Source organism: Antechinus flavipes, chromosome 2 (assembly GCF_016432865.1).
Source record: "Antechinus flavipes isolate AdamAnt ecotype Samford, QLD, Australia chromosome 2, AdamAnt_v2, whole genome shotgun sequence".
Taxonomy (NCBI): domain Eukaryota; kingdom Metazoa; phylum Chordata; class Mammalia; order Dasyuromorphia; family Dasyuridae; genus Antechinus; species Antechinus flavipes.
The window spans coordinates 666,917,872-667,062,050 of record NC_067399.1 but is presented as its reverse complement, the minus strand read 5'-3'; the positions used below and the strand labels follow the sequence as shown (position 1 = coordinate 667,062,050).

The window sequence follows — 144,179 nt, the reverse complement described above, 5'->3', positions numbered from 1 at the left end:
GATCCGAATATTGATTAACATTTGGCTCTCTTCAAGTCCTACAGGCAGCTTCTCTCTTCACCTATGCCTAAAGCCAGCTCTGTCCTTAAGATGACTATCAGATTAGTGATCACCCATTATGAGGATGCTTTTAGCCCATGATCATCATATCCAAATTGGCAATGATGCAGAAAATTTTAATTTCTAGCTTCCAAGCAAAATTACCAATCCCTCTCTAATGCAGTAATAGAAAGTTTCTTTGCCTGCTCTCTTCTAGGGGATTACTAAGCAGTCAGTCAACCCACAAACATTTATTAAAACCTTTCTATATACCAGAAGTATATAGAAGTACCACAAGATACCATTATGCAGTGACTTCTCTTGCAAGTTCACAGGATGTAGAAATGGAAGGAATCTGAGAAATCATCTTTTCTGACCCTCCTCATTTGACAAAGGAGGAAACTTAGGCTCCAAGAGAGGAAAAGACTTGTTCAAAGTCAGACAGATAATATTCAAAAAGTTATCAAACTGCACAAACCCTTTGATCTAGCAGTATTTCTACTAGGCTTATATCCCAAAGAGATCTTAAAGCAAGGAAAGGGATCCACGTGTGCAAAAATATTTGTGGCAGCCCTTTTTGTAGGGGCTAGAAACTGGAAACTGAGTGGATGCCCATCAGTTGGGGAATGGCTGAATAAGTTAAGGTGTATGAATGTTATGGAATATTATTGTTCTGTAAGAAACGATCAGTTACATGAACTGATGCTAAGTGAAATGAGCAAAACCAGGAAATCATTGTGCACAGCAACATCAATATTATACAATGATCCGTTCTGATGAACATGACTCTTTGCAACAATGAGATGACTGAGGCCAGTTCCAATGATCTTGTGATGAAGAGAGCCATCTGCACCCGCAGAAAGAACTGTGGGAACTGAGCGTGGATCACATCATAGCATTCTCACTCTTCTTGTTATTGTTTGCTTACATTTTGTTTTCTTACTCATTTACTTTCCTTTTTGATTTGATTTTTCTTGTGCAGCAAGAGAATTGTATAAATATGTTTACACATAATGGATTTAATATATATTTTAACATGTTTAACATATATTGGATTGTTTGCCATCTAGGGGACAGGGTGGAGGGAAGGAGGAGAAAATCAAAAACACAAAACTATGCAAGGGTCAATGTTGACAAATTATTCGTGCATAAGTTTTGAAAATAAAAAAGCTTTAAAAATTAAAAAAAACACAAATATTTGGAGAAGAGTAGGGGTGGAAATAAAACAAATAAACTGCATTCATTACCTTCAAAAAAAAGTCACACAAATAGTAAGCAGAAGAGCTTAGATTCAACCCCAGATCTCCCAACTTCAAATCCAAGATACTTTTTCTTTATCTTGGCTTACCAAGGAAACATTTGGAAAGGGATCAAACTGAAACCAAATCAAAAGTAAACAGAAACACCTGGACTTGTAGCTACTTTTCTCCCCAACATTCTTTGGACTCTCAGAAAGAAACTCTCTGATGTTATGTCTGATCCCCAGTGACACAACCAGGCCAGATCCTGAACAAGAAGAATGTTCTGCTGCAGAAAATTAAGTTACACTGAAAAGGCCATTGCAATCAGTTAATTCAATACTTGAGTGAAGAATGTGTTCAGCCATCAATCCCAACTTTCACTGAGTTCTTGGTACGGCAGCTTCAATTTAAGACCCTAGAGTTGTAGAATTATAGCTCTACAGATCGTTGAGAGACCATTCAGTCCTCTCATTTTATGGATAAAGAAACTGAGATCCTGAGATGTTTAATGGTTTGTCCAAGGCCCCATACCTGACTATGGATTCCACACTAGCTTTGCCTTTTGTCCCTACCTGAGACCTAAAGGCCATCCTGTTTTCCGTACTCAACTCCAACAGAAGTAGAAGGTTAGCAAGTACTGGGGAGTGGGAAGGAGAATAGAAAATGAGCTGAGGGTCCATGATATATCCAGTGATCAAGACCTTCTGCCTAGTTACATGTGCCCTATACCTGCCAGTGCATCATCTGTATGGAGTCAGAAGTGGGGAAGTTAAGGGCAATGAAACAAAAGCAAACTTCTACTATGGAACAGTGCCTACAATCTCTAGATTAGCCTTTAGAACGGTTTATACCTTCTAGGGGTTTCTTTCCTGAATATTGGCAAGAGTCTCCTGGTTGTTCTTCTGAATTCTAATAATAATAATAACTAATGTTTCTATAGTAAGCACTATATGCCTGGTTCTGTCTTCACCATATTATAATTATTATTTCATTTAATCCTCACAAAAAAACATGGAGGATAGGTGCTATTATTATCCCCATTTTTACAGCTGAAAAAACTGAGGCTTTTGAGTGGATGGAATACTTTCCCAGTTGGAGCTTCTTGAGTCCTTCTCCTGCTGCCTTGGATAATTACATTAGATACTTGACGTTCCTCATATGCACAATTCAATTCTGTACCTTTGTGTTGACTGCTCTCCCTCCCCATCCCCAACCCAGAATGCTCTTTCACCACTTCATTGCCTTCTATGCTTTTCAGACTCGGCTCAAACCTCACCTTCTGCAGGAAGGGCTTTTTAAATCTTTCCAGTGGTTTGTGCTTTGAGATTTAACCCCTGAGATTATGCTTTATTTGGACTCAGCTTAGGTTAAAACAAAGACGAGTTCAAGAATTTCTAGAAAATTGACCCTGAGGAAGCTGATACAATCAAGAGCATTATTATTATGAGACACAACAAGTAAGCAAGCAAAAGCATAAACACATATCTACTATGTTGTGATACAAGTGGGGGTCCATCTCCACACACAAGAAGTTCACCGAGCATGAGGATGTAGAAGTGTCAGGAAGGAAACACATAAAGTTGGACTAGAGTGACAAAATTACATTCCCTCTGTATGGGAACAAGGAGCTCGCAGCCTTATCTGCAGATGCCTTGTTAATAGTGGGAAAGAACTGCCTTCATTTATCACTTTCATGGTTATTAGGACCACTTAGTCTAGGTGACTCCATAATGGAGTCCTGTCATTATAACTATCACATCAAAAAATATAAAATTTACCATTATCACAGACTACCTTCCATCTACTTTGTCTAAGTCTAGAATGTACATACTTGTTTGCTCATTGCTTTGCCTCCTAGACTGTAAGCTCCTTGATGTAGTTCTTTTCTAAAATATAATCGTTCTCTGGGAGCAGGTTTCTCAGGGGGCTTCTGGAGGCAGCTTTAGCTTCAGTTCAATGTAATAATCACCTCAAATGCAGCCAGCTGTTAAAAGTTCCATCCTTTATTGTCTCTTCCAAAATAGCCCGGTTAGCTTTCTTAGAGGCCTATCTCTCTCCTTAGTTCTGAGAGCTCTTGTTGCTAGTCCTTTGCCTCTTCCAGCTTCGGCCTCTCTTCTTCTGAATCCCCAGTTCTGCCCAACTGCATCCTGGCTTCTTCGTCTCTCAAACTGACTCCTTGCTGAGGCTCCAAGAGCTTCTTTATATATGATCTCTTAAAGGTGTGAACTCAAAGGTTGACTCCTCCTCCGAGAGTGGGATTGTGGGAGCTGTGACTTGTGAATCTCCTTCACTGAACTTGTGAATCTCATACTAAATCCTGAATCTCCCAAAAGTATGAACTCCAATGAGTACTTAAATACATTAGTGAGCTAGAGAACTTGCTAAGTACCAAGCTAAATTAGATAAGTGACTTAACACTTTATAAGGATTCTAATACCTTGAGGGCAGGGTCTGGTTTTGCCTTGCTTTGTATCCATAACACTGACACATAATAAGTGCTTAATTAATGCTTGATCACTTACTGGCTCACTAGCTGGCTACCATCCATACAGTGGCCAAATTGAGATTTATAAACCACAGCTCTTACCATTTCATCCCCTTATTCAAGAAGTTTCAATGGTTCCCTATTAAAACTCAGACTGAATGTGACTCGTTTGTTTGCGGTCAATAGACATCATCTTGGCTCCAACAAAATTTCACACAACTCCCTTACACATCATTTATATTCCACCCAAATGGGTCTCTTCCTGTCTTTGATCTCTGTCCTCCATGCCTAGAATGCACTAATTCCTCATTGTCATCTCTTGAAACCCATCTTTTTCAAAAGCCAACTCAATATTAGAAACTCACACTTTCCCACTTTGCCTCCAAAATTATTTTATACTTATTTTGTGTCTATTTGATTGTGCATGTGTTTATCTGTGTGTTGTTTCCCTCAATAAAATATAAACTTTTGGAATAGGGGTTGGATTTAGTTTTGGTTTTGTAAACCCGGCACCCAGATCAGTACCTGACATATATTAGATATATAACTCTTTCTTAAATATAAGGCAATCAAAAAGAGACTCAGGATATCAAGTCCCTTCGCTTGACAGAAGAGGAAACTGAAGCTTAAGGAAAATACTGCGGAGTCTAGTCCAAGATCACACAAGTAGCAAGTGCAGAGTTAACATTTGAACTCATCTTCTGATTCCAAATTCAGTCTTTCTCCTACACCACGGGTGGGGAGCCTTTTTTCTGCCAAGAGCCATTTGGATATTTATAACATCATTCATGGGCCATACAAAATTATCAACTTAGAGAACTTAAGCAGTGGGATGTTGTTGTACCTACCTTTCAGCTCATCATCACCTGTGGTTGCCTTAGCAAATGATCTCACAGGCTTTATACAGCCCACAAGTTGGACGTTGCCCACCCGTGACTTTTAAGTCAAGATACTCCAGCTTCACCCATGAGGCTTTCTTCTGAAATAGGAACTGTGTGAAGGACAATAAAACTGACTAGGTTTTAAGATTGTGTTAACCTTCTAAAAAGAAGCACAGAGAACTGCAGAGCAAAGAACTCTGGTCTGGGATCAAATCCCTTCTCTCTGCTTCCCCATGACTCCCAGCCCCTTCCCGTTTGAATCAACCTTTCTCATTTTTCAGGTGTGGACACTGATGCTTAGAGTGGCAAAGTGACCTGTCCCAGGTCACACAGACAGTGACCAATGAAATAGCCAAATTTTAGATTGTTTGATGTGACAGTTACGATAACAAGACTCCACTATGGAGTCACTTAGACTAAGTGGTCCTAATGTCCATGAAAGCAATAAATGGGACTTGAATCCAATTGAACTGAATGTTCTCTTTAGAGAACCAGACTGAACCCAGAAAGGAGCATCCCTTTAATCTATGTCTGCACCAATGTTGACCTTACAAGCTCCTTTACTATTCCCCCTTCCCAGGGCAATCATCAAGCACTGGGGGTATCAGGGATAGAAGTCCTCATTATGTTAAAGCACATCCCTTCTAGAAATTGGGGTGGGGAGCAGTTAATAAAAAGGAGGCAGATATCAATTTGTTTCATGGAGCTAACTGATCTGCCATGTTTAAGCAAAAGGTGCCTGGTTGTTGGTTTTATGTTATTTGGGGGCAGGGAGAAGTATATTTGTGTGTGTGTGTGTGTGTGTGTGTGTGTGTGTGTGTGTGTGTGTATCTTAGCTACTAAACCACAACCTAAAAAGTCAAGATGACTGTCCTGCTGATTTCTGCTAAAGAAATGAAGGGGGCAGGAGCAGGGAGAATTTAACTAACCGATTTTCGACAACACCTGTCACTCAAGTACTTTGCTTATCTCCATTTGATGTACAGAGCTGGGAAATTATCATAGAGATGGAATTGTTTGGTGAAGAATAGGCATGTTTCCCCCTGAAAATACTCTTTGAAAGCTTTTCACAAAGAGTTCCACGCAAGCAAACAATTATTCTAAGCGTGAGCTTGAATGTTACCACTTGGAATATAAAAGAGCTCTTGGTTTATCTGTTTTTTGTTTGCCAGCAACAAAAGATTGTTTTAAAGTGTGACCATAAGCAGTTTTATTGGGAGACCTACGAAAATGATTTCTGCTTCCTCAAGGCTACTAGCGCTCTTCTAGGAAATTAAAAAATGCGATGAGTAGAGATTTAAGAAGAAATCGTGAAAAGCTCCGACTTTCCCCAATTTCACTTCTAATTTTTTGCCATAATTCAAAAGTTGCGTGTTTGTCCATCATAACATAGCCTTCACTGGGTTTTAGGGAATGGCATTTTCAGGAAAGATAAAGCAGCCTGATGTGAGAGAATTGAGACTAATTGTGGAGGTCAAAGACCAAGGTGATTTGATTCTCATCATCTGTGTGAAATGGGGCAGGTCACTCCCCTTCTCCGGGCATCAGTTTCCACATCTGAAAAATGGGAAAGGTTGGACCACATCACATGAGGATCATCAATTTCTAACTGGAGCAGTCATGACCCCATCCTCTTCATTTTACAGATGTGGATACTAAAGCCCCTAAATTCAAGAAACTCAGCCCACCTTAAAATTCCCTTCTAATAACAAATCTATGATCCTATGAATAATTACATTAAGAACTCCTGCAAACCCGAAGTCTAAATTGACAACCCCCCACAGTGGAGGAGAATTCTATTCCTGGCTGCTCTTCTGCATGCACTGAACATTCCCACAAAGCTCTGTGATACACTAAATGAGACTGCTGATTTCATCCCAAGACTCAGACTTAGAGGAGCTGTTTATACAGATTAACTCACTAATGAATGATATCTCCATTTCTAAACATCTCTTTGAGACTTCCAGTGTTCATCTGCCCTCCTAACCTTTTGACTCTCTCAGCAGCCCCTTGAGTCTTTTTTAGCCACTTTCTACCCAAATTATTATTTATTGCAAGTGCAGTAATGGATTCTTCTGGGAAAGGACCGGTTTGCTACCACAGTTAATTCATGCTATGTTTTTAGTCATTACACACCTACAATCAGACATTATGTTAAGATCTGAAAGATACAGAAAAAGGGAAAAGATAGTGTCTGCCCTCAAAGACATTATGATACAATGAGCGGTATAACATTAAAACAAATATATACAAAGCAATTTATGTATAGGATGAATAGTGAATTTTTTATTAAATTTCTGAAAAGGGGGAATTTTATTGGGATTTAAAGGAATTCAAGAGATCCATACTCAGCATGGAGGAGGGAGACTATTCCAACCATGGGTAATAGTCTGAAAAAAAAAAGTACCTGGAGTAAAGAAATCCCAAGTTTCTTTTAGTGCGTTAGCTAGGAAGGTAATGTCATTGGATCCAAGAGGATATGTTAAAGATTAAGGAATAAGAAGACTGAAAAGGTAGAAGGGCTTTGAATGTCAAACAGAGAATTTCATATTTGATCCTTGAGGTAATAGGAAGCCAGTAGAGTTTAGGCAAAGGTAACATGAGCAGACTTGTATTTTAGGAAAATCAATTAGTGGCTAAAGAAATAATGAATTGAGATTTGAGTCAAGAAGATCCCCCAGCGAGCTATGGCTATATTTTGGCTATAGAACCCTGAGCAGAACCACCAATATTAGAAAGCTTGATGACAGCAATTGGTGAAAGAAAATGCATCTCAACTGACCAAGTCTGTCGCTCAGAATTGATTCTTGTAGCAAGAAACTAGATTCAAATGGAACACAGAGATTTTCTAAACTGTGTGCATTCAACGGAGCCATGAGGATGCTCTAACAAATGTCCAGAATGTTGAGTAGATAATTTCACTGTCATTCACTTTATCCCATTGTTGCCAGGCAGCCAATTACTTTAGATAATTGGGGTGAAGCAGAGAGAGAAAGAGTTCAGTGACGTGGAATCCAATAAACATTCCAATGTCCAGTCTCCCTAAAATCAGGAATGAATGAACAGAATTGGGGAGGGGGAGGGTTGTCCAATTTTAACATCTCCTCCAAATAACAGGTGATGTGAGATTGGGAAAACAGCCTGGAGAATAAAGTATGAAATCACTTTCACGGGTACATGAACATTATGACCCCTGCTAGACTGTCACAATATTCTTTAAGGGATTCTGAATCCTGCTTTTTTAGAGTTCAGCTCCTGCCTGATAACAGCTTGAGAAACATCAGGATGAATTATGCATTTAGGGGTAGACTAACCCTAAATATGATGGAGAGAAGTAGATAATGTTTGGCTTCATCAAAGTTCAATTAAGACAAAAGGTTATTATAAAATCCTCCTTAAAGAGAAGGTGCTTCATGGAGGAGTAAACCAGATTGACTTCAGATGCAATTATCTTAATTTAATGGGAAAAAGGAAAACGAAATTGGGGTGGAATGCAAGTGAATTGGATTGAAGTGAGGGAGGGCTGGGCAAGGTCACCTGCCTCACTTTCTCCTCCAGAGTCATCTGGGTCCAGTGGCCAGATATAGAAAAGAACAACTGGAGGTGATCCTCAGTAAGTGCTTAATGAATGTTTACTCATTGTCTGGACTGCTTAATGTCTGAAAAACCATGGAAAATAAGAGATTTGTTGTAGGACCAGAGAAGAAAAGATAGTATTTTATTATTCAGCCATTTCAATCATGTCTGATTCCTCTTTTGGACTTTTCTTAGAAAAAAATACTGGAGTGGTTTGCCCTTTCCTTCTCCAGCTCATTTTACAGATGAGAAAACTGAGGCTAATAGGGTAAAGTGACTTGCCGAGGGTCACAAAGCTACTAAGTGACTGAGGCCTATTTGAACTCTGGTCTAGGCCTTGTGCCACCTAACTTCCCTGCAGATGGTTCATCAAGTTTCAAAAAGGAAAAAAAAAACCTGTAAGTCAGTAAATTTTATTTCATTGCCGGCACAAAAAAAAATGGTTCATATTAAGAAAGGAACTTTATCATCAATAATGATCCTGCTGACTTTCGAACTCTGTGTTAGACATCATCCATGACCAGAGATGGTCTCATGCTGAGCTTTCAGGCCTGATTGTCTACCGTTCTCACAAAAGTAATTAACAGGAAACATATAAAGGAAATTTTGCTATCCTCGGAGGAAGGGGTACTTATCCCTCTCTAATATGAACCCGAGAAAGAAAAATTGAAATGCTCAAACTCACACAACACAAAGAACATGGTGTAGAAAAAGATAGAACTCAATAGGAAAGCAAGATATTAAATAAAAATGAGATGAGATATTATTTGTAAAGCTCTCTGCAAATCTTAAAGCCCCTTAAAGTTCTAATTATTATTATTACTACCATTATTACAATAATCCCAGGGAAGGAGGAGTCACAAACAAGGGAGGAACAGAAAATGAAAGAGCTAGACTCTAAGTAGATGCATCGTAGGCAAGCGGGAAATGGTTGGAGAAAATGGCACCTTGATGTGGTGAAGTATTACTGTGCTATAAGAAATGAGGAAAGAGATGAGTTCAGAAAATCCAGGAGAATACGGAGTGAGCAGAATCAGAAGAACCACAGTCTCAGAGAGAAAAACAACTGTGAAAGATTGAAGAACTCTGATCAAAGCAATAACCAACTGTGTTTTAGAAGATCTGTGAAGAGTCATGTTACCTACCTCTTGACAGAAGATGGATAGACACAAGCTGCATAAGTAGGTGTTTTGGGATATGGTCACTGTGTGGATTCATTGTGCTTGACTATGGTTTTTTTTTATTTCAAGGATTCTTTTCTTTCTCTTAGTCAGTTAGGGAAAGAGAGGAGGCTATAAGAAAATAATGATGCCCAAAAGGGTCATTGCAACATTTTGTAAATTTAATTTAATTTAGTTTTTTCTTTCTTTTTAACACACATTGCTTTATGAATCATGTTGGAAGAGAAAAATCAGTGCAAAAGGGAAAAGCCATGGGAGAGGGAAAAAAACAGAAAAAAAAGAAGTGAACATAGCGTGTGCTGATTTATATTCAATCTCCATAATTCCTTTTCTGGATGCAGATGGCATTTTCTGCCCAAAGCCTATTGGGAGTGCCCTGGATCACTGAACCACTGAAAAGAGCCATGTCTTTCATAGTTGATCATTGCACATTCTTGCTATTATTGTTCCTGGTTCTGCTTATTTCACTCAGCATCAGTTCATATTAATCTTTTTAGGCTTCTTTATAATCAGTTTGTTCATCATTGTTTATAAAACAGTAATATTCCATTACCTTCATGTACCACACAATTTATTTAGCCATTCCCCAATTCATGGGCATCTACTCATTTTCCAGGATTTTTTTTGTTCCTACAAAAAGAGCTGCTACAAACATTTTTTGCATATATGGGTCCTTTTCCCTCCTTTATAATTTCCTTGGCATACAGACCCAGCAATGAATTGGAATATTTTTTAAATACACAGAATCATAGATAAGTAGAACAGTTTTGAAAGTAATGTGTAGCATTTATTATATACTTAAAGAAAGTTGTATGAGATGGAGATTTATGGTGATTCCATATAGAAATTTTCCTGTGTCTATTTTTTTGTTTAAATTCATAATAAAAATCAAATGTTAAATATAAAAAGGAAAGAGGGTGTGGCCTCAAGTTAGGAGAATATGTTGTAGGATAAAGCTTCTTAAACTGTGGGTCCCTAGCCCATGTGGGGCTCATGTAACTAAATGTGGGTGTCATTATGGTTTTATTATTAGTAAATGTTTGATTAATCTATATATTTTATATACCTATATATCCAGGGTGTCATACAAATTTCTCAGGGGGAAAAGTTACATCAGTGGTAAAGATTAGACATTTCCAAAGCCCTAAAAAGTACCAGAGAATCCTGGAGAAGTGAAAAGTAGCAGGCAGTGGAAGACCTGGTGGTCATTGTTTTATATAAAATTAGGAAACAATCTCCAATATCCTTTTCTTAGTGCAAGGCACTGGAGATACAAATGCCAAGTAGAAATTTAAAAAACGACCATCTCTACTCTCAAAAAGCTAACATTTTACCCTAAAGTCTCATCATCAAGTAGAATTTCAGCCCTAAGTCTGCTAGTACCTGACCAAGTCATGTGTTCTGTTTGACAGATTTTCTCCTTTTATAAAGTGATGGTGATTCTTCCCATTTCTAAATCTCCTGAAGCAAATAATTGTCATGATTAGTGTCCTCGATCTATCTTCCCAGACAAGGGATGCTTCATGGTTATCTTAAAGGCACAATTGGCCATGTCACCTTAGCTCCCTCAGAATGAAGAAACAAACCAATAATTTCAATTACTCATGAGGCAAATTCTAAAAACTTATTTTAATGTGTGGCAACTGAAGGACTAATGATTTTTTGATAGTTTTGTTATCTTTCACTTCACCAAAATAATTATTAAAACTTTTTCTTTTCAAAACATATGCATAGTTTTCAACATTCACCCCTGCAAAACTTTGTGTTCCAAATTTTTCCCTCCTTGCCCCCCACTCCCTCCCCTAGATGGCAAATAATCCAATATTCATTAAATATATGCAATTCTTCTATACATATTTTCACAATTATCATGCTGCACAAGAAAAATCAGATCAAAAAGGATAAAGATGAAAAGGAAAACAAAAAGGAAGCAAATAACAACAAATAAAATGAAAATATTATGCTGTGATCCACACTCAGTTCCCACAGTCCTCTCTCCAGACATATATGGCTCTCTTCATCACAAGACCATTGGAACTGGCCTGAATCATCTTATTGTTGGAAAGAACCACATCCATCAGAATTGATCATCACATAATTTTGCTTTTCCCATGTACAATGATTTCCTGGTTCTGCTTATTTCACTTAGCATTGTAAAAGTAACTCTCTCCAGGCCTTACTAAAATAATCATGCTATTGTTTCTTATAGAACAGTAATATTCTATACCATTCATATAAAATAATTTATTCAGCCATTCTCCAATTGATTGGCATCCACTCAGTTTCCAGTTACTTGCCACAATAAAAAGAGCTACAACAAACATTTTTGCACAAAAGTTGAATCTCTTTTTCCTTGCATTATGGTCTCTTTGGCATACATACTTAGTAGGGAGACTGCTGGACCAAAGAGTATGCACAATTTGATCGCCTTTTGAGTATAATCGCGAATTGCTCTCTAGAATGACTGGATCAGTTCACAACTCCACCAACAATGTATATATGTTCCAGTTTTCCCACATCCCCTCCAATATTTGTCATTATCTTTTCTTGTCATCTTAGCCAATCTGAGAGATATGTATTAGTTCCTCAGACTTGTCTTAATTTGCATTTCTCTGATTAATAGTAACAGAGCATTTTTCATATGACTATAGTTTTAATTTCCTCATCAAAAAATTGTCTGTTTATAGCCTTTGATTATTTATCAATTGGAGAATGGCTTGAATTCTTATAAATTTTGAGTCGATTCTCTATATATTTTAGAAATGAGAACTTGAGCAAAATCCTTGGATATAAAAATTTTTTCCCAGTCTATTGCTTCCCTTCTAATCTTGCCTGCATAGATCCCAAAGGAAATTCTTAAATGCCACAATTGTTGAGTCAGTTCAGGGGACGGTTTTTCCCATCATCTCTTTAGCCCTTTCGGAACACTGGAGCTGGCTGGGTAGTCGCTCCATCTTCAACAGAAAGGAAGTGAAAGCAGAGATGTGAGGTAGCTCTGTGCTGGCAACTTGAAGAGAGGAAAATATTCTGTGCATAATGTCAAAACTATTTACATGTTGCCAACAACTCCATCTCAGCGCAAAAACCCGAGCACCATAAATATTTGACTAACTTCCAATGGAATATTTATGACAGTTTTCCCCCGAGGAATAATTGCAATCTTCATAAATGACTGCTGCAAAAGAAAAAAAATAAGGAGAGAGTTGGAGATCTGTGGTAGTCACACACTGCCTACTTCTTTTCAGCAAAGGATGAAATACTTAAAGACTTGGGCTGCTTTGAAAATCTGGTTGTTGTTTTTTTTCAATCTTGGCTCCAGGCCCCTTATACAGACTTGTAGCACTCCATCATCACACGGGCCAAAATATTTATCCAAAATTGGATCTGAAATATAGTAAATATGGAAAGCAAAAATGAAATTTTCCTATCTCAGGCTATACCTACTCTTTGCTTCTCTAAAACTCATTTTCCATTTGGCTTTACAGCCAGAGCTTTAAGTTTTATGTGTGTGTATGTGTGTGTGTGTGTGTGTGTGTGTGTATACATATAGATAGATATATAGATACAGATACACACATGTGGGTAAATAAGCATATGCTTATGTGTATATATATGTGCACATGCATATATACACATCTCTTTATGTGTCTGTGTATACATGTATACATACATATCTATATACCTTTAAACATAGATATATTTTTGGCAAGGTCCATAGAGTTCCAAACTTCCAAACCAGACCCTCAGATGGACTCTTTTTTTAGCTTTTTATTTACATGACATATATATGTATGGGTAATTTTTCAGCACTGACCCTTTCAAAACCTTCTGTTCCAACTTTTCCCCTCCTTCCCCCTACCCCCTCCCCCAGATGGCAGGTAGTCCTATACATGTTAAATATGTTAAAGTATATGTTAAATACAATATATGTATATATATCAAATGGGCTTTTCAGAATGAATTCAATCCATTAAAATGGAAAAAAAAGAAAAGACCCAAAGATACAGAGAGGTCAGTTGGCTGGCATGGAGGAGCTCACCTGGGGATATAGGAGCCAGGATGTACCATCTGGTAGCTTCCTGTTTTAATTAATTATCTTGCCAAGGAAATGCTAAGCTCAGGTGTTTTGTTTTGTTTTTTTTCAGTTCTGCTGAAGGAATGCAAATGTGGTAAGCACCCTTGAAACTTCAGCGCCCTGGGGAAATGTCCTGATCCCCTTGTCCTCGTTCTGGCTCTGTTTATATCCTGTTGAACATTTATGTATGTGTTACATCCTCTATTATCTTTGTATTTGAGAAGTACTAAAGGTCAGAGAGAATTGGGTTCAAATGCTGCTTCTAGTACTTGCTAATTGTGTGACTCTGGGCAAATTGCTTAACCCCTTAACCCCTCTGAGTCTCAGACAATGATGATTATGTCCTAAATTATCATTTCATTGTACAGTAGCTTATTAGCATATTAATATATACATAACACTATGATCCCAGAGAATATTGAAGATGACCTAAATGTCAATGGAAAGATAGGCTCTGAGTACATAATAACTGATAGCTAACATTTCCATCAGGCTTTACAAATTTTATGTCATCCGATCCCCACAATGACCTTGGGGAGGTAGGTGCCATTATTTTTATTATCTACACTTTACAAATGAGGAAACTGAGGCAAACAGATTAAATGACTTAAGTGACTACTTAATAAGCGTCTGAAGCTAGATCAAAGCTTCTTAAACTATAAGGGGTCATGAAGAGAAAAAGGTTAAGAACCTGGGGTAGCTAAACTGCATAGTGAATAGAGCACTGGCCCTGAAGTCAGGAGGACCTGAGTTCAAATCTGACCTCAGACATTTAATATTTCCTAGCTGTGACTTTGGGCAAGTCACTTAATCCCAATTGCCTCAGCACAAAAAAAAAAAAAAATAGTGTGACATAATGACGTTTTTCTTGTGCAATAAGAGAATTGTGTAAATATGTTTACACATATTGGATGTAACATATATTTAACATGTATAACATATATTGGATTGTTTGCCATCTAGGGGAGGGGATGGGAGGAAGGAGGGGAAATCTGAAACACAAGGATATGCTAGGGTAAATGTTGAAAAAATTATCTGTGCATATGTTTTGAAAATAAAGAGCTTTAGAAATTATGAAAAAATATTTAAGAATCCCTGGGCTACCTCATTGCCAAAAATTGAGGAAGAATATGATCTCAATTCAAGTCAACAAGCAGGGAAAAAAATAATCAGCAGATGCCGGAAACTCAACCTTCCAACGAGAGCTGGGGGTTGGAAGAGCAGCTACAGATTATATGCTACAGTAGAATTCTAGATTTAAAGCTGGGAGGCTTCCCAGACTTCATCTATCTCTGCTTGTTTTTTTTAATAGATAAGCTAGTGTAGTCCAGAAAGGAGAGAAGAGACTCCTCTAATAGAATGGTCCTCGAAGGAATCATTTCACTTTATTCCTTGTATCCTTAGCTGAGCAGAATGTCAGACATACTGTAGGTGCTTACTAAATGCGTGTTGATTGATAGCCTGACTTTACACAGGGGAAATGGGCAATTTAAACCCAGAACCTCTACCAACAGATTTCATTTTCTTTCCATTGTACCACTCTGGCTCCCCAGGACCATTTTCTGAAGTTTGACCTTGAGGAACCAGAGCACAACCAGAGAATGTGAGATGTCTCTAGAATGAGGATTTATTCTATTACTTAATTTCAGTGTTTGCTTGCTCAGAGAACAATCAAGGACACACTACCAAGGACTCTGATGGAAAAGGCCTCTCATTAAACTTAATAAAACCAAAATAGTTGGTACTGAACTGAGAGTTGATAGAATTTTCCCCTTCAAAATATAAAGTTCTGCTTTTCCCGCAGTATTTTCCAAGAACTGAGATTGTTTATGTCTATAAAATACCCATGAATCCATTCAAAAGGTGAACGATTCGCTCAACTTAGTATTGGGGGTTTGCAGAATTGTTGTTGAACACATGGGTGTCAAATAAAAACTGGAGTGGGGCAGTAACTGGATCCACTAATTGTTTAATGAGAACCAAAGTAATGAGTCAGCCCAGTGCTTTCATGAGCCCTGAGTTGTCTGCCAAGGCTCTGCCCTGGACTCCACTCTCTCAACACTAAGTGATCTCATTAGCTCCAGGAATTCAATTATATCCTTGTATTTTGCAGATGCTGCCCATCTAGATCAAAGATCAAGAGTGAGACAGAACCTCAGAGGCCATATCGACCCACTTCTTCATTTTACAGATAAGGAAACTGAGGCCTAGAGAGATTGTCCAAAGTCACTCAGGTTGTAAGTAAACATCAGAGTCAGGATGTGAACCTTGCTCTTTTGGCTTCAGAGACACTGTTCTTTCCACTCTCCTATATTGCGTCTCTATCCTAATCTCACTCTTAAACTTCACTCAAATGCCACAAATTGCCTGCATTCTAGCTGGATCAATCCCCCCCAAGTTACTTCAAATCAATAAGCATTTATTAAGCACCTACTATGTGCCAGGCACTGAGCATTAGGTACTAGGGAAATCAAGATAATTCCTATCCTCAAGGGGCTTACATTTTACTGAACCATCACTTCAAATCAATAAGCATTTATTATAGGCACTGAGTATTAGGTACTAGTGAAATCAAGATAATTCCTATCTTCAAAGGGCTTACATTTTATTGGACCATCACTTCAAATCAATAAGCATTTGTTAAGCACCTACTATGTGCCAAGCACTGAGCATTAGGTACTAGGGAAATCAAGATAATTCCTATCCTCAAAGGGCTTATAGGTTATTGGACCATCCTTAAACTTTCCCTTCCCTTCCCCTTCTGTACTCAGTAAGGTACTGTCTTCTTCTTTCTGTCCAACACAAGCATTTCTACCTTCATCCCTCCAACCCTCGTTCACTAAGCTCACCCATCAGCTTGTCCAAGTCCCCAATCTCCCTCCTTCTAAACCCATGTTATAACTCAGAGCATTGAGAACCTAGTTGCTACTAGGGACCCACTGCAACAAATAAAACTGGGAAAATTACTTCTTTTACCTCCAGCAAACTCATCCTATTCCCCCGGATCATCTCCAAAGCTTGGTTCCATGTTCAAGAGCGAGAATCAATGAAGCGGAGCCCCACCGCCATTTCTCATTATATTATGTTTCCCCCAAAACCTTTCCCTCTTCCAGACTTCCCTATTTCTGGCCTAGGTTCACAACTTCAGTGCCATCTTTAATCCCTCCTCTTTTCTTCCCCTACATACCCAATCAGTTGCTAAATCCTATCATTTCTACCTTCACTCCTCTAGATGTCCTCTTTGTCTACTCAGACAGAAAAAAATTGTTGTCATCCACCCATTGTAGCAGAGAAAGTCTTCACATGCTTCAAGTGGACATCCCCCTAACTCACTGATGGGTTTGAAGTTTCATTGGTTACCCTCAGCTTGGTTTGGCCTATCTGCTAAAATGATTTATGGGCTGTAGCTGCTGCGTATGTTATCCCTTCTCGGAGTCACAGGTGAGAGAGTCAGGTGACAGGTAGATGAGCAGCCTTGAAAAGGATTTGGCAAGATTATACGATGATCAATTCTGATGGCCATGGCTCTCTTCTACAATGAGATGATTCAAACCAGTTCCAGTTGTTCAGTGATGAAAAGAGCCATGTACACCCAGAGAGAGGACTGTGGGAAGAAGTGTGGTTCACAACAGAGCATTCTCACTCTTTTTGTTGTTGTTCGCTTATCTTTTATTTTCTTTCTTGTTTTCCTGTCTGATTTAATTTTTCTTGTACAGTAAGATAACTATATAAATATGTATGCATATATTGGATAAAAAAAAAAAAAGAAAAGATTTGGCAAGCCTTCACACCAGAGGTGCTCATCCTCCCTGAACACCCTAGATATCCCTTGTGAGTCTTAAAGTGCTACTGAGAGGCTAGCTGTTATTATGATTTATTAAGCACCTACTCTGGGCCTGGGACTGAGCATACGGAAATGAAAAGTGTACCTTTTTGTAAGGAGTTTACACTTCATAGAAGGACACGGGCAAGAACTGAATAGCCTGAAAAAGAATGAATGGGAAGTGGAGGGAGGATCCTCAAGTATGACAAGCCACTTGAGGGAATGACATTTGGAGGGTTTTTTTTTTTCTTCCATCTCCATTTGTACTGACTTAAAGTAGCTGTCCCCAAAGCAAGTTCCTTACCCACAAGGATGCATCCTACACAACTTTTCAGTTTCCTTTTTTGTATTGTCTTCCTTCCCCTAGAAGGCAAGTTCTCGGGCTAGGACTATCTCTGCTTCTATTTGTGTTCTTGGGGCTTAACACAGAGCCTGCTACAAGTCAGGTTGATAAATGTTTATGCCTTTTGTTGCTATTTGTGAGCCTTTGTTGTTACTGTTCACAGCTGAGAATAGAACAATACTTTTTAGCCTCTCTGGATTTTAGCTTTCTTACTCCTCATCTGGGTAGATTCTATTTAACACCAGTTGGCTAGAAAGGCCCCAAAGGCAGTTCTGGGTAAAACTGTGACACAACAAAATTCTGGCTTTGCTTCTCCTCTCGTTCCCCTTCTCCCATTGGTTGAGTTCCTAACATGTGGGGGGTGGTCCCAAGTCAGTCAGGCTTTATTCCTCTCCTTCCTCCTTTCCTGAGTCCAGGACTTTGTCACAAGGCCCCCAGGACCATCCCTTACCCACATGGATGCATCCTACACAACTTTTCAGTTTCCTTTTCTGTGTCTCCTTCCTCCCCTTAGAAGGCAAGCTCTAGGTCTTTGCTTCTATTTGTGTTCTTGGGGCTTAACACAGTGCCTGCTACAAAGTCAGGTTGATAAATGTGCCTTTTGTTGCTATTTGTGAGCCCTCCTCCACGAGGCATGAGCCTCTCACTACTGCAATTACCCAAGGATTAAGATCATTATGTTGTCAGCTAACACACAGCCATCCCCAGCCTATCAGGAACGCTGTGATTGGGAAGCATCTCCCTGCAGGGAGATCTATTCAGCTTCTTACCTCTTCTTTTAGAAACTAGCCATTGTTGAATGTGCCACTGAATAAAGCTCTCCCTCCAAAGATCTGTGACTCTTTTAGCCTGCTCCTTCAGGCTTTGACTGTGTCTCAGCTATAATCCTCAGCTAAAACGCTATCTTCAGAGTCATCTGCCATTCTCTCCTCTTATCTGCTGTGATGTGTAAGTCAGCCCCCTGCAGGAGAGCTCACCTGAGCCAGTAGGTCTGAGCTCTCCCCCTCAGCCAAGCTGCACAAAAAACTTAACAAGAGAAAGGAAACAAGTGAAATTGTTGTAAGCAGTCTGAATCCCCCAGCCCACTCCAATGCCCCCTTCAGATCCAACCTTCCCAGCAGCACCTTGAATCAAACAATTAGGGATCAGGAAATTTCAAACAGAAAAAGGCCTTGGAGTTCAATTATTCCAGTTCCTTTGTTATACAAACGAGAACCACTGAGATCCAGAGCTCTCAGAAGGAGCTAAGCCAAAGTCATGGCCTTAAAGCCTCCTTCAAAACATGCTTGTCCTCTGTTCCATCAACTTAGTCCCTGGCTCTCTGCCAGTGTTAATCAGACATTCCACTAAGTATAAGAAGAAACTAGAGCATGTGCAGCAGACACATTACGATAAACTATCTTGGCAAATGGGCTAAACCAGGATGAGGATTACTGACAAACCAATCTGTGAGTTGGGGTGGGAGTAGTCTACCCCAAGCTTGTGAAGACCCAAAGTAATGGAAAAATGATTGATCCCAGCAACCATGAGAATGGCTGAAGCAAGTGCTATGGAGTGCTTGGAGCCTCAAAGATGGCAAGGTCATCCGCTGCATCCCAGGCCGTTGCCAATCTTCCTGACTTTTGTCCTGCCACTAGGCTTTGGAAGGCTGATGACTTTGTATAACTCCACCTCACTTAGATCCACAGAGATGTGAAGATGTACAAGTCACTTAAATTCATATCCAAGTAGAGACATCACTTGTGATGTCACTGGCCCTCTTAAAATGAAGGACAAACAAGAAGAAGAAGAATAGCTTGTAAGACCTGATGCATACTATCTGCGTCTTTACAAGGTTCCCAATGCCTTAGCCCAAAGGAGCAAGCAAGGATAAGGATCTCAAATATCATGGCAACCTAAAAGTTTGGACCTTGGGCTTCTTTCCTCAAATTATCCAGCAGATGGTCTTTATTCTGTCTATGAATTAAGTTAGATCTGGAACTATACTATATATGAGTTCAAATCTGGCCTCAGATGCTTAACACTTCCATGGGCAAGTCACTTAACCCCAATTGCCTGAGCAAAAATAAAACAAAAACAAAACAGAAAATAAAAAATAAAATAAAACAATAATAGCAAGCATTTATATAGTTCCTGTTTACACATTGATGCTCACAGCAACCTTGGGATGGAGATTGGTCTCATTTTACAGATGAAGAAACTGAGGCAGATGAAGGTTGAGTGACTTGATTGGGGTCACACAATAGTTAAGTATATGAGCCTGGATTTGAACTCAGATCTTCCCAACTCCAGGCCATGCTCTGTCCAAGCAGTCTATGGTTCCATCAATGCGGGAATTCCCTCCACTGACACCAATTAGCAAGTCCTTGGTACCTTCCAGTCTCAGAGTAGCCTGGGACACAAAGTAATTGCCCAGGATCTAAGACTAGTATATATGAAAGACAGTATTTGAATCTATTCTTCCTGCCTCCAGGATGAGCCTTTAGACCTTAATTCCATGCTACCTTTCACTTTTAAGCCTTGGGTTTGGAAGGAGCTTTAAAGTACAAGGATTCAGGAATCACAAAATCACATTCTGACCTTAAGGAGCTGGAAAGGGCTTTTGACATAAACAGAGAGTGTGCTAGAAGAAAAAGAAATATGAGTATAAACCTTGCCTCTAACATTACTAGTTATGTGATGACGGACAAATGATTTTTCTGTATCTTGGTTTTTTCCTTGAACACATGGGGCTAATGCTTATAGTATCCATTTCCTAGGATTGTTAGTTGATTAAATGATATAATGAATGTAAAATGATAGTATAAATGTCGATGTTTGTTATAATTGGAGAAATGAGATCCAACAAGGTTTCATAAGCTACCCAAGATCATAAGATCATAGGATTTTAAGACCTAGAAGGACTTTAGAGATCATCTAACCTAATCTCCCCATTTTACAGATAAGGAAACTGAACCTCTGAGAGAAATATCTTGCCAGATTCAGATTTAGAGGCTAACAGAGTCATCCTTTCATTCAACAACTATGTATTATTGAAAGCTTGGGTTGGTTAACATGGTTCTTTAGCAGATCATCCAAGCATTCATCTGCCCTGATTTTTTAAAGGCTCTTTATTTTCAAAATATATGCATAGATAGCTTCAACATTCACCCTTGCAAAATCTTGAGTTCCAATTTTTTTTTCCTGCTTCCTTGGCTCAACCCTCTCCCTTGGACAGCAAGTAATCCAATACAAGTTAAACACGTGCAATTCTTCTGTGTATATTTACACAATTATCACGTTGCACAAGAAAAATCAGATCAAAAAGGGGAAAATGGGAAAGAAAACAAAATGCAAGTAAACAACAAAAAAAGGTAAAACACTCAGTCCCCACAGTCCTCTCTATGGGTACCATCTGCCCTGATCTTGAGAGGAAAACAGTCACCCCACAACATTGCCTGATCTGGACTCAACCCTCATGGCTCATATGATGGATCCACTTCCCAATATCAAGTGTGATTATGCTATCCAAGGCCTCAGTCCTAGATTACGTTTTGTTTTTGTTTTTTTTAACCAGAGTTCTCAGTGGATGATGAGAAGCTCTAGCCAACGGGTGCCTCTATTCCTTCAATGAATGGAGGGACCCCAAAAGGAACTCAGGAAACACACAAACCATCAAAAATACAAAAACAAACTCTCCATGGAGCGCAGAGAAGTCTTACCCGACGAGAGCCCAGCAGGTGGCATTTCTATTTCTTGGTGATTCCTTAATTAAAAGGGCCCATCCCAGCATTGCTAAGCTTCTCAGGGCACTAAATTTTCCATGCAGTTCCACAGCATCCTCAGCTTCTTACCAAGTGCGCTCCTGCCATCTAGCGCCCACAGCCTGACATGCACCTTTCTCCTTCCCAGGTGCTCCGTTCAGGAAGTCTTTTCCATTTGCTCTAATTAAGTTTTCTATTTTCCTAAGCTGGGGGCAAAAGAATACAGCTGGCTAGGCAAAGGCTTTCAAGAGGGGGAGACACAATATCCTTAAGGAACAGATCAAGAAAGCTTCTAGTGGAAGATCTCTCCAAACAGACTTCTGGTTCCCCCTGATTAAATACATTCCATCAAACTTGCTACATGAACATGAGCTGTCTGCCTAGTTCCCCCCTGAATAAAGCACTGGGGTATGACTTCCAATTGAAATGGTATAAACCTAGGGAAACAGGATAAATATTCCCTTGAGGTTAGAGTTGAATGGGCCCAGTAGCAGTTAGTTGATTTAATTTTCAATGAGGAAAACAGCTGGACTGACTTCATTTTTGAGCTGAAATTCATTTCTGCCAAAATGTGATTCTATTTTGAAATTCTTCCTGTTCTCCAAGGCATGAGGCTCAGTACAGCTCAGTGAGCCAAGAAGAACCCCATCTCCCTTCTGTGAGACAGGGTTTCATCTTTCACCTCAGTTTCCTCAGCTGTAAAAATAATCACCCTCAGCTTCCTGCCAAGAAAGTGGGCAAAATACTCTATTAGAATGAGTACAGAAAATATAGTGACTGAAATGTCCGTAGTCTTTGAACCAAAGATGCCATAACTGGCCTTATTTTTCAAGGAAGCCATTGATAAGAAAAAAGACTCCCCATCTGCCAAAAAATCTTTATAGCAGCACTTTTTGTGATAGCGATGAATTAGAAACAAAGTGAATGCCCATCCGCTGAGGTTCAAATTGCAGCACATGAATGCAATGGGGTATTATTGGGCTGTAAGAAGTGATGTGTGATGAATATAGTAAATCCCAGCAAGACTTATGGGAACTGCTGCATTGTGAAGTTAACAGAGCCAAACAAAGAATACATAATGGAATGGAAAGAAGGATACACACACACCAAAAAAAAAAAAAAATCAGATGTGACTGTGACAAAATTATAAAGATTAAGCAGGGCTTAAATGTAGAGATATGACAGAGCATCATGATTCACCCCTTCCTGTTGTCCATGTTCCAAGGGAAGGAGGTGAGGAAGGATTGTATTTGAGGCATGGAAGAAACCAGAACAAAGGCACAGAGATACTGTTATTTTATCTAATTTACTTTTCTCCTTCTCTTCCTATTTGACTTTTTTAATATTTGCCACTCTTAGCATGGTGTCTGGCACCTAGCAAATAATTATTTGTTGACTGATTGACTGATTCATGCTCCAGCTGAAAAAGTCTCCATGACTTATTCAAAGTGTCAATTAGTTGTGCTCATTTTTTTTTCCTCTTTAAAAAAATCTAGGATGTGGGATGGCACTCTGGGAGAGGGAAGAGAAGGGATGTTGGGGGGAAGTAAAGTGATGTAAAAATCAAGATAGCAGCAAAAAAATTTATTTTTTTAAAAAGTGAAGGCAGAAAAGCTTCGAATTGAATTTTTTGTGTAGCACCTAGGACACCTCCTTACTTGGGTTTCTGCTTATCTCCTTAAGATTCTAGGTACTATTTTTTTTTTTTTTTGCTAAGGCAATTGGGGTTGAGTGACTTGCACAGGGTCACACAGCCAGAAAGTATTAAGTGTCTAAAGGCAGATTTGAACTCAGGTCTTCCTGACTTCAGGGCTGGTGCTCTATTCACTGCACCACTAGCTGCCCTAGATTCTGTATACTTTTTAAGTCAGATTTTTCTTCTAACCATAGCTCCAAACTTCTCATCATACTTTTCCTAGTAAATCAGATGATACTTTTAATTCATAATGAAGACATTCAATAGCAATGTAAGTACAGTAATAGCAAAACAGTTTTTTCCTATAGAGCGTGAGTTGTTGTTCAATTGTTTTCAGTCACGTCTGATTCCTCATGATGCTATTTGGGGTTTTCTTGGTAAAGATACTGAAGTTGTTTGCCATTTCATTCTCCAGATCATTTTTCAGATGAAGAAACTGAGGCAAACAGGTTTTGGTCACTTGACCAGCTTCACATAGGTAGTAGGAAAAAGTTTTTCTGACGTCAGACCCAGCACTAGTTATACTACCTAGCTGCCCCCAACAGAACTTGAACTTATTCTCCTACAAATTTCCACACAAGTAGACCTGCATGGAGATTATGTATTAAGCAAGTCCATGTAGGGATCCTGTGTCATAAAGGGCACTAATGTGAAGGGATGTACACCCAAGTATGCACCCACGAAATTTATGTGACCTGTCATACATGTGCAAAGACAACTCACATCTCTAATGATATAAAGCTTCCCATGTCTTGAGTTTATCTCAGTATACTTCTGTCTTGTGATTCTGCTCACCACCCAGCATTGCTCTGCTGAGTCCCACCAGCCACAAGGTCTCACTTACTCCCTGAAGAGTGAGCCTCCATTGTTTCCTACTGGATGTCCCCATATTCAGCTAATACCATCTTAGGGATACAATACTTAGCAAATTCCACTGCATAAAAGTGCTAAAGGTCTTTCAGGATTCTTTTCAACCTCCTACTAAATCTGAATTACAGTACTCCATTAAGATGCTTTCTTTACTATCCATGTCATTCTGTCCTTCTAGGGATTCTCTGAGTAGTAAATCTTTCCCCTGAAGAAAGCATTATAGCTCTCCTAAGACATTATTGTAAGCCAATGGCTAGGAAGCTCTTCCCCTCAAACAGTTTCACAAGAATACTCATTAGAGGAGGGGTTGAATAACATTGTTCTAAAGAAACTGTTTTAACTTCATTCTGCCCCCCTGTCAAAATGGCAGCAGCTCTGTTAATTAGAGAATAGTTGGAAGGTTCCTGACCTTTCTCCCATTTTCCCTAAATAACCTGATTTCTCCCAGACTTTCCACATTAAAGTGGGAAGTAATATGAATATCCTTTCCCCAGAGATCAGAATCAAGATTATATGAGGAGCAACAAAAATCCTAAATAAAGTGGGAGTAATATGAATATCCTTTCCCCAGAGATCAGAATCAAGATAATATGATAAGCAGCCAAAATCCTAAGGGAGTTAGGGAAGGAAAGAAAAGGCCTAGATTGATTGGATTGATAGAAAATCATAAACTAGGACTTTCAGAGTTAGAAGAGATCCCAGAGGCCTCTTAATTCCATTTGGCCCCGAGTAGGAATACTGTCTACCACGTTACGGAGATGTCACAGTCTTTGTTTCAAAGCTTCCAACAATGAGAAATAAAGCATTCCATTCTATTTGGGATTAACTTTAAGTGTGAGGAAAGCTATTCCTTACATCATATTCGCTATCTCCACCCCTGTAACTTCTTTTATTCTTTTCACATGAAGTAATTAAACTCAAAGGACGAAGACTCAGAAGAGAGCTGGATTTGGGATGCTAAACTCTGGCATCTTGGGAATTACCATATCCTTTGTGTTGCTGGTTTGCTTCTTGCCTCTAAGACGGAATAATGAACTGTGGGTTTTGATTCACAGACACCTGGGTTTGAATCCCATGATACTAGATTATGGTCTCAGACAAGTCAATTTACTTCCACGAGCCTCATTTTCCATATCTGTAAAATGCAGGAAATAATTCAATACAATATCGTTGTGAGAAGAGCATTTTTGACTATCATTTAAATATGAGTCTTGGAATCTTCTCCCTCTAGTTCTTTCTCTAGACTACCAGTGAACCAATTTGATCCTGGTCACTCCCTTGCTTAAAAATCTCACTAGCTCCCCATTACCTGCAGCTTAAAAGTCCAAATTCCTTAGCTTAGGAAGAGTCTTAAATCTCCAGGTGTGCATAATCAGCCCAACCTGCCATTCCCTCCTCCCCTCTCGCTAGGGCAAGGTGAGGTAACATAGATCGGAGAATATTGATCCTGGAGTCAGGAATATCTAAATTCAGACAGCCTCAGACACTTAGTAGCTATGTGACATGGAACCAGTCATTCAGTCTCCCTCAGCCTTATTTTCTCTTTTTGAAAACTGAGGGTGATAACAGTGTCCCCCTTCCCAGGTTATTGTGAGGATCAAATAAATAACACATAAAGTGCTTGCAAATCTTAAAGTGCTATGTAAATGCTAGCAATCATCATCATCATTATTATTCCTTTATATAAAACCTCCTCTCTAGCCAGGTTCATCTACTTATTATGCCTGAAGCATGTTTTTGCTCATTTTTGCTCAAGCATTCATTAAGGGCCTACTATGTGCCAGGCAGCCTAATAGGGACTGGGGTTTATGAAGAGAAAAGCCAAACACTGGCCTCCAGAAGCTCACATTCTAGCATGGACACCTAGAAAATTTGTATAAAATTGGTACAGGGCAACCTTGGGGTTGAAAGCATTGGCTTTGGAGGAGTAAGAAAGGTCTCATGCAAAAGTTATTGTTTAAACTGAATAAGGAGATCTAAAGTTCCAAGGGAAGGAGGTGAGGAAGGATTGTATTTGAGGCATGGAAGAAACCAGAACAAAGGCACAGAGATACTGTTATTTTATCTAATTTACTTTTCTCCTTCTCTTCCTATTTGACTTTTTAATATTTACCACTCTTAGCATGATGTCTGGCACCTAGCAAATAATTATTTGTTGACTGATTGACTGATTCATGCTCCAGCTGAAACCCACCCTCTCCTAAGATCCCAGAACTAAATTCCTACTCTACACCAACTATTTGGCAATTAATCAAACAAGACTGATTATAGTTCAGCATTGTTTATTTCTGGCATACTTCTCAAATGAACAGAAGACAGAAAGCTGGGAGAACAGGAATAGGAGCAAGGAGTAGGAGCTTTAAAAAAAAGATAAATTTAGCCTTGAAATAACAAAAAAAAACTTCCTAACAAATACTGTTATCCAAAAGTAGAGATGGTATGTCCTCCCTCACTGAAGTTCTCCAAGCAAAGATGGATCACCACCTGTCAGGTAGGCTGTCAAGGGGATTATTGTTCATGTCTGAGGACTCATCGAGCCCTGAAATTCACTGTTGTATAATCTTGTCTTCCCCATCATGTTGCAAGTTCCCCAAGGATAAAAACAGTAGTTTCCACTTCTTTGTGTCCCCTGGGGCTCCTAGCATCACTTCAGAAACATGTGTGGGACTCAGGAATTACTGGTTGAATGAATTAATCTACCCTAGATTTTCCTTGGGAAAAGATGTTCACTGATTCATACCAAAATGCCCCATGTCACTGAAGGAAAAATCCACCATGTATTCTCACTGATTGTGCTCATTCCTAGAATGGTCTGCTCCCCCCACCTCTACCTCAATTCCTCTGGTTCTTTCATCTCAAATCTTTCAATCTCAAATCAACAAGAGGATCTTCATGCTCCTTCTCCTGCTCATACTTTTCCTCTGAGATGACTTCCTTTTCTTGCTGTATATATCTAACATGTTTATAATTGTTTGTATGTTGAATCTCTCATTGCAATGAGCTCTTTAAGAGAAGGGGGCATGATTTTGGCTCTCCTTATACACAGCACCTAAAACAGTATATGGCACAGTAAATGTTTGATAAATGCTTGGTACTGACTGACTGAACAAGCCCAGGAGCAGCTAGAACCACTCACGGCCCATCATCACAGCTCCACAGCAGGGAAACTGCCCCTCCTGTCCAGAAGTAGTTGTCAAGTAACAACAATAAAACCTTGAAAGAGATGATCACCTATGCAGGTGATAAAAACCTGGTCACGCTTGCTGGAACAATTGTGGAAACAACATACCTGTAAACTCTAGGGGACTCCTTTTGAATCTACTCCACTCTGGAACTCATATTTCCAATCCTTTCAGGAACAAGTATCTGGTCCCTATTCACCGAGATTGTGAATACGAGTGCCTTCTCCTGGGCCAGTAACCAGAGTATCATCATAAGGACTTAAAGATGAGGTGAGGAAACAGCTCTGGGAGTTTATCTAGGGTCACATAAGGAGTATCAGAGTCTAGATTTGAACTCAGGTCCCATAACTCCAAGTAATTTGCCCTGTCCACCTCACTAGGATACCTCTTAAAAGCTAGTCTTTCACTTCCCTGAATGAGCATTTTTCTGTACAAGTCTAATAATCCATATTCAACTGCATGGAACTAGAGATTTTCTACAATAGGCTCCAAACTGGTTAACTTACCAGGGATTTGGAGCCATTGCTGATAATTGACTTCAGATGACTCTGTTAGTATGTTATCCGAGACTATTTTCCTAAAATCTGCCTGTTTGGACATAAAAGAGATAAATGGAGTCCCTCACTCCCAAAAATACGGGTCCCTAACAAAACCTCAGGTGAACCACATGCTACCATAACATCAATTCACCAAACATAGATATCATGACACAATTACATTTTAAACTAACTTCTGAACTGGACATATTTCTCTCTAATTCTCTCTCTGCAACTCTCCTCAGGTTTAAAATTGCACAAAATGAGGAGAAATGGAAAACCCTTTTCATTGTTCCAAATCATTGCACTGGAAAAATACCAACATTCTAAAAAGGTTACCTTCTAGGACAAGAGGAAATGAGGGAAAGTAGACCGCTTAGGAGTCTTTCAAAATGTATTTAACTTTTTTAACGTGTGCTTAAAACTGATTTCTAAAAATAAACAGAGGAAATAGAATGTGAGAAAATAATAGCTGACATTTACATGGACTTGAAGGTTAGCAAAACACTTTACAGACATTATCTACTCTGAGCTTCACAACAACCGTGTAAAGTAGGTGTTTTTGAAATAGGGTCCCCAGGTCTTTCTTTGGCTGTGGTGTTTTATGAGTCTAATGATTTTTAAATTATCTTTTCCAAACCTGTGTTTTTTATAGTAGATAATGGTATTGAAAGGCCACAGATTTCGATATAGAGGGGAATTTGGGGGCCGTTTAATCCACTACCCCCCCAATTTTTCAGAGAAGGTGAATTTGTGATGACGATGGAGCTGTGAAATGGTCCAGATATTCTGGAAAGCAATTTGAAACTATGCCACAAAAGTCACTAAACTGTGCTTATTCTCTGACCTAGCAACCAAAAGGAAAAAAAAAGAAAAAGAAATTACCAAAAGAAATAAAAAATGGAGGGAAAGGTGACCTGTGTATAAAAATATTTATAGCAGCACTTTTTGCTATAACCAAAAAACTAATAACAAAATGAGTACTCATAAATTAGGGAATGGTTTAATAATTTACGGTCAATGAGTGTAATAGAATGTTATTTTACTGTAAGACATAGCAAAAGAAATTGATTCAGAGAAACATGGGAAGACTTAGAATAACTGATGCAGAGTGAAATGAGTGGAAGCAGGAGCATAAGTATACCTTGACTACAACTTTGAAAAAACTGAGGACACAGATCAATACAATGACCAACTATAACCCCACAAGATTCATGGTAAAGAGGACTTCTATCTTTTTTGGTGAAGAGATGATGAACTGTAGCTATAAAATAAAACATGCATTTTTAGATATCACATTTTTAGATGAAATTTGTTTTAGTTGACCATATTTGTATGTTACAAGGGAGGACTTTTTATTGGAGGAAAGGTCAATGTTAGGAGGTACAATAGTGAGAATGATCCAACCAAAAAGAAGAAAATTACATCATTGAAATACATTTTTAAAAATACATGGAAGAGAACTGAAGGAAGTTCAGACAAGTTCAGAGATGAGAAGAGCAGTATTCTTGTTACCATGTTAAAGTTGATGTCAACTTAAATTTTAAAAAAAGAAACAAACAAACAAGCAGTCTATGGCAGATTCATGTTTTCTTATACAATTTGCTTTCTTTTCTTAGTTTACAGGGTTGTTCTTTTTGTTACTAATCAGCAAATTCCTTTAAAAGAAGAAGAATGGAGAGAGAAGGGGAAGAATGGCCTTTGCATTTTTTTATATTTCTTGAATTCAAGGTACCACCATGACCTAGCAGTACCAGATCTAAAATTCTATTATAAAGCAGCAATCATCAAAACTATATGGTACTGGCTAAGAAATAGAGTGATGGATCAGTGGAATAAGTTAGATACACATGACACAATAATCAATGACTATAATAATCTAGTGTTTGACAAACCTCAAAACTCCAGTTTCTGGATAAGAATTCACTATTCCACAAAAATTGCTGAGAAAACCAGAAAATAACATCAGAAACTCAGCATACACCTACATAAGCAGACACAGGTCAAAATGGGTACATAATTTAGGTGTAAAGGGTGATACTATAAGCAAATTAGAAGAGTAAGAAATAGTTTACCTATGAGATCTTTGCAGAAGGGAGGAATTTATGGCCCAAGAAGAACTACCAAATATTACGAAATGCAAAATGGACACCTTTGGTTATATTAAATTAAAAAGGGTTTGCGCAAACAAAACCAACACAAGCAAGATTAGAGAGGAAGTAAAAAGATGGGGGACAGATTTTTGTAGCCAGTGATTCTGATAAAGGCTTCATTTCTAAAAAATGTAAAGAATGAGAAAGAATTTATAAGAATACAGTCATTTTCCAATTGACAAATTCTTAAAGGATATGAACAGACAATTTTCAGATGAAGAAATCAAAACCATTTCTAACCATATGAAAAAGTACTCTAAATCACTATTGATTAGAGAAATTCAAATTAAAACAACCCTGAGGTCCCACTCCACACCTCTCAGATTGGCTAAAATGACAGGAAAAGATAAAGATAAAAGTTAGAGGGGATATGGGAAAACTGGGACATGAATACATTGTTGGTGGAGTTGTGAAATGATCTAACCATTCTGGAAAGCAATTTGGAACTATGTCCAAAGGGCTATCAAACTGTGCATATTCTTTGATCCAGCAGTGCTACCTACTGGGTCTGTATCCCAAAGAAATCATAAGGGAGGGGAAAAGGACCCACATTTGCAGAAATGTTCATGGCAGTCATTTTTGTAGTGGCAAAGAATTGGAAAATGAGTAAATTTCCATCAACTGGGGAATGGGTGAATAATTTATGTGTATGAAACTAATGGAATATTATTGCTCTATTTAAAAAAATGAACATGCTAATTTTAGAAAGGCCTGAAAAAATTTACATGAACTGATGCTGAGTGAAACAAGCAGAATCAGGAAAACATTGTACACAATAAGACCAGGACTGCAAAATGATCAACTATGACAGACCTGGTTCTTTTCAGCAGTTCAGTGATCCAAGGCAATTTCAACAAACGTTGGATAGAAAACTCCTTCCACATCCAGAGAGAGAATTATGGAGACTGAATGTAAACCCACACCTGCTAAGTTCATTTTTTTTTCTTTTTCTTCTGTTTCTTTTTTCTCTCATAGTTTCAACTTTTTGTTCTGATTTTTCTTTCCCACAATGATTCATAAGGAAATATGATTTTTAAAATGTAGATGTATAACCAAAAAAAATGTTTTTACATGTAAATGGGGGAAATAATTTTTTAAAAAGAAAGAAAAAATCAAATAAAAAAGCCTTTAAAAAATCAAGCCACCAGTAGTGAGGATCATTACCAAAAAAGATCATTTTAAAAAGGAAAAGTTTGTCATTATAAGAGTTGGGGAAAGATGAACACGGTTACTCATTCTGAAAAACAATTTAGAATTATTCAAGAAAGGTTAATAAATTATTCATATGCTTCAATTGAAAGATATAACTCCTGGGATTCTATCCCCAAGAAGATGTGTGACAATAAAAAAGATTCATGTGCAAAAATTATTCAGAGCAGCATCATTTGTGAAGACAAAAAGCAAAATATGTGCCATGGGACTGGGGAAAGGCTGAAGGATCTGTGGTGTATGAAGATGATGGAATATTAGTGTACTGAAAGGAATGACAAACATGAAGAATTGAAAAGAAAAAAAGACTTATATGATGTGCTGCAGAATGAAGAAAACAAAATCTAAAGGGTAAGACTCACCAAGGACACGGATGTCAATAAGACAAACACTAAGCAAAACTTTAGTCAAATACAATGGACAAGACTGGGGCCATATTATCAAAGTGAAAGCACACATCCTTTATCCTTTTTTAAGTTCTTATCAGTTTTACTTGGTAGCCATCAAAGAATGAAATTCTTTGTGCCTGGCCACTCTATTATTTAGATTCCTTTCTTTTATTCACAAGTAAACCATGGGAGTGAAATGTGACCTGCCCCATCATTTGTAAATGCTCTCCCTATCCAGTAGTTTGGTGATATTGTGCACTTCATTTAGTATTTATTGGACAGCATCTTTTGTGTACAAACAAAATGCATCAATACATTTTTATAAAAAGTTATGTGAAAGAGAGAGAAAGATAGAGAAAGAGAGACAGAGAGAGAGAAAGAGAGAATGCAAAGATGCCTTATTGCCTCAAGGAGCAAATAGAAATGTCTCTATTTGCCTCTGAAAGCTCTTCACAAATTGGCCCTTTTCTACATTTCCAATCTTCTTTCACTTTATTCCCTTCTTCATATGCTGCCATCTGATCACATTGACCTACTCAGTGATCTGAATATGGAATACCTCCAGGTTTTTGCATTGACTCTCTTCCTTACTCATCTCTGTCGTTTTGAATTTCTATTTTCCTTTAAAACTCAGAGTACAGTCAGTCTTTTTTGGTCTCTCCACTAAGCTGCCAGTGCCTCCCATCATGAAATTAGCTTTTATTCCTTTTGTGTATATTTGGCATAAATTCACAGGTGTCTATGTTGTCTCTCTCTTGAGAATATAAGCTCCTCGATCATTATATACCTCAACAACGATACTGTTTGAGGATGTATTCTGATGGAAGTGGATCTCTTCGATAAAGAGAGCCTTAATTGATCAAAGATGGACAGAAGCAGCTACACCCAGAGAAAGAACACTGGGAAATGAATATAAACTGCTTGCATTTTTGTTTTTCTTCCCGGGTTATTTTTACCTTCTGAATTCAATTCTCCCTGTGCAACAAGAAAACTGTTCGGTTCTGCACACATATATTGTATCCAGGATATACTGCAACCCATTCAACGTGTAAAGGACTGCTTGCCATCTGGGGGAAGGGGTGGAGGGAGGGAGGGGAAAAATCGGAACAGAAGTGAATGCAAGGGATAATGCTGTAAAAAATTACCCTGGCATGCGTTCTATCAATAAAAAGTTATTTAAAAAAATAAACTCTTTGAAGACAGAAAAAAAAAAAGAGAGAATATAAGTTCCTCGAGGACAGGGACTGTTTCCTTTTTCCTTTTTTTATGCTCAGGGCTTCATTCATATATGTATTTATCTCATAGTAAAAGAAACATTAGCTGCCTGTGATTCTTTAACTGCTATGTTATTTCGTGAACTTCTCTGTGTACCATAAACACATTAAGTGTATTAACTGTAGAAACTACAGTGAGTCAATTTTGACTTTAAAATGACAAAAAGTAATCATTAAAACCAAGCTTATTTTAGAAACATCATGTAGATGAGTCCTTTTGCCAAGATAAACATATTTAAAATGTTGTATAAAATATAACTCTTAATTTGAAAGGAAAATCACTTTTTCTCAAATACATTTATTGAGGTTTAAGCTGGTATCCCTGGATTGGTCAGTTTTCCAAATTCATTTTAACCCATGTTATTAGCCTGCTGGTATTACTGAATTCCTTTCCACCAACCTCTTGTTTCTTCCAATGAACTTTTCTTACCTAAGAGATTTTTATTGTTCAGTCAATTTTTAAGTCATTTGGACTCTTTGTGTCCCCATTTAGATTTTCTTGGCAAAGATACTGGAGTAGTTTGCCATTTCCTTCTCCTGCTCATTTTACAGATGAGGAAACTGAGGCAGAGTTAAGTGACTTGGCCAGAGTCACATAGCTAGTAAGTGCCTGAGGATGGATTTGAGTTCACAAAGATGAGTCTTCCTGACTCCAGGCCTGGTGATCTTTCCACTGCACCACATACACCAAAGAGAAGATCAAAAACACTTTTGCTGGTTCTATGAATTTGACTTGTTAGAAATGTGTATGATTTCCAAGTAGAAATTTGCAATATTCAACTAACCAAATTTCTCAAATTCATTTTCAATTCCCTTCACCCCCTTTCAATTTCTTTCCATGAAAGAAGCTCTCCCACTGTGGCCCAAGTCCCATTGTTCAAATTTTAATTCTATGAATATTTATTTAGATTTGTAATAATAATAGATATCATTTCTATAGTGCTTCACAGCTTATGAAATAAAGAGACACAAGGATAAAAACAAAACATTCTCTTCTGTCTGGTGTTTATATTCCCTTGGAGGGTGTCACCAATCCCTGGATCCCAAGGGTCTCCATTGGAGACCTCTACTTAACTCCATTTTGCCTTCAGAATCCCTTCACACTCTTGGCCCTCCAATGCACTCAGCTCCACTTTGCTCCTTCACAGACCTTCATCATCATCACAATCTACCTGTCCCTGAGGACCTGACAAATCAACTAAAAATATAATGAAACAATTTAGGCTACTGGATCATGGGAGACTCGGGAGCATGTGTAACTTACTCAAGATGCCATCTATATTTGAACAAAACATTGGCTACTAATGACAGAAATGTCATTGGAAATGACTCTGGTGGTAACATTTTGTGGCCGATGTTACTTTGATCACATTAGGCAGGTAGCTGGTCCACTTCACCTATATATAAAGCCAGCCCTGCTGCTATTTTATGAAAACAGAAAATATTCATATTTACCCACAGAAAGACTGTTGTCTGCCATATTCCTTTTTGATGTTAACTCAGTATCTAAGGAACCAATATAATTTCCCCTCCTAGTTACCATTATTGGATTCTGAGTTATATTGTCACCAGGTGACAGTTTATGGTGGTATATCCCATTCTAATTTGAATCAAGCTTCCCCTAAGAAAGCTTGGAAAGCTTCCAGTATGGCAGCTTTCTCCTCTAGATTATACCACATGGATTTAGAATTCTATTTTTAAGCTAAATATTATATATGATTGTGCCCTATGAGATTCATTTAAAGAAACTGTGGATTTTGAGACTAAAGAAGTGGGTTCACAAAGGATATGATAGTTGTCACATAAAAGAAGAACAGAACTTACTCTGGTTGGTCCCAGAGGTAGAACTCGGGAAAAATAGGTGCAAAATGAAGAAAAGACAATTTAGGCTTGATGTCAGGAAGAAGCTTCCTATCCCAAAATGGATCCCTCTGTTCCCAGAAGTAGAAGTGTTCCCTCCACTATCCCTCTTCAAGCACAAGTTGGGAGGTTACTTGGCTGCTACATCTCAGAGAAAATTCTTATTGTTATGGATCTGACTGGATGGCTTTGGAGGACCTGTCTCATTCAGATTGCCATACTTACCTACACAATCCAATCCACTGGGAGCATTTTAATTATGTACTCTAAAAAGTACCCGACAAACAAAAAAGGTACATTTCAATTTTAAACACTATAAAGGGCATTGCTTTTTGGTATATAGTGACAAAAATGAATATAAAGTTCCATTAACAATCTCAAAGCTTCTCACCCACTTTTAAAAAGCTAAGCTCTTTGAGATCAGGGATTGCTTCCCTTTTATATTATCACCAGTGTCTTGCAATCAATCAGTCAATAAAGATTTATTTAGCACCTACTATGTGTCAGGCACTGAACATTCAAAGAAAGTTAGTCAGCACTTGATAAATGCTTTGAAAGAAAAGGATCATCTTTACTGATTGCCTTTTCTCTGTGATTAAATGAAATAGTTATAATAATTATAAGTAAATAAACAGTTATAATGAAATAGCTGTTGTTCATTTTTTTTTTTGTTTTCAAAAAGAACTAATGATATCATGAGAATCTGAGGTCTTGACTCAGGCATGAATTAGACTTTAGTGAAGTATAGTTGCACAAATCATCAGTTTTACTCTTCCAGATTCATCAAAATTCAAAGACAAGGCAAAAGTCAAGACTACGGACAATGGTCCTGTACAAAAGGGAAGACACTGATGTCTTTAATAGACATCTGACCAGGCTTTAAGTACTCCACAGAACCTGCTTCAACCACCTTCATAGTCAGTGGACCAAATGGGTTTTATCATCCATTCAGACAGGGGTGTCTTCACATGGCCCCAAAATTCACAAATGGATTTGAGTTTCCTCATTTAGCCTGCCAGCTGAAACTGTTTGCTGAGGTGCGGCTGCTGTGCACACTGCAGATTCTTAGAGCTACAGTGAAAAAGTACTAAATGGCAAAGGAGAAATCCTGCAGGGTAATTCATTTAAGGCCTGGATCAGACAGAAAAGCTGCTTCTAATCAAAGCTGAATTCAATAATAATGCCAAATAAACAAAAACAGACAAAATATAAACACAAGTCACTTTTAGCTATACTCTCCAAGAAGATTCCAAGATATAGAACTGGATGGAGATCCATCTGTAGCACGAAAAAGACTACTCTAGTTAATGATGCTTTAATGACATGTTGAAGGGATTAACACATGTATTTCATGTGTTTTATTTTGTGCATTTAAAACTATTCTTGTTTATGATATATGAAGATAACAGAATATTATTGTTCTATAAGAAACAATTAGCAGGATGATTTCAGAAAAACCCGGAAAAACTTACATGAACTGATGCTAAGTGAAGGGCAGAACCAAGAGAACATTGTACACAGAAACAACAAGATTATAGATAATCAGTTCTAATAGATATGGCTCTTTTCAACAATGAGATGACTCAGAGCCATTCCGATAGATTTATGATGGAGAGAGCAATCTGCATTCAGAGAGAGCATTATGGGACTGAATGTGAATCACAACTTGGTGTTTTTACCTTTATCGTTGTTGTTGTTTGCTTGCTTGGTTTTTTTTTTCTCATTTTTCCCTTTTGATCTGATTTTTCTTGTGCAGTATGATAAATATGGAAATATGTTTAGAAGAATTGTACATGTTTAACTTATACTGGATTACTCACTGTATTTATTAACCTTTCTTGAATAATTTTAAATTGTTTTTTTCAGAATGAGTGACCATGTTCATCTTTCCCCAATCCTTAAAATGTTGAACTTTTCCATTTTAAAATGATCTTTTTTTGGAATGATCCTCACTAGTATTGGCTTGATTTTTTAAAGGCTTTTTTATTTTATTTTTTCTTTCTTTTAAAAAAAATTATTTCCATCACTTACATGTACAAACATTTTTTGATTATACATTTACATTCTTTTTTTTTACATATTTCCTTAGGAATCATAGTGAGAGAAAAAATCAAAACAAAAAGGAGAAACCAGGAGAGAGAAAAGAAACAGAAGAAAAAGTGGGCGAAACGTGAACATAGCATGTGTTAATTTACATCAAGGGGGAGGAAGGGAAAAAATTGGAAACAAGGTTTTGCAAGGGTGAATGTTGAAAATTATCTTTGCATGTATTTTGAAAAATAAAAATCTATTAGTATTAAAATTTTATTCTTGTGAAACATCCATAGACTTCACCAGAATAAGCAAAGGATCCTTGACCCCAAAGCAGATTCTGAGTCGCTGTCTCAGTAGCTCTGGCAGAGTGTAGGACATCATTATTATTGAGAGGCAGAGCTTCCTAAAATAAGGACATGAGACCTCTCCTAAGGTCAAGCCTTACTTAGATTCAAGAGACTATAGTTATTTTGTCTGGGAAAATAGTAGCCCCAGAGGGGACATGATAGACATTTTTATCAAAAGACTGTCATGTGGAAAAAAAAGTTCTATTCATCCCCAAAGAAGGGAACCATAGGTAGAACTGGCAGAGAAGCAAAATGAGGCTTGATACTGGGGAAACTTGCTAATCATTGGAGCTGCCCCAAAGTAGGCTAGGCTAGGAGCAGCTGGGTGGTGCAATGGATAGAGTACCAGCCCTGGAGTTGGGAGACTCTGAGTTCAAATCCAGCCTCACATATTTGACACTTATTAGCTTTGTGACTCTGGGCAAGTCACAACTCCAAACAACTTGGGAAAAAAATAAGATGGGCTACCTCTGGAGATGGGGCTATCTGAGAGATTTACCGTTGTAGGAGGTCTTAATGTAAAGACTGGATAGCCATATATTGGGGATTCTTAAGGGGGAAAAAATGTTTTCAGAGAAAGGTCACGCTTTTTTTGGCTACTAAAGCCTCTTTTCACTCAGAGTCTGTGATTATGGGGAAAATAACAAAAAAACTGTCAGAGTCCCCTTAATAACTGTAATTCCTGTCCTCGTTATCATTTTGAGAACATCAGCACTTGTTATGATTTTAATGTACCCTAATTATAGTAATTTTTGCCTGGATAGAATTACAGGTTTACAGAATATTCAGTCTGGAAAGGACTTTAGAGCGCTTCTGAGCCTTACAGATGAGGAAACTGAGGTTCAGAAAATTTAAGGGATTTATAAGGTTTAAACAAATAATGTCAGTTCTAGAATGTCTCCAGCCTCCTAGATGATGACATTTCCACAACTTTACAAATGAACGACAGATCCTAGATTTAGAATTGGAGAGAACTTGAGAGGGTCATCCAATACATCCCTTTCAAATTAAGGTAAAAAACATTATGTCCAAAGAGGTGGTGGGATTCAAAACCAGGATTTAAAACCAAGCCTTAAGAGTCAGGACTTAAGAACTTGCTGGACATAAGAGTCTCACCTCACCGAATCTCAATTTCTTTCTCTGTAAAATGAGAGGGTTCTATAATTCCAAATTCTTTAGCCTCTCTAAACCTCAGTTTCTTCATCTATAAACTAAGTATGTTGGAATCAGTGACTTTCTAAGGTCCTTTCCAATTCTAAAACTATAATATAAAATATAAATATATAAAAAATATAAAGCCATAATCCTGTAGTCCCCGTATTGTCAGTACTGTTTCCAGCTACTATCTCTGCTATACTAGGCCATACAATAATTTGTCATCATTTAAGCGGTTGCAAATTTCAATAACTTCATCTATTTATGGCTCATCTACAAGCGTACCTTCTTTGCTTCTCATTTTTTAGATCTTTTAGTATGTTGTTCACTCCATTAGTACATAGTTTAGTGTTACCTCCGTTAGTACATAAACTTCTTCAGTACAGAGAACTTCTTTTTGCTTACATTGCACCAGAACTTAGTCCGGTGGTTATCATATAGTTATTGCTTAATACGTATTTGTTGACAAAATGCAAATTAAAACACCTCTGAGGTAGCACCTCACACTCATCAGATAAGCTAAAATGACAGAAAAGGAAGATGACAAATGCAAGAGTAGATGTAGGAAATTATGTGCACTGTTTCACTGTTTCACTGTTGGTGGAATTATGAACTGATCCAAACATTAATTTGGAACTATACCCAAAAAACTATAAAAATCATCTACCCAATGACTCAATAATAGTACTACTAGATCTATACAGTAAAGACATCAAAGAAAGAGGAAAAGGACCTATATGTACAAAAATATTTAAAGCAGATCTTTTGGTAGTGGCAAAAAAAAAAAAAAAAGAGAAACTGAGGGGATATCCATCAGTTGAGAAATGGCTGAATAAGTTATGGTATATTAATATGATGAAATAGCATTGTGCTATAAGAAATTATAAAGAGCATGATTTCAGAATAATCTGGGAGGATCTCTATAAACTGACACAGAATGAGGTGATCAACTTAGACAGTAACAGCAATATTGTAGAGTTAATCAATTGTCAAAGGCTTAACTACTCTTATGAATACAATGATTCATGACAAATCCATTTTTTAAAAATTAGGAAAAATGCAATTTACCTCCAGTGAGAGAATTGATGGAAGCACAGTTCAAGATTTAACAATTTTTTCCCTTTATTTTTTTTGTTTTGTTTATATTGGAAAATGACTATGTGGAAACATTTTGCATAACATTATGGGTATAATGGATATTGGAATTCTTGCCTTCTCAATGGGCAAGGGAGAGGCTGGAAGGAGGGAGGGAATTTGGAATGAAAATAAAAATAAAATTGAATTTCAAAAAAAAATTAAAAAGGTGGTGTGAAGTTTGTTTAAGAGCTATGGGGGATATTTGGTAAATAATTACATTTTAACTCTATTGAAATATTTTCCAAGATAAGTAGGCTTAGCACATAGTAATTGTTTAATAATGTCTATTTTATTAGATGGTAATTTTGGTAAAAAGGCTGTTGTTATGTTCCAAATAAAATCGTCAAATGAAAAATTCCAAGGAAATGAATGTTTGTTGATTTAGTTCAACTTACCTAGAAATTTAAAGAGAATATTTCAAGGATCTGAGGTTTTACTTTGAACAACAGAGATCTCAAAATTTTCTATGATTTAGTAGACAGTCTTTGTAAATTTCTGGGACCAAAACATGTTATCCTATGGGAAATTTTGTGTTGAACCTTTTTGAATTTATTGGATTTCCAACAATAGAGTACACCACTGAGCTTTCCCAGCTATATCAAACTGGCCAGAACTTGTGCACAGTCATCAGCTTTCAGAACCCCAGATCACTCCATAACAAAGGGAAACCCTGGGAAAACATATTAATAAAGACACAGTTTGCAACATAAGCTTCAAAGTTATACCAAATAGGTATCTAATTCACATGTAATTCACATCCTGTAAGTGCCAAGATTCCAGCCTGTGCCAGGAGTCCTCAAACTACAGCTCGCAGGTCAGATGCAGCAGCTGAGGATGTTTATCCCCCTCACCTAGGGCTATGAAGTTTATTTATTTAAAGGCCCACAAAACAAAGTTTTTGTTTTTACTATAGTCTGGCCCTCCAACAGTCTGAGGGACAGTGAACTGGCCCCCTATTTAAAAAGTTTGAGGACCCCTGCCGGTAAGCCATAGACCCTGAGGAGCCTCAACATTATTGTAAGGAGACTGAAAATCTCTATGTATCCAAAAGGGATATTCTTATCTTTATTTGGCTCCAATTCTGTTTTTTAAATATGAAAAACCTACTGCATGCAAGGCAGAGGATTCCAAGTCAAGAAACATCCATTAAGCACTCCCTGGAGGGATTGAGGTGGAAGACAGAGAAAGAGGAAGAAAGAGGGAGGCAGATGGATAAATGGATGGATGGATGGATAAATGGATTGATAGATGGTTGACTGGCTGAATGGCTGGCTGGCTGGATGGATGGATGGATGGATAGATGGATGAATAGATACATATTGAATAAATGAAGAAAATCTTATACAAAAGGTCCCAAAACCATCTTCCTTCTTCCATACTTTAAAGATACTGATGCTCCCAAATTTTCTGTTAAGATCAGTTTTTATGCAGGAGGGCAAATATCCACATTCTTAGGAATCATTCAGCTACACTTTACAAATGGAAAGAAAAAGCACATTTGCTTGGAGGGGAATGCATTATCATCTGCAGAAAATATTGATTGGACAATATGGATGTGAGATCAACAGCCCCACACTCTATTAGGAAAAGTATCCTACTCAGCCCTCAGGGCCTCTCGTGGTATAATTTCCCATACTTGAAAATCACCTTACTGCAAGAAGTCTAAATAAATTCTTGAACTCAGATTATTCTTTCATCCAAGCTTCTCATTTTAGCACCAATCATGAGTCACTGGACAACTAGATGAGACAGTTTGAAATGTGGTTAGATCTTTACACCCTCTTAATCAAAAGAGGCACTAGATAAAGAGAGAGCCCAGTAGACACATCAAAAGGGAGGAGGGGACGATAAGCTTTTTATATGCTTATGAAAATAGGCAAGAGGCTGGGAAAGTAATCCTGTGGAAGGTCTGACTTCTGATAAACTTGTCTCTAATAAGGAAGCTGGCATCATCCTAACAGCAGGAATATAAGTCTCCTTAATTCAGTAGAATTCAGGTAAGTTCCTACTCTCAATGAAGGTCTGTGCTGAATAATGGAGCTACAAAAACAAAATAAATAAGGCTGAATGTAAGCCTTCTTAAAAGGCTTACATTCAGCTGACACACAAATAAATGTATATAAATAAAAATATTCATTTATCTTATTATATTTATTTAATTTATTTAGCTCATTTGAGAAGGGAGAAAACACCAATAACCAGGGAAATCTGGAAGGGTGTATGTGTGTGTGTGTGTGTGTGTGTGTGTGTGTGTGTGTGTGTGTAAACACAGAAATAGATAGATAGATTGATTGATTGATTGCTTATAGATTATTTATACTTGAACTGGGTTTTAAAATACTAAGCATTTGATGTGCCCCCAAGACAAAGGGAGGATAAAATCTGTTTAAGTCAGAGGAACAGTCAGTGCTGAGGCCCGAAGGATGGAGAGGGAATGTCAGTGTCAAGGAATGATTAAAATTAAGTCCAATACAGAGTAGTCCAGAATACAGAGTTTGCCATCAGGAATAAGATGCATGAAGTTTGGGAAACTAGGAAGATCACTAATAGGCTTTAAATGGTAAGCTGAGGAATCTCATCCCAGAGATGCCTAATAGTCTCGAGTTGAAGGAGTGAATGCCATGGTCAGGCCCACAATTTAGCAGATTATTTTGGCCACTGTGAAGGATGAACTGAAAAGGAGAGAGACTGGAAGCACAGAATCAAACTAAGAGGATATTACAATAGTCAAGGAAAGAACCAATTAACCTTTGTCAACATCAAAAAGATGAGAAGGAATAAATGGTAAATGATGAGATTCTAGCCCTGAAAATTGTTATTTAAGAGTTAAGACTCGGCAAGAATTGGGCTTCTGAGGGCTTGCAGTGAGAATGGATGTGGGGATAGAAGCCAATCTAGCATGTTAATTTGCTAAGGGGAAATAAAAGGATATTATTATTTGCACTAATTATCATGTGAGACTCCATTTCATAGATGGCCCATCCTCTTTTCAGAGCAACAGAATAATTATGAAACCTATTATTTGTTTCTTTATTCTTGTATGGAGTTACTCAACCCTCTATATTACAATGTAATAAGAGTGTTGATTCCTTAAAATTATTGATGTGATATAGCTGGAAAGCACAATGGCAGTAATCTAATCCAACCCCTTCATTTAATACATGAGACATCTGGATCTCAGGCAGCTGATGTGACTGTATAAGATGACTCAACCAGGACCTCAAACCAAGGATTACAATGACTTATTCTAGTCAGGTCAGCTCTCAATTCTTCTAATTGATTTCAGAGAGAAAAACTGATCCAACAGTCAGAAAGGAGCATCTCCCTATGCTCATTCATTCATTCAACAAGCATTTAAGCACTGAATATTTGCCAGTGCTAGGAATATAAAGATAAAAATAAAAATAGCCTTTGTGCTCAAGGAGTTTACATTACACTGTACACAGAAAATCTAAACAAAGTGAATACAAAGAAATTTGGGAAGGAAAGACCCAAACAATGATGGAAGATCAGAAAAGGCCTTGTGTAGGAAGTAGCACTGGAGCTGGGGCATGAAGGAGTTTAGATGGCAATGAGCAGGGAGGAAGTGCACTGAGAAGATGGTCTGAGCAATGCCATGGAGGAAGGTGAGATGTGGATGAGGAAAGTCATTCCTTGGAACAGAGTTCCAGTGTGAGGAAACAGTGTGCGGAAAAGGAACAGGAAATCAGCCACCAAGGACAGCATCATGCAGAATACAATTAGAGTTTCCAAACTGTAATACACAGTTGCTTTGGCTCAATCAACCCATGACTGGAAGTATAATCCAAGGGGACAGAAGGACCTGCTGCAAATATATTCAAACAAGTTTTCTTAGTTACACGCACATGCATACACACACAAATACACACACATAAGTATATATTCATTCTTCAATCATTGGCATATGAAATATATATTCTTTATTTAAATTTGTATATATTATGCATATATAATGTATGTATATTTATATATACATTGTATATATTTACATATATACATTATTTTATATATGATGTAAAAAATAGATACATATATAAAGAATAAATATATACAGAAAAAAAATATATATATATATAAAGAATAAGATCAGAGGGGATAGAGGAGGAAGACTGAAGAGACAGCTCCCAACAGTGACCTCCATTTCTTTTTCAATGAAATACAAAGCAAAATGATCAGCTGAGAGGAGAAGACATCATAAAAGGTTTCCAGAGGGATAAAAGAGCCTGAAATCATGACAAAGGTGAGTGAGACAGCAAACTGATTAGGAAAGTGTAAAAGGATTGCCTTTCTTCAGGGAAAGCCCAGTTGATTTTATGTAGCATAAATTTTAAAGGATACAGTGAATCATTTCATTATTTTCTTCGGTACAATCGGCAACAGGTGAATAAGACTGAAGGAGACCGATTATGGTTGTCATCTAACACTGGGTTTTGACAGGGCGTGGTAAGACAAAGGGCAAGGAATTTAGAGAGTAGGAGAGAGTAAAACTGATTTACTGGGGGATTAAGATAGGTAAGCGAGGAAAGTCTAGCCAGAGTAGGTAGAGATGATGAACTAGAAAAGAATCAAGGAGTAAAGGAATTGGAAGTCATGTCAAAGATAAAGAACTTTATGAAAAATTGCTCTGAATGACTACTAATAATAAAATGCAAAGCCAAACAACTCTAAGGTTTTATATCCCATTCAACAAACTGACAAAAATGATAAATAAGAGGAAAATTCAATGTTGGAGTGGGTGGAAAAAAAACAGGCACCTTACTAATGAATCAGTGGGCTCAATCTAGAAAATGATTCATTATATGAACAATACATTATTATACAAAATATTTTGTAATTATGTACATTATACTTATAGTAGGTTTTGGGTACAGGATGGCTATTTATTTCCTCTATCCAAAAGAAATGTTTAAAAAATAAAAAAAAAATTATTAAAAACGTATGCACAAACCATTCCCAATAAGATCAGGAGTGAAACAAGGTTGCCCACTATCACCATTACTGTTTAATATTGTATTAGAAATGCTAGCTTTGGCAATAAGAGTTGAGAAAGAGATTAAAGGAATAAGAATAGGCAATGAGGAAACCAAATTATCACTCTTTGCTGATGATTTGATGGTATACTTAGAGAACCCCAGAGACTCTACTAAAAAGTTATTAAAAACATATGCATGGTTTTTGATTTCTTACTCAGGTTAATTTTATCTTATTTCCAAGTCTGATTTTTCTTGTTCAACAAGACAACTATATAAATATATATACATATATTGTATTTAACATATACTTTAACATATTTAACATGTATGGGACTACCTGCCATCTGGGAGAGGGCGTGGGGGGAAGGAGGGGAAAAATTGGAACAGAAGATTTTGCAATTGTCAATGATGAAAAATTATCCATGCATCTACCTTGTAAATAAAAAGCTATAATAATAAAAAAAAAAGTATGCATTGACAAATAAGTAAAGCATGAAACAAGAGGTGAAGAGTCTCAGGAGGTTTGTGAGATTGCTCATCAACTATTTATTTCCCTTTTACTTCTGTGCATTTTGGACACAACTCACACATGTGAATTTTCCATGCCTTGGCTTGGATGGTCTTAGTCCTCGCATCTTTAAGATCCTCCTGGTGATGGTCATCATCTTCCATGAGAAGTTATTACAGAGATCATCTCTTTCTGAACAACCAGTATCCAGACCCAGGAACTCCCAATCTCTCAAAACCATAAGGTTGCTCTGATAAAGCTGATCCATTTCAGGATCACTGTTTTGTTGCCGATGGTCAGGGAAAGAAACAGTTAGGGATTGGAAAACAAGTCCCATGCAAAACCAACTAAACAACACATATTCCTTCTGCCACACACTCACCATAGTCATTGCTCTGAGGAAGGGGGTGGAGGAAAGGAAAGAGATCCCTATCATCCCCCACCTATGAGAAGTCCAAGAGAGACATCCCAAATGGTATGTTCTGGGAAAGGAGAGTCTTTCTTTTTTTTTTTTTTCCCCTGAAGCAATTGGGATTAAGTGATTTGCCCAGGGTCACACAGCTAGGAAGGGTTAAGTGTCTGAGGCCAGCTTTGACCTCAGATCCTCCTGAATTTAGGGTTGGTGCTCTATCCAAGAGTCAGTCATTCTTAAAGTCTAAATAACAAAACTATTCTTGGTTTAATAGGCAATCCTCTTTGACACGGTCCCTACCACTACCACTGATGTTGACCACGGGAGCCATTCAGGAGCTTAGCAAGGAAACAAGACCCAGGACTATTCCTATGCAAGTTCCACAAGATGTCCCAGTCTGATGGATCAAGGTGTTGCATCCATTACAGAAGAAAAATAGATTCTAAGTTGCAAACAGAATGTAACTATGCATGAGAGACAACCGGTGCTGGAAGCAGAATGCCACATACAGGGGACATATGGCAGGCCAGTTTGACTGGGATGAAGGATCCAAGAAAAAAAAATGAAATAAAACTGGAAAAGGATCCAGGAGGTGAAAGACAGGCCGAGGAACTTGAGTTTTATCCTAAAAGCAATCAGGAGGCTCTTAAGATCATGATTGTCCTAATAAAAAGCACTAGTTTCTAGGAATTAAATAATATCATATGAGGTCAGAGTAGTGAGATCCCACCCATCCTTTCTCTGAACTCAGAAATCTGCTCTTCCCCAAACTTTCATGCCTGAAGCTGGATTCTGCCTTCAGTTGGGTTGCCCAGAAAGGGCATCATATTAAAAACAGAACCCCAGCTCTGCAGTGAAGGGGGAACTTTACCTTTATGACTCCTGAATGGTTCCCATGGTCACCATCAGTGGTCAAGGTGGGGACTGTGTCAAATGACTGCTAAGTTCTCTTTCAGCTCTGAGCCTATGATCCTATGAACTTTGACTAAAGCAGAGTCTGCTTAGGTCTGGAGTGCATCATTCGAGACACTTTCAGTCCCTTCCCAGAGGGGCGTTAGAGCCCGGCACTCATCTTGCCTGAAGGCACCAGCTCCTGGGGTAACCTTGCTGCACTGAATCAGCCACTCTCCTTTAAGCTCCTTTTATTCAGTTTAATTCAACAAGCAAAATAATGATCAACCAAGAAGCACTGATGAAGCACCTACTGTGTGCCAGGTGCTGGGCTCCCTGAATAAGAGAAAGACGGCCTTCAAAGATCTGAGCACAGCTATATCACCAGAACCAAGAGTGATCGTCTTTGGACAGGTGCTAACTCAGACACGACAGTGGAGTCCTGAGCGTGTCTCCTCTAGAACACTGCCAGTGGCCTTAGAAAGTGCTGTTACCCTAGAAGACGTGGCATTTGATCCGTGGCTGGCACCCACTACCGAGATGCTACAAGAGCAACAGGTGTCAGACACAGAAAAGCAAAGGGGCAGCTACAAGAGAGCCCCGGAAGGCCTGCTTTTGGGCTATAGGGTTACCCATGGAAAATCACCTCCTTACAGCTTGGGGCTGCTGGAGGGCACCAAACACCCCTCTGGAGGTTTGGAAGTACTGAGGCTTCACTGCCTCTGACAATCAATAGCTCCCTTCCAAACTTAGCTTAAAAGTGGTGGCCTCCATGAAGACTTCTCTAAGCCTCCTTCCCCACTGCCACAGAGCCTTCCTCCTAATCCTTATATTTATTGTTCATGTGCTCATGTGTACATAAGGGATTTCCCCCTGCAGAACACAAATTGCTTGAAGATAAAGATTAGTTCAATTGTTTTCTTTGCGTTTCCAGTGCCTAGAACAGTATCAGACCCTGTGTATGTATGTGTGTGTATAAATATGTGGGCAAATATGTATGCATGTATGTATATGTGCACAAATATTTATATACAGATAGAGGTAGGTATTCATATGTTTACATGGGCATACTTTTTTTTAACCAGATCTGTAATTTCATTGTTATGGAGGCCTCCCAGTGAGGAATTTCCGCCAATCCTACTTGGCCACTTAGAGTCTTAGAGAGTATAAGCACTGGATGCTCTGGATGGCTAAGGTTCTGACATGAGTCCCACAACCATTATGTTGCCAGAGGCAGAATCTGAATACAGCTCCTTCTGACTCTGAGTCAAAGCTGAATATGGGTCCTTCTGACTCTGAAGTCAAAGCTGAATATGGGTCCTTCTGACTCTGAGGTCAAAGCTGAATACGGGTTCTTCTGGCACTGAGGTCAAAGCTGAATATGGGTCCTTCTGACTCTGAGGTCAAAGCTGAATATGGGTCCTTCTGACTCTGAAGTCAAAGCTGAATATGGATCCTTCTGACTCTGAGGTCAAAGCTAAATACGGGTCCTTCTGGCACTGAGGTCAAATCTGAATACAGGTCCTTCTGATTCTGAAGTCAAATCTGAATACGGGTCCTTCTGACTCTAAAGTCAAATCTGAATACGAGACCTTCTGGCTCTGAGGTCAAATCTGAATACGGGTCCTTCTGATTCTGAAGTCAAATCTGAATACGGGTCCTTCTGACTCTAAAGTCAAATCTGAATACGAGACCTTCTGGCTCTGAGGTCAAATCTGAATACAGGTCCTTCTGACTCTGAAGTCAAATCTGAATATGAGACCTGGCACTGAGGTCAAATCTGAATATAGGTCCTTCTGATTCTGAAGTCAAATCTGAATATGGGTCCTTCTGACTCTGAAGTGAACTCTCTGATGGATATAGTCAGAAAAGAAGGTAAGCTCTTTTAGAACGGGGTCCATTTTTGTCTCTGTATTCCCAGCATTTAGCTGATACATGGTAGGTTAATAAAATTTGCTCATTGACTTCAATGCAGTACCCCGCATCCAGTATATCCATCAGAGAGAGTTGATCTGAAAGCCAGAAGGACCTGTATTCAGATTTATTGCTAAACAAGAGATAGGGAAGACTATGAAATAGCAAATAGATAATTTTAATTATATTAACTTGAAAGGGTTTTGGACAAACAAGACCAATACAACCAAGATTAGAAGGGAAACAGAAAGCTGGGAAACAATTTTACAGCTAGTATCTCTGACAAAGGTCTCATTTCTCAAATATATAGAAATACAAGACATTCCCCAATTGATAAATGGTCAGAGGATACTTAGTTTTCAACTAAAGAAATCAAATCTGTCTAAAATCATATGATTCAAAGCTCTAAGCAATGCTTTGACTAGAGAAGTGGAAATTCAAACAATTCTGATGTACCATCTCACACCCATCAGGTTGGCTAACATGACAAAAAGGGAAACTGATAAATGTTGGAGAGGCTGGGGGAAAATTGGGATACTGATGCACTGTTGGTGGAGTTGTGAACTGACCCAACAATTTTAGAGAGCAATTTGGAACTATACCCAAAGATCAAACTCTGCATATCCTTTCATCCAGCAATACCACTATTAGGATTATATCCAGAAGAGATCATAAAAAAGAGAAAGGACCTACATACACCAAAATATTTGTGGCAGCTTTTTTTATGATGGCAAAAAATTGGAAATTGAGGAGATGTCCACCAATTTGAGAAATGACTAAAAAAGGTGTGGTATATGAATTAATGGAATATTATTGTACAATAAGAAATGATGAACAGATGACTTTTGGAGAAACCTAAAAAGACAAGAGTTGATGCAAAGTGAAATGTTATTATGTACTATATTTTTCTAGTACCGATCATTGTGTGATGGTGAACTATGAATGGCTTAGCTCTTCTCATCAATACAATGATCCAAGACAATTCCAAAGGACTCATGATGGGAAATGCAATCTACATCCAGAGAAAGAATCGAGGGATTACAAATGCAAATGGAAACATACTATTTTTACTTTATTTTTTCATATTTTTTTCCTTTTGGTCTATTTCTTCTTTCACAATATGACTAATACAGGAAAATATGCCATTGTTTCTGGATCATAGCATCCGTGGAGAGGGGAGGAAAGCATAAGGCTGGAAATGTAAGAAGGGTCCAAGTTTTGCAGAATTTTAAAGGCCGAATACCAGATAGTGTTTTTGATTTTGTAAGGAATGGAGCAATTTCTGTTGTGACTAGAGGGTGACATGAGTATAAATATTCCTGAGGAAAAACACTTTGGCAAATGAGTGGAGGATAAATTGGAGAGACTTGAGGCAGGGGGACTAATTAAAAGATTATTATAATAGTCCAGGAAACAGATAAGTGCCTGAAGTTCGAAATCATATATAAGACATACTAGAAAATAGAACATTTAGCCATAGATTGTTATATGAAGTGAATGAGAAGGAGGAATCAAGGATGACACCAAGTTTGGGTCCCAGGTGACTGGAGGCTAGATAGTACAGAGCACAAGCCCTGGAGTCAGTAGGACCTGAGTCCTGAGTTCAAATCCAACCTCAGACACTTATTTACTACCTGTGTGACCCTAGGCAAGTCACTTAATCTCAATTGCCTTACTAAAAAAAAAAAGGGGGGAGGGGGAATTAGATAACAAATTTGTAGTGGACCCCATTTGGCACAGTTTTGTGATTTCTTTCAATTAACCCCAATTCTCCATCATAGTATATAGATAGGACAGCTGGTCATCACCCCAGAAGAGCAGAAACCTTAAATACATTCTGATAACAGAGACTTCACTGATAAACCAAAAACTACCTTGTCTATATATATGGAGAAGTGTATCACCCATCTTGGTCACTAGGTGGTGAATTATTAGGTCATGGTAATTTATGAAATAAAAGAAATACAGAATGAGTCCCACTTCTATCCTGGTTCCAGAGTCCGAGGTTCTCAGTTCAAATTTGGACTCTGCCATTGAATATCTATGTGATCTTGAACACTTAATATCTCTGGACATCAGTTTCTCCAAGTGTATAAAGAGGGGGACAGACTATACCTCTCCATGATCCCATGGTTCTCTTTGTTAAGATAAACGGAGTTGGCTGTTGTTGTTCAGCTGTGTCTGACTCTGTGACCCCATTTGGCGTTTTCTTGGCAAAGACACTGAAGTAGTTTGCCATTTCCTTCTCCAGATCATTTTACAGATGAGGAAATAAGTTAGTGACTTGCCCAGGGTCACATAGCTGCTCAGTGTCTGGGGCCTGATTTGAACTCAGGAAAATAAATATTCCTGACTTTAGGCCCAGTGCTCTATCCACTACACCATGTAGATGCCCTAGAAAAATTAGCAAATAATTCAATGAGATATGTCTTTGAGAAACAAAAGGCCATCATGAAGATTACAATTACGGATATGGAAGAGGTGATTGTCAACATCCTCCTTGTACACAGAGGAAGAAATGGAGACTCAGATAAAACTTGTCCAAGAGCACAAGGGTGCTAAGGCAATAGAGATGGGATTTGAATCTTTATTCCGACTCCGGGATCCTCCTCACAGTGCCATAATGTCTTCACGATGGCTTCACGAGGCAGAGAAATTCTGCAAAGGTCTAGATAACACCTTTCAAAACAAGGCAATCTGCACAGTGCTACTCCAGCACCTGGCCTTCTGGCCATTCCTCATCCAAGACACTATCTCCTCATTCTTTGACTTCTCATTAGCTGTCCTCCTTCTTCCTCCCCTTTGCCTCCTGGCTCCCCAGCTTGCCTGGAGTCTCAGCAAAGCCCCACTTCTGCCAGAAGCTTTCACCTGTCCACCTCCATCTTATTGCCTCCTCTCTGAGATTACCCCAGTTTAACTGGTCTGTCTCTTATTTGTACACAGCTGTTGTTTATAATCTTCTCTGTACGTGCATTTTGTCACCCTGTTACACAAGAGCTCCCTGAGGGCAGAAAATGGCCTTTGCCTTTCTTTATATTCCTAGTGTTTAGTGCAAGGCCTGCCAAGAAGTGGGCCCTTAATAAATGCTTGTTGACTGACCAATATGTAATTAAGAAAATGACACAACTCAAAATGGTAGCCTTTAATATTTATTATCTGGGGGCAGTTAGATGGAGCAGTGGATAGAGCACTAGCCCTGAAGTCAGGAAGACCTGAGTTCAAATCTGATCTCAGACACCTAACACTACCTAGCTGTGTGATCCTGGGCAAATTATTTAACCCCAATTGCCTAAGGAAAAAAAAAAGTATTATCTGAATCCCAAAGCAGTCAATTCCATGAAGGGTCCCACTGGATAATAAGAACTTTTTTCTGACAAGGAAATCCCAAGGCTTTTTGTGGATTGCTATCTACCACTAGAGGGCATTGTGCTATTTTCCTTCATATAAATATCTTTCCATCATATAAATATCTGATATTTTAAGTTCAGGGGATTATTGCATCCTATTTATTGCTGGAAGGGACCTCAGTGGGAATGTTCCACAACTCCTTCATTTTACAAATAAGTAAATTGAGGCCCAGGGAGGTAAGAGTTGCTAAAGCTCACACAGTCTCTGACTCCAGAGATAGTGTGTTCTTTCCATGGTATCCCAGAATCCATGGTATCTACTTCATTCCCATCCACCTAAATCTTGGGCCAGCTCTTACCACCTACCTGGGAGGGCTCTACCTGAAGCCCCACTAACTCATCACTCCTCACCCTTGCCATATTCCCCAAAATGAAGTTCTTCCACACTTATTGGACACGGTCACAAATGAGGATGACAAAGAAGTAAGGTTCCAAAAAAAAAGAAATAATTAATTAAATTAAAAATAAAGAAGAAAGAAGGAGGGAGAAGGAGGAGGAAGAAGGAGGAAGAAAAAGGAAGAAAAGAAAAAAATAGTAAGGTTCCCAAAATCACAAAACTTGAAGAGTTGGAAAATAATCTCAGCAGCCATTTGGTCCAACTTATTCCCCAAAGCAATGATTCCTCATTATGATATCCCTAAAAAATGGCTTTCCTAGGGGCAGCTAGTTGGTACAGTGCATAGAGCACCAGCCCAGAAGTCAGGAGGACCTGAGTTCAAATCTGATCTCAGACAATGTACACTTCCTAGCTATGCCACTCTGGGCAAGTCATTTAATCCCAATTGCCTCGGCAAAAAAAAAAAAAAAAAAAAAAAAAAAAAAAAAAAAAAAAAAAAAGCTTCCCACGTGACTAATATAAATTATGTTTTACATGTTTGCACAGATATAATCCATATTAAATTGCTTACTATTTTATGGAATGGGAGGAGGAGGGAGGGAGAAAATTGGGAACTCAATTTTTTTAAGAAGAAGAAAGACAGAGACAGAGGGAGAAAGGAACAGATAGAGAGACAAAGAGACAGAGAGAGGGAGAGGGAGAAATGGAGAAAGAAGAGACAGAGATAAAGACAGATAAGGAGAGAGAGAAAGAGGGAAGGAGAGGGAGAGAGAGAGGGAGCAAAAGAGAGAAGGGGGGGTATATACAGAAAAACAATCACAAAACATACAACAAAGCAATAGAAAATAATTTCAAGGAGAAGGTGCTAATAACTACAAGAAAGATAGATAATCCTCGTTCCCTGGAAGGATACTGAAGGGAAACCAGATATCCAATGAGGTGGAGTTTAGCAAGAATCAGCCATGTTAGATATGAATGACCAACTGGACAGGGCATGGAATGAAATGGAATGTTGTCCATGGGGAACAGCTAGGAGACCATTGGACTAAATGGAGAATACTTAAAAGGGAATAATATCAACGTGGGTAGAAATCAGAATGTTTTATGGTCGAATGTGATGACTGCATATTTAAAATCAGCCCAGAGTCAGGAATTCAGGTTAAGGGAAAAATCTTCAATCTTTATTCTCAGTAGAGGTGAGGGGGGATTGAGATAGCAATATGGGCAAGAAAGATTGTGATAGCAATATGGGCAGCTGTGACAGGAAACCAGCTAGCAGAGGGGGATCAGAGATGAAGGGCCATAGAGATAGCAATGTGAGCAGCTGTGTCAAGACGCCAGCCAGCAGTCTCTCCTTCCCCTTCCCTATTTTTTTCGTTTCCTATACAACACATCAGGATTTGCACAAAGAGTGGGCGGGGGACCATTCTTTCTCCAAGCTTATATATTAATAGAGTGTGGTCCAATTACTATTTAGCCTCACATGCTTGGCACCTCAGTGCATCAACTCGAGCCTCAGCCCATTACATCTCCCCCTTTCTTTTGTTTTTGGAGGAGCGTCTTAATGTCTCTGTTTCTCCTCTCTACTATTGCCTGACCTTGAGGATTAAAGGGTATGCCAGTGGTGTGTAAAATCTTATACTGTGCACAAAAGTGTGCAGTCGTTCAGTCATTTACAATCATGTCTGACTCTTATGGGGTTTTCTTGACAGAGATACTGCAACGGTTTGCCATTCCCTCTTCCGGATGAGGAAATTAAAGCAAATGCATAAATGACTTGCAATGTCACACATCTAGGAAGTATCTGAGGCTGGATTTGAATTCAGGTCTTTCTGACTCCTGGTCCAGGACTTTACCCATTCTGCACCTAACTGCCCCAACATGCAGAGATCCTTAAATGCTAGGCAAAGGATTCTAGAAACAAGAGGGAGTCTTCTGTGACTCCTGCATAGGGAAGGATGTTCCAAGATTATCAATCCAGCAGCTGCATGGAAGACAGCAAAGACAAATGCAAGTCCAGGAGACCTGTTATTATATTAGGACGCTCTGACAATTTTTAGGGACAGCCGGGCAGGATCTGCATGAGAGTAATGAAAAAGAAGGTTATCACTTCTGGGTCTCTGGGGCTGCTCTGTGCCAAGTGAATTTTAAATATATGATTAAATTTGTGCTAGCCATAAAATGTCATTTAAACAAAGGTACGCTTCAGCCAAACTGTCAAAATGATCAATTCGTCTAGTTAATAAAATCAGAATTAATGAGGTGTTACCGTTTTATTTTTATACATCTTTGTATTTCATATCACAGCCAGGACCAGCTGGCCTCTCTCATCACCTTTAAACGGCTAACCATTTGACAATTAAAAAAAAAAAAAAAACACAATCCTATTATCCCTGAATGTATTCCTCAATCTATATAATGAACACATATCAGCATTTGGTATTTAGTAGACAACCTATGGGCAAGAAGATGGTGCAGTGGATAGAGCGCTGGGCCTGGAGTCGAAAAGATTCATCTTCACAGAGTCAAATCTAGCTTCAACCAGTTTGCTGGTCTGTAAAATGATCTGGACAAGGAAATAACAAACTACGCCAGTATCTGTCAAGAAAAATCCCAAATAGGATCACAGAGAGTCACACATGACTGGGATGACTAAACAATAAACAGGTGAACCCAGTTTAATATGAAAGGTTATTAGTTCAGGGCCTAGGTAGACCAACTAAGTTTGTCCCAAATTGTTTCCCTATAAACCGGGCCAATCATTGAACTAGAACGTTTGATGAGAACAAATCACTGCAAGTACATTTGTTCTTTTTGAAAAACTTCAGGGCATTCAGGCCCCACTGATAATGAGTCTGTAACTGTTACTTGCAAACATAATTTTGTGCTACATGAAAAATATGGGCACATACACACACACACACACACACACAATGGGAAGGGGAACATTCTGGCCTGAGATTTGAGCAGGATAAGGTATGAAATCTGTATGTGGAAACTCCCACAGATGAGCAATTCTTAGGTAAAATACTTCCTTCTCCGAGTCTCACCTTCCTTATCTATATGAGGTTAGACTAGATGAATCCTGAATCAATAATATTATCTATGATCTTCTTTAAAATCTCTTCTACCTCAAAGGTTCTTAGATGATATCCTGGGGCTAAGAATTGTCTCACAGCTTCAGAACACGGAACACGGAAATGGTCACTGGCTGTAATTATAGAAGCCATTGTAGGCTCTGTTGGAGTGATAGAATTTCCACCCATTTGTACAAAAGGAACAGTCACACTCAGAGCTCCCACCCTGATCAAATGTGAGACAGAGTATGTGTGTGTATATAAGAGACAGACAGACAGAGAGAAAGAGAGACACAGAGAGACGGGGGACAGAGAGAGGGAGGAAAGGAGAGAACTAAATGTTCTCTGCTGAGAGGTTTATTTTTTAACTATCCTGTTAGAGGAAATGTGGAAGAGTAAAGACTCCTTTCGGCTTTCCTCAGCCCCACTCTGGCTTTATGCGTTCCACAAATCCACAAAGCTCAGACGTCCTTTCTACCAAGTGCCAACATTCACCAAGTCCTTAGAATCAAATTCGTCATTTTCAGATTATCTTCAGGACTCACTGAATCCCAGGTTTGTACCCAGAAAATGATGGCCTACTCAACAGTTTGGGTAATTTATCTGTCATTTGGGGGGGAGGGGGAAGGAGCCTGAAGTGGATAGTGTACTGGCCCTGAAGTCAGAAGGACCTGAATTCAAATTCAGTCTCAGACACTTAAAACTTACCTAGCTGTGACCCTACACAAGTCACTTAATCCCAAATGCCTCACAAAAATGTTATTTTTCCTTCTCTGATCTCCATTTATTTGAAATTACGTAACAGTAACAAGTGCTTTACATACATCCTCAACAACCCTGAGTAGACATTACTATTTCCATTTTAGAGACGAGGAAACTGAAGACAGAGAATGAGTTACTTGCTTAAAGTCACCCAATGAGTGTTTAAGGGTAGATTTAAACACAGGTACTCCTCATTCCAGGTCCCGAACTCAGTTCACTATCCTATTTCCACTCTCTATAATCCCCAACTTGCTTTTCTTTCTCATATAAACTAATCACTACACATTGTTAAATAAACTTGGCTTGGAATACAAGGGACTATGATTTTTTTTTTCAGTGTCATAGGCCTACAGAATATATCCCAGGGAAAATCAGAACCCTTCAAATAAATTAATTTGTTTTTAGCAACAAAATGTGTCAGTTTTTTTAACTTTTACATCAAGTAAACATCTCATCTTTGGAAATCACAATATGTTAATACCTCACTTAAGGCCCATCCCCAATACAAACGAAGAGCCAAAAATAGAGGAGTTAGTTTAGAGATTCCCTCAGACGGCTACTCTAGGTTGGTATTGTTGTTAAAGCAGTTGGTGACAAAATGGATACAACAATAAGGCTGGAGTCAGGTAGGCCCGAGTTCAAATCCAGCCTCAGACATTTCCTAGTTGTGTGATCCGGAGCAAGTCACTTCGCTTACGCTTACGTGTGACTGAAGGAGATGGCAAACTATCCAATATCTTTGTCAAGAAAACTCTCGGACTGTCCCACAAAGAGTGGGACAGAACTGATGTACTGACCAACAGTTAAATGTTTTAATTTTCAGCAATACTAAGAAATGTGGTCCTGGTTTTCCAGGCCCAGGGAAAAGAAGCAACCAGTATAAAAAAGAGCTGCAAATGGAAGCAAATATAATTACATCTGTTACAACCAACAAGGGAAGAGAGAGAAGGAACATGAAACTAGACCAAGAAATTCAGTCAGGCCTTCCAATTCAGAGACAAATAATTTTATAAACCTAAATAGCCAGCAGCCATCTTTGACTCATAGCACTACTAACCATTTATGTTCATATGATACTTACTGCACTACAAAACCATTATGTTCACAATACTGAGTCACCGAGAGGCTTTCAGGAAGCTGTTTAAAGATGGCATTTTTAGAAAAAGTTCCATAAAAATTAGTTTTATGGATTTCTTTTTAAATATTGATACTTAAAAGGGTAATGTTGGCTTTAAAATGTACTTATTTGGAGTCCCTCATTACTCCTGGCTGGCTGAACTGCAGCGTATTGTACCGTGAAGCGAGTGCACACATGGTTGCAGAAAGGGCTGTTGGGATAAGCCAAGATCAGCTGTCTGCAAACACTTGGCAAAAGTCAAGTTTGTAAGGAGGCTGTAAGCAGAGAGGGTTAAAGGGAAGCTATTGATCTTAAGTTCTATCATTGCCCAATGGAATAAAAAACTAAGGTCAAAGAGAATCACAGATCCAGAGATAGGACCTCAAAAGTCATCTAGTCCAGCTCCCCTTTATTTTAGAGATAACAGACCCAGTTAAGGTAGGTGGTGTGCCCAAGGCCACCTGGATACAGGGGACTTGAACCCAGAGCTCTGACTCCAGTTGTAATACTTGTGCCAAGCATCCACAGTAAGGAATATCGAGGTCCCCTGCACTTGTCCTTTTGAGTTTCCATTTTTTCACTAGCTGTGAACCCAGAGTAGGCAAGCCTCTGAATGTGTCCGAGGATGGCCCTCACCCCTCCCCAAGCTGAGAAGAGTGTCTTGTTTGCATCTCAAGTTGGATTCCAGGTGTCCTTGGGAGTCAAGGCAAGCCCTAGTCAGTCTACAGGAGGCTGAGTAAGAGCTTGTGCAGCTGGCCCTGCAGAAGAGCATTTCCTCCTATCTTCACGGTCTGTCACTTTCTGACTTTTGCCATTGCCTTGCCCCTTCCGTTTGGGAGGGTGCCTTTATCCACCTTCCCCTGTTACCTTTATTTGGTTTCCTCCTCTCTTAGTCCTGTGACAAATGTGCAAACCCATATGGATCACGGAGCCCTCTGGTTCCACAGGCATTTCTCGTGGCAATAGTTTTCACCTACCGTTGTGGTGACTGCCTGCTGACCTCCATTAAGTTTAAGGTCTCTCTCTCCCAGCCCTTCAGCATCCCCCCCGCTGCAAGCCCAGCCTTGCTGCTGCTGCCAGGCAGTCCTGTCCAATCGTGCACGACCCATCTGGGCTCTGCTTGGCAGATATCAACCCTTTTGGATCGGCCATTTCCGCCACCACATTTTATATTAGAGGAAAAAAAAGTGAAATGTGAAATGACTTGCCAGGGGTCTAACAGCCAGCCAGTGTCTGAGGCATTTTGGAACTCAGGATGTCTTCAAAACTGACCCCCTAGCTGCCTCAAATGAGAAGGGTGTTTGTGTGGGTGATGTGTGTGATGTAGTGCAGTGTGTTTCACACATACACACACCCTTTACTGGGCAGGAGGGTGGGAGACTCATCATTTTCCATTTCCATGTCCAGGATGAGAATCTTTGTTGCTTTCCATCAGGAAAACAAAGTCCCCCAATGTCTTCGTTCCCCACACATAGAATTGTAAGAATAAACAGACACAGCCTGTGCTCTGGATTGCTCTGCGAACATCGATCTTCAACGGAAACTTCCAATATTTGCTCTCCCTTTGAAACTATTACCTGCGACCACACTAATGGGGTTTCAGTCCAGAAGACTTTTTTCCAGGAGCCAAATTTGAGAGGGGCTTAGTCAAGGACTCCCCACATCTCTCTTTGGAGAGGGGAAATATCCCCCAAATTCACTTCAACTCCTTAAAACTCGCAAAGGCTTTCCACCAGAGTTCTGTGCCAGTCACAGTTTCAGCATTAAAAATGTGATTTCTCATCAGAGAACAGGGACTACATCACACAAATCTCTTCCCCCAGTAAATAGCAAAGCACCAATCACATGACAGGTACTGAATACTTGGTTAAAGAATGTTTAGAAATGAAATACTTTCATCTTAGATTTCAAACGAGGTTGACCAGTTGGATCAAAAGAATTAAGAAAATGCTTAGCTGTGGCTAGACCTTAAATTTCCTTCCCAGACACACCATTTACAAAGGTCTTAGAATTTGCTATATTTTAGAAACCAAATAGTCTATTCCCAAAAGATGCTAATATTATACCATTATAAAAACTACTGTACAATTTAAATTTTATTAGAGAAATTTTTACACTTTATTACAATTCTCAGAAAGTCCTACGAGTGTATGCATTTCCCAGGGATATGCTAAAACCGGTATCTGTAATGTTTCCTTTGACAACCCTGTTAACATAAAAGGTCCTTGTTATGTTTATTCTAAATTAAAAACCCTTGTACACTTGTTTGATAGCAATCGAGAGTCCCTGCAGTGGTTAATTTTAGCATAAATCCTTAAACGATAGCTTTTTCAAACTCGAGTGCAACTGGATAACCATTCTAGGGTCTATCTATTCCCAAGAGATTAATCTACCAAAAATACATAGGGTGTCATGTTTTGCGTGGTGATTTTTCAAAAAGAAACAAAAGCCTGCTAACAAAGTAGAACATAAGTACAAGGGAGATGATAGGTCAATAAAGTACAAACATCTTATCCAGTTGTGTTGTTTAAAATGAGAAATAGGTATTTTCTATAAATCAAGGGGAGAAGCATCACTGAAATTTTTTTTAATAGTTTGCCAAATATACAGTTATTAGGATTATCTAAATATCACTTAAATTATAAAACTGGTATAGATGATTCTATAAAATAATGAACACAAGTTACATATCATCAAGCCCTGTAGTCCAGTAATGGCCCCCAAAGCCCAACAGCATGAATTACAGTCAAACACATTTTTAAGGAGACATAATTTAGACATTTAAATCAAAGAAACTAAGACCAGACTACGTACATTCATTCAAGTACAATAAATTTAGCTTTTCAGTTTTATAATCATCAGTTAAAAACAAAAGTTTAGGTGCAATTTCACATGTTCTCATATACTTTTCCAGTCCAGTTCCCAGAGCAATAAAGTGTCTTTGTGCACTCCATTTTCTTTTATAAGCAGGTGCAATATACATTGTTTATAGAATATTTCACGTCATATTAAAACTGTTAATACATACTGTAGGTGAACACCATATTAAAACTCAATCCCAATAACTACAAAATTTCAAAAAGACTTGAAAGCACGCTAATTACTGTTTAAACACTTAAGCTCTATGATTCCTTGTATGGGAGTCATCAAAATAATTGGGAATAACTGACTCCGACTCCAAAAAGAGGAGCCTTTCTATCCTTCCAAAATATTAATAGTATATATTACAACTTAGTCATTTCCCCTACATTTCAAAAGGAACTTTTATCTTCACTATCATTTTCATACTTTGAAAACCTAGGATCAAAGTCTAAAATAAATATTAGTACAATACTACTATTAAATTATTCTATATGAGAAAAATGTGTAGTATTTTGCTTGTGGATATGTGATGGAATGTACTTCACAGTTCATTTTATTACATTAATTCTACTTTATATGTCACTGAATGAACATCCAAGTAAAACGTACCATCCGAATAAGAAATAAGAAAATTTAAGGCCTTTGGATGTCATCTGTCATCTATCATCAATACATAAACTCCAAGATTATGCAGAAGTAATGCTGCCGTATAATATGAACACAAAACATTTCCAGCTGTTTTAAAAGCCATCTTAACTCTGAATATGGACATATTTAAACTATAGTTTGTATTTCACACAAATATATTTAAAGGTGATTTTTTTTTTAAAAAAGGTATATTCTCTAAAGATCAAAGTAAAATAATCATATTCTTCAAAATTACTTTCTTTTAAATGGTGGCTAAACTTTTCATTTGTCATCACATTAGCTAATTCATGTTTCTGAAAATCTGACATGTTTTTACATACTAGCCTTGACATTTTAAAGCCATCAACAGTTCTATAAGGTTACAAAGATACCAAATCAAAAGTTGAAGGCACTCAAGAAGGAAGGTTATTGCAAAGCAATGTAAACAATGTGAAAAGCAAACAAAAGCATTAGCAAAAGGCAGGTATTGACCAAAGGCTACTACTAAAGTGATGGCAACTCTTTAAAATGGACACTTTAAATTAGATTTCTATGTTATTGACAACAAATCCTTAATGGTTTCTACCTTCTTTCCTCCACTCTAAATTTTTTTATATAGATCAAATATATGAAAACTGCAAGCCAGCACCCTGGGTAATAGCAATCCTCTTAAATATTCACTTGTATCCACGCAGAGAGGCAAAAAGGTCTTACTCCACTGAATGCAATCTAAAACTTGGAAATTGTGAACTGGTAATGTATAAAAACAAAACGAAATAAGGTTTTTTTGTACATGCATAACAATTAACCAACAATGGGTTGAAAATACAAGCTTCATGGTAAAGCCATTTAATATATGTTTTCATAGGTTCTTTTTTTTTTTTGTAAAACTATTTAGATAAAATATTGAACATTTTTTATAATTGCTTAATAGTTTATGATTCAATCTATGCAACTTCCATCCATATTAAAAATACCAATTAACATAAATACTTTGTTATAAAAACTATTATACAATTTTCAATTTTATTAGAAACTTTTACATAGTTATCACAATTCTCAGAAAGTCCTCTGAGCAGGTGCATTCATAGGGAATACGCTAAAACCAGTATCTATAATGCCTTTAATAACTATGGCAACCCTGTTAACATAAAAGGTCTTTGTTATGCTTAGTGTTTAAAAACTCATGTTTTGATAGTTTAAATGTTTGCTAGTGAGCATGAATGGTTAATTAACTGGTTAATTTTAGCACAAATTTCTAATTGGTGATAGGTTGCATTTTTTTTTTTTTAAGGACAGTTGTTTAACCATGTCTAGTCAGATTCTCTATGCTAGATAAGGAACTTAAAAGGGAGGAGTTAGATGAGAAAGATGTAAAAATATAAACAAAAAGAATTAAGTTCTAATCCTTTCCCTGAAAAACAGAATAACTGTTTTGACATAACAATTGAATTTCACTAGCCAAAGACAGGATACTGATTTCACAAAAATATAACTGAAATGACAGTTAAATCAGACTTAAACTAATGTTAATCTTACGAGTTTCAGGTTTAATGAATTCATAATATTAATGGCCTTTTTTAATAGGGGAAAAAAGTGGTAATTTTCTTGATTTGGTTTTCTTTGCTTTCCTTTTTCAGCCCAAGATTTCACCATTATTCTGGTATATGGGGTGTGTGGGGGTGTGTGTGTGGGTGTATAAAAAGATAGAAATTATGGCAGTACGGGGAGGGCAAAGAAGATGGAGGAAGAGATGGTATCCTAGAAGACATGACAAAAGCCCAATTACTGCTATTACAGAAAGAAACCAACTCTCAAAACTAACTCCTAAACAACCACACAAGCAACTGAATTTTTCTCCTGCTTATGAAACTGTAAAATGCAATGGGACTTAAAAATGCAATAGAATTTATGAAGGTACATTCAATCACAAAATGATTTTCTATAAAGCAGCTCTATTTTTTCATATTCAGGCATTTTAACATCCTGTTCTTTGAATTAGGAAGTCATGAGTATTCCTATTGATCCTCCGCACCTATCTGAACAAAAGGAAGAGAGAGGGGGGAAAAGAGAAACAGAAAAAGAGAAAGACAGAAAGACCAAGACATAGGAGTTTATAAGCACAAATAATTCTGACCCTTACAAGTGGTTTAAAAATATTTTCTCTTTTAAAAGCTATCATGTGGAAAGGCTAAAAAATAACCAACAGCCAAGCATGTATTTTCCTGGAATGTGGCAAATTTAGAAATGAATCAAAATACAAGAATAAGTATATGGATTACAATAGAAAAGATTTTTTAAAACCCCAAATATAATCAACATTTCCCCTTCAACTTAGTCTAGACTTAAATATAAAAGGACTCAAGTACTTCTGATTGATTTTCAACAGATCCTAACTATACAGTTTGCAAGATGCTGGAAAACTAACCTTATGTGTTTTGTCTAATGTTTTCTCCTTTAAGCAAAACTGAAACTAAACTCAGATGACATTTTTCCATTATGAACTAGGCTTTCAAATTATGACTGACCGGACTAGAACCAAAATAGCACTCCCTCTTCCAAAAATGAATGTGAAAAAGTTTCAGGTATGCAATTAAAAAAAAAAAAATTATGGCATCATTAAAGTTTTTTTCTTGTTCACTTACAGCAAATACTTAAGAATCCAATTTTTAAATTTATACAAAAATACCTAAGAATGTGTGCAAAGTGGCATCTTCCCTCAATAAAATTCAATTCTAAAGGTGAAAGTCATCATTAAATGTGATCTAAAATATAAGACTATATTTAATTAAACTCTATTGACTTGAATAATAGTAAAAAGTTGGATTTTATGGAAAAAACATTGAATCCTATTATAATACACCAAAGGAAAAAAAATCTGTTACTGAATAATCACTAATACTACTAATGACTACTGTCGTTGGTTATGGTGAGACATGACTTTAGCAACAAGTCCACAGGGTTTCTCTCAAAACAAATGGTGGTAAAATGAAATGGCCTCGAAGAACAAAATACTATTAAAAAAATTATAAAGAACAAAATCTCAAATCTCCATTGAGTAAGAGTTTTGATTCTTTTGGAAAAGAAAGCTACAAAAATGCATTCATCTCTAAAATGCAAAGCTGTAGTTTTTTTTAAAGAATTTTGTTTGTTTGTTTTGGGCGCAAATCAATGCCTTTCCGATTCTAAATTATTTTTATTATTTCAGATAGACAGTATAAGAAGTCTATTGTTGTCTTTCAAACACGCCATTATGAAAATGAAAGGGATTATCTTTTTAAAATGCAACAAAAATATTATCCACTTTGAGAAAGAAGCACCTTAGCACCTTTGATCTGCTGGTCTGAACATGGAAGAGAGAATCTAGACTATCATTATTACTTCTTCATCAACTCAGACTTTCTCCAGTTTAGTAACTTGGTCCAGGGCCACAGATGAGGCTCAGGATATCAACTTGTCCCTTCTAGTTTTCAGTCTGTTTTCGAATCACTATGGCTCAATGGCATGGTGGGGTGGACAGGGATGCACTGATGAATTTGCTACAGGAAGCTAAAATTGAACCCTTCAAACTCAAGAGTTTTTATTTAACTTAGGCCAAACAGACATAAGACAAGTACCACCACATCCCCTGCTTAACATTTCCTATGTTTTTTCCTTTGTTCATAGTTTTCTAATGAACAGCTATTAATTAGTTTTCCTGAGTAAGAGTATAAAAAAGTGAACCCTTCTACCAAAAAGTACAAAGACAAATAAAATGTAGTTGAATCACAATACAAATCTGTTACATAACATTACGAGGGAGATTTGTTGCTGTTCTTCATTATCATTGGCCCCATAAAAAGAACGTAGCAAAGAATTTAATTATCTAAAATATTTTGCAGTACAGTAATTAGATGTTTCAGCCCATAAACATATCCCTCATCCTTCGTGTTGCTAGGAAATACATGAGCAAAGTCGATCATCCTCACTTCCACATCTGTACTTTCAGGGAGCTCTGTGGGACGATGGTAGAAGACTTTTTCCAGTTGAGAAAGAACATTCCCATTCAAGTGTTCCTGTGACATACAATTGCCGCTTTTCCATACACTGCCTCGCTCCCCGTTTTCAACTTTTAATGAAGTCTGACCAGGATGATTCTTGGAATATGCTTCTTTATGACGCACATACACTTTGCCTACAGAGGCCCCTCGTTTTCCGTTCTCTGTAGAGCTCAATAAATGAATGTTGTTGTTATACTCAAGTACTTCAGTGTCTGGCAGCTGCCCTTTGGCCCAAATGGTCTTCTGTGATGAAGTTCCATCACCCAATTTGTTAGCTGCTGACAGAGGTGAACCTTCATAAACAAAGAGTAAGGAACTTGCATAAAAGTTAAGTTGATTCTGGCTTTCAAACCACTTAAGAATTTTCTCAATCTTCTGAATGCTGGCAGCAACTGCATCTTTTCTCAAACAGTAACCATTATGAAAAAATCTGGACACTCCTGCCAAAAGGAAAACAAGATCATTATAGGAAAATGATAAACAAAGCTATCAATCACTTTTTAGAAGAGCTTCTCATATACCAGAGAAAACTATCGACATTCCTCCCTATTCTAGTCCTTCACTTTTGAGGAAGAACAATAAGAATAACATTCAGACATTGTTTTCTATTTTAGAGTATTTGGGGCTAGTAGAAAATGTCAGAATCACAGCCACAAGAAATAGAAATGTGCTTTTCAGACAAAAAAATGGAACAAAGAAACAGTTCTATTCAGTCTTTCAACCACCCTCCTTTTCAACAGGACTTGATCCCAAACACCATTATGAGAAACTTTAATAAGGGAATCTGGTAGAATCTGAATGAAGGTCAGCAGCTAATTTCACATTTAGAAGAATCAAAAATCCCTATCTTGTTAGTATCTATTCATCGAAACTAGATTTAAATGAAAAGGATGTGAAAACCAATTGGTTCTTTGAATCCCAAAATGATATGTGGTATATGGCTAACAGTTAATAAATGCTTGTAAATGGATGGAGATGTATATCTTAAATGTTAACTTTCAGATATTGCCATCTTCATTGATTTTTATTCTATTTATTCTAATTAAAGCAATATTATGGGTCATGAAGGTTCAGCTAACTTTCAAGGATGTTTAGAGTCTATGCAGTATATGAAATTAGAGCTCATTAGATCAATCATTACCCACAGTTCAAGATTTTTACTGTTCCCTTTTTGTGCCCATTTGGGATTCAAGTGGCACAAATACCCATCATTAACTTACACTAAGTAGTTTCTGTATTGTAAAATATGAACTATGAAAATAACATGTATAGAATATTAGCTATTCAGCCTGAAGGATTATTTTAATCAACTTGTGTGCAGAAGCCAGTCTGCTTATTATGTTAAGTATGTTACCATTGTAGTACAAGAAAGAAAATGTAGTCAAACAAACTAAGCAAAATTCTTACTCTTCAGGTTTTAAGTATGGATATGTTTTCTGCACATACAAGGAAAATTCTCACAAAAACTCCTCTAAATTCTCTAAGTTTTCCTCTACCCTAGGGTTAGATTGAATCCCCAATGACATTTATCAGGAAAGTAGGTATACATAATATTTTTTGCCACAAAAACTTTATACACGTATCTGGCAAAAACAGCTTCCAATCTTAAAAAAGAAGAAAAAAAAATGAAAGCAAAAAAACCCTTCAACTCAACTATTAAATATGGCACAAGAAGGCAAAGGAGAAAAATCCTTAAAATACCTTTACTATATAGTTTCTCCACACTAACGTCCTCCTTTGGTTCATCCTTATGAACAAAGGTTCATTATGAACCAGGGTTCTGAAAGGTGATGTGCAGTTGACACAAGCTCAAGAGTCCAAGAGTGTCTGCATTTCTGTTGGACTAGGTTAGTTAACAAGACTTTACCAAGTTGACTAAAGGATAAAAAGTTTTTCAGTCACTTCTGGGAAAAAAAAAAAAAAACTCCTGAAACTTGCCTATCAAGTTGTAGATAGGTTGAATGGAGGAAATACCTAACTTAGCCAAAAAATAAAAAAATAAAAAAAAATCTGTTGAAAGCAACTTGTATCTTAAGAATATTCTCACTAAGTATGATGATTATTGGCTTAGAGCTAGCAGAGACTCAGAAATCACCTTCGAACATGCCCTTATTTTCTCTCTCTCTCTGAGGAAACTGGGTCAAAAGTATACAATGACTTGGCCATGATCTCACAGCTATTAAAATTAGCAGAGCTGGTATGTGAACCTATACAATTCTTAGGAAATTCTATTCACTGCCCATCCATGTTTTATTTTTGAAAGTCTCTCACTCAACTACTGTAAATTCATCTTGACAATAATTTCTAACTCTCACTAGAGAAGGGAATAAAGACAGTTAATGTAGCTTTAAGAATACTGAAATTATCATAAAATCCAATTAATTAGACACCTTGAGCCCTTACCATCTTTGACGGTTTCTTTAGTTAAACTTCTTCCATAGTGCTGGTTCTGTGTCTCATAACTATCAGAATGAGCATGGTAAACCTGTCAGGAAAAAAAAAAGAGAATATACATATTTTAGGAATAAGTTTTTTTTTTTTTTGGGGGGGGGGAAGGGGGGCCTCAATTATAAACAGCTAATCTTTACTCCATGTGAAGAGTCAACATCATTCTCCAATGCTTTGAGCCAATGAATAATTTCAAAGGTCCTCTCTTAGATATAGTGGATACAAGGCTAGGAGGCTAGTCAGGAGGTTACTGCAAAAGTCCAGATGAGAGATGATAAGGGCCTGAAATTGATGTCAGTGTAAACAGAGAGGAGGAAATGGAAGTGAGATGCATTATGTGAATAGACATGTGGGACAAGGAAAAGGGAGAAATCAAAGATGGCACCAATGCCAGAAAGACGCCACTAAGAATGCCTCAAAGGACAATAGTATCATCAACTGGAGAGGAATGAGTTTGGGGAAGAAAATAATGTAGTAAGACCTGTAATAAAGGTCACAACCCATCCATATCTGCCCCTCCTGGAAGATACTCTTCCACCAAAACAAAAAGGGCAGTTGTAGGGATCTTACTAATTTCTGCGCTCAATGCAGAGTCTCCTCTCCAGGGAGCTCCTGAAGCTGCCAAGAGAGCCTACCACAGGGGTGGAGGTGGGATATGGAGGTGGGAAGCCTTCCCAAAAGCACCTGCCCAATTGCAGCAGGTTCATAACTACTATGATAGGCTACACTGGCTTAGAAACATTGAAGCTGAGAGTGGGAATAGGACAGTCATGAGTAGATACAGGGACAAGGAGAACAAGCCTTACAATTGGCAGGACATGGAGGAAACACCATTCATGTTCCCATTTTCTGAGCAGTTAACTGAAGCTCTGGCTGAATGAGCTGAAAGTGACCTTCTGGTCTTCTGTCTCTCCAAATGTTTACACTGGCTGCCTATCTCATCACTTCCTAACCCCTCAAAACAAACACACACACACACACACACACAATCTCATTTCTGCCTCTCTAAATCCTTATTCATCTTAAATGCAGTGCAAATGTCACTCTCCATGAAGACACAGGAATCCCTGTTGCTGTCTTCTTTCTCCTCCTACCCCAATTGTTCATTCTTTCTTCATCAAATAATCTTGTGCGTATTTCTCTCTCCTCCCACTGACCCTGCACCACATAGAAAGAGGTGTGCAACATTTCCTGCACTGAATATTAGCAGTGAAAAGGGACCTAAGAGATCCCCTAGTCCAGCTTGCTCCTTTTACAAATGAGAAAACCGTGACCCCAAATTGTGCTGGATCTGGAGGCAGAGGTGGTGGAGGGAGATCTGGCTCTGCAGCCTGGGTGACCCTGGACAAGTACCTTGCTGACCACCCTCTCCTGGGTTTACATGACAATCTTCTCTTGGCATAGTTTTAGCATGCACACACACCACTCACACCCCATTCATACCCCAGCCCCACCACTACCACCCCCATCGTCTTCGCCCCCTCTTCCCCACTGTCCACTGGCCAATAGCAGACGGTTTTGGGCTCTCTACTCTTGAAACTTTACATCCTCAGCTTACCTGAGTTTCAGGTCCTCTGATCAGGGCAAGGCCTCCAGTTGCTCCAATCCCACATCCCCAACTGCCTATCAAATATGCTAAGACAGATATTACATAAACATCTCCAAACCAACATTTCCAAAACAGAATTCGTCTTTCCCCTGAGACTTAGCCTTCTTTCAGAACTCCCCTCTTTCTACAGAGGGCATCACTAGTCTTTCTAATCCCCTAACATCACACGCGTTTTAATCCTGGGATCCTGGCCTCCTGTTCAGTGCACATACAAGACACTCAACCTCTCATTTCTGGTTTTCTCTCTGTCATCCATATCTGAAGACTTTCCCTATCTGCCTCTGCCTCTCAGCTTCCTGGCTTCCTTTAAGTCTTAACTAAAATCCCAAACCCTCTTGAATTCTAGTGCTTTCTCTCTGTTAAAGATTTCCCAATTATCCTGTATAGAATGTTTATTGTCTCCCTCACTAGACTATATAAGCTCCTTCAGGGCAGGCACTGTCCTTGGCCTTTTTTTTTTCCTTCCCAGTGCTTAGCAAAATATTTGCACATATTAGGTACTTAAATAAATGATGTTTTATTGATTAATCCTCTACACACCTGCACTACTGCTGACTGTGTGAATTTTATGCCTTCTTCCCTTCCCCCCAATCTTAATCAGTAACTTTTCTCCAGCCCTCTGCTTCAAGCCCTCATCCCCTCTCCCCGTAGAAGATTAAAATCACCAAGACTCTTTCTGTTATGCCATCATACTGCTTCAAAGCACAGAATCATTTCTCACAACTAGAAGAGAGTCGTGAGATTACCACAACCAATATCGAATTGGAAGGTTTACAAAGAATGCTATAGGTGAACCTATCTGATCCTCCACATAGCCCTGTTCAAATGGGATTCCAAGTGTTATCATGGCCATTTTACAAATGAGGAAACTGTGCCCCAGGGGATTTAAGAAACTTGGCTATAAAATGGGCTTATCCTTTGATCTGGTAATGTAACTGCTAAGTCTAACTTCAAAGTTAGACTTATTTTTTTAAAACCAAAAAAGAGGGAAAAGAACTATTTATACAAAAATATTTGTAGCATCTCTTTTTGTGGTGGCTAAGAACTCGAAATCACAGGGATGCCCATCAATTGGAGGATGACTGAAAAAGCTGTAGAATATGAATGTAATGGAATATTATTGTACTATAAGAAATGACAAGCAAGAGAATTTCAAAAAAACCTGAAAAGATTTACACGAATTGATACAAAATGAAGGGATCAGGACCAGGAGATCATTGTACATAATAATAGCAATCCTATACGATGAACTGGAAATGACTTATTCTCAGCAATGTACTCATCTAAGACAATCTCAAAAGATTCATGATGAAGTAATCTAGCTATCCCCACAGAGAGAACTGATACTGAATACAGACTGAAGCATGCTATCCTTTCACTTTCCTTGTTTTGTTTTATTTGTGTTTTCTTATACAAAATGAATAATTATGAAAATGTTTTACCTAACTGCACATATATAACCTATATCTGTTTACTGTCTGGGGAGGGAAATAGAATTTGGAACTCAAAACTTTTGAATAAAAATACTTTTAAAAATTGAAAAAAATAAACATTTTATTATTATACAATGTAAAAATTTCCACAACCAGGAAATTTAGCAACAAGTTTATAATTTTGATGGATAAATTTGTGTTCGAGCTCTTGTCATATTAAATAACCCCTACAAAAGGGAAAGTATTAATAAATTCCTCAAAGGGAGCAAAGGAGGCCCCAACCTCAATACAAGCACTATCGTGGCATATAATTAAACTCAGAAAGGGGCAAGAGTTTTCAACCCCATTTGCAGAAGTAATAGCAGCAGCAGCCATTGTTGTCCCAGCCACTGCCACTATCACTGCCACCAGCTTTACTAGACGTACTGGAATTGCCAAATTGTGTCAAATAATGGCATTTTTTGTTTATCCATGATTTTTCATCTTTTGAGGGGGATATTTTGTGGACTGTAAATATGATTAGAATGAATACTGCATAAACTCCTTATTTATAGAAAATTGTTGTTTTTAAAACAACTTTTGCCCAGTAAACAAAGTTTAATTCCTATTTACCAATGAAGAATCTTTATTCAAGGCTTAGTGATATATCTTGCATCGAAAAACTTCCTTATTTTTCTTCCATCTAAGCATTTGTTGACATCATGAGGAAAAAAAGATCTGCATGAAGTAGTCTGCATGAAGCAAAACTTGTTCACTTCTCTCTGTAGAGAATTTATCCTCCATGTGTGGCTTTATTGTTGATATTATTATGTTGATATTATTGATATCTCAAATGTTGATATTATTATGACCAAAAAAAAAAAAATCACACTACTTCTTGACTTGGCTCTGAGAATAATTACTTGATCATTAGAATTTGCTCAAGCATCTTGCTATCCTTATATGGCACCCCATCATCTTATTTCAATCATTCAATGACAGAACTGCAAAACCAAGTTATTATACATGCCACTTTTAAAAGTTGCATTTCCCATAATTGTAAGCAAGATAAAATACTTGGGAAACTATCTGTCAAGACTAACCCAGGAACCATATGAACACAATTATAAAGCATGTTTCACAAGAAAGATCGAAAGAACTAGAAAAATATTGTTACAGGTAGGCTAAACCAATGTAATTTTTTTTTAAAAAAAGGCATTTTACCAAAATTAATTTACTTATTTAGTGCCGTATCAAACTATTAAAAAGTATATGACAGAGGAGGAGTGAGATTATGGAATATAACTGCTTTCTGTAAACTGCAAGTGTGTTTTCTAAAAGGGGTATTGCCAACCACTTCTTGCAAGAAACATAATAAAGCCTTCCTCCACTTCAAAATTTTACTCTGAAGTTTTCCTTTCAAAAAGTAATTCAGTGTTTGAAAAACCCAAAGACCACAGCTTCTAGGAAAAGAACTCACTATTTAAGAAAAATTGTTCAGAACTATAAAAACGGCTTGGCAGAAACAAGGCACAGACCAAATCTTGATAAGGTCAAAATAGAAACATGATTTAAACATCAAAGAGAGATATCATAAACATAAAAGCGCAAAGAATAATTTATAGGTCTATAGAAAAAAATTCATGACCAAGCTTGATGCAGAATATCACTAAATGTAAAATGGATAATTTTGATTGTAATAAATGAAAAAGATTTTGTAAAAACAAAACTAATACAATCAAACAACTAAAATTAGAAAGAAAAGAGAAAACTGGGGGGTGAGGGAGGGAGAAGGAAGGGAGCTAATTCTACAGTAAGTATCTCTTATACTCATTTCTCAAATATATAGAGAATTGAGTCAAATTTATAATATAAGTCATTCCCCAACTGACAAATGGTAAAAACATATGGACAGGCAGTTTTCAGATAAAGGAATCAAAACTATCTAAAATTATATATTCTAACTCATTACTGATTAGAGAAATGCAAATTAAAACTACTACTCACCTAATAAGATTGATTAATATGACAGAAAAGGAAAATGACAAAAGTTGGAGGGCATGTAGAGAAATTAGGATAGTAATACACTGTTAATGGAATTGTGAACTGATCCAACCATTCTGCAGAGCATCCTACATAGCACAGAACTATGCCAAAAAAAGAGTGGAGGGACTACCTATTTATACAAAAATATTTATAACAGCTTTTTTTTTTTTGTGGTGGTAAAGAATTGGAAATTGAAGGGACAACATTTGGAAAATAAAGTTGTAGTGCATGATTTGTTAGGAGGTGTTTTTGTTTTGTTTTGTTTTGTTTTTGGGGGGGGGGGTGTTGTACATGATTTATGATAGGACAGTATAGTGCCATAAAAAATAAAATGACAAGCAAGATGCTTTCTGGAAATACTTGCATCAGTAAACAAAACCAGCCGAACATTGTACACAGTAATGGCAATACTATTTGATAATCAGCTGTGAGTGATTTAGCTATTCTGAGGAGAAGAGAGTTTAGAAACTCAATTTTTTTTAAATGAATGTTAACTGTTTTTATATGCAATTGGGAACACACACACACAAATACATACATATTTTTAAAGATAAAAAATAAAGAAGTGTCCAAAGAACAATCAAAAATGAAGAAGAGAATAGAGTGCTCACATATAGTTTATAGAAGGGTAAAGGTGAAATTCAAGGAAGGCTTCACAGAAAGAGGAATCTGAACAACGCCTTAAAGGACTTTATTATGCAGAATGAAGGAAAGGGGGAATGAGAAGCCACGCACTATGGGAAATGGTATGATCAAAAAGAAAAATCTCAATCTTTGAAGGAACTTCAAAAATTATTTAGTAAGATAGAAAAGAAATAAGATCAGAGAAGGCTAAGAAATCTAGTTTGGCAAGAATCCTTAGTCTAAGAAGAGACACAAATACTAGAAAGGTAGCTAAGAAACAAATTTTGGAGGAATTAGGAATTTGGAATATCCAGGGCATCTGTACTTGGTAATAGGTAAAGGCTTTTGAATAAGGGATCAAAGAATTGCATTATGGCAACCTCACATAAAAAGTTATTTGGTAAAAGATTTTTAATTTAATTTTTAATTAAATTTTTAAATATATTTTACAAATTCTAAATGTCATTAATTTATATTTGGATTTAAAATTGTTGTTCTAAGTCTAGAGATATAGAGAGGTTGGGAAAGAATTTAGTTATTTAATTTTTTTTCAAATAAAAACTGTATCCCACTTAAAAAGAATAAGTTCTAAACTCCAAGGGAAAATGAACGTTTCAAATTAGAACATATTATTCTATTGAATTCTTATTATTTTATGACAAAATAAACAGATTTGTTTCTTTTGATTTTCTATGCCATGATTTCAACTCTAAATTCTAAGAAGAGACACCATTGGGAGTCAGCTAGTTGATGCAGTGGATAGAACGCCAGCTTTGAAGTCAGGAGTACCTGAGTTCAAATCTGGCCTCAAACACTTAACAGTCCCTAGTTATGTGATTTTGGGCAAGTCACTTAAACCCAATTGCCCCAGCAAATAAACAAAAAAAAAGGAGAGACTGCTTTATGTAGTCTCTATCATGGGTCTCCAAATGCCCTATAGATTCTTCAGCAATCCCCGAAGCACACTTCCCAAGGATTTACTTAGTCAGACTCCATCTAAATTAAAGTTATCCTACAGGTCAAAAATTAGTTAGGAATAAACAGATGAATTACACTTCTATGCAATGACAATGACAAAAAAGCGAGCAAGAACATGCTAGCTAAATGTTTTATTGTACAATGATCATGCTTGGAAGTGCACTAGGATTAGTCCCTTAATCCCTTGTTGCGAATTCTGGCTCTGCAGTATGTTTGTGTGACCTTTCAACATATTATTTAACTCTCAGAGACTGTTGCTTTATCAAAATTTTGATGAGGATGGACTATATAATAACAAAAACTAAAATTCCTTCAGTTTCCTACAGCTGAAGGTTTATAAAGCACTTTATATCACATCTGAGCCACACATGAACCCTGAGACATCTGCTAGTATAGTAGCTATTATACTATCTTCATTTCAAATATTTTCACATATTTAGAAACTTGAGGCAGAAGTGAAGTGACTTGCCCAGACACACATAGTTAAGGTGACTATAAAATTGGATCAGAAATCAGATCTTCTCGACTATAAGTATGGTTCTCCAGTCACTGCACCAAACTCAAAAACCCTTTCTGGCTCTAGATCTTAAAATCTTTTGAACTCTCTGGGCATCTATCTTCAATAATAAAAGAGGCAGAATTAGTTTTCTTTTTCCAAGACTACGTAGGCTACCTTTCTTTGAATCTATAAATACTAAAAAAGAAAATTTAATGTAACACATTATTTATAGTAAATGAGGCTTAACTGGAAATTAGTAACTTTAACTTCATATTTTACTTCTCTTTATGACATAACTGTAGTATATACACTTTACATGTAAATTTCAATGTATAATTCTAGTTCCATTCAATTTTTCTGAAATGCAATCAACAAGCATTTAAGTGTTTGCTACATGACAGGTAAAATGATAAATGAGGAGGCTACAAAGGAAAAAAATGAGAGCATTCATTAACAAGTTGTAGATGAATAATTGTTTTTCAAATATATGCTTTTGAGAATCTTGGATGTAGCAATCCATAGAACTATATATATAGATTTAACAAGTGAGGGAAATCTAGACTCAATCCTATCTAAAATTTTCCATAGCTAATCCCAGTCAAAAAAATATCTTTGTCACAGTAAGAAGAAATAAACTATTTAAAAGCTCTTAAGCATTATAATGTTAGTTTGCTGCAATTACTCTCTGGATAAGCCCAGTCTATATTCCAGTTAAATTGCACCATCTGCCAACCATCCCCTGTGGACAACCCCCTACTTCAATGACTTTGATCAGAATGTTCCCTTTATCTCTCCCCCTCCTTTCTTTGACTAGCCCTCCATCACTCCTGTCAGCTGAAATCCCCCAGATCCTTCAGCAGCAAGGTCAAAAGCTCCCTTCTCCAAGAAGCCAATTTCATTGACAATGATCGCAGGGATGTCTCTATGAATCACTGAAAACAGAAAACTGCTGATCTACCCAAGAATTACCAAAGTTAACTGTCTTTTAAATATACAAATAGAATTTTATTACAAATTTTCTATTTGATACAGAAGACAGAATTCCAACCCAAATCTAACTTTACTGTGACAGATTCTGTACAACTAAATTCAACATAAAAGACTAATTTTTGAATTGGTGATAAGTTAAACACAAGCTGGCAAATGCTAGAATAAAACATAATTGAATAGCATGGGATAGATAAGTCTTAACAGGGGCCAAGTCATGGTTTTCTTTCTGGTACATTAGGGAACATCTGTTCTCAGGCTTTGTTATCAATGATCTAGGCTTCTTGACAATCTGGGGGTCACTCCAGCAGTTCCAGTTCCTCAAGTCTACCATGTGTCAGAATTACACATGGTACAGAATAGAAATAGACAAGGATCCTAATAAACAAATCACTCTAGGCATGGTGTTCCCCTCTTAATGAGACTTGTAAGTGACTCCTGAAGGTTTGTTAAAATGATTCTGTCTACTATTAGTGCTTTCCAGAAAAATCACAAAAATCATTCAAACCATTCTTTGAAAATCTTTTTAAAATCTATCCTACTTGTGTTCTAGGTGATATTCTTTATATTTTTTAAATTAATCAAGTATGAAATGTATGCCCACGTTAATTTCACAATATTCCTTTTATCTGATATTTTGACAGTTCTTCTATTTATTCTGAAGTACCCAATACGTACACTGTACCTTAACGTGGTTTGTGGTTGGCAATCAAGCAGTTCCCCCATGACTCACAGCTTGGTGACATGTTCAATATGTGTGGGAATTTCTTAAAGGGAAGGCAGTGCTAGAAATTACAATCTGACCTCGAGGTACCCCTATAACTGGTCTACCATCTCCAATTCCACATGGGAACCACCTGAGTCTGATTCAAAAAGATTTGAGAAAGCAAAATTTAGGGTGGAATGAAATTATGGAATCACAATGCTTCACATAAAGAAAAACATTGCTTCTCCTCCCAGATACAAAGATGGGAATTCTTATTTTGGGTTCCTTCACATACAATGTTTCCCTCTTTCATCTATAACCTGGAAGCAAGGATCCTTATGATGAGGTTTATTAAAAAGCAAACCAAATTCACTCATTTTATTTTTGCTTTCTGAGCATTGATATATCTTCATATAAATTCCTGCCACTTCCAGAACTATGAGTTTAGTTAGTCAAATATTTTGTCTATTTTTTTCCTCAACTATGCCAAAAAGCTCCTTTCACGGTCACTTTGGCAATATTATTGTCAACATGAGGTAAATAAATAAAGAGAAACAGAAATGTTTTACACTGTTAATCTGAATCCAACAAATATGGCTTACCCTCATGCCAAGCACCAAGAACCCAATCTCTTCCATTAATGGGTACTTGCTGACCTGCTGCTGAATCTTCTCAGAAGAGGCGAATGGATCATAGCTTTTCCGCCCTATTTTTACATCCATTATACAGGGCTTGTTAAATTTATGCGTCACATCTTCCAGTTTTAGGTATAAATCTGTTTTTTTAAAAAAAATTTTGGTTAGCAATGCACAAAATTTTCGCACTATATAAATGCTGTTGAAGAGTAAATAAAAAGAAAGAAGTACATACAGAAATTAACGTGACTACTCAGGTATAATGGGGCAATTATGTGGCACAGTGGTTAGAGCACCAAGCCTGGAGTCAGGAAAACTGAAATCTAGCCTCAGATATTTACTAGCTGTATGACCCTGGGCAAATCAGCCTGTTCCTCATCTGCAAAAACAGCTGCAGAAAGAAATCACAAATCACTCCAGTATGTCTGCCAAGAAAATCCCAAAAGGGGTCATGATGAAGAATCAGACACGACTAAAACAATTAAACAACAGTAATCAGGTATAATAAGCCTAAACTTCAAAAACCTTGGTTTTCTACCACCCAAGTGAGCTAGCAGGTCTAGTCAGGAACAGCACACTCTGAAGCTGGCTGTTTGCCAAGGATGGATGAAATCATGCTCAACCAGAAGTGAAAGGCCTCCAACAACCAATCTGTATGGCCTGCAAAAGACACTAACAGCTTCATTTTAAGGCAATGGGATCATTTAAAAAGCTGTGACTAGGCCTATCCCTCTGCAAATCCATTATAAACCGTCAAGGCATCTAGGTTTTAGTATTATTTTTTAACAGTTTTGTGACAGGCACCAAAAACCCAGTAACTCAGTTACTTATATACTACACAGACCTTTCAAATCTAATCTAATTGGGTGGAGAGAAGAAATATACAAAAGTAAACATGATACAAAAGAATATGTGTACTGAGGTCCAGGTAATGGGAAATGAGATGTCTTTTCTCTTTCTGAGGAGGGCAGAAAAGAGGGGTAGTTTCAAAGGTTATCAATAGATGGACTGAAAGAGAGAGGGAGGGGTTCACACAGACACTGCAAAGATGACACTAAGTCCCAGAGAATGGAAAACAAAGGATGAGAACAAGGAGGGCAGTAAACTGTCTAATTCACCTAGAACATTGAATTGGACAAGGACTAATATAAGGCAAGGCTGGAAAAGATGATTTAGAAACAGCCTGTGGGGAGACCCTGAGTTCATGGATGAAAGATTGATGCTATACTCATTAGAATAGGAAGTCAATAGACTTCTGAGCAGAATGACAGCATGTCATGAGCAATGCATAAAGAAAAGTATGTTAGAAGCAACATAAAGGTTGAATTGAAAAAGGGAGAAACAGGAAGCAAGAAGCTCAGTTAACATACTCTTTTAATAGATATTATTTATTTAATAGATTAGATTTTTTATTTATTAGATAAGGTACTATTATAATAATCTAGGTGAAATCAGAAAGTCATAGATCACATTTGGAGCTAGAAAGTACCTTAGAGATTATGTAGTTCAATATCTAAATTTTCTATATGAGAAACTAAGGTTCAGCAAGAGGAAATTATTTGCCCATAATCACACTACTAGAAAATCATAGGCAGCCATAATTCAGTAGCTTTTCTATTAAAGCTTTCAGAAAGGTCTCTTAGAAAAAGGGTAATCTATTTCAAGATGGCCAATTAGCACGGAATTTTAAAATACAGAAGGATAGGGAGGATTTTGGGGGGCAGGATGGGAAGGAAAATGAATGGGACTTTCCTAAAGGGGACAGGATGAAAATATTTCGTTAATAAAACAAAAAGAAAAAAAGAAACAGGGTGGTCACAAAAGGAGTAGAAAGACAGCCATTGTTTATTATGAAAAGAACATCCTCAGGACTGACTGACTGTGGGAGATGAGACTAGTGTCAATAACAAAGGATGCTGGGGCAAAGACTTTGAGGGAAGGGGATTTCAGCTTGGAGCTTGAGCCTGAGATGTCTGTAGGACAATCAACTGGTGATATCTCAGAGTCACCTGAAAAAAATGAGATTGGAAATGAGATCTGGAAATCATCTTCATTGAAATGAGAATTTAAGTCATAGGAAAAAGTAAATGAGGAACAGAGAAAAGTGGTATAGGAACCAAAAACTTTCTTTTGGGGGAAAGACGAATAAGCAAGAAAGATTTGATTCTGAATTTAAGCACTATTACATAAATGAATTCTCACTAAAAGACAACAACAGTTGGGAAAGAATATGGGTTGGAAAAGACAAATTAAAAAGGGCATTTACTAAATACTTACTATGTATCAGGCACTATGCCCAGTGTAGAAGTTTATACTCTATTAAGAAAAGATAATATATACTGTGGTGTAGGAAAAAAAGAGGGCAATTTTATAGACAAAGAGAAGGTGTTGGAGTCTCAAGAGTGGAAAAAAATGAGGTGAAGAATGGCTGGGGTTCTCCTAATATGGCAGGCCCAGGGAGGGAGGGTCAGTTACTCTTTATTAACTAATAAGGAGAGGAAAACCAGAGCAGACACAATTATTGGTCTGGTTGAGCAGCTCTATTTATGCTGCTGCTTTCAATACTGAAAGATATAAGGGGAATGAATGAAATAACAAATAAATGAAAAAAAAATCAAAACTAAATTCAGCATTTATGATCTGCCGGGCACTTTTAAATAAATAATGGAGAGACAAATACATGATATAAGATAGTCCTTGACCTCAAGAAGCTTATATACATGTAAAAGGAGATAATCCATGTTGGGGCCAGAAAGGGAGTATTTGATCTAGGAAATCACAAGGACAGTAAGTTAAGCCAGATAGCAAACAACTACTCTGCCCTTTCCAGGAAGAGTAGGATTGATTCATTGCTTCCAGAGCTAGAGAAGCAATAAGGGTGGGGCTGAGGAGAATGACAGGAAGATGGCACGAAAACAATGCCGATCCTAACTCTGCCATCTATTTGAACTTAGGAAAGTCAAATAAGGAAACTGAGTCTCAAACATTTGGAACTTTTCTCTCTCCACTGTAAAATGAAGAAAAATATGACCCCTTGACAAGGCCATTGCAAGGCACAAACTAGTAGACATAAACCCTTTGTAAATGCAAAGCATTATACAGAATCCTAAAGAGGCTATTGGCACATTCTACAAGTTCCTTTGTAAATTGACTACTAGTAAACTGGAACAAGTTTTCCCTCTGAAACATTGATCAAGTTCCCAAATTATTATGAAATGGCTGTCCTACCTGAAGTATAACCAAACCACTAACAGCACTAGTACTACATGTTCTATCTGTAAGCAAGCATCTACCTATCTAGAGAAAGAAGAGAGACAATGCACTTCTCTTTTCCTGAGCATACAATAAAATCTGGGGATAGCTAATGGTTTTGCTGACATATGGACTAGGAAAACTAAAAAAGTCACATTGCAGGATGTACAAATTCTGGGTATTGGATGCTTGAAGAGAGAGCGATGTGTAGATGGGGTGGGAGCAGGGAAATAAAGATTACAAAGGCATTATCTCTTATGATGATTTATTTTGGCAGCCATAGGAAGATTGGATTTAAAATTGGGAGGCAGGGCAACAAATTAGAAAGCTCTAATCTGATCAACAGAATAGGTAAAATTAGAGCAAAAAGTGAATCATTCTACCAACCTTGGAAGGCAAAGGAGCTTTGAATAACAACAAAATGGTAGGTAATGGGCAGTAATTACAGGATTATAGTTAAGGAGACAATAGAACTAAAATCATGCTTCCAGTAAATCAGGCAATAAACATTTGTTAAACACCTCCATGTGTCCTAGGCCCATGTTAAGTATATAAAAAGAGACAAAAGGCAATCCTGGTCCTCAAGGAGCTTACAATCTAATGGACTGAGCCAATGCACAAACATATAGAAATGAGATATATAGAGGAAATAGAAATAATTAACAGAGAAAATGCACTGAAATTAAGAAGGGTCAGGGAAGGCTTCTCTTAGAAAATGGAATTTTGGTTGAAACTTAAAGGAAGCCAGGGATGATAACAAACAGAGCAGAAGAAGGAGAGCATCCAGGCATGGGAGCTGAGTGGCAAAGGACCAAAATGCCATCATTATGTTGGAACCAAGGTATGGTGTGTATGACCACAAGTGATCAGATCAATATGAGGTAAGAAGGCTCTACCACAAGTTGGACACAAATAAACCCTATGAAGATTTGGAGTGGAATGGGGGACAGGCAGAAAGAATGTCTAGAGTCAGAAAGTGGTGTCTGGTTAATGTAATAGCCAGAAGACTTCAGAACTGGATAGAAGAATATGGTGCTGGGGAGTGTGAGAAATAACCTTCAGGGAAGTTTCCTCATTGCTACAGTCTTATCTCTACAAACAGGCTCAGCTTTACAACCCATAATGAGATAACGTTAAAGGGGAATGTTAAAGCTATGATTATAGTAATAAAGGAGTGATACAGTGCTTGAATTAGTTAGTATTAGTACAAAGATAGTGAGGAGCAATGATGAGGAGAGACAGAGGGTTAGGACAAAGGAAGCTTCGAGCTTCTGTACTCTGTACGCCCTAGGGGTCACTGCCCAAGTGATGAGTACTACGCTCTTTCTCATGAGAAAGAATAAAGACCTCTTCTGATCTTTGACTTTGACTTTTGCATGGGAGTGCATAAAGAGTAATGATAGTGATGCAGGGAAAAAAAAAGAACATGAATGAAACATTTTTAAAACAGAATAGAATAACCATGTTAAAGATGTCATTTAAAAAAATAAAACTGTCCAAAATAGATTCAAAGTTTCACAGGAAGTCTTCTCACTTTTGCATATGGCAATGGACATGTTTGTTGATTAATTTCCATTTTTCTAGTTCATAACAATGATTTTAAAAGAAGGCTTCTACCTTATTCCTTTTTTTTTTTTTTTTGGCCAGTGATATTAACTTTAATTTCTCCCCCCCAAAAAAAAAAATTCTAATTATAATACTAAAAAATCATTTGGAACCCCTCAGAAAAAAAAGTAGTTATCAATATGAACCAACAATGGTTCATTAAGAAGAACTCAAATCAGATAAACCCTATTTGTTTTTTTTGTTTTTTTTTTTTTTTCTGACAGGGTAACAAGACCAACAAATCCATAGAATACCATAGATAGAAAATACTTGGATTTTAGACAAGAATTTGGGGAAAAAATAAACAAAACAAAACAAAAAATTTTTCAAGTAATCTTTGCTGGGAAGATGAAGAAATGACTAAATGACAATATAACTGAAATAAATGACAATATAATTAAAAATCTTAAATAAATGGAACCAATGAAGGCTGATAAATGTTATCAGTGTCAAAGTTCATCTCAAAAATAATCATAATCTAACCAATACCCATCCTTCAAGTCAGATCTTTCTTCTGTTCAACATTAGTAACTTTAATCAAGGCTAAGATTTGGTTGGTTGTTTTGTGTTTTGGTTTGGGTTTTTGGTAGGAGGAAAAGAAAAAATATTTGCCCCCTAAAATCTGAAAGATGGTCATTCAGAAGAAAGATTAGATTTGTTTTTCTTGGCTACAGAAAGCAAAACTGAAGATGGAAACTGCAGAGGCAGATTTTGGTCCAATATTAAAAAAAAAAAAAAAAAACTTTACAATGGTCAGAATTGTCCAAGAGCAAACAGGTAGAGATCTTTAAATTCATCTCATAGATTAAACCAGATCACCTTAGGGGGCAGTTCCAGTTCTGAGAGTTTATGTTCCCTGAGAGTTTATGTTCCTATAAATTTATAATCTAAACAGAATAAAATGTAGGATATGCAAAATCAAATAAAAGGCTACTATTATGATCTGCTGTTCTTGGTCTCCTCCCAAAAGCCAAAGGTAAGTAAATCATTTGCATTGATATGACAAAAGACAATCTGTGAGAGAAATCAAAGATCAAATACATCCCTAAGGTAGGGCTGCTAAGCAATTGGTATTACAAATTCTAAGATTTTTAAATTATAAAGCTTTAAAACAGTTTATATGAGGAGCAGGGAGAGGTGGATGTGTGTTATGTATGAGGATATATGTATCTTTCATGTGAAAAAGTCTTTCCAGGAGGGGAAAAGGTCCAGCTTAATCACCTTCTTTCCAAAGACTATTATTAACCTGTGAAAAATCAATCAAGTATTTATCTTTGTCTAAAGGTTTATTTTTAATTTCATCATTTTTGATGATGAGGATTGTGTTTAAAAGTCACAGCTTTAAGAAAATTTAGAAAAGACCTCAGTGATCATCTAGCTTTAATTCCCTGTTTTTAGGCAAGGAAAAAGCCTCAGGATTACTGCTCAAGATCTCAAATCAGGAGCCCTTTTAACCTTACCATTTCTTCCATATCACCATAGCTGCCTTCCCAGCCTCTCAATTTATTAATCGCTTCAAGCTCTTTCTGTGACTTACAACCTCTTAACAAATTCCTGGATATAAGCTTTCAAGACCTCAACTAAAACATGTTGCAAATCATCAGTAGTAAGAAAAATACAAATAAAAACAACTCTGAGAATCTGGATGCAAAAAGAAAAATGACAATTCCTGGAAGGGATGTGAAAGGACAAGCACACTAACACTGTTGGTGGAGTTATAAATTGGTTCAATCATTCTAAAAAACAATTTTGAACTATATCAAAAAGTCACTCAACTACGCTTGCCATTAGACCTAGGAATACTACTTCAAAAAGATCAACAAAAAAGGGGAAAGATGTAGCTGTACAAGAAATATTTGTAGCAGAACATTGTCTAGTAGCAAAGAATTAAAAACAAATAATGTGCCTACCAACCAGGAAATGACTGAACAAACTGTAATTAGGGACATAACCAAACATCATTGCACACTATCAGAAATGACAAAAGAGATTTATTCAGAAAAACCTGGGAATACACTATAAACTCAGTGTATAAGGATAATCTCATAAAAGAAAACAGCTGTGGAAGATTTAAGAATTATGATCAATACAATGATCACTCATAATTTCATAAACCCCATGATAAATCCCTACCTCTTGGCAAAGAAATAATGGATGTGCTAGCGTGGTAAAGAATGGAACATACATTTTCAGATACAATCAATTGGTTTTCGTATTTGTTACAGGGGAAGAATTTTATCTTTTTTTTTTTTTTTGAAGAATTATAGGGGGAACAGGAAGGCAATGATGATTCCCAAAAAATGTGTGAATACATTAAAGAAAAACAGAAAAGAGTAGGAAGAATTCAGACAGAAACACAGATAAGTTGAGCAGTTTTGGAACAGATTCAATTTAATATATATTTAAAACAAGCTCTACATAAAGAATACCAATTTCCATTCATTGTTTTTATGTTCTACTCAGTTTGAGAACTGTCAGTGAATATGGATATTTTTCTATTTCATTACAATAAAAAAGAAAAGAAAACTCTTATAAGTCTTAAGAGGTCTCATCATTGTAAACTTATTTGTTAAAAGGGAGTGCTTTTACTTGGGAGAGACAGCTGTGAGAGGAACAGTGCTAGAGATGCAAGAAAAAATAATAGGAAAAAGCAAAGGAAAGAGAAAGGATAGAGGAGGAAGAGAGAACAAAGCAGAGAAGGGGGAAATGGAAGGGGCAAAGGAAAGGAAGAGAAGAAAAATTTTTAGAAAAAAGGTCTTGTTGTCCTCATGGAGTATTAAAGAAACTTGGTGTGGCTTATGCAACTACTTTCAGGTCTTGAGATCAAATCTCCAAAAACTTGTTAGCCATTCTGCACTAAGAACAGGCCCATGTCCCATTTGTGGTCCATTAGCACTGGCACTCAGGGGCAGCTTCACCTCCTGGTCATGAGACCAGACCAGAGTCTTATGATGGGCACTGGGGTCTCTTCCACTAAAAGGCCCTGACACACAAGCCTTGTCAGCGGCTCCCAGATTGGGAACTGGCATAAAGTTACTCTGATTAAGGTAATCGACTTGTTGATTTTAATGATAAGAAATAACCATGGAAATAATTAGGGCATCATCAAGCTAAAGAAAACAAGTCACGGTTTTTAAGCTGAAAGCAGCACCTATAAATAGCTTCCTGCCTGAGCTCAGCTTGAACGGGCAGTTTTATTGTAGTCAGGCTCTGGTCTTGGCAGTTTCAAACTTAATGTCTGGTCTGGATCCTAATGACAGTTCTGAGCTTTCTGTTCTGCCTCCTAATTGGTTATTTTCCTTTTCTTCTTCTTAACAATCACCTCTAAGAGATTTCACTACAGTTCAGAAGTAACCAATCTGGTTAAGAGCACAACTGGCAACTGCTGGATCCAGGACACTTTTATTAGGTGCTAGAGATACAATCACAAAAGAGGACCCTGCTCTAGAGGCATTCGGGGACTGAGGTGGGAAGGTCCGGAAAGCTTCTTGCACAATGTGCTTCTGGAGCAGACTTTTGGAGGAAACAAAGAACTCTCAATGGAAGGGTGTTAGAGGCACAGAGATGACATATGGAAGGGCAGGTGTGAGGAACAGCAGGCGGCCTAGTTTATTAGAAACAGAAGAATTCAAAAGGTAAGAGTGAGACCCAGTACAGATGCCTTTCAAACCAAAGAGGAGTTTATCTAACTGTATGGATTGCTTCAAGGCAAGAAGCAGCTAAGAGCATGTCCAGAGAAGGTACCAGTCAGAACAGAGGTACTTCAGTTGTGAGTCTTGGGCTCAGACTGGAGATTTTAGGGCAGGAGATCAATAAGAAGTCTGTAATAATAATACAGATGAGAAATCCCAAGATGGTAGCCATGGAGGAATCAAACAGGAGGAATGTCAAAGAGGCAGAAACAACAGCATTTGGCAATTAAGGAACTAAGTGGGGTGAACAAGAATGAGGAGTTAAAGGTAGCAAACTTCTGTGCCCAGAAGACTGTGCCTTCAACAGAAATTAGGATATTTGGCAGAGAGAGAAAATAAGTCGCCTTTTGGACAGAGTTCAAAAAGCCTGATGGATGTCCAACATGGCACGTATGCCAAGAGTAAGAGCCAATGAACTTCTTATACACCTTTGCCAACTAGGAGATGATGGGCCAATAGGAAAAGTTGTGACATTCAGGGACTGGAAAGGCAGGAGTGCAAGCTTTATCCCCACTTTACAAATGATGAAACAGAAGGTCAGAAAAATGAAGTGACTTGTGTTTGGTCCCGAAGACTTAAAATATTACAGCAGGGCCATGAACTACATCTTTTCTAGAGAGGCAAGCCATAGGACCCCAACAAAGCTCTCTGTTATTAGGACTCAGAGCCTCATCCCCATTCTCTTTTCTTTTTTTTTTTTCCTTTTCTCTTTTTTAAAAAATGCCCTCATACTCCTGCTCAATTGAACACAGTATAATGCTAATATTTTGAAATGCACATTTGTCCGGTTGTTTTAAAGGGAGTATTATGGCAGAATTAAGTTTAAATGCTTATAAGTTGCATTTAAACGCATTCATAATCATATCCTGCCTCCAAAACTAAGCATCACACAAAAAGATCTGCATAAATTCAAATCATTTAAGTTACAATTATCAGGCTAGTCCAAAAGGCAACACTCTCCAAAAGGTGTCAATGACATCTTTTCTATCTTTTAGTAAGGAAGCTTTAGTTTGCACAGTGGCTAGAGAGCTAGGCCTGGAGTTCAAATGAAATCTTCCAGGGGTCCTCAAACTACGGCCCAGGCCAGATGCAGCAGCTGAGGACATTTATCCCTCTCACCCAGGGCTAAGAAGTTTCTTTATTTAAAGGCCCACAAAACAGAGTTTTTTGTTTTTACTATAGTCCAGCCCTCCAACAGTCTGAAGGACAGTGAACTGGCCCCCTATTTAAAAAGTTGGAGGACCCCTGCCTTAGACCCTCACTAGCTGGGTGGCTCTGGACAATCACTTCACTCTGTTTGCCTCAGTTTCCTCATCTGTAAATGAGCAGGAGAAAGAAATGGCAAACCACTCCAATGTCTGCCAAGAAAACTCCAAATGAACTCATGAAGAGTCCCATCCAACTGAAATACAACTGAAGGAGTATCCTTCAACCAATGAGACAATACTTGATGTCTTTTGCCCAGGAGGCTACAATCACTACCCACTTCTTTCCATAGTGATTCATTGTACATATTAGAAAGCTCAGAGGATATCTGGGCACAAAGCAAGATCAACTAATAGATACAGTAAATTGGAAAGCATTTGAAGAGGCCATGATTTATGAAACTTGGAAAAAGAAGTCCTACTGTTCTATAGAAATCTACATATTATTGAAGGGGCAAGATGGTGGCTATAAAGGAGTCAATCAGTCCACAAGCATTCATGAAACATTTACTATGTACTGGGTATCTCTGTCCTGATAGAGCTCATGCTCTTTTGGGGAAAACTACATGGCCTTCACAGAGAGGTAGAAGGTAATCTCAGAGAGGAAGACAGAGCTGATTAACCTGACAATGCTGGCTGCTCCCTTGGTTTCTCCTTTGACAGTCCAATGCTGTCTACACTAAACTGACCAGCCTCTCTTAGCCCCAAGAAAGAAACTAAGAGGTTACCATGGGGCATCCCAGAGATGGTCCTAGCAAGGTTACCCACTGTGAAGCAATCCCCACAAGGCCGCCTCAACACAAAAAGTCAGATGGAAGCTACAAGCCAGAAAAGGGGAGTCTGACAAGTCGGGTCTGAACAAGTCTCAGGGAACAGACCATCCTCTAAAACTATGCTGTCAAGACCCACTGTGGCAAAGCACTTCAGCAAAATGACAATGACCCCAGGACAATGCAGAATCTTGGACCCTACAAACCCTGGCTGTTATTGTTCAGTCATTTCAGATATGTCTGATTCTCTGTGACTCCATTTTCTTTTAGAGACACTCAAGAGGTTTCCCATTTCTTTCTCTTGGAAGGATCTACCAATAGAGTAATTCTTCCACCATTTATCATTTTCCTTTTTTTTTTTAATCTTTGCCACTGTAATGGATGCTAGGCTCAATCTCAGAACTGCTTCTCCTGCTCATTTTACAGATGAGAAAACCCACACAGGGTGAAGTGACTTGTCCAGGGTCTCATAGTTATTGTCTGAGACCGAATTTGAACTCATTCCTGATGTAATGGGCCCCCTAGCTGCCCTCCAATTGTATTTGACTAGAGGATCAAAATGAGCTCACTTACAAGCCTCAATACACTCTGCAGAGAGCAGCTATCAGAATCTTCATTTTATCCTGAAGATGTTTTATTTTTCCTTAGATACCATGGGAAAGTTGTTTAAACAAAGGGGCCAGGGAGTTCATGGGATATTAGACTGTTCCTGCCACATATGGCTATGGGGGTGGCCACAATGCAAAAGCTCCCCCATTAGGAGAAAGAAAACCTGAGGAAAGAGGAGGGAGACACTGGAAACAGAAAGAACCATGGCAAATACCAGCTGTGAATGTGGGCAGCTGCTGTATCACAGAAGCTAATGCACTATTTATAAACAAGCAGTGAAGAAGGATACTGCTCTTCTAGTAGTAAGCCATACAAAGATTACTTTCCTAAGCATAAGTACAACTTCTTGGAATTCTCAAGGATCTTTTAGTCCAACTCATACTGAAACAGAGATCCCATCTATAATACTTCAAGCCTCTATTTGAAGATCTCCACTGATGAAGAATCCACTCCTCTCTGAGGCTAGTCACTGTACTTTTGGAAAACTTTAGTTTATTTTTGCATTGCTGATATAAGTGTTTCTGGCTCTGCTCACTTCACTCTATCAGTTCATCTAAATCTTTCCATATCTCTGAAATCACCTTTTTCCTCACTTCTTTCAAATACAATAGCTATTCCTTGTCACTCGCAGGCTACAACTTCTTCAGCCATTCCTTGATTGAGGGGTAATTGTTTTCCAGTTTTCTACCGCCACAAAAAGAGCTGCTATCAATGTTTTTTTTGTACACAAAGGATCTTCTCTCCTCTTTCTTTGATCTCTCTGGGAAACACGCCTAGTCATGGTATAGCTGGATCAAAGGGCACACATTTTTTAATAATAATAATTACTAAATAATAATCACTAAAAAATCACTAAATAGAGAGCACCTCCAATGTGCCAAGCACTATACAAATATTTCATTTGATCCTCAAAACAATCCTGGGAGGTAGCTACTACTAACTACTATTATCCACAGTTTATAGATGAAGTAATTGAGGCACACAGACACACCCAGATCAAAAGGCAAGATTTGAACTCACTACTCCTGACCCTAGGTCACTGCTCTCTCCCTACTTCACACATAATGCTACATTGCCTTCCAGACCCATTCACAGATTCACCACTAGAGCATCCCTCCACCACTAGTCTTTTTCCTTTTGTTATCATCTTTGCCACTATGAGAGATGTCAGGCTCAACCTCAGAATTGCTTTAATTGGCATTTCTCTAATGTAGTGGCTTGGAACATTTTTTTTCATATTCCAGAGGTCACCTACATTTTCTCCCTTGAGAACTACCCATTCATATCTTAGGTCATTTATCAATTAGGGAACTTTTTCTTATAAATTTCAATCAATTCATTCTAAATTCTGGAAAGAAGATCTTTGTCAGAGAATTTTGCTGTGAACATTCTCCACTTAACCTTTTCTCTTTTATTCTTAGCTTTATTCATTTTGTTTGTATAAAAACTTAAATTTGATATACTCAAAAGTATCTATTTTCTCATGTCATCTCCATTTTTTGTTTGATCCTTCTCTATTTCTCTTATACATAGATCTAATAAGTAATTTTTCCATGTTTTTCTAATTTGTCTATAATGTGACCTTTTATTTCAATTTATACAATAACATTATAAAAATAAACAACTCTGAAAGAACTGATAACTGAAGACAAGTTCGAGGGCCTCTTGACGAGATGAAATAAGCCATCGATTACTAAGACAAGAAAGATGTCAGAATGGGGTGGAGAAAGAGACAGCCATTTTTGAACAGATTTGCAGGAATCAATTTTGTTTGGCATGGCAGGTTACAAGAAATATGCTTTTATTTTTCTCCCCCAGTAGAGATAGGGGTTGGAGAAGATGGGGAGAGAGAGGAGAAAGAAAAGCCAGAGAAAAGACATGCTCGTTAAAAAAACAAATAGAAGAGTACAACAGATGTGAAGGATGAAGGCGCTGTATTATTAAGTTTTCCTTAAATGTTTCATTTGGGGGCAGCTAGTTGGTACAGTGGATAAAGCACTAGCCTTGGAGTCCAGAAGACCTGCCAGACTTTTTCTACCTACGTGAGCCTGGGGAAGTCATTTAATCCCAATTGTTTTCTTCCTTGCCACTAAAATAGCTTTACTTTTGTTCCAAGAGACTTCTCACAAAATATAAGCAATGTGTAAATGGGTGTAATATAAAAAATAAAATACATCAATAAAACTTTAGAAAGAAAAGCATAGGTTTTATGGGAAACTGGGAAGTTTTCCCTCTTAACCCAACCCAAACTCTGCTTCTAAAACTTTACCATTTGTCTATATTCTGCCCTTCTCGGTCAAGTGGACCAAGGCTAACCGTTCTTCTATATGACCACTTAGGTAACCCTCCTTCAGAGGTCATCCTCCATCTTGTCATCATTCTCTGAAAATGCCCCACTCACAATTCCACAAAGAAACACCAGGGCAAAGGAAACCTAGAAGGCCTCTATAAAGCACTCATCCTGGACAGTGTTTCACACTTTTTAGTTATCATCACGTCTCACATCATGGCTTACAATGAATTGACATTCTGCTAAAATTCCCAATTATATACACACTTGTCAGTTAATAATGATAATAACTGCTTCTGTATATGTTCTAAGGTTTGCAATGTGCTTTACATAAAGTATATTTCAATTCTCACAACAACCTTGTGGTGTAAATTTTATCATACAGAGGAGGAAGCTGAGACTAAGACCAATCTCGCTGGAAACTGACTGAGGTAAGATTTGAAATCAGGTTTTCTTCCTGCCTCTAAACCATGCTATTTAGCTGTCTCTCCCTTGCATTTAATGTGTTCTTTTTTTTTTTTTAAATCCAAATAGCTGAGTCAGTCCACATTTTTTTAAGGTTTTTAAAGAATCTCAATTCTGCCACTTAGAATATTCACTGGCCCTCTCAAACATCACAAGCTCAACACTCTGAAAAAGATAGTCATCAAAAACATTCAGGAGATACATGCTATATTAATGTCTTAGGGGACAACTAAAAGTAATGAGATGTGACTGATAATGATAACAGATGGATTTGGAATTGTTTAAATGATGGATGCCAAAGGACAGTCATTAAGTGGATGAGGTCAAACTGAAGAGAAATCTTGAAGAGTGCTCCAGGGATCCATTCTTGGCACTGTGTTGGTCAACAGATGGAGAAGATCTAAAAAGATGGATCAAGGGTACACCTAATAAAGGTCACAGTCCAATTGGACTTTGTTTCCCTTCCCTCAGATGAGAAGTTGATTATTTAAAATGATCATGGAAAACAATCTTTTTTTCCCCAAAGATAATAGATATTCCATAATATCTATTAAGTAGCAAGTCTTATTTTCAATAAAGGATCACATTACACTTTTTTTTTTTCTTGCTGAGGCAATAAGGATTAAGTGACTTACCCAGGGTCACACAGCTAGCAAGTGTGAAGTATCTGAGGCCAGAGTTGAACTCAGGTCCTCCTGACTTCAGAGCTGGTGCTCTATCCACTGTGCTACCTCGCTTCCCCTACACATCATTTTTTACAAAGATATTCATGAAGTAGAACTTCATGTGTTTCTCTGAAGGATAGTTTTTTTCCAAGCTCCACATTTATATCAGCCATAAAGATTTTTTGAAGGAACTTTTCACCAACAGATGAGGTCAATAGCATGTCTTGATGGCCAATTCAGAGCTCTGGCTCTAACTCCTCAAAGTCTCCACCCTGAACTAGCTCCTACACCTGCTTTAGGAACACTCACATAACTCAGGTCTACCTGATGACAAACTTCCTTATCCCCCCAATACCCAAGAACAAATAAATGTTTGAGGAACAAGTGATATTAAACAGAATGACAGCATCCATGGCTTCACACATGCACTACATCTACTTGGAGAACTGACATATACCCAGATAAAGGATGATCCAGAATCCTCTGGATTCAAGCAAAGTGAGATTCAGGCCAAGGAGCTTATAACAAACTGTTTTAAGAAAACCTGAAGAGGGAAGATGAATAAAGGTTTTCACAAATAAATCTAGAACAACACAAGTCTATACACACACACACACACACACGTTATTTCACACAATGACTCAACCTTCCTATTTAATACTTCTTTCTCTCGAGTTGAAACATTGCCCCGGATGACAAATTACTTCTTAAAATTCTATTGTAGTCTTGTAAATGAAATGTATGTAGTGGTGCTGCAGGATGTTTGTTCATGTACTAATCCAGACAACTTTCTTCTTGCTTGTTCCTGATAATTGAAAGCTTCATGGAAATAAAAATGCAGATCAAGAAAACTCTACTGTAAGTATATATGGAGAAATACTGACACAACAAGAATTAAATGGCAAATAATTCTAATCCAAAACAATAAAAAGGTGCAAAGAATCTCCCCGTTCTCTAGGAGGAGCCATACCCACCTTGACCACAGGACATCATTGCTGGGCAGAATGATCTGTAGAAGGCCAGGGAAAGACCCCTCTGCCAAGTGCTGATTATCCCCTCACAGGATGGCCAATTACCCCACCACAGTGGACGTTCCAATCTTTTCTTTCTTGAATTTGCCCAGACTCCTCCTCCTCCTGCTCCTTCCACCCTCAAACTGAAATCCACTGAGGCTACTCATTATGAACTACTTTTTCTCCTCTTCTTCTCCCCTAGAAATTCCTTATCCTCCCCTCCATTCTCTCTTTTTTCCCCTCTCTCCTCCCTGAAAACACCATCTCCACAAGAGGGCTCTACTTCTTCATGTCTTCAATTTGCTGTCTCCAATGATCCAGAAGCTCCTTTATTTTCCCATGCTGGAGAACCCCAGAGCCTTCTCTTCCACCTTTTCCTCTCTAGTTTTTTTGTGACACTGCTATCTCTTGGCTTTCACCAACTCCTCAGGGTCCTTTGTGGATCACCATCCACATTCTATCCACTAACTCCGTGTCCCTCCAAGCTCTTTTCTAGACCCTTTCTCTCTCTCTACACCATCTCTTCAGTTCCCAAGGGTTCAACTGTCATCTCTATAAAGACAATTCCCAGATTTATCCTTCCTGATGTGAGCCACTAAATTAGACACATATCTCCAACTACCTAAGATTCCCCCAAGCAACTCAAACTCAGAATGTCCAAAGTACAATTCATTACATTTTTCTCAAACCTTCTGCCCATCCTACTTTTTCTTTTACTGTCAAGATTACTACCAGGCTTTTAGTTATCCAGGCTAGCAATCTCAATGTCCCCCTTGTCTCCTCATCTTACTCACTCCATGATATCCAATCCAATCCACTTTCCCAAATCTTGTCCTTTCTAGCTTCACAGGCTTTCATCACCTCTCACATGGATTATGGGAATATCCTTACTGACCTCTTCTCACTCCAAAGCATCTCCTCAGCTGCCAAGCTAATTATCATGTCCTCAATAGTCTCTAGTGGCCCCTGGGAACAAATAAAGCATTTAAAGCTCTCCCAATCTGGCTGGAGTCTCCTTATACCTTATATCTCATTCTACCTAAAATACTCTATTGCAAACCAAGTATGGTAGCCTCCTAGAATACCCTTCCCTTTGGCTTTCTTTAAGACTCAGCTCAAAGGCCATTTTATGCAATAAATACCCCACTCTCAGTCCCCAAGCTGGTAATATCTCCCCCTTTCGGATTACCTCCTGTCTCTTTTGCAGATAAGTCTTCTCACCAATCCTAGTGCAATTTGATGCTATTAAAGCTTATCATCTCTAGCATCTACATATAGAATCAGTTAAGCATATTGTGTCCCCCATCAGAATGCACACTTCAGGAAGGCAGGGAGCAGCTTTTTGCCTTTATGTGCTCCTCTCTGCTTCGGGGCACCAGCATAGGACTAGTTTTTAACCTTGATTTCTAAACACAAAGTATCTATCCTGAAGTGCTGCCAAAAATTCACCCTTCCCTTAATTATAATGCAATAAAGTATTTCCTTTGTCCATAAGGCACTTTTTTGTTTTATTCTAAAATAGTAACAATAGCATCACATTTGCTCACAATGTTGCACTGGATGATTATTCCGAAAAACACAGATTGGGTGGCAAGCTAAAGGAGGAGGAAATCATGTCGATGACTACTAATTTAACAAAATACTCTGTAACAGTGATTTTATTACTATTGTAAACATGACTCATCCCAAGTTACAAAGTAATGACTTACTTGCTTTAGTTATAAAACTATTCTTCCATTAGGTAATCCTTTTTCACAAGAAACAATATGTACTTGGTTCTTTCTAGGGTAGATACATAGTTGAATCCAAGGTCAACGTGGACCTGTTTTTGTCAATGGTTAACTTCAGAAAAGAATGCCCTAGGCCACTCATTTTTCTCTCCACTCCAGATGCCTAGCCTCTAAGCCCTGTTTCTGTTCGGTATTATTGGGGACCAAGCAGGTATCCATGGACACTCTCAGCTTTGTAATCACCCTAAAGAACATCATGCACACACTGCTTCTTGTGAAAATAATTCTCAGAAGGAAGACTAGGAAGTACATTAAACTAAGGATTTTTAGATTCTTAGGCAATTCTGCTTGAAGACAGAGGACAGCAGTGGATATGGAAAGTGAATGAGTAAATCTGGAATGAGTAGCCAGTATATGCCCTTGAGTTCAATTATTAGAAAATTTATCATTTGTTTTTATGTATGTCACTGAAGAAATTTTAAATGAAATAATAAAAGTAAATCAAATTGACTGAGGAAAGGAGTAAGTTTACTATTTATTTGAGTTCCTTCTTTTCTAATTGCTCTCAGGTTTGATTTCAATTCCATACTAATTCCAAAAGTTATTTTTAGCAATCAGAAATAGAAAAAAAAAAAAAAAAACAAGAAAAAGAAAAAATACATTACCATTTGGTGCAGTAGGTGGTGACCAGATGCCATAATATTTTGGCAAATATTTCCGTAGCTCTAGGAGAACATTGTCCCCACAATCAGCAGCATAAACCTAGAAAACAGTAAGAAAAAAATACCATTTTTTTAATCTTGCTTTCTAATAGATCAAGACCACCATGTAGCCCAAAAGAATAAGGTTATATACCCATAATTCCTTGCCAGTCTTGCTTGTCAGAGATAGCTGCCGTCTTAATTTATGAGTAACCAGCACAGTGTGGAACAATATTAGGATTGGAGCTACAGGGGAGGGTGCAACCCTCAGCTCTTTCAGTGGAAAGTCAAGCAAGTCCCTAAACCTATTTGCTCCTTAATTTAGGCAAATGTAAAACAGGGGAGCTGATTCTCCCTCAATGATCCATTTATCCTACTGCAACATATCCAGCATATAAAGGACTGCTTGCCATCTAGGGGAGGGGGTGGAAGGAGGGAGGGAACAAAAAATTGGAAAAGAAACGAGTGCAAGGGATAATGTTGTCAATATAAAGTAATCATTAAATAAAAATTTTTTAAAAAAATTTTTAAAAAATTAATTAAAAAAAAAAAAAAATAAATAAATAAATAAATAAATAATCCATTTATCCACTCAGTTCAGTCAAAGTCTAATTATTCCTCATCAGATTCCTTGCTAATGACAATTAATTGGCTAATCAATCAAATTACATTTGGACAAGAATATCCAAAAATATGAAAAATGAATTTCATTTTTCAAAATTATTTTAAAAGCTCTGTTTGGAAAGGTATTAGAACTTTTTTTTTTAATCTAAGCAGAACAAATCTTAATTGCCTCTTAACTAGGAGAATTAGTATATCATCAATAGTCAAGTCTCATTTTAAAATTATTTTAATTTTATTAATTTAAATTATTATTTGTAAAAACCCATTCATTAGTACTTGAAAAGCCAATTGATTCTCAATTAAATTCTGCACTGATCCCTCCCAAATGAATATAATATGCAGTAGAAAAGAGTAATTGAACCTCCCAGCTTATTTTGTCCATCAGCTATCAGCTTCCTGGTTTCCTACCTCTTGCCTCTCAGCTTTCTCTATCCACAATTCTTGTCAGCCTACCCATGTCATAGCCCATTGAATGAATTACCAACTATTTATTAAAGTCTGCACCGTCTGGCTATAGGAAGCCCTCTCAGCCACCCCAAGCCCACAGAGCTAGAGCCTCTCTCCCCTGCTGCCAGCCTAAAAGGCTCATCCTTTTCTGGAAGCCATTAAAATCCATCCTTTGCCTTCATAGTTTAGCCCAGGACCATATTCTCTGCACAAACATTGGCTGGCATGCTGACAGCCAGCTCCAAGTCCTCTCTTCCTCCTCATATTGTTCTAGAAAAAGCTGTTGAGATCTCTGCCGTGCAGGCAAGGCATCTGACCGTCTTGACACACACCCATCGGGAGCCAGGTCACATTACCAGCTGGGTAGGGCCATCTCTAGAATGCTGCTCTGGCACCCACTGGCTGAGTGAGCCTGAAGAAAGTCACTTAACATTCTGTTTGCCTCAATTTTCTGCTCTCTAAAACAGAGACAATAAATAACAGCATCTCCTTTTCAGGGTTTGTGGTGAGAATGGAATGAGATAATCCTTGGAAAACGCTTGACAAACCTTGCAAATTCCCTGCACACAGGGAAGGTGGGATTGTCTTCCTGGTCTTTATGCCCAGTCCCCAGTACAATACCTGAGCCCCAGCAGCTCCTTCACAAATGCTTATTATAAAAAGCATAATCGTGACTTCCATGGGTTTGCAACATAATAAAGATGATAAACATCCAGAAAAAGAAGCTCTCTTCATTAGGTTCCTGGCAACATCCCCTGCCAAACAAGGTTCTAAGGGAAAGTTGGAGTGACAGGAAAGAGCAGAGCTACTTCTGAAGATCCAGTAGAGGAGCCACAGAAACCTGAGAAGTATGGCTCTGGAGTCCATGAATCTGGGGCCAAATCCTGCCTCAGCAGGAACTTAGCCAGGCACTTAGCTAGGCACTGGGCTAGGCCCCTTGAAAAAAGTGCCACGTTCTAATCGAGTTTCTTTAATTGTTGCATTATATCCAATTACATATCTTTTGGAAATTGTTTTTGTGTTCAAATTCCATTAATATGGTGATAAAATTGCTTTCCATTTATTTTCAAAACAAAATCATGTTGAGGCCAATGTGTATCATACAATTACAACATAGATAAAAATCTTTTCATGTGAACAAGAACGCATGCTCTCCAAGAAGCCAGACCCAATCACATTCTACATTATAGCGATTTCACCAGCTGAGGTTTCTTCTAAGCCACAATGTCCCAGAAGCCATCGCTTCTATCGCATAAAGATTTGCTACTAATAAGCCAAGTCTCAGCAAATTAGTTACAACCTCATTCAAGATAAGAAGGATAAGCTAAGAGGCAGCATGGTGTGGCAGAAGTCACTGGTGGCTGCCTTTCTGACTCAGACTCAAGATGACCTGAGTCTAATCCCAACTCTGATACCGATTCTCCAAGCCCATTTTCTCATCCAGCTACGTTGGCTAGTCCTGACCAGAAGACCACATGAGCGAGTGGCCTACGTTGGCTAGCCCTGACCAGAAGACCACATGAGCAAGTGGCCTGGAACGTAGTTCCCTATCAGCCCTGGGATCAAAGGGAAAGTCCTTATTTGATGTCCAAAGCTCTCCATTATCTTGGCTCCTCTCTCTCTTTCTAGTTTTCTTCCACCTGCTTCCCCAGCTGCCCATCCTTTGCAACACCCAAACTCTGAGCATTCTACAAAAAGGACTCTCAGCTCTTGACTCCAGGCATTTTCTCCAGCTGTCCCACATGCCTGGCACACTCTCCCTCCTTTCTCATCTGTACCTCCTGTTTTTCCTAGCCTACTTCAAGTCCCATTCAAAATCCTAAACTTCTGTAAAAGAAACTTTTCCTGAGACCCCTTAATGCTGCTTAAAGAAGCTTTAAAGAACTAAAGAATGCTTAAAGAAGAAAATGTCAGCTTCTATTCCATTGGTGAACAAAGAACGAGGGGGTAAACCACCCAATGAGGCTGTGGGCTGAAAGTTTTCAGCTCCACCTGCTGAGAAGATAGCTTAATCCAGAGTCTTAGTCACCTCCAGCAAGCTGGACAACGGGAGATTGCTATCTGTTTTTTCCTTGGGTCACCCTGAACTCTCATGGGGTGGGGTAGGAAGGGGATGTGTAAAGACTGGAATTCAACAAGATTACATTTTGTTTACACTCTCAACAGAAAGTCTCCTAGTTGGAGTGAGTTCTGCCCCAAACAGAGCAGCATGTTCCCAAGAGGAAGGAGCTCCTGAAGGAGCCCCATCAGCCATGTGCTTCAGAAACTGATTGGCCTACTGGGATAGTCACTGAATGAGGAAATTAATAGGAAAGATCTCAATCTTATTTAATATATAGCCATTAATATAATTGAAAATAATCATTTCTCTCCGTTATTTATATACTGTCTCCCCCTTAAGTCTAAGTTCCTTAAGAGCAAGGGCTATCCCTGCCTTTCTTTGTATTTCCAATACTTAGCACAGGGTCTGGCACACAGCAAACACTTCATGACCAGCTAAGTACTAAATTCCCAAGGAGGTAGGCCCTGAAGGAAGAGGAACAGGCTGGATTGCCTTAAGAAAATGGCAAAGCTCCTTTAATAAGCCCGACTTCTCCAAGAAACTACAGCCCATCTTTGAAACTCTTAACACTCTTCCAATTGCCCCCAAATGTGGACTGCAGCTCTGAAGTACTGACAATGAAGAGTCCCACAGAAGGAAGTAGGCAAGTGCATGTTGCAGGTCCACATGAACCACATAACTTTGGTCAGGTTCTCTGCCCAAGGGAAATTACGTCATCAGGAAACAGCTTACAAAAAGGACAAGTCACATGGTAAGTAAGGGAGGATCAGTGGTCAAAAGGGCTCAACTAGCACATTCTCAAATTCAGAAGAAAAATGACGACAGACCCTAACCCAATGGAAGGAGCCACAGTGACTGGCAAGAGCAGCTGGGAGCACAGAATTCAAGTCTTGCTTGAGGGAACACCAAGATTAATAAGCTCTGAATCTATTAGTTATCAACTACAAATCTGAAATGAATTCATCAAGTCATTGATAAAAATGCTCCCAGGCAGAGTCTATGCTTTGACTCTGAAACACAGAAAATATGTGTTTTTCATAGAAAAAACAATGGACATGTTAGAAGAGCTCTGAAGAAAACAAAATATTTCAAAATTACAAGCCCCTAATGTCCCATTTAGACTTTTCAATTTCATCTTGGTTCTTAGACTCATTGTGCAGAAAACCATTTTCAGATAAAGCCTTAGCCCATATAATCTGCTTTGGGGATTATTTTTTTTTTCCTACGTTAGGAATGAGAAGAGCAGAGGAAATTCCTCTCAATAACAACACAACAAATAAAAGGAAAAGTCAAGCCTCTCAACAATACAAACTTTCCCTTTATATTTTAATGAGAATACATTAAAACAGTTCGTTATACAAGCAAAATCAGATTCCCTTATCAAATCCTATTTCAGATATAAGAAATACTAATTCAAGTAAAATACATTCTTAAACCAATATCATATATTTGGCAAATTATTCCTTTCTCTTTTTTATTCTTTAATAGTTGTCCTGGATCATTATACACTTCAACAACAATACTATATGAGGATCAATTCTGATAGAAGTGGCTATCTTTGGTAATGAGAGGATCCAAATCATTTCCAATTGATCAGTAATGAACAGAACCAGCTACCCCCAGCGAAAGAATGCTGGGAAATGAGTGTGGACCACAACATAGCATTTCCACTCTTTCTGTTATTATTTGTTTCCATTTTTGTTTTTCTTCCTAGGTTATTTTTACCTTCTTTCTAAATCCGATTTTTCTTGTGCAGCAAGATAACTGCATAAATATGTATACCAATATGTATTTAACATATACTTTAACATATTTAACATGTATGGGACTGCCTGCCATATCTAGGGGGGAGAGGGAGAGGGGAAAAGTTGGATTAGAAGTTTTTGCAAGGGTGTTGAAAAATTACCCATGCATATGTTTAGTCAATAAAAAGCTATAATTAAAAAAAAAAAAAATGGTCCTCCAAGAGAGGAAGAAAGAATAGACAAACTGGGAAATGTGGCTTTAAAAGATCATTTTGAAAATGCAACACAACAGAGAAACTTAAAAATTTTAGGTGAATCGAGGTAGAAATACTCTCTCCTATCCATGACAAACCTGACTGCCAAAGGATCTTGGTTCTATAGGTTTTATTATAGCTCAGACCACAATAATAGACTCATCCAAATGCAAATCTGTCTTTCCTCACCAGGACTTGGGCTCAGATCAGAATGCAGACAGATCAGAAATCAAAAACCCAGGCTTCAAGTTTCATTATCTATCCAAACAGCTGGACTGCTAACTCAATCAATCTAAGCTTCAGCATGCTGGATGGTCCCAGGGGAGCTACACAATCCCCCATCCATGCTCCACAACTCTCTCATAACTGATTCCTATGAAAAACTGACTACAACTCCCATCTGCCATCTTAATTACACTCATTTATTAGAACTCATATCCTCCCATCATTTAGTCAGGGAAGAGAACATCAAATCCAATGATTTAATTTACCATAAGGAATATCTTTGTTCTGAGTAATAACAATCCAATAGTGTTACACTGAAAAAAAGCCTGAACTAGTCTTTCTCATCTAGCTTTGCAGGCCAAAAATAGAAATGCTATCCAAAAGAAGCAAGAGATCAGTTCCATAACAAGAGACTGCCTACCCCCACCAACAATATTTTTTTTTAATTTGGCTCTGTGTTCTTTTCACCAGAATAGAGGTCCTGAAGGCACAACCAGACCCTGCAGCAGACAGAGCATGGGGATAGGATTTCAGGGAGACCCAGGTCTTGTCTTGACACTAGTTGTATGATCTTGGACAAGTCGCTTACCTTCTGTTTGCTTCAGTTTCCTCATCTATAAAATGGGGATACAAACAGCATTTGGCTAGTAAAGCTCATTGCACTGTTCCTGACACATAGTAGGTGCTATTCTCCAAAGGGAATAGCAGTCACAAAAACAACCCACAGAAGCAGTAAAGTACAGGCTATCCTAGGAAGCTTGGAGGAGAGGGAGAAATAATAATAGTCAGATCTGGAAAAATAAAAGAACACCAGAGAATCCCTTCTAATTACTTGATTAATTACTAGACAACAAATCATTCTTTAAAAAGTCTGAATTTTTAGGAATGAATAGTAGGAAGTTACTGAATATTTCTGGACAGAAGAGAGGGAGATATGACTGAACTGGTACAGAAAGAAGGCTATTGTGGGAACAGTGGGAAAACAGGAGAAGACCACAGGGAGTCTATCTCCCAATAGTTAGAAAATTCAATGATCCCACTACAAATTATATTCACACTCTCTAATATAAATCTCGCCCCTGCTGATTGATGTGTATTATTCATCCAATGATCACCTCCTCTCAAACTCCAATGCAAGCACTGTTCAGGAGGCTCTCCAAAGATGAATCTGGCTTCCTATTTTATAGAGAAGGAAAAAAATGCTGAACCATCTCCAATGAGTTTCCTTATCAAAACCTTTCAACAGCTACAGCTATCCTCTTTTGCCTCACTCCTGGATTAAGAGGCTCTCCTTAACACAAGGAATCCTTCAACATGTGTCCTTAATCTCATGCACCCAAGTCTGCTTTAAAAGCTTACTTCAACTATCATTTGCCGTTTGTTACATTTGGGTACAGAGAATTTGGGGACATCAGGTCTTCCTCCTTGTCTCACCCAGGCTACAGGAATAGCAACCACTCATGAGCCCGAACCTTACTACTGATCAGCATAGTTCTGACCAGCTCCAAGATGGAAACATCCTGATCTGGCTTGCCCCTCTTTAGGCCCCTGGGTGGCCTCTGCTCTCCAGGGCTCACCAAACTGGTGCAGAACTTAAGAGATCCCCAATGGGCCTAGAACACTGGAGCTCAGCCTTTCCAAGTTCAAGCATGCAGCAATCTCAGCATAGCAGGAGCAGGGATTATGTGTGAGCACCATCACATCCAGAGCATCCATTTTCCTTTCTCTCACACACACATCTTTCTTTCATTGTCTTTATCTTCTGGATCCTTCCTCACTGCCTACAGATGTGTTAAACTTGGTCTTAATCCTATCATTCCCACAACAGAATAAATTTCCAGAAAATCCCCTCCACTTGATTCTCTATTCCCTAGTTACCCATTCTTGGGAGCCACGGCCATGTAATCTCTTTTTTAAGCTCCCATTTTAATAAAACAGCCCTCCCAGTTATTGCTAGATCTAATGGATTGATCATGACCTAGCCTCCTTGCCTTAGCAGACAGAAGAGAAACCAGAGATGCCCATAACTCCTGAAGTAAGTCTTGACAGAAGAGAAAGAAGATGAAGTCAAAGCTTAGTAAGAAGAGGGATGCTTCTTCTGAAAATAAAAAGAAAGTGGATGGTGATACTGGGCAGTTTTGAGAAATAGAAAAGTGGAGGAAATCTTAGCTAATAAACTCATTCTTCACAGTGAAATAGATTATCTTTAAATTTCTGGGAGAATAAGGATAAGGATGAGCCCACGAGTTAAGATGAAAATGTTTCATCAGTCTCTATTTTAAGAATAAAAAGGAAGGAACATATTGAGAAGACCCTCAAACAGCAGTAAGGGGTCTCTTAGGATTCTATTTCATCAATGGATAGTCTGAAAACAGCTTCATTTATGTCACTCCCAATCTACACTTGATAAGTGATAGCTCTGCTATATAACCAAATCAGAAGGTAGATCTGAGGTAGTCAGGATCAGAAATTTTCATCTGCAGGTAAAAAGGATTACTATGTCAGGAACAATGGAAAATTAAGGAGCAAAGAAATCCAGTTAGGAAGGGAGCATCAATGAGTTATTCAAATAGCAGATTCATGGAGTCAAGAATAGGTACAGAGGAAAAATATCAAAGCAGAAAATGGGGAAGAGATCTAGAGTCTGAGAGTCACAATAAGATCAAGAAAGTGGCTTAATATCAGTAAAACATGAGAGAAGGATGGGTTAGAAGGAGCATTTTAAAGGTCAGGACTCAATTCAACAAGGATCCATCAAGTATGTGCTGTGTTCTGAGAAGCGCATGAGGCATCCAGGCTACAAAAAAAAAAAAAAAAGAATAAAAGGCCTTGTCCTCAAGGATCCTGGGATTGGGAAGGTTTTTGTGGAATGACAACATAGGAAGACAGATAATTAAAGAATATACATAAAAGAAATGCAAAGTAATAAGGGGGGGAGGGGGGAATGCATAGAAATGGCCCAGGAAAAGCTCATGTAGAAAGTAACAATCAAACCTCGATGCACTGAAGGGAGTTTGCGCATAAGTGGGAGCTCCCCAAACCAGTAAACAAAAAGTCCAACTTCTCCTATCCTATCCTAAGGTTGTATCTACACAGGAATAGCTGAGCCCTGAGGTTAATAAAGAAAGGGAGGAGTCCCACGAGGCAGGACTTGAGGAACAAGCAGCCTTGGTCAAGGTTTTCTGTTGAGGTCTTTGGTGGTCTGTGTATTCAACTCTGGTCAAGCAGGAGGAAAGGCTTTGCTCCCCCCTTCCAGAGTGGCTATGCCATAGGAGAGTGTGCCATTCTGATCTTTCTTTTTTTCCCAGTGGGCAAAAGAAATGGCTCTTCCACTCTCTCAGGTGGCAACATGGAAGGACCCACTAAACTAAAAGAGATCAAGTGGTAGCCCACTCTCATTTTTTAAGGAATCATTATTTATCTCTTATTTTTAGAAACAGTATTATAACCGAGCTCATCTATAATCAAACACTCCTCATTTTATGGATGGGTAAGCTAAGGCTCAAAGGAGTTAAACCACATGCCTAAGAAATCATATTGGTGGTAAATGGTTACTGTTAAGAATTCTATTTTCTTTTCAGTAGGGAGTAGAAAACCATAAGACTGAAATGCTGTGGACACTGCCTGAAGCAGCCATGATTTCCATTCCTTTTTCTATTATAAGAGAGAGCTTAATGAAGAGGGATCAAGGGAGGAAGGACATATAATGAAGATAGCCACAAAGAATGGCAAAATAAAAACAAAAGGCATCAGAAAAAATTTTAAATCCATTTCTACTAAAAGGAATGAGTCTAATTTTATATTTGTGTTTGTTACTGAGCTAAGAATTTCCCCATATGCCTAATAAGTCTCATTAAAAGCTTCTCAAGCCAAATTTTACCTTCACTGTTCAGAGTTTAGTTTCTAAAAAACTCTTCTAAGGTCAACATCTCACCTATCATTTGAATGCTTAATGACTTGTAATATATCTGGGATATGTCAGGCTCAGTAATTCACAAGATAATACACAGCTATAGCATTGGTTAAATTTCCCTGCCTTGTAAACAATAAATTACCAATAAAAAGGCCTTACAAAATTCCCACTGTTCCACCTGTAATATGCAATGCTGACTGATAATCAAAAGCATTAGCCACAGCTCTAAGTAACAAAAAGCTGTGTCACATTTCCTTCAAGAATCTTATCTAATTCTAATAGTGCACTGGGAGGCAATGTACAAACCAAGCCCAGATGGACCAGTCACATTGTCAGAGTTACGGGAACAGATGGCCAATCGCCCTCCAGGTTAGATTTTCTGGAAAGCCCAAATGCCTGCTTAGAGGCCCAAGGGCATGCAGAGCTGATCCCCTTCTAATTTTACCTCTAGTGAAGGAAAGTTGATCACAATAGTATGTTGCTATGTCTTCAAGAATAGAGAGAGAGCAAATAACAGTGATAGGAAATGAAGTAGGGAATACTAAAATCAGTTCTTTCTTCCCCCTTTCCCTATTTAATTTTTAAGATAAATCTCCAAGTGAAAAATACTTTGCAAATTGCTGATAAGAGGTTCATAAACAAGCAATAAAATGTGTTCTGTGCTTTGTGGTGTTTTACAAATAATTTTCCAATAGCTAGCTGCTTGAATTAATAATACTTACTGACCAAAGATGATTTCTACATGAGTTAAGATTCCCCAAATGAGTTCGGTGTAAAACCATCAAGTATAGATACTGAATCACTTCCCCTTCTGACTTATGCTTCAGAGCTGAATTCCAAATAGGAACATTCCATATATGCTGAGGCATGAGATCAGCCTGCTTCCAGTCAATCACATGGGCTAATTTTGTGAATGGTAAAGTCCTCCCTTGTACCTGGCCAGCCATATATAAACCTGGCCCTGAAGGACTCTGGGATTAGGGAAAATAAAGCAATCTCCTTAGTCATTGCCCGGGAAGAGATGCTGACTCAGTGAGTCTGTGTAAAAAGGAATGACCTGCCTTCAGTAACTTCTCTTCTGGGATGCAGATGCAGTAAAATTTTGTTTCTTGAGGAACAAGAAATGGAAGCTCTTCCCCTAACACTGGCCCTATAGCAATTATTCCCACATGGCAGCCATAGAAGAGGGACTGCAGCAAGTAATTTTAAACCTGGGTCACTGGCTCTCCTTGCCACTTTCTACCTCCTTTCCTAAGTAAAGGTGATAGACAGAAAAGTGATCCTAATCTTGGAGGCAACTCTGTGAATTCAAGCTCTGATTGTAGATCTTGAGTTCCTTAATTACAGCTGAGTGGTGGCAAGGAATTTTTGGTCTTCCCAAAAATGATCTGTACCCAGAAGATATGCCCAATCATTGGTCTGGCTTGCCAGAAGATACTGACCTTGAGAGGACTAGTGCAGAGAAGGGTGAAACATAAAAAAACTACTTTGTGTTTCGATGTTTAAATCTCAGTTTTATAGGAAATGGAGCTGTAGCCATTCCTGTCATTTGGGTAAGTTTCCTAATGGCAGCAGACACTTTTCTGAATCTATGTCCAGAAACTCCTTTGTGTGGAAAAAAAAAAGTAATATTCTGCCTGATTTACACTGGCCTCTGAATACCTTTCTTTTTCTCACAGCTTTGGGGACAACCTGGCCAGAAGCTAAAACCTAAGCTTCATAGAACTCTTCCCAAGACATCAGGGGTATGAGTGTAATGAGCTAAAGAAAGAATGAGTAAAAGGAGGCTGTCATTTCCTTTTGGAGGTGAGGCTCCTGAGAGCTAGACCTGATCTGGACGTATAATTCCATACATACAGATAGACCTCCAATAGAAGAGGTACAGAAACAATATTTGGTCCACAATTGTGATTGTATCAGTAGAAAAACCTCCTCATCCCAACACTTTCCACGCTGCCAACGGGAGCCCTTAAGTAACTAATCTGGAAACAGCTGAGGCTCCATGATCTGCCGTGGCCTCATGGCATCTACACATGACTCCACACTGTCCTCCTGCCTCATCCATAACGTCAGAGCAGAATGCTGCAATGCCCGCATCAGAAGGCTGCTGTGATGCTCACATGAAATCAGACGTGCATAGTACTTTCCACAAGGGTCCAAATACCTTCATTTTGAAAATGAGGCCCCTGGGCTCTGAAGAGGTTATGAGGTGTGAGAAGGATGACACAACAGCTGGGGTTTGGATCAGAAACCAGAAAGACCTGGCCTTCCTGGTGCCTCTGAGTCTTCCTATCTTCCTACTCTTCCCCTCTCTTAGTTTCAGTTCCCTCACCTATTTGGTTCCTAGAAGACTAGATTATTTAATAGGGAACTCCCAAGGTGGGAGTTTCCTCCCACTGAAACAATTTAACAACTCCCTCTTAACAACAGAAAAAAAAACAGAGGTGAAATGGCTTCTCCTTGGCTACAGAACTAACATATGTAAAAAGTAAGATGCTAATTCAGGTCTTTTCTGACTCCAAAGCCAGCCCTCTCTTATTCAATGCTGCCTTTCTTCCCAGCATGTAAAAGTGGTTGATAAAGTAAGTAAAGTGCTGGACAAACATAAAGAACTTTCTAAGTAATAAAGTAGTGCTTATTACAATTATTATTAAATAACCTATTCAAGGTCATTCATATTCATTACAGCTAAGTCAATAAATCAAGAAGAATTTATTAAATGTCTACCATGAGCCAGGCACCATTGGGCACTAGGGACCAAAAACTAAAACCATTCCCTGTCTTCAAGGGGTTTTACATTCATTCTATCATGCAACCACACATACACACAGAAGCATATACAAATAATTCCCTGTCATTCTGGAGAGAGGGCAGAAGGAACGCTAAAGTGTCCTGTAGGAGATGGGGCCTGAAGTGAGCTAATAAAGAAAACCAGCAATTCTAAAAGACACAAGTGAGTAGAAAGTATATTTTCTGGCATGGAGACAGACAACCAGAGCAAAACCACAGCTCAGACAACCAGAGCTATCCCCCTTAGCTGCATTATGAGTCTCATGACTTCTGAGAACCAACTTAACGACATTCAAGAAAATATGTCTCTAACATCCCACACCACTCTCGGTCCTGCTGTTGGAGAAAAGCACTTTCAGATGAGAGGGATCATGAATTTCAATTGCTTCCCAAAGAAAGCAAGAGGAGCAAAGGTGCTCTGAATTCTGCTAACCAAGTTCATTGATGACATCTCCTGATTCTGGTCCCATAGACCAAACTCCCCTGCTCTCACCTTAGATGTAAACTAGCCAATGCCCAATCCCAATCCAGGAGAAGGACCTGCTTGACAGGTGGCCAAAATAATTGGACTTCTAATAACAAAAGGATCTGAACCATCCTACAAACAGACGAAAGAGAACACGTGGAAAGATTCCCTCCAAACAACAAAACCCATCCCATGCAAGGTCTCTTACTGTGCTGTAGAAATCCAGCTCTCTTGGGCCTCGAGGTGGCGGTTGCAACTGTTTCAAGACTGTGCCATCTGGGTGTTGCAGAATGCCTAGGAGGCAAAAGGCAAGGTTGTCAATAGTTTAATACAGATATATTTTGCTTTCATGTAGAGATTTGCTCCTGAAAAAGTAAATGTAACATTTGTATAGCTCTCATTTTCCCCCTCCCCCCAACAATAGTATATATTTGTATTTTTTGTTTTTTGGGGAGGGAAATGTTCAGAACCATGATTTCATCACTGGATAGTACCCATTATGGACACTCCCTCGACCCAAGCACATCAGCAAGAGGTCTGGTAACTTAAGAGCCACAGATGGTGCCTGAGGAGTTAAAGGAACATACTATTATCAATTCAACAAGATTTAAATGAAGATCTTCCTCACTCTAGGTCCAGTATTTTATTCACTATACCAGGATTAACGCCTTACCCCAAAATAATTTTATTTAGAATATATTTGCAAATTAACCCTCTATTATTAAAATTTTCCTTTGAAATAGCAGAATCTATAAACTAATTTATAAACAAGAATATTTGGGAAGTTAGAATTCTTTCCCCAAAAAAAATCAATAAAGGCTGTTTCCCTTATAAAGGCTTGAATATAAGGTTTGCAAAGCCTTCATTCACACATCCCATTTGGGTGAATTGGGATTATTCTCATTTTACAAATGAAGCAAATGAAGATTTTAAACAAAAAACAGAAGTAATATGTTCAATGTAAGGCAGTAAGTGCTAATAATCCTAATAGCCCTCCCCCATTAGTTTTAGTATCATTTTCATCATCATAGCTAGCATATTCAAAGCAATCTAAGGATTACAAAGTGCTTTCTATGTTTTCTCCTTTGATACACAGAACAAACTAAGATAGATACTATTATTTCCATTTTGCAGATAAGAAAACTGAAGCAGAGAAGTTAAGTGACTTGCCAGGGGTCCCACAGCTAGGAAGTGTCACAGGCAGACTATGGACTCAAAATGGGCTCATTCTATCCCAATCCTCAGAATAGGCAGGTGGTGGATAAAGAGAGGTTGAAGAAAAGAAGGGGTAGAGGCAAGATCTAATGGAGCTGAATGAGAGGAAAGGGGAGGTGAATGGAAGAATAACAAAGGCAGGAATAAGCCATGGATCAACTCCCTTGTCCATCCTCAGCCAAGAAGAAATCAAATCAACTCAGCAGAGTATAGGACAAACAGAGAAGTCAGAAAGCATGACCATGGCAAATATGGGCAGACATGCTCACATAATTATTGTTTCTTTAATTAAATGTCTTTATTTGCAAGAGGGCAGGATAACAGGAAAGCCACAGTTATACCCAGAAACAAGTGGTGCTGAAAAACTAAAAGACATCAACAAGAGTATGGGGTAAACAGGGAGGACTAGTGCCTCTGGCATGAGGACTTATGAAGACCCAACTTGGACTGCTTTTTATCTTTGGTGTCCACATGTTACCCAACTCTCACTTGTGGCTCTAAGAAGCTGTACATAGGCAGTGGCCACACCCACAGCAAACCATCTTGGCAGGTGAGCTAACCTAGGTTGACAGGCTTCAAACCTGGTGAGATAGAGGGATGTCTACCCCAATCATGTGAAGACTTTCTTTCCCTAGCTGAATGGGTAGATGAAAACAATTTGTTCCAATAACCAAGACTTAAAGCAGAGATGGGGGAAGGTAAGGCCCACGAAATCATTTATATTATCAACCACAAGCAATGAGTTGAAAGCTACCTAGCTTCCAACTTCCCTCTACTTGTGTTGTTTTAAGTTGTTCCCCTGATTTAAGAGATTGATCAGAAGCCAAGATCATCTACTGCATCCCACGCCATTGTCCATCATCTTGACTTTTGTTTTACCACTGGACTTTTATGGAAGAGAGAGTGAGGCTGACTATTTTGTGCAACTCTGCCTCTCATCTCTGATTCACGTACTAATAGAGATATCAACTCATGATGACATTGGTCTTGTTCCGAAAAACGAAAAACAATAAGAAAAAGAATCAATAACAGAAATAGAAGGTCAAATACATTGCAAAAGGAAGAAGCAGGGCAGAAGAGAACTGAGGTTGATTCAGTTTACAAGTATTTACCAAGGACTTGTTAGGTCTAAAGAAGACTCTGAAATAGATGCTCTCTCCCAGCTCCAGATTTATGATCCAGTGAGTCAGCACTGAGCTATGTGATAAGGATATAAAGATAAATGAAACTGTCCTGGCCCTGGGCAGTCACACCCTAGTAATGTGACTCCCAGAAACAACATTCATGAACTATTCCATGTAGCTAAGTCTCAAAGATTTGGTATAGAAGGATAAGCGCATAGATATAGGTCAGACCTTAAAGGTGTTTTCTCCATAGCAGTTATTTCTGCTTTGACCAGAAACCCTGAGGGTCTTCCCCTCCCAGATTCATTTACTCATTTATTTATTTGTTTGCTTTATTTATTTATTTAGATTCATTTACTTATTTGTTTGTTTATTTAGATTTTTTTTTTGGGGGGGGGGGACTGGATGAAAGAGGAGATTCTTTGTCTACTGAGCCTTAATCACTGAAAAGATTAAGCCTCAGTCAAAGTGAGACTTATTGAAGACCTTAGGCCGAGGTCTCCCACTGCCATCTCCAGTCATCTTAATCTATATCTTGCCACTGAACTCCAAGAACACTGGAAAGAAAGTGAGGCAGATGACAAAAATCCTCTTAAATTCCCTTGTACATCATGGCATCATTTCCCTGATGGCAGTCTTTTCAATAATGAAGGGCAAACAACAGTTTTTCAGCATTAATAAAGCCCAAGGTAGGGGCAGCTAGGTAGCACAGTAGATAAGAGCACCAGCCCTGAAGTCAGGAGGACCCGAGTTCAAATCTGGTTTCAGACACTTAAACACTTCCTAGCTGTGTGACCCTGGGCAAATCACTTAACCCCAATTACCTCAGCCAAAAAAAAAAAAAAAAGGCCCAAGGCTTTTTTCCCATCCCTTTGGTATCTTCATCTTCCCTTCAGGTATCTTGTGAACTGATTCCCTTGCAATTATGTCTTGTCTTCTCTTTCTTTGACTCCTCTACAAAGGTACTCTGGCTACAATTCTGCTGCATTCCTCCTCATTCACTTCTGCACCATTTCTATATACAGAACTCAGATGTTACATCTAAGAGACCAAACACAGGGGCTCTGTCCTCGATGATGAAAACAGTTATGAAAATCTTAAGTCTTCATCCTTTCATTTTCACCTTCAAATTCTTCAGGATGGCTACTGAACTGGATCACTTGCCAAACTTTCTTTAAATTGGTTTTACCTTGTAATGTTCTTCTTTTAAATATAATGTTCTCTGGGAGCAAGTTTCTTGGGAGGCTTCTGGAGGCAGCCTTAGTTTCAGTTCAAAGTAATAATCACCTCAAATTCAGCCAGGTGTTAAAGTCCAGAGTCTAGATCCTTTATTGTCTCCTTCAAAATAGCCTGGTTGGCTTTCTTAGAGGCCTATCTCTCTCCTTGGTTCCAAGAGCTCTTCATAATTGAGCTTTTAGTGGGCTTCTGTGGGCTTGGGAGCTTCTAACTTGTGAATTCTCCCGAAGTCCATCCTAGTTGAGATTCCTAGCTTATATATGCTCTCTAAAGGTGTGAACTCTAATGTGTGAACTCTCCTTGTTTCAAGTTCTGGCCCATAATATTACCTTTTAATGATTCTCTCTGCTATGTGAAGCAATATTGATGATTTATCAACCTTCTTTGTAACATTTTACCAAAAAGTTGTGCTGAAAATTGGCTGCTTTTGGCAGCCATCTCTATCATATGGCAAATAAGTCAATTGCTGACCTAGGCTCTGCTGAAGTTCTTGTAATGACAATTAATTCAGGTCAGTTAACTTCCTTACAAAATTGGTCTCAATGTTATTTTGGCTATCAATTACCTATTTTTCATTATCAACTACTTGTTAAATATTTCAGAAGTTGCTTCAATTGCATGCCATAGTTTTTTCTCATTATTATTCTTTCTTGTAGCTTATATGTACATTGGTTTTAGCAAAATGGTCAGAGTGCAAACAGGCAATTAAATCAGAGATGAATCCAATAACAAGATCAATTTTATGTTTTGTGATATTATTGGTTTTCCTTAATAAGCCCTACGCCTAGGACTGACTGATTTTCTTCAAAGTATGTGGCATGAGGCTTCTATCTAGTCTATAAGTCTTTGGACTCTTTCATTCCTTTTTCCTGAACCATGTTCCATCCTGTTCCCATCACCGCATTAGTCATAGACAATCAAAGTGTTTGTTGATTTAATTTTGAGAGTCTTATAGAATTCTTCTACCCTTTTTATCCTTTATAACTGATATGTGGAATACATGAAATAAGAAGACAATCATTGCAAAACTTTTTGTTTTACATATTTTTCAGCATCCTTAGCTCCTATGGATAGAAGATAATAAGAAAGCTAATATATGTCTAAGGAACTGATTTGAAATATTATGAATGTGATGCAATGGAATTCAAATTCATCAAGATAATTATAGCAATATTTTTTCTTTGGTATGTTGTTTATCTTTCATTTTGAAAAAGGGTCAATGAAAATAATGAGTGATGTCTTGACTAGGTGGATTTCAGTAAGGCAGAGTTGTACAAAGTTGTTAGCCTCATCCTCTCTTCTAGAGTTGTCAAAGTCAAGAAGCAAGACTTTTGTCAAGATAATTGGGGAGAACCCACGATGCAGCAAATGACCTTCACATCTTCAATGTCTGACCAAGCTCTAAGTGCTCCACAGAACATTCTTCAGTTACCTTCATGGTCACTGGAACAAATTGTTCTTATCTAATCATTCAGCCAAGGGAAGTCTTCAAATGATTGAACTAACTCACCAACAGATATCCAGCCATCTATCACCCTCAACCTGGTTTAGCTCATCTCCCAAAATGGTTTATCAGGGTGTGGCTACTGCACATACTACAGCTTCTTGGAGCCACAAGTGACAGGTGGTCACTAAAGATGGATGAGGAGTTCCAAAAAGGGCTTGCAAGCACACAAACCAGAGTGTAAAATTCTCCCTGAACAATCCATACACACCCTTTTTATTTTGGTAGCAAAAAAGTATAAACAAAGCATTTGCCACTAAGATAATATCTTTTAAAAAATTGTAGTAGTACATAAATGTAATGGAATTATTATGTTACAATGAAAAATGAATATGATGAAGTATGGAAAGATTTACTTGAACTGATGCAGAAGAGTGTCAGTAGAGGAAAGAAGACAATATAAACAATGACTACATTAATGTAAACAGAAAATCAAGCATCACAAAAGTGAATGTTATAGAATTACATAGAACAAGTATGTCTTTGGGGGGAAAAGAAGACAAATTTAAGTTCAAACCTTTGCAAAGGTGAAAGATTCACAAGTGTGGAACCTACTGTTATCTTCTGTCCTTTTTTTCATATAATATTGCTTTTACTAATTTCTTTCTGTGGAGGAGATGTGGAAAAACTAGGACACTAATATACTGTTGGTGAAGTTACTAACTTGTCCAACCTTTTGGAGAATAATTTGGAACTATAATCAATAGATTACCAAACAGCATACACCTTTATCCAGAAATCTCTCTACTAGATCTGATCCCAAAGGGAACAAACAAAAAGAAAAAGGACCTATATGAAGAAAAAGCAGTTCTTTATGTAATAGCAAACAATAGGAAATTGAAGGGATGTCCATCAATTGGGGAATAGCTGAATAAGTTGTGATATAGAATTGTGTTGGAACACGTGCTATAAGAGATGATGATGGGTTGGATGGATTTATAAAATCTTTAACAACACATGAACTGATACAAAATGAAGTAATCAGAACCAAGAAAACATTGTACATAGCAATAATGTTAACAAAGACCAACTCTGAAAGACTTAGCTACTCTGTTCAAAACAAAAAGAATCCAAGACAATTCCAAAGGACACAAGATGAAAAATGCTATCCATCTCCAAAGCGAGAACCAAGGAACTGAGTGTGGACTGAAGTATAGTTTCTTCACTTTATTTTTCTTGTAATGTGGCTCATATGGAAATGTTTTGCTTGATTTCACATGCACAAATGATAATTATGGGCTAGCTCTCTGAAAGGAAAGAGAGGGAGAGACTAGAAGAAACTTATGTCGATATAAAAACAACAACAACCAAAAAAAAAATCAATAAAATTTTTAAAAATTTGCTGTGGAAAGCTTTATGAATCACCACATGGCAGCTACATTAACAACAGACTAATTTATGAAGTTATTCCTGTTTCAATCAACACAAAGATTAAAACAAAAAGGTATTATCTAATGAATAATATCCTGAACCCCATCAAGGTAAGAAATTATTTCATACCTATACCCCTAAATGAAGCAAGCTTACCTTTATTAATAAGATAATATGTAATTCTATAACAGATTACATCTTTATAGTCACATAATTAACTTAAAAATGTGAAGAACACAAGACTCAATTGTGCTTTCTATATACTGACTACAAAAAAGCTCTTGATTCTGTAGAACAGATTATGGAACTATGAATCCCTCCTTCAATGAGGTATCTCTTACACACATAAATCTAAATGATGTAAAATTCTCTTATAAATATAAAGCTGATCATGGAAGAATAATTCTTAGAAAACATGAGTCCCCTCAAGATACATCTGTTTATAGGTGACTTTGGTCTCAAGTCTAGGAAGATGGAAGCACAGTAAAGACTCATAATAATTCAAAAGAATTCGACATATCCATTTAGGAAAAACTCAAATAGATGAAGAATACTTATTGTCCAGATTATAATATGCAGGTAGCTCATCAACACATCAACAACTTCAAATGGACAATGCAATGCACTGAACAGAAGTGAGCTGGGTAGCCTCAAGACTTGTAAAGATTCTGACAATCTCCCTGAAACAAAGGTGTGTATTTCTAATAATATTCCTCTGATTGTAAAAAGCTATCAGATAAATGTATCATAGGAAGAAAAGATGGGTTTATCATGAAGAAAGAGAGTGAGAAGACAAAGGCAACCCAAAAACTCCATCACTATTCTCTTGGTATTGAGTAAAAGGGAAGGAAGGCCTAAAAATATTGGGTGGAACATTTACAGAAGTCCTGAATGGGTCAGAGTTATATAGGATGAAAAGGCATGAATAGATAGAAATCTCCATTACTGGACAAAGTATTCAAATCCATGAGATCACAGTTTCATGTTTTTCTGCAGATGCTATATTCTTCTAGCAATATCTTTTTGGCTGTAGATCATGGAATACCAGTCTTCAAAGTGTTAAAAGTGAAGGTCAACCAAAAGAAAAGAAGCAAGCTCATGATGGACACTGAGCAGACTATAGCATAATCAATGAGCAAGCCATTTATTCACTACCAACTATGTGCCAAGCACTGTGCTACACACAGGAGATACAAAGGGAAAAATGAAGCAGTCCCTGCTTGAAATATATATATGATGTGTAAGGGCAACATCATGACAAAGTAAGAGAGGACGACAGAAGATAAAATAGACTACTTAGATTACGTAAAATTGTAAAGAGTTTGCAATAACCAAACCTATATAGCAAAAACTCAAAGAGAAACAAGGAAATGGAAAAAATATTTGTGACAAGTTTTTCTAATAAAGGTCTCATTTCAAAAATATGTAAGGAATCTATTCAAATCTATAAGAATAAGAATTATTTCTCAAATGTCAAGTGGACAAAGAAGATGGATAGGCCGTTTTCAAGGTTAGAATTTCAAGCTATCAGTATGCTCATGAATAAGTGTTACAAATCATTACGAACTAGAAAAATGAAAATTAAAGCAACTCTCAAGATTCCACACCTTATACATCTCAGATGGGCAAAGCTGACAAAAGAAAAATGATACATGTTGGAGACACTGCAAAAAAAAAAAAAAAAAATAGATGCACACTCCATACTGGTATAGTTGGGAATTAATACAACTATTTTATAAAGCAATTTGCAACTAGGCCCTAAAAGTTACCCTAAATAGCCAGCATTTATATAGCACTTTACAATTTGCAATGAGCTTAGATACTACCACCATTGGTAATACCAATACAGTTATATCTCAAAAAAAAAAAAAGATGAAAGAAAGAGGAAAAAATCCAAATGTACAAAAATGTTTTAGCAGCTGTTTTTGGAGCAGCAAAGAACTGGAAACTAAAAGTACCCTATCAATTAGAAAAGAGATGAAGAAATTATGGTTTATAAATATAATGGAAAACATAAGAAATTATAAAGGTGGCAATTTCAGAGAAACTCAGGAAGTACTATATGAAATGATGAGAATCAAAGTGATCAGAATGAGCAGAACACTTTATATAACACTGCAAAAACAAATAACTGAGAGGTATAAGAACTCTTTCAGAGGACTCATAATACAGCACATTAACTGCCTTGTGACTAAGAGGTGATGGACTCAGGGTGCAGAATGAGAAATATTTTTAGACATGGATAATGTAGAACTTTTTTGGTTTGACCATGTATATTAATAACAATTTTTATTTTCTTCCCCACCTCCCAAGGGAGGGAAAAAGAAGAGAAAAGCAATTACTATCAAATGAAAAGAATACAGTGTATTTTTTTAATGGCATTTAAGTGATGAAACTCAAAAAGGTTTATTTGCCTAGACAATAAAGTTCATAATGATGATTACGTCATTTTAAGGTTTAAAAAGTACTTATATATATATATATATATATATATATATATATATATATATATATATATATATATATATATATCTAAAACCTCATTTTATTACCACAACAATTCTGGAAGGTAGATAGTATTATTATCTTCATTCTAAAGATAGGGAAACTAAGGCAGAAACAGGTTAAGTGATTTGCCCAGAGTGACAGTCAGTATCTCAGGCTCAATCTGGAGTTCAGATATTCCCTACTCCAGGGTGGATGTTCTATTCCTTGGCCATCCATCTGGCCATTGGCATGTTGGAGAGTTATTTATTATAAGCCTGAAAATCCTGATTGGAGATAGAATGCAAAGGGCTTCAAGTAATAAACAGAGGAATTTATATTTGATCTTAGAGACAGCCTCAATCTGAAGCTTTAGGGGCAGGGGAGTGATAAAACTATCAGATTCAAGCTTTAAGAATATCAGTTTGGCAGGGACTAAAAATAAAGAGACTTTTTTTGCTTGATTACATATTTGATAAAGACTTTGTTTTTATTCTTTGTGGAGAATAAAATATAAATTCCTGTGAATTTCTTTTTTAAAAAAGGACATGAATTGGAAAGAGACTTTTAAGGTCTGTCAAGAATTTTACATACATTTGGACCTCACAACAACCCTAGGAAATAGAAACTGTAGATACTGAGACACTCAGTTTACTGAAGAAACTAAGGGTCAAAGAAATTATATGACTTTATTTGGGTTTTATTATGACATAATGATATTATATGAATAGAGGCAGAGATTTTATTCTGTAATCTTGGGTTCCAAAGTTGTTTCTCTAAGGAAATTCCCTAAGGACTCTCAATCCATTGATCAATGCATTCTATTGGACATTTAAATAATAATCTATATTATATTATTCTTGAAAATAAAGAAGGCATTTCAAAGTCCTTTAATCAGACAAAGGTATGATATGTAAGCAAGATAACTGTAAATATATATACATATATTGGATTTAACATATATTTTAAGACATTTAACATGTACTGGACTACCTGCCATCTAGGGGAGAAGGGGGAAGGAGGGGAAAATTTGGAACTGAAGGTTTTGCAAGGGTCAATGTTGAAAAATTACCCATGCATACTTTGTAAATAAAAAGCTGTAATAAAATAAATTTAAAAAAAAAAAAAGAAATTCTTAGCTACTCTGATCAGTGCAATGGTACTTTCCATTCCATTCCAAAGGACTTATAATGAAAAATGCTATCTATCTCCAGAAAAAGAACTGATGAGTTCTGAAGGCAGATTGAATCATGTGATTTTTCACTTTATTTTTCTTGCAACATGGCTAATATAGAAATATTTTTGCATGACTCAATATCATACTGATCACCTTTTCAATGGAGAAACAAAGAGACCATAAGGAGGGAGAGAATTAAAAACTCAAAAATGAATGTTAAAAATAAATTTAAATAAATAAAAATTTTCAAAAGAGAAAAAAAGATGATATGCAAACAAGATAAGGAGATTGATAGCTCAAACTCACTAATGAATATAGATGCAAAAAAAAAAAAAAAAATTCCTCACAGAATCTAAGACCACAGCAATATAACCTGAAAATAATTTACTATAACCAAAGTGGCTTCAAATCAGGGATACAAAAGTAGTTCAACATTAGGAAAATAATTAGCATAATCATAACAGCAAGAAAAACAATAAAAACTACAAGGTTATTACAATAGTTATAGAAAGAACTTTCACAAAATCCATAAAATACTGAGATCTGTGACTTTACTGGCACAAGTTAAACTCTTAGGCAAGAAAACTTATTTTATTACTCCCTGTCAAGTTTATACCTTGGGAGTGGCATAGGCCTCAGGCACCAACAAAGAAGGTCTTGCCCAGGATCATCCAGTTAGTATGTAGCACTGGCAGGGCTTGAAATGAAGTCACATGGGCTTCAAAGCCAGCTCTATGCACTACACCATTCTGCCTCTCATTTAACCCCTAAAAGCAGGGGTATGGAAGAGTCCTTCAGCATGGCCAAAAGCCATTTAAAAATAAAAGCTCATATTTTTTTCAATGCAGCAAGTCTACCCTCATAGACATTTTCCCAATACAAACAGGGATACGGCAATGATGCTCCTTTCCCCCACTGCTGGTCAGTGTAGTTCTCGAAATGCTAACTATGGCAATGAGACAAACAAAAAACTAAAAAAATATAAAAACCACAAATATAAAAATCAACAAAAGTATCCACATTTACTAATACAAAAGACAATTTACTGATACAAAAAATAAGCAAGGAAAACCAAGTTAGGATACAAAATTAATCTATAAATCATTAGTATTTCTATACAGCAATAATAAACAGTAAGGAAATTTTAATTCAAAATAATTATAAAATGAATAAAAAAATCAGGGAGTCAGGACTATCAAAGTACATGCAAGAATTATGTAACTACAAAATACTCTTTGCAGAAATAAAAGGAGATTTAAATAGCTGGAGAACTAGTTACTACTTGGTGTTAGACCACAATTAATCAAAAGAATGAGAAAATGCACTTGGAAAACAATGGCCTTAGAATCTCAAAGGATATACTGAAACATATATGAATGAGGGGGACACAGCATTATCAGATTTAAAATTAGATTACAAAGCAGCACCCACCAAAATTATTGCGTACTGCTTAAAATAAAGAACAGAAATAGAAAAGTAGGCCAGTGGAACAGATGAGAAAAGAAACAGGGAAAAAAGGGTGACAACAGCAAGCCAGTCCAGTGTGGGGATTTGTTTGACTCTACATATTTCTTACAAAGATTTTTCTTTTTCCAGCTAGGGTAAGAGAGGTAAAAGGAAAAGGAAGGTTAAAGATGGAGTTCCTGAGAAGGGAAGGAGAAAAAAAAGTTTAAAAAGAGAATAGGTCACTGGAGCTTTTTTTTAAAAAATTACACAGAAGAGAACATTGGGACAGAAAGGAATCCCAGGCAAGCAGAATGGCTATGGAGTACATGTGCTGAATTAAACTTAAAAAGAAAAGAAAGCTGGATATAACTAAGGCTGGAAGTTTAGATCCTCTTTTTCTTTTCTCCTTAAATATATGGAAAAGCTCATTTTATTTAGTGTAAAGTTCAGAATAAAAACATTTATATGCATATTATATGTCCATGTGTTTATTTATGGATATTATATATAGATAGAGGTATATTATAGATTATTTATAGAGATATATTGTGTGTCTGTGTATATATAAAAACACAAAGTTTGGCCTCAAAGATTAGATGTAAGAATGTCTCCCCATCTCCTTCATAAAGTGAAAAACTGTATGTGAGGGCCAATGAATATATGTTTTTACATACAATCAATATGTTGGTTAATTTCTCTGAACTTTTTCTGCCCTCCCCTCCCTCCTTATTCTTTTTTATAAGAGATGACTCTCTGGGAGAGAAGTGATAAAAATAAAAAAGTGGATGACAGTATTAAATTTTATTTCTAAAAAATCATTGATCCAATGTTTGATAAACACAAGAACATAAGTTACAGCACAAAGGACTGACTCCCTTTTTTTCCATTCAAATCGCTGGCCAAACTAATTTTGGAAGAAATATGGTTTAGCACCCATACTTTAGACCTCATAATACAAAACTTCCCAAAGATCACTCAATCCAAATAGGAAAAGGTCAAACCACAAAAAAAAAAGTTAAAAGAAACAAGTCCAGGAAACTTGCACAACTATGGTTAAGGGGAAAATTTTAATCAGAGACAAATTTAAAAGATATAGCAGATAATTTTGACTACAATGAGAAAAGCTTCTACACAAATCAAATCAATAAATAAAATTGAAATGGCAGTCTTTGAAACTGACAGAATTAACCTCAGAGAGCCCTCCATCATACAGGGCCAAACAATCAGAATGATTTTCTAAAGGAGACTGACAACATACAAATGATCACATGAAAGTACTCCCAAAAACTCCCAACAAGAGAAATGTATATTCAAACAAGTGAGATTTCACCTCATGACAGAATGAATGAGGACATTAGTCCTTAGAGAGGGATTTCCAAAGGCCAACTTGCTTCACACTTTTGGGAGCCAAGACGTTGTTATTTCCAGAATGGTACAGATGATCACATCTGTTATAAGCAATAATGACACATTTATTCCAGAACTTTTCATCATGGCCCTCTGCTTCCATTCCCACTTTTGATAGGCAGTATTCGCTAAGCCTTCTGGCTTCAAGATCTTACTTTTGCTCCCAGAGGAGATTACTGGTCAGTTTCATTTCCCTTGGAATTCTCCTTTATAGGAAGACAAGAATCCCATTTCATATCTCTGAGACTCTTCTCCATGTAAAAAGAAGCAGATCTTGCTGAAACACTGAATCTTTCAAAAGCATGAGCAGCTGATAGAAAATCAAGATGAAATTGAAAGAATACACAGAAAATGAAAATGAGAATCTCTTAATCTATATCAACATTAAAACTGATGAAGTTATTTATTGTTAAAAAGGAAAAGAGGGAAAGCTATAAAAGTAATATAAATACAGAGCAGAAGCATGGAAGATGCTAAGAGTGGTTACAAACACTTGAAAAGTCAAAGAATTCAACTGTTAGTCATTATTAAGTAAATCAATGGCATCAAATTTATGAGGATTTTTACTTGGCCATGGATTTCTTGTTGCCACTACAATCACTGAGACAAATTCTTTCTATTCATAGATTTCCTCTTTTATAAACTCCAATTTTTTTTCTACTGTGTGGCACTGCATTCAATAATGTGCATTTGGCAAAAGACTTTATGGAGAAAACAGAATCAAGGAAATATTTTTAGATTTTGTTAATTCTAACTAATTTCAAAGATTCTAAGAATAATATAATTAACAATAACTGCAATAATATCATAAAAATATGGCATACCTAATGCTAAGTAACTAAAAAAATTAATCAAAGTTCCAAAAATCAAAAAACTCAATGGGGGAGTAGGACAGAGAATTCTATCTAGACGGATCAGATTTGGTCAGTATTTGTATCATTTGTATTTGCTTATTTTTTTTGCACAAAGGAGGATTACAATCTAGGAAGGTACAGGCATCCGGAAAGACTGTGATAGGAGCATCAAACACTGACAATGTCCTTTATTTTTGATGATGACCAAAATGACATCACTGTCAGAAACAGTGGCTGATCTGACCAATATGAGCTTGGAATGCTCTGCCACAGATCAGACACAAATAGCTATGTAAACATTTGGAGTATCTTCTCTAATTTTATGCATTTCACGTTTCCTTTGGCTAATTCGATTCTGCTTTGCTCATAGGGCACGGCACCTTCTCTGAGGAGGATATGCCATGCTGGGGAATCCTGAGCCAATATCTTCCGTGTCATACAATCAATTCTGAAATTCTTAAGAGAGAACTTGAGGGTGTCCTTGGGTCACTTTTTCTGACCACTTGGTGAGAGCTTGCCCTGTTTGAGTTCTCCATAAAACAATCTTTTTGCCAAGTATACATTTGGCATTCGAACAATGTGGCCAGCCCAATGGAGTTGTGTTCTCTGCAGGAGTTGGAATGCTTGGCAGTTTAGTTAGAGAACAGACCTCAGGGTCTGTATCTCACCCTGCCAGGAGATCTTCAGAATCTTCCTCATACAATTTAAATGGAAGTGATTCAATTTCCTGGCATGGCACTGGTATACTGTCCAGGTCTCGTAGGTATACACAATGAGGTCAGTACAACAACTCTGTAGACCTTCAGTCTAATAGTTTAATATCTCTCCTCCCTCACTTTCCTTCAGAGTCTTTCAAAGACTGAGCTAGCTCTGGCAATGCACGTCAATCTCAAAAGAAGCATTTATAGAGTCTCTTTTAAAAATTCTGAAAAATCACTCTTTGATGTTCACTTGTATTTTGTTTTCTTACTTATTTTCTTTCATTTTTGATCTGATTTTTCTTGTGTAACAAGAGAATTGTATGTTTACACATATTGGATTTAACATATATTTTAATATATATAAACATATTGGATTGCTTGACATCTGGGCGGGGTTGGGGGAAAAAGGGGAAAATCTGAAACACAAGGGTCAGTGTTGAAAAATTATCCATGCAAGTTTTGAAAATAAAAAGCTTTAATTTTTTTTAAAAAGTACAATTCTGAGAAGAGAAATGGAATAGTTGCCACTAAGAATCTAATTCCATTGAAATATTTTACATATTCAGCAAATGGAAACCGGAACTGACACCAGAAGCTATTATTCCAAGAGTAATATCACATTAATTTTAGAGCACCCTTTCTGAAAGAATTCTAGAACCATTTTTTTTAATGTTCTAAAAAATAATAAGTGAACTAACAGTTTTTTTATGGCTCACCACACTCTTTAGAGGGTCAGGGGGCACTGAATGGAAGATTACTCATCTGAAGCAGCTAGAGAGGCCTATTTTCAACTTTCCCTACCGATTGATTTTTTCTTTAATCATCCTATCCTAATTCCTAGATTATTAAATTGCAACAAATAAAATTGTATTTAACCAACCAGTTAATCAAGCATTTTTTAAAATTATTCTCTCCCTCCATCAAAGCTATGGGGAAAAAAAGTATGCCATACCATCAAGGATTACCTCAAAACTATGGAAATTTAAAAACCTGATGAATATTTAAACTACTTTTAATAATTTATTGAAGTAATATTATCAACATTTTACTGAAATTAGTCTCATCTACAAAATCACTCAAAGAATAAATTCAGTTGCCACAGCAAACCAAGAAAGTAAAAGATAAAATATGGCCCTTTAAAATGAGGAGTGGCTGATGATAGTATACCATAATTGTTGTACTTTGAATCATGACAGTTTAATTATCAACAATTATCTAATTTCAAAAGGTGACTATTATTTATCTAAGTATGCTTTTACTGGAAATACACAAACATATCAATAGAAATGTAATCACTAAATAACTTCAGTACCTACTGGGTCCAAAACTTTGTACAATGTAATGCAATATGACATATGAAGCAACTTTTATAATCTATTGGACAAGAGTTTTGTCCATGTATCCTCACAAAACATGACCAGCAGACTCAAGGGTAACTCAAAACTTGGCATCTTGAAGGAAGTCCTATTCTGGCATATGACTGTCCTTTTAAAAATGGTAAAGTTAATAATTTCTAATGTTCAACCACACACAAAAAAAAAGTTAAGTGAATAATGAAGGATAATTCACTTAACATCTTTATTAGAACTTCAAACAAACCAGAAAAAAATTGAATTAAGAACAAAGAGCACAAGATTTAGTATCTTCTTTATCTCTGAGAGAAATCAATACTGAGCATCTATTAGCAAAAGGGGGGTGGGGGGAGTGGTAAGAGTTTCTGTAATTAGCATTATTCTGGAAGCAGATGCACTTAGCTCTTCTGAATAAGATCTATTTATCTCATAGATTCAAGTTTATTCTTAACTAAATTTCAACCTAGCTAAATTTATTAAGCATCTTAGCAAGCAGCACACACTCATATACAATGGAATATCATACAATGAATAGGTTTCTACAGTGACTGGAGGTAGGGAAGATGGAAGGAGGGGTAAGGAGGAGTAGTGTCAGCCCCCAGCCAGAGTACACTACAAGAATTACTGGCTGAAGACATTAATATTCAGGCGGGGATCAGGCGGGAGAGCCTTATCCCAGAGATTAAGAAGTAAGCATAGTATTAGAGGAACTGAGTCCTACCAATCTTGATAGTCCAATTTTAATTGAAACATGGCCTACACCCACACAAAAGAGAGATGCACCTGGAGAAGAAGTCAAACCATTTCTCCTCAGAGTTGGAGTTGGTTTCATCAGGTATCTAAGGACAGAGTCTTGGTCTTGAGTCACTTGGTCTTCTCTTATTATAGTGCTTGTAAAAAGGATTTACAAATAGCTGTCATGAAAATAATTGCAGCTTATTTACTTTTATAATTTTGTAGAGGAGGAGACATGAACAAATTAATTAGGTCCCACCAAATCAAATCAATATTCAATTCAATTTATATTTTATTTTTACACTTTCGCATTGTGCAAAGTGTGGAAGCATACCGACACCCCTCCTCAATTAATTTCATTCCTTACATTATATATCACAAAATATTAAAACCATTTAATCTGAAGTCCCACATCAATTCTTAAATAATGAAATTGTTTTCCATAATTCTTATTGAAGGTTTAAACCAGTTTTTAAAGGGAAGGCCTGTTTAGCCTAAAGACCCTTCCAAGTGAATAATGATCAGACTAAGGATGAAATCTATTTAATTCTGTCTATACAATCTCCTGAGTTCACCTCCTGAGGTCACCTTCTGACCACATGGAAAGGAGATTCTTTAAACTCTACAGCTTAGAGGGAGTGGTTACAGAAGGTTATATAGTTTGGGGGAAATGATTTTTCAGAATGTGTTTAGGTAATCATGGCTCTGGTAAAGCAAAGTGTTTGCTGAACTCTTAACCATGTCCTATCTTGTTGCAGACTTTTTGTAACTCAAAAATGGCTTATATAATGGATTTTCATGGGCAGGATGAATTCTGTCACTTTGAATTTTCTAAGCAAACATACTGAGAATTAGAATTAGTTTAATAAAATTTGTCTCTGGCAGGCCTATATTCAAAACAGAAAATGATATTTTTCTTCCACACTAGGCACTAGGAATACAAAAGGAAAATGGAAAACAGGCCCAGCTTTCCACTGTATCAGAGAAATTGATACAGGAATTGTGTATATATATTTTGCATGAGAGACAAAACCTTCAAAGCAGTGATTGTTCTAGCAAATCAAACTCCTTTGTAAAGCCAAATATACAGAGTGAAATCTTGTACTCTCTATACCTTTTTTGTGACAAAACAAAATAATAAAGATTCCCCCCGATTGTCACTATCCTAAATGATGTCCATTCTACAATCTAAATGAAAGAGGGATTCCAGAGTCACAAAATTTTAAAACTGGAAGGGCCTTTGGTGCTATTTAATTTAAGTGCCAAAGAAATCCTTTTAAATATCCATCCTCTTCTTGAAGAATTCCATTGATCAAAAACCCAGCAACTCAAGGGGCCAGGTTCTATTCCGGGACAATCCTAAAGAGTAGGAAGTCCTTGGCTAAGATGACAGGAAAAGATAATGATGAATGCTAAAGGGAATGTGGGAAAACTGGGACACTGATATATTGCTGGTGCAATTGTGAACGAATCCAACCATTCCAAAAAGCAGTTTGGAATTATGTTCAAAATATTATCAAACTGTACATACTCTTTGGACCCAGCAGTGTTATTACTGGGCTTATATCCCAAAGCGATCTTAAAGAAGGGAAAAAGACCCACATGTGTAAAAATGTTTGTGGCAGCCCTTTTTGTAGTGGCTAAAAACTGGAAATTGAATGGATGTCCATCAATTGGAGAATGGCTGAACAAATTGTGGTATATGAATGTTATGGAAAATTACTGTTCGGTAAGAAATTATCAACAAGATGATTTCAGAGAGGACTAGAGAGACTTACACAAATTGATGCTAAGTGAAACAAGCAGAGCCAGGAGATCATTATACACGGTAACAAGATTATACTCTGATAGATATGGCTCTCTCAACAATGAGATGATTCAAACTAGTTCCACTTGTTCAGTGATGAAGAAAGCCATCTACACCCAAAGAGAGGACAGTGGGAGCTGAGTGTAGACACAACATAGCATTTTCATTCTTTGTTATTGTTTACTTACATTTTATTTTCCTTCTATCTACATCTGACTTTTCTTGTGCAGCAAGATAACTGTATAAATATGTATTCATATATTGGATTTAACAAATACTTGAATATATTTAACATGTATTGGACTACCTGCCATCTAGGGGAGGGGGTGAGGGGAAGGAGGGAAAAAGTTGGAACAGAAGATTTTGCAAGAGTCAATGTTGAAAAATTACTCATGCATATGTTTTATCAATAAAAAACTAAAATAATAATAATAAAAGCAAGAATAAGAATAAGAAGTCTTTCCTGGCATCAAACTTTTATCTGGCAACTTCCATCCACCATTCCTGATTCTGTCCTTGAAAGCAGAACAGGTCTAGTCATATGTCATCCCTTCAAAGACGAAATGACAAGAGGCACTCCTGGCCCCATCCATCCCAGCCTTTTTTTCTTCAGACTAATTAATCATCAATTAATAAAACATGCATTAAGTAGTTAATATGTGCCAGACACTGTGGATAAGACAAACGCCACTAATTTAAAGATGGAAGACAAAAACAAGTCCATGGACAGGTGCAACACAGATAGAAGGTAACTCAGGATGGTAGAAGCCATAGAGTTCTAAGAAAGGCTTCATGTAGAAGGTGGCAGCTAATCTGGACTTTAAAAGAAATCAGAAGAAAATCCCATTCCAGATATTGGGATAGCCAAAGCAAAGCACCAACTTAGAAACTGGAGTACCACGTCTGAACTCGAGGAAGGATGCTATCAGTTTGGTTACAGGACAAAAGAAGCCTAATGTATATAACAAGCCTGGAAAGACAGATAACCAATACTCATGACAAGGACTCTAGAACATTCCCTATTCCTCTAAATGGCGAGATGCTCCAGATTTCTTGGTTGTGAGGGGCACTGCATTAAGCTCGAAAGATCTGCAGACTACCCAAAATGAGGTCCACATATTCAAAAAATAAAAGGGGCACAAGTATTCCCACAAGAAAAAAAAAAATTAAGGCTATCTGTCATACAGAAAATGACATGAGTGGATGTGAACTTGTGTGTAAGCTATAAGCCCACATGCATGGAAGCATATACACATCATGGACAGAAACAGCAAATGGGCCCAGAATTGATCTGGACATACTGAAGAGAATCCATTGCTTTGGGAAACTGAATAGCACTATTAATGACCCTAAGCTTCTCCCTGTAACTAAAGCCCATCTTTTTAACCATATTCTTCTAATGATTTTGCCCATAGACTTCTTAGCCTGGCATTTAAGCCTCGGGGAGCTAGTGACTAATTGGGACTGAAAAAACTACAACAATAAAACAATTTTATCCTATACTCAAAGGGAGTAAATGAGGTATTAGTGATGGGTAATAATACTAATAACAACAGCTAGAACTGCTAGTGCTTTAAAGCATTAAAATTCTTATATCATCTTCAGTAACCCAGAGATAGATGCTATTAGTAACCACATTTTACAGATAAGGAAACTGAGGCAGCAGAAAGGATTACATAATTTGCCCAAGATCATACAGCTAAGTGTGTGAGATAGGTTTTAAACTAAGGATCAAGTTTCAATTGTGATGGAGAGAGCCACCTGTACCCAGAGAGAGGAGTTTGGGAACTGAGTATGGATCACAACATACTATTTGCACCTTTGTTTTCTTTCTCAATTTTTTTTTCTTTATGATTTGATTTTTCTTGTGCAACATGATATTTGCATAAATATGTATAGAAGAATTGCACATGTTTATCCTATACTGGATTACTTGCTGTTTAGGGAAAAGGGTGGGGGAAGGGAGGGAGAAAAATTTGGAACACAAGGTTTTGCAAGGGTGAATGTTGAAAACTATGAATATGTTTTGAAAATAAAAAGCTTTTAAAAAATAATAAAATGAAATTATGAAGAAAAAATAAACTAAGGCCCAACATTGCAAGATCAACACTATCTAGAGAGGTTAAATTATTATGAGTCCACGTGAGATACAGGGAGTGTTTAGCTATAGTGATTGTAAAGTGTTAGGAGAAGGGAAGTAAGGAAGGCATATCAGCTGGCCTTGGCAAGTGACTAGATACAGGACATAAAAAAAGAGAAAAATCAAAAATGATTCCAAGGTTTTAAACAGGGATTATGAAATGATAAAAGGGGTCATCAAGAGTAACAGAAAACCTAGGAGACTGACTGGTTTGAAGGGAGAAGGCTGAGCTGACTTTTGGATATGCTAGGAATCTGATGTATACCATGTTTTGACATTCAGTCAGATGGGCACGCCCAGAAGAACTTTGGATGGAGTTCAGGCAGATCAGATCTAGAAATATACATTTAAAAGTCATCTGCTAAGAGGTGATAAATAAATCTGAATAAACAGGTAATAAGTCTAATAGACAGATTGTAAAGAGTGAAAAGGGGCCCATCCTTGGGCCTTGGGGAAAGCAACATTGAGGGAATGAAAGATCAAGACAGGGCAAAGGAAAATTAGAAATGTCACATAGATTTAAAAAAAAAAAAAACAGAAAGGCTAAGGAAAAAAGAGGGGAATCGGAAGCAAGCCAGGAAGGACAAGAGTCCAAAGGTAGTAAAGTAGAAGATCCTAATAGCTGGGAGATTGAAATTCTCATTAAGAGATGGAAATGATCAATGGGATAAACTCCTGGAGAGACTGGAAGAGATAAAATTAAGCACCCAAGTAAAGGCTTAGCCCTGGAAAGCAGAGCCAACTCATCTTCTGGATGAATGAGGAAAATGGCAAAAGGACAAGAATAAGATGCAGTAGTATTTAGAGGGATAGAATAGGAGAAAAATAGAAATTCACCAAGAATATATGGCCTGCCTCTGCTAAAAGAAAGGGCATTTCCTGAGGGCTGAGGAGAAAGAGAAAACCTCTGATCAGACAAAAGGAGGGGAAGGGAGAGAAGAGGGCATTATGGCAGGCTCAGGGCTTATATGTTCTGGAAAAAAAGGTGTTCCAGAGTGGCAATCAACTGTGGGTAACCTATTCAAAGAATTTATCCACATCCAAGCCAGAGTAAAAAGCTGGGTGGAGTCAGACCAAGATTGAGGAGAATAAATTCAATTTCATCAGTACTTCAAGAGACTGAATTTTTTAAATGAAGACTTTCAAAAAAAGGGGGGAAGGGGTTCTAGATCTCTCCAAATCACTAGTTATTAATAATCATTTCGGTAACAATAATTTTGTAGAGGGTTATTTTGGGGTTTTGGATCATTACTGGAACCAAAAAGTTTAAGAATTGTATACTAAGCAGGATGAATACAGAAAGGACTGGTGAGACTTACATGAACTGATGCTGAGTGAAATGAGAAGAACCAGGAGATCATTATATACCTCAACAATGATACTGTATGAGGATGTATTCTGATGGAAGTGGATCTCTTGATAAAGAGAGCTAATTCAGTTTCAATTGATCAAGGACAGACAGAAGCAGCTACACCCTAAGAAAGAACACTGGGAAATGAATAGAAACTGCTTGCATTTTTGTTTTTCTTCCCGGGTTATTTATACCTTCTGAATCCAATTCTCCCCGTGCAACAAGAGAACTGTTCGGTTCTGCACACATATATTGTATCTAGGATATACTGTAACCTATTTAACATGTAAAGGACTGCTTGCCATCTGGGGGAGGGGCTGGAGGGAGGGAGGGGAAAAATCGGAACAGAAGTGAATGCAAGGGATAATGCTGTAAAAAATTACCTTGGCATGAATTCTGTCAATAAAAAGTTATTTAAAAAAAAAGAAAGAAAGAAAAAAGAACTGCACACTACACAGCTCCGACATGACAATTCCTTCTTATCTTAATTTTGGTCTTTTCTTTAGGATAACTGGCTTTGACTAATTACCTAAAGAGAAGAGTTCTCCATTAAACAGCATCTTATTGAAGTCAGATAATGATAGGTGAATACTCGGGCTTTTAAGTCAATTATATTATACACAAGGTATAAATTGCCCATTTTAAAGGATTTTCGTGGGTAGTCAATATTACCATAAAATTCCTATCAATTTGAACTTTTTAAAGATTTTGCCCGCCCTGTTTGTAGTGGCTAGAAACTGGAAAATGAATGGATGCCCATCAATTGGAGAATGGCTGGGTAAATTGTAGTATATGAATGTTATGGAATATTATTGCTCTGTAAGGAATGACCAGCAGGATGAATACAGAGAGGCTTGGAGAGACCTACATGGACTGATGCTAAGTGAGATGAGCAGAACCAGGAGATCATTATACACTTCGACAACAATATTGTATGAGGATGTATTCTGATGGAAGTGGATTTCTATGACAAAGAGACCTAACTGAGTTTCAATGGATAAATGATGGACAGAAACAGCTACACCCAAAGAAGGAACACTGGGAAACGAATGTGAACTATTTGCATTTTTGATTTTCTTCCCGAGTTATTTTTACCTTCTGAATCCAATTCTCCCTGTGCAACAGGAGAACTGTTCGGTTCTGCAAATATGTATTGTATCTAGGATATACTGCAACATATTTAACATATATAGGACTGCTTGCCATCTTGGGGGGGGGGGGGGAGGTGGAGGGAAGGAGGGGAAAAAGCGAAACATAAGCGAGTGCAAGGGATAATGTTGTAGAAAATTACCCTGGCATGGATTCTGTCAATACAAAGTTATTATTAAATAAAATTAAATTAAAATTTAATTAAAAAAGCAAATAAATAAATAAATGAAATGAAGATTTTGCCCTCTGAAGACATCCACATTTTTACAATAAAATTTTAATAAACTGCAAGGACTCAGAAGCTATATTCAATAAGAGGAAAACAAACCCTTACTTCAAGTTACCAAATCTCAAATAACTAAAATCATTAAAGTAAAATGTAGCTTTTTGTAATAGCTTCCTATAATACAAATCATATCTACTTAATTTCATTAATTCTTCAAGTACGACTTTCTTTTAAGTGAACCGATTTATTGCAGCCTCAAATCCCCAAATAGTTATTTCCAAAAAGCTACCTAGAACCATTATCACTCATGAGAACATCTCATATTCAATTCATGTCTAAACAAAAAGACTGATTCTTCTAGAAATAAGACTTCAAGTGTGACAAAAGTTCTTAAAATTCTGATTGCTTCACATCCTCAGTGAGGAATTTTTATCTTCTACCATAAGAAAACTTAAGAGACACTCAAAATTTGCCCTTTGACCATCTTTCTCCACTGTTGGATAACTCTGCCTACTCAAAAATGCACAGCGGTACCTTGTATTTTCCCCACTGGTGTCCCTTTGAAGACAGGGCCCATGCTGCAAGAGCCTGATAGATCGATGCTGATTTGCCTGCTCCATCTAAATCTGCTCTCTTCAGAATCTGACACTTTCCACATGGGTGTAAATAAAGAGGATTAAAAAACAGAAAGCTAAGCCAGGTGTCTCATTAGACAAATGGATCCAAAAAGTTGGATCATTAGACAAGTTGAGAGGCTTCTTCCCTACATCATTTCTCAATAAACACTGACTCCTTTCTCCAGGACAATACACCCATCAATTACCGAACATCTGTTATACGACTGTTATGTGTTAGAGTGCTGAGGATACAAAGAAAGGCAAAAGACCTCCCATAGGCAGCACACAGTTTAACAAGAGAGACAATACACAAACACTTAAGAACACACAACATACAAGACAGGGAAAAAGTGGGGGTAATCTTAAAGGAAAGGCATTAATATTAAAGACTAAGGAAACAAGAAAAAAGGGGGGGGGGAGATCCACTTGCACAAAAATATTTATAGCAAATTTTTATGGTAGCAAAGAGTTGCAAACTGAGGGAATGACCATTAAATGGGGAACAGTTGAATAAGTTGTGGTATATGAATGGAATGGAATGGTGGATTTTAGAAAAACTTGCAAAGACTTATATAAACTGAGTGAAGTAAAGTGAAGTGAGCAGAAGCAGGAGAAAGTATACACAATACACTATGATCAACTATGAATGACTTGGCTCTTCACAATGCAATGACCCAAGATAGTTCCAGATCTCAGGATGGAAAATTCATCCACATCAAAGATGACACCTGGACTGTGAGTGTGGTTGACTAGGAGAATAGTGGCATCCTCAACAATAATATGTAAGTAATAATTGTGGAAATATGTATAGAAGAATTGCACGTGTTTAACATATATTGGATTACTTGCCATCTAAGAGAGAGGGTGAGCAGAAGAGAGGGAAAAAAATTTGGAACATAAGATTTTGCTAGGTTGAATGTTGAAAATTATCCATGCATGTTTTGAAAATAAAAAGCTTTAATAAAAATAAACCAATTTTAAAAATTAATATGTAAGTCAGGAAAAGGGGAGGGTTTTAGAATAAAGATAATATATGTAATTTCAAATGTCCAAAATTGCATTCATCTATTAGAACAGGAAGTTCTAAAACATTAAATATATCTGATTAGAGATGTTCCTTTAAATCACAAGAGTTGATGAGATCATTTAAGTGAAATACCATAGAGGGAGAAGAGAAGAGGGTCCAGGATAGACCTCTGGAGGATTTCCATTGTTAGCAGACCTGATCTAGAAAAGATCTAGCCAAGGAAACAGAGAAGGAGCAATCTGACTAGAAAGAAAATCAGGAGAGTGGTAACCTGAAATTCTAGAGAAAAGACTATCAAAAAGAAGATGATTGACAATGTCAAAACCTAGAGGGATCAAAGAGGATAAAGAAATGGTTCTTTAGAGTTGTCAATTAACTATTGGAAACTTTATAAAAAGCAGTTTAGGTTGCATGATAAGGTTGGGAGCCAGACTGCAAAGATTTAAAAAGAAAGCAAGAAGTGAAGATATCTTATAGCGAGTCCCCCAAAGGAAGTTAAGCCCCAAGGTAAGATCAACTGGAGCACAGTGAACAGCAATGGAGGATTCTTTTACAATGAGGGAGGGGGCATATGAGCATGTTCACCCTCTCTTTGGACACAGCTCCTAGTTATGTACATTTGAAGTATGAGTTTGAGTTTTGTGTCCAGGTTACACTGACAGCTCTTTAAGGAGACTTTTTTGCATTCAAAAGGAGGACAAAAATCTGAATGTGGAATACCTATTATTTTAAAATAAAGGAGGAATTTCATACATGGTTTTACTTTTTTACAAATATCTGTATGATAACATAATGCCATCTTTTTCTTCACAAGTAAAACTAACAGGATGTGACCCTAATATATGGTATCAAAGACTAAGACTGCTCTGGCCTGAGCTCAAACCACTAAAAACCAGCTATTAAAGCAGGTCCTGTTTTTCAAAGCCTTCCAGTTCATCATGAAAATGCCTTCCTAATGAAGACAAAACAATTTTATGTAATAGTCAACAAGCTTGTATTTATTGGGTCCTTGCTAAGTGCTGGGGGAGAGGAGAGTGGAGAGAAAGGGCTTGTTACCAACATACACCTAACTGAATACATACAAGCTATGGGTAGACTAAATGGAAACAAATCTGAGGAAAACTTCTAATATAAAATTATGAAATAGAAACAAGTTTCTATTTCTTTAAAAAAAAAAAAAAAAAAAGGTGATACATATTACATACCAAAGCTACCACAGTAATTTGATTTCACTATGAACAGAGGTTAAATTATACACAATCGGAAATGTTTAGTCAGAGGGACCTGAACAAGGGACATGATAGCTGCTTTCAAATACAGAGATCAGCTTTACTTAATGTCAAAGGAGCGAACTAAGAACAAATGAAAGGGCCCTACAGAGAAGCAGATCTGGGTTCAATACAGGAAAAATGACCTAATTACAGCTGATCACAAATCAAGTCGGCTGTTCCAGATGGTAACAAAGCTACCCACAGATTACTGATTGCAGGATGGAAAAGACCCTCAAGGCCAGCTAGTCCAACAGGATCTTTCTAGAGATAAGGAACTGGAGGTTAGATAAATCTGCCAGGATTACATGGCAATAGTCAGAGGTGTAATCTGACTCCAGGTACAATACTCTAGCTATTGCAAATCTTCAATTTGTAGCTGAATAATCAAGTCAACATGCATTTGTTAAGCCTGTACTATATATACTACATATATGTCAGGCACTGTCCTAGCTCTGGAGACTCCAATCAATCAATCAATAATAAATGAAGAGATAGTCTCAGAAGCTGTCTGATTATTGATATTGAGAGACAAGGCAAAAACTAAAATGGCCATCATGATAAGATCTAAATGAATAAGATAAGTCTCACTTTACAGAATTAAACTAAGGAAGTGATTTTACTCCATAATAATTTAATGAGAACTGTTTTTTTTTTTTTTCCTATCAAATTCTAGTGAAAACCCAGCTGTATATGGATGATACAGACTCTATAATCAACCCTCTTCTAGCACCTGCCCTCTCCCCATTACCTGGTGATACAAGCTCAGGGAATAACGTCTAATTAGCCTACATACAACATCGGGCTGCCTTCCAAATCTGACTCAGTATTATGATCTGCAATCACGCCTTTCAAGGCTCTGCCTTCCCCAGAAGAGATTAACGTATCTGATTTAATCATCTGCATAAAAGGATCAAGGTTAGTTTCCCTTTACCACCCTCCAGATGCAAGGCTGACTGGGAGGCAAACTGCTTGTGACCTGCAAGATCTCCCACAGCACCCCAAGCCATCTGCTGCCATCCTGATCTCTTATCTGGCCACTGGACCCAAATGGCTCAGAAGGATAGAATGAGGCTGATGACTCTGCACAGGCCTTCCTCAAGGAAATCCAACTGACCTGAAAGTCGTGACATCACCTTCCCAATGGCATGGTCAAGAACAGCCCACTCAGTTTTCCTTTTCCAAAATCATGTTCGATGTGGGAGGCTGACTGGGACAAAGGCTTGTGATTTGCATTCAAAGATCACAAGTGTGGAGGTGCTGGCTGCAGGTATCTGCATTTACATCTCAAGTGTGGTCCAATTCTACCAGTCCATAACTCATCCAGATCCATAATCAAACCCCACTCTGTCCCCTCAAACCCAAGCTTGTCCAATTGAAAGAGCTAACCCGAGCAGGGACATCAGTGTGGACAAGCAAGAACTTTTGCAAAATTTAGCTTCTTTTGATAACAAAGGCCACGTGGAAAAGGAATAAACTGTTTTCCATACAAGAAAAAGTTTTCAATTCACAAAATTATTTAGACTTTTAACTCTATCACTCACCAAGCAATGAACTTGGAGGGGTAGCAAGAAGTTGCTACTTTTAAATATACCGACATTGTTTCTTTTAATAACCATCTTTAAATCCTACTCCTCCCACCTTTCCCCAGAGGGAACAACAATGTATAATTTTGGACTCTGGAAGTCAAATTTGTCAGACAACGGGAGATTAAATGAAAAGCGGTGCGGGTTTGCCAGAGGTCTGCCACTTTTTATCAGAAGTCGAACAAGCCCTTCCATTAAGATCTCCATTCTCTCACTCCGGCCACCTCATGGCAGTAAATGCTACCTAAGGAGAGGGTGTTACAAACTATGAATGGGGCTTCGGCTCCACCCCAACTACCCCTACAGGGGAAATCAAGGCTTTACTAAGAATACCCTGGAAGAGGAGGAGGTGGAAGGGAAGAGACTGGAGAAGCCAAGATAAGGCTGACTCACCCTACTGAAAAACAAAAACACTACCACCACCACCCCAAAAAAAGGGCCCCTCGGGCTAGCAGCTGCGGACGGACATCCCCAGCTCGATTTGAGGCTCCGAGAGAGGCTACTTCCCTACCCAGCCCAGTAAAGGGAAGTTCCTGCCTGTCACAACTAGGACCAGAACTAATTCCCCACCCCCTCCTCTCTGGGGGAGAGATAGATTCCCCCCCCCCCCCACTTTATGCTCCGATATCCCAGGCCGGAGAAGTTACCTCCATTTTCTAAGGCAAGATCCTCGACTTCTGGAGGCCTCAGTTTCCTCCCGTGTAAAAATGTCAGGACTAGGTGACGCGGGAACAGCTTGGAGCTCAAATCCAGCTTCAGACACTTACAAGCTATAGGAACCTGGGCAGGCTATCCTCCTTCCCGCTTCTGCCTCAGTTTCCTCCACTGCAAAGCAGCCAGGTGGCAGATTTAAATTAGCACAGCCCGGCAGGCAGCAAGTGGGTACCCCACGAATCCTTGTCCTCCCCCTTCTCGGATGCCCTCCGTGACTACAAGGTGGAATCCCTGGAATCCCAGGCTCCCCAGCCTCAAAAGGAGGTTGCTCCTCTGCACTCCAACGCCCCTTTCTCATTCCTGGGCCTCGGCTTCCTCACCTTTACAGTTCAGGAGGCTGGAGATGAGCAGGATATTCCGACCAGAGTGGTCAGTCCATAAGCATTTATAAAGCGCCTACTAGGTACTGGGAATGATGCTAAGCCAGAGGAAACTTAGGCAAAAAATCAGTCGTGGCCCCGGCCGGGATCCGAAGCCCCCGGTCCGGGACAACCCGCATCAGGACTGAGCACTCGACGGGCTCCGGAGCCCTAGACAGAGGAGCAAGGGACGAGCTGGCGGTGATTCTCCCCACTTTATAGAAGAAGAAATTGAGGCAGGCGCAGGAACTGGACCACAGTCACAAAACCGCGTCATGCCGACCCCAAAGCTCATCCCCAGTCCACATCTCTGTCTTACAGCCCCAAGGGCTAGGACCCCAGCCCTACCCTGACAAAGCAGACGGGGGTCTCGGAGGGGGAGGGGCAGTGCCTCGCCTCGGCTCCAGGCTCCCCTTCCCGGCTCGTCCAGTCCCTGGGCGTCAGGAGGAGCCCGCGGGGTACCGAGCCCGGGGGCGCGGGGCTCCGGCCGAGGCTCGGCCCTTCCCGTCCCCAGGAGGAAATCCGGGCCCGGGGGGAGGGGCGCGGCGGCCTCGGGGCGCGCCGCGGGGCCAGACTCACCCACTTTGTCCTTGCCGTACATGTGCCCGGCCACCTGGTGCGAGAGCGGGACGCAGCCGTTGAGGAGGCGCGGAGGGGGCGGCGGGGGCGGCGGGGGCGGCGGCCTGGGGGGCGCGGGGGAGGGGGCGGCCTGGCGCAGCCGCAGGGCTGGGGGCTCGGTGGCCATGGCGGGGCAGGGGCGTGGGGAGCTCAGGCTCCGCGCCGCGGTGGGGCCCGACACCCAGGCCCCGGGGGGCCCTCCGGGGCCGGGGCCAGGACCGTGACGGGCGCCGCCGCCGCCGCTACTGCTTCGGCTGCCTGGGGCGCGCGCTGGGGCGCGGGGCCGGCGCCCATGACGTGCCTGGCACCCGCGGGGCTCCGGCTCCGGCCGCCGGCAGGGTTATCGCTGCTACCGCCGCTGAAGTCGCTGCTGCCGCCGCGAGGAGAATCGACCAGAAGCGGCTGCACGGGCGGCCCCACGATAGCCCTCAGGGCCGCGGAGGAGGCCCCGCCCCCGCCCGCACGGACCCCGCCCCCGACCGGACGGCTCCGCCCTCTGCGCGCAGCCCAAGCCCCGCCCCTTCGACGGCGGTTGGAGGGGGACAGAAGGGGAGGAAATAAGGGAGAGCGCGAGAGGGAGTGTCGCGCGTGCGTCCTCAGCCCTGCCTCCGCGCGCCGCTGCCCTGCGGCTACCGAGCATGCCTGGGGGGCGGGGACGTAACCATTGAGCATGCCTAAGGGAGTCGCCTAGTCCCTCTTAAAAGGACAAGGGAAAAAAAAGTCCTCTGGACACATTCAGCCCCCTGGCAGTTACTGAGCGTGCACCGACTCAATCCAGTGAAGGGGACAGCCCAACCTCCCAAAGCATCCCTGAGCGTTGTGGTTCCTAAGCATGCCCAGAAGTCAGCCCGCCCCCGCTCCTAAAGCTGAGGACAGCATGTCAATCCAGCCATAAGTATTTATTGTTATTAATAACTATTGCTAGTAAGTAAAAATAGAAAAAAGAATTAGGCTGGGAAAAATGAGCAAACAACAAAAACTTGACCAGTAAAAGCTACTATAGAGCAGTGTCAGAGAAGACTAAGACTCAGAGTTAAAAGACAATTCAGAAAAACTACAAGCCTCAAAGAAAAATACGGACGAGACCCAAGGCTAATAAGAATTTCTGGAAGCGTTAAAGCAAGAAGTGTGTGGTAGAGGAAAAATTGGGGAAAGAAATGAGAGTGACTCAAGAAAATTATGAAAAGAGAATAGCTTGGTATGAGGCACAAAAAGTTACTTTTTCTTTCTTTTAAAAGGAAAAATTGGCCAAATAGGAAAAATAAAAAAGTTTACTGAAGAAAAGAAAATTTCTTAAAAATTAGAATTTGATAGGTGGAAACTAGCAACTCCATGAAAAAAAAAATGAAAAGACATAAGTAATTGTTTTTCTGTTATTTTAATGAGCAATTATTAAATTAGAATTAAGTTGTTTTTGTTTTTTTTTTCTCTATGTCCTCTACCTGAAGGACGTCACTGATAAATACCCAAAATTGCTCAAATGCTCTAAAGAACGTGCTTGGAAATCTTAGGCAGGACCCCCTACCAGACTGGGAGATTTTACTTCTGATTAGAATGTTTAGAATCCAATCTAGGTAAATTCCAGTCCCAATGAATTAAGTCCATGTCATTGTATGCTTCCATTGTATAAAGTAACCCAGCTCATGAAGGAGAAAAACAACCCAAGTGATCTGAGTAGAGATGGATTCTTTTGTCTAGATTGCTGAAAATTCATGATCAAGCCATGTTCTCAGCAGCAGGAGCTGAAGAACAGTTAGCCCAACTCAATAATATACCCAACCTCTCATTAATTGTCACTAATCAGTGTTGATTCTCATCTGTAAGGCATGGTCCATTTTCTAAAAGTATATTAAGGCATTCAGTGTCTCCAATGGCACCACTATCAATTTGTTGATCATCGGGTAGTCTTATTAACAAATTGATTATTATTTGGAAACTGTCTTTTGGGCTTTTCATTGATCTTAAAACAAAGTCAGAATAATGAAAAAAAAATAGAAGAAAATGTAAAAGATTTCATTGAAACTGACCTGGAAAAAAGATCTAGAGATAATTTAAGAATTATTAGATGACTTGAAAGACATAATTTCAAAAAAAAAAAAAAAAAAAAAAAAAGCCTGGATACTTTATTTCAAAGAATTAGTGTTTTCAACAGAAAACTGCTCTGATGTTTTAGGTCTACAGAATAAATAGAAATTAAATTACTTCCTGAAAGAGATGGGAAAATGGCAATTCCCAGGAATATAACCAAATTTTAAAGCTCTGAAGCCAAGAAGAAAATATTTCAAGCAGCAAGAAAAGTTTAAATATTGGAGGCCACAATCAATATCCTACAATATTCCATTTTAAAGGAACAGAAGGGTTAAAATATGATCCTCCAGAAGGCAAAGCAGCTAAAATTACAACCAAGAAAAACCTACCTAAGAAAATTGAATATGTATAATTCTTCAAGGGGAAAATGGACATTTAAAGAAATAGAGGAGTTCCAAGCATTACTGATGAAAAGATCAATACTGAATAGAAATTTTGACAAATAGAAGACTGGAAAAGCATAAAAATGTAAGTATGAAAGAAGGATCATAAAGAAATCAATAGAGTTAAATTGTTTACATTCCTACATGGAAAGAAAATAACATGTAACCCATAAAAACATGTGTGTGGAATGGCAAACCCCAATTCAAAAATACTCAGAGATATTTCAAAGTGGAGAACAGAAGCTTTATTAGGACCACATGAGAAATGGATAATCCTCTCATGGAGTCCCAGAGGAAGGAGGGTCAGTTTCACAAAGGCTGAGAGGTAATTTAAATGTTCATTGAGAAAAAAAAATTAAGAGAAACTATCCTCCCCTCCCACCTTAATCCTCCTAAAATCATTGGCAAATTCAACCTTTATTCCTTTATTTATCTCTGGAATATAGGTGGGCTTTTGTGGCACAAGGACCTTGGTTATGCCAGACTTATTTCAAAAGAAAGAGTCTGTTCTGCATCTAAGGTTAATAATCAATTAAAATAGTTTAAAGAGACTTGGTTTTACCTTGGGCTTTTCTCAATCAACAAATAGAGATTAGCCAGGTTGTAGACTTCTCAAATATCTCCAGGCCATTAAATAGATTCTTCTCTAAGCAGTTATTTCCTAAATGTTTTCTCTTAGGAAGTCTCTGTTCTTCTTCCCAGAGCCTGATGATTAATAGACTGTCAGTTGGAAGTCTGGAATTATCACGTGATTATTCTGAGAAGTCCTCAGTTTCCCGTTTCACTCACATGTAACTCCTAAGAACTTTATCGTTATTAAAAGAAATCTTCAAAAACAATACATGAATGTGAGTCAATTATGTTGGTCTAATATCCAAACACAGAAATAATATGTAGGGGTGAGAAAGTAGTATAATTCTGAGAGAAAAGGGAAGGGAAAAGTAGAATGGAGAAAAGTTACTTGAAATAACTGTTAAAGGAAGACCTTTTATAATGCAGGTGAAAATGGTAGGGCGAACAATAATTTCATTCTCATTGGAATTGGTTCAGAGGGAAGAATATCTATATACATTGTTGGGCATGAAAATCTATTTTGTCCAACAAGGAAAGAGGAAAGGAAGGGAATAAGAGATCGGAGGCAGTGGAGTAAAATGTTTGTCCATCCTTCTTGAAGAGGACCATGACATCAAGGAGTTGGGTTTAAATGAGGGAGGGCTGTGCAAAGGCACCAGCCTCCAGAGCCATCTGGATACTATAGCACAGTAGCAAGATATAGATAAGGACAACTGGCTATGGCCCTGGATGCAGGGGAAGAACTTAGCCTTTTTAAGCTAAGGTGTTTAACAGGTCTCAGGGCAACTAGGTGGTACAATAGTGAAAAGGGGACCCCAAAACTCAAAACTCCTTGAAGGAAAAAAATCTCCTTCAACTCTGCCTCAGTGAGGGACCCCGCCCAAGGGAAACAAGACAGTTTCCTTCTGTTATCTAGGTGGGGTTGGGTCAGTCCTGAGCAAAAGAATTCCAACCCTATTGAATTAAAGAAACTCATTCAATTCTATTCAAATTCCAGCTCTAGCTGAAACCCAGCTTGTAGATGAGCCAACTTGGGACTCTACCCACTAACCCCACCAGGTCTATCTGCTTGGGCTGTCCCAGCCCCCCACCAAGATACCCAATACAACATCTTCCTTCAACGAAGGTCTTTTGCAGATGGACTTTGGTAGCTCCCTTTGCTGCCGGTTCCTTCTGTCCACTGAGAACTGCATTCTCAGTGCAAAACTCCTTTTCCCATAGATCTGCCACTATAGAAGTCAGTCTCTTGGTAAACGAATTTCTATCTAACAAACTTTCATTTTGCAACTAATAATTTGGGAATGAGTGAATTCTTTCACTCCTAAAGCTTTTGGCCAATTTAAAGGGGATTCTTTCCAACTCTCTTATAGCCACCAATCTAGACCACTCAAACAGCATCGATAGAATCAGGGACCTAAAATTAGGAAGACTCATCTTTCTGAGTTCAACTCTGGCCTCTCCCACTTACTGTGTGATTCGGGGCAGGTCATATCATCCTGTTTACCTCAGTTTCCTCATTTTTGGAGGGGGGGAGAAAAACTGGAGAAGGAAATGGCAAACCATTCCAAAATTTTTGCCAGGACAATCCCAAATGGGGTCATGAAGAGTTGGATATAACTGAACAAAATCATTAGAATGTAATTTGTAGAGGGCAAAGTACTGGGTGGGGAAGGAGATGATAAAAGGGTTATTGTATTAATGGAGGCAGTGCTCAAGGAAGTGAAACAGATTTTTGAGGACAGAATAAAATGCGAGAAAAACAGAAGAAAATAGAATGGAGGGAAACACATAGTAATCATAACTGTGAATGTCAATGTGATGTAATATGATTTTAGAGGGGGCTTCTGTTCTAACAAGTCAGGAAATCCTAAATCTTCTGGGTTTTGAATCTGCCTCAAGGAATTCCCACACTCCCAATCTAAGAACAATCTGTCTGATTTTGAATAAGACTACTCAATTCATTGCCATTTGATAATTTCTGGCCTCAGGATAATCTCACTATTGTCCTGACATAATAGTAATAATCTGGTCAATGAGAACCAAATTCCTTCCTATCTATGAGCTATAAAATTAGCATATCGATGCTAAAAGGCTAGATAAATATTGTCTCCTTGCTTCTGTTTCTCTGCTGAAATTTTCTTAGAATTCCAGCCTACTTTTGTAATGGCGTTACAATAACTTTCAATAAACTTTGCTCCTTGACTAGGAGATGGGTTCAAGCTTGCAAATTCTTTTGAGACCCCTCCAGATGCTGGTCTGGGACACCAAACTTTTGGGATCCCCCGTTCCCAACCTCAACAAATGGAATGAGAGCCAACCTAGAAAAAAAGGAAAATGAAAGCAAAATAGATTAGAAACTCAAATCCAACATTATGTTCTATACAAGAGACCCACTTTTAAGAAAGATATACATATGAAAATAAAGGACTGGAGCAGAATCTGTTGTATCAGAAGGCAAAAAAAAAAAAAAAAAAGAGAGAGAGACAAGGATTGTAATCATGATCTCAGACAAAGCAAAAGCAAAAAATAAGAATTGAAAGAGTTAATCAAGGAAACATTTTGTTAAAAGGTACCACAGACAATGAAGTAATATCAAAACTTTTACAAGAAATTTCTTTGGTAAAAACCTTATTTCTCAGATAGGAAACTGATCAAATTTATAAAAATAAGAGCAATTCCTAAATTAATAAATGGTCAAAGGATATGAACAGACATTTTCCAGAAGAAATCGACTCAATAACTATATATTTTTTAAATGCTCTGAACCAATATCCATCACTATTGATTGGAGAAAGGCAAATTAAAACAACTCCGAGGTCCCATCTCATATCAAAAATGTCAAATGCTGGAGGAGACAAAGGAAAATTAGGTACCTTAATAAAATGATGGTGGAGTAGTAGAATTGATCCAACCATTTTGGATCTGCAACAATAGCCCAAAGGACTATACAATTGTATATATACTAATCCAGCAATCTACTACTAAATCTGTAACCCAAAGAGAGCAAAGAAAAAATATACAAAGTAGTAATTGTAGCACTTTTTATATTATAGTAGCAAAGAATTGGAAGTTGTAGGGATACTCATTAACTGGGATATGGCTGAACAAGTTGTGGCATATGATTATGATGTGATATACTTATGCTCTAAGAAATTATAAAAGTGGTATTTCTAGAAAATTACAACAAGACCTAATACAAGACTTTTCTGCTGCAAAGTGAAGTGAACACAATCAGGAGGTCATTGTGCACAGCAACAACAATGTTTTAATGATGATCAACTGTGAAAGATTTGGCTACCCTGATGGATACAAAATAATTCCAAAAGATTCATGATGAAAAAATTGCTATCCATTTCCATAGAAAGAACAGATGAACTCTGAATGCAAATTGAAATAGAATTTTTTTTTTTGCAATATAGCTAATATGGAAATATGTTTTACATGATTTCTCATGTCTAACTGATATATTATCTACCTTCTCAGTGGGTGGAGGAAGAGAAACTGGAACCTAAAATGTGAAAAGAAAATAATGTTTAAAATAATACATTTTAAAGAAAAAAATCAAACTATATAATCATTCCAATATTTAAAAAAAGGAATGATTATATTTGAACTGAGTTTCTATTATGTACATTTTAAAAATTCATTTCCATTATTGTGTTCTTTCCCAAATTCCTTTTTAATTTCCTAAATCTGCCTTTTTTGAAATATTTTATTAATGTTATTTCTTAGACTAAATTGCACTCAATAAGTCACTTAGTTGATGAACTTTTTTTTTTTAATAACTTTTTATTGATAGAACCCATGCCAGGGTAATTTTTTACAGCATTATCCCTTGCACTCGCTTCTGTTCCGATTTTTCCACTCCCTTCCTCCACCCCCCCACCCCCCCACCCTCCCCTACCCCCTCCCACTGATGGCAAGCAGTCCTTTACATGTTGAATAGGTTACAGTATATCCTAGATACAATATATGTGTGCAGAACAGAACAGTTTTCTTGTTGCACAGGGAGAATTGGATTCAGAAGGTATAAATAACCCAGGAAGAAAAACAAAAATGCAAGCAGTTTATATTCATTTCCCAGTGTTCTTTCTTTGGGTGTAGCTGCTTCTGTCCATCCTTGGTTGATGAACTTTTTATAAGTTCTAACCAACTATAGGCTAGGCAGCATGCTAAGTTAAGCACTGCAAATACAAAGAAGAATGGATCAGAGTGGGGAAGTACATAGAATTGCAAGACTATTGTCATTATCAGTGAGAGCCGAGCAGGTTATGACTGTAAACAGAGAGAGAAAGCTTTGAAGACAGTAGGGCTTCTAGGAAAATGAGTTTGAGATATCATAGGACATCCAGTTTGAAATATCCAATAGAATAGGCAGTTTGGGATATAGATCTGGAACACAAGAAAGAAATTAGGCCTACAGATATAAATCTAGGACTCACTAATTAAAGTTCATAATTTAACCAATAAAAACCAGTGGCACCAAGTGAGAAAATATAGATACAAAATACAAAAAAGGGAGAGTCATACATCTGAGGCTACATTTTAATTCAGGTGTTCCTGACTGTTGAGGTCTAGATTTGGGGTACCTAAATAAAATTAGGTTTAGTTGAGGTCTAGTGGCAGGTTTGGGGTACAGGGAGTCAAGCAAAGCTCCCCTGCAACCCCCTTGGATTCGGTGCAAGGATACGATGGTAAATGGGCTCTAGTAACGCTGAGTTCCCAATAAAAGCATTTATTGGCCCGGAGAGCTAGATTGATAAAAAGAGGTTTATTATTGGATAAGCAAGGTTAAAGTATAGGCGAAGGTAAAGATAAGGAGGACACTGGACAAAGGGTCCAGTGGACAGAGGGTCCTCACGTGGCTACCATGTTTGGAATCTTTGCAAAGAGTGGTTTCCAGCGGGGCCTTTTTTATAATAGGAGACTTAGCTCGAGGGACTTTGGGGTGTTGGCTCAGATCTGGGAGGTGCTGGGAAAGATCGGGATCTTCTATTGGAATTCAAAGGGACCAGGATTTGTG

The 144,179-nt window shown here is 37.9% G+C and overlaps 1 protein-coding gene and 1 long non-coding RNA gene across 2 annotated transcripts; one reads left to right on the top strand and one right to left on the bottom strand.

The window, feature by feature from the left end:
- The first annotated feature begins 54,654 nt into the window (after nt 1-54,654).
- Nucleotides 54,655-61,488, top strand: LOC127552150 (uncharacterized). Its single transcript, XR_007951273.1, has 2 exons — nt 54,655-55,324; nt 60,757-61,488. It is a non-coding gene; the product is annotated as an uncharacterized LOC127552150 (long non-coding RNA).
- On the bottom strand, nt 58,727-136,344 carry IPMK (inositol polyphosphate multikinase). The gene is made up of 6 exons (XM_051982634.1): nt 136,074-136,344; nt 106,853-106,938; nt 94,083-94,179; nt 76,089-76,261; nt 66,581-66,662; nt 58,727-64,617 (listed from the first exon to the last, which is right to left on the bottom strand). Exons 1-6 carry the CDS (start codon nt 136,237-136,239, stop codon nt 63,995-63,997), a joined length of 1,227 nt encoding a protein of 408 aa, XP_051838594.1. The 5' UTR covers nt 136,240-136,344; the 3' UTR covers nt 58,727-63,994.
- Between the last annotated feature and the right edge of the window lie 7,835 nt (nt 136,345-144,179).

Bases quoted from the DNA above. Each gene is read 5' to 3' on its own strand.
- IPMK (XM_051982634.1), bottom strand. From the start codon at position 136,239: ATGGCCACCGAGCCCCCAGCCCTGCGGCTGCGCCAGGCCGCCCCCTCC. The intron at 94,180-106,852 runs GTAAGAGACCTT...ACTGTTTTCTAG, and splicing joins AGCTGGATTTCTACAGCACA to GTTTATGCTGCTGATTGTGG. The intron at 64,618-66,580 runs GTAAGGGCTCAA...TCCTTTTGGCAG, and splicing joins TAAAGAAACCGTCAAAGATG to GAGTGTCCAGATTTTTTCAT.